Source organism: Oryzias latipes, chromosome 21 (assembly GCF_002234675.1).
Source record: "Oryzias latipes chromosome 21, ASM223467v1".
Classification (NCBI taxonomy): domain Eukaryota; kingdom Metazoa; phylum Chordata; class Actinopteri; order Beloniformes; family Adrianichthyidae; genus Oryzias; species Oryzias latipes.
In genome coordinates, this window is record NC_019879.2 from 12,596,284 (window position 1) to 12,725,910 (window position 129,627).

The following is a 129,627-nucleotide window of genomic DNA, read 5'->3' on the forward strand; positions in this document are numbered from 1 at the left end:
AGTCTTGTCTCTGCCTTCCTCCTGTGCTGGTCCATTAGCCTTTGTCATGGTGTTCATGTTCCATGTTTTCCACGCTCATGTTTCCATGTCCCTCGCCATGCCACAGTAAGTTTTTGTTTGTTCTGTAATCCTGCTCTGCAGCGCTTTTTTGTTTTGCATTAAACCCCCTTGTCCCTGAACCGTCTGCCTCCGCCTCTGCTACTGGGTCCAACCGGCTCTCAAGCCACCCCACACCGTGACACTATCCTCCTAAACAGGAAATCTAAAAATAATCTTAGGATCAACCACTACAGAAACCTCATGTCAGAGCATATTAGTTTAGAGATAATGTCCTCCACAAAAAAACCTGTCGGCTTCAGACTCTCCCTGGCTCCAGCTGGTTAGTCACATCACCTAGTAGGGGTGGGATGGTGATAGGTTGAGCCGGGTCCTGGCTGGTTGGGTGGGCCGGGGTGGGTTTGGGGGGGTGAGCTCTGCCGGGCCTGTCGTTCTCCCGGCTCGGGGCTCTGGTTGCCTGGGTGGGGTGGTGGTGGGGGCGCACACTCTGCCGGCAACTTGGCAGGGGTTTCGTGGGCGGGTGCCTTCTGGGCGCAGGGTAGGCAGTGCGGCTGACCGGGAACGGTGGCCGGGTGCCGTGCTGGGTGGCTGGTCGCCGTGGCGGGGGCTGGGGGGGGGGGGCTTGGGGCCCTGGGGTCGTCTGCCCATGGCCGGTGTTTCGCCCGTGGCCGGTAGTTGGCGCGTGGCCTGGCCCCCCGGGGGTCGACGCCGCAGTCACAGCAGGGGTTAATGGGTTCACTTGGGTGGGTTTATTTCATTATTATTATTATTATTTATTTTATTATTATTATTGTTATTGTTATTGTTATTGTTATTATTATTATTATTATTATTATTATTATTATTATTTTATTTATTTTGGGGGGGGGGGGGCTGGGGGGGGGCGGTGTGCTAGTCCTTAGGGAGGCCGGGGTATGAATGGTGGGGCTGGACCCCCTGCCCCTCCGTTCTGGCACCGGGACCCTTCCTTGCTGGCTGTCTCTCGGCGCCATGAGGCTCTGGCCTCCAACTGCGGCTGGCTTTCCGTTTCTGGCTGCCCGGCCGCTCTGGGATGGGGGGTCGCCTACCGCGGCCGGCTGGGGGGCCGGCCGCTCGGGGGAGCCTTCTCCACCGGTTGTACCCATCCGCCCGCTCCTCCCCGCTCTCACCCAAACAAATATTGCACACAGGCACATAGGGCCCCGGGATCTGGATGGGAGGGGTATGCTGGCGGGGCTCACTGGGGATGCTCCTCTCTGGGTTCTCGTTGGCACCCGCCCTCCTCCCCGCTTTTTACTTGCATATTAGACACTCTGATTCATCTAGGGCCTTGTGGAGAGGGTCTGGTGGAGGGGGGCACGGTGAAACATCCGTGCTCACCTTTTGCTGGCCCCCCCCCCACAATTTTAACTTCCTCTGTAGACACACACACTGCATGCTAGCAGCACACACACAGCAAATACACACCACTCACAGAGGGACTCCGGAGTGGGGGGCTTTGCGGCTTGGCAGCGGTGGAGCCCCCCACACTGGTGACCTCCTATTTTACCTGCAGCACACACACAGCACTCCCACACCTCCATACATGGGTGGGGTAAGGGGGGGGCGGCCGGTCTTCACCCGCCTGGTCCTCTCAGGGCGGCCGGGCTTATGGGTATCCTGTCGGCTGCGGGAAGGGTCGGGCATACGGCGCTGGGGGTCGGCCGGCTGGGGGGGGGGGGGGGTTACTGCGTGGCGGCGGGGGTAGGGAGGGTAACCAGATGATTGTGAGTATGTGTGTGTGAGTGCATGGGTAGGACGGACCTGGGGGCTGGCTCGCTGGGACCCTCTGGGGCTTTCCCTCCCCATCACAGAGAGGGGAGGGCACTGAGAGGTTTGGGGAGGGGGGCTCAGATATTATGGCAGGGGGGGGTTGTAGTGCGTAGGGTTTTAGGGTTATGGGGGGTAGCTGTGGGTGCGTGGCGATCCCTGGGTTGCTAAGGTCGCGTGCCTGGGCTGGCTTGCGGAGACGGGGCGCCGGTCGGGTGGTGGCCGGCTCATGGGTTCCGGGGGCCCTGGCTTCGTCCCTGGCCTTTGTCTCGGTGTCCGGCGGCCGGTGGCCCCCATGGCTGCCGCCTGGTACGGCTCAGCACTCCTGTCTTGTGGCCTGGGGGCCGGACACTGGGTTCACTTGTGCCTCTGGGCATTGGGGGGGCCCCTGTAGGGGGGCCCTCTCTGTGCCTGGCTGGTGGGGTGGGCGGTCCCCTCCTCCTCCCCTCCCGGGCTGCCTGGATCCGGACGCTGGGGGGGATTCTGGCCTGGGGGGCTCTCCTCCCCTCTCCTGGTCTGGCTGGTCTGGGTGGGTAGGATCTGGCTCCCTTTATGAACACACGGTTCACGTCGGCAGCATGCATGTATCTCCACCCCCACGTGCACGTGCACACTGCCACACTGCACCCTGTCTGCTTCATCCCTCCTCCTTACCTACAGTGTATTGATGGACAGATTTTTCTTTGCTCATCTTAGTGTCAGATTTTCACCTTTTATGTAACATTCGTCTTTCCAGCAGATCTGGTATAATTTTTACAGCTTAAAATAATAACTTATTCAAATCAGTGCTTGTCTCCCCCACCTTTTCACCTTTCTTCCTTTTACTCTCTTCCACCCTCCCCTCACATTCTTCCCCTCTCCCTCCCCACACACACTAAATGTAACAAATAAATAAAAAATAATACGACAAAAAGGGGTTTATACAAATCTACACTCTAGTTTCTTGAAGCTATATAACGTCTTTTTGTGATAGTAAAACCTGTCCAACACAAAAAGCCTTCAGCTCTAATCTGTTTGCTCAGCTGTTGGACAGAACAAGTTAAAAAAAGAAAAATAAATAAATAAATAAATAAATAAACTTTATTGCACATTTTCAATTTAACGGACCGGTCTTTAAGATGTTGGCGGAGGATTACTGTAGCAACGCCACGCAGAAGGAGGAACAGATACGTGACAACACAAACCCAGAGCTTTAATTTTGACACGCATGGATACAACGTCGCACAGGAGTCATCATCTTCTCCCCTTCCCACACTCATGGTGCAAAAAAGAAGTACTGTCTATTAAATGTAGCTTTCTTTTTTTGGAAGTTGAAAGTTCATCTTCTGTCTCCTGGCTGGGCCTTTTCCCACTGGCAAAGAAACTTTCCAAAGACGTTTGTTTTTTACTCATTTTGCTAGATCCTGGGTTTTATTTTACCGGTAACTTATCACGTGACTGAGAAGAGCGTTAATGGTGACAGACAGATGTAACAGAGAATAGGGCAATTTTTTAAAATAAAACATCTTTCAGATTCCGATATACATGAACCGGAAGTAAAGTATGTTATTTATTATTTCTGTGCGGCCCGGTACCAAATGACCCACGGACCGGTTCCGGTCCGCGGCCCGGGGGTTGTGGACCACTGATTTAGACCCACTAGACGGTGCGCTGAACCTTTTTTCTTCAATTATTTGTGAACCTTACTGGTGTCCATGGATAACATGAAATCTTTCAACCTTTGTCATGGTAGGGAGAACACGTCAATGTAAGGGTGGGTTCATCTAAGATGGCACAAGGGTTAAAATAAAACCAATGTGTCCCCTAAACAGCAGTTAGCCGTATTTCACACTGTATCTCATAGTGAGAGCACTAAGGAAACTATTATTTGTATGGTTCAGAACACACACAGCCGGCCAGGCTCACTCACTGACTCATTCACTGAGTCTACAGTGACTACACCAATTCTTACTGCACTGCCTGTACTGTTGTACAGAATATTGTCCTATCTTTTTTTCCCTTTGTGTTACTGTTTGCAATGGGTTTTTTCTATGTTGCTATGACATGGTCTGTCAACAAATTACAATATGAACAATAAAAGTGTAAGTGTGAATCTTGTCCAGTCTCTTGCAATCAAACAAAAAAGGTGTAAATTACATTTTACAATATTTTTTATCAACTTTAGCCATAGTTTACATCAGAACCTCGCCTTCATCTTTCTCTTTTTCCCATCAGGGGTCACCACAGTGAAACAACCTCTCTGTTGAGGATGTGTCACATGGTTAAATTGGCATTGTTTTACGCCAGATGCCCTTCCTGACGCAACCCTCTCAATATATCCGGGCTTGGGACCGGCACAGAAGCAGAGTAGGGAACAGCAGCCTGGATTTGAACCCTGGTTTCATGGATGGAAGGCAGTGCATACCAGCACGAGCTAAACTGGCTCCCAGAACCTCCCTCTAAAGTACACAGTTATATTGACAACATGACTAAGTAATTTGACTGTCTTGTTCGTAGACAATGACACAAGGACTTGACATTCTGATGGCACTGACATGTTCAATGACATGACTTAGTTTTGAGAGATGAACTAAAGACTTTGAGCAAGTTACAGGCTTTTGCAAGAAATCCAGTGTTTTGCTGTTTGTACAAATTGTTTTGAGAAATGCACACACGTATTTGTAAACTTCAATTCTGATCTGAGAGTTGTACTAAAGCGACTGAGAAAAACTGTAAGAGTAAATGATTATTGTTCAGCCAAGTTTTAGTGTAATGCTCGCCAAGCAATTCAACAAATTTTGTAGTTTTTTAGTAATCATTTACTAAAGAAAAGTAGAGCTGGATATCGTCTGCATAGAAATGATATGAGATGTTGCTGAACTGATCAATACGTTTTCCCAGAGGAATCATAAAATTAATGAAATAGGGCCAATTACAGAACACCACAAGTTGTTTATTCAATTTCAGTGCTTGAGAACCCAACAGCTACTTTAAAAGTTTTTCCCCCAAGATACAAAATAAACCAATTTAAAACTGACCCAGAGACACCAATGTCATTGTGAAGACGTTCAATTAAAATGTTATAAGCTACAGTGTCTATAGCAGATTTCAAGTCTGAAGTCACGAGGACAGTATACTGGTCAGAGTCAGCTGCCATAAGCACATCGTTAGAAAGTCCTAGGAGAGATGTCTCAGTGGAATGGTTCTTTTTAACCCTTGTGCTATCTTAGATGACCCCACCTTTGCATTGACGTGTTCTCGCTACCATGACAAAGGTGGATGAAGGTGAAAAGATTTCATGTAATCCATGGACACCAGTGAGGTTCACAAATCATTGAAGAAAAAAGGTTCAGCGCAATGTCTAGTGGGTCTAGATGACCCAATTCCCAACGTTAAAGTGCCTAGGATAGCACAAGGGTTGAAGCCAAACTAAGAAGAATCTAATATATTGTGTTCTTCCTGGTACAAATTTAGTTGGACAGCGACCACTTTCTCCAAGATAGAAATAAAAGGGAGCTTCGAGATTGGTCTTAAGTTTTTTTGGATCTGACAGTCTAAATGAGGCTTTTTATGAACAGGATTTATAAAAGCACGCTTTAAGAACTTAGGGACTAATCTTGATGTCAAGGAAAGATTGATGAGGTCAACAACAGTAGAACCTACTGAAACAGCCTCTGACAATTCTAGTTTGTATGGATTTATTCATGAATTTTAACAGCAAGTGCACATAAAACAAAACGTAACTTGTAAAAAGATGTGGTTGAATTCCAAAGTGTCTGTTGGCTGTATGACTGGCAAGCAGGGAGGAACATGAACAAAGCTGGAAAGTGGGTCCAACATTTCTGTATGGAAAGAAATTGCCCCAAGTGTAGCAAAAACTCTAAAAACAAAAATAACAAATACAACTCTCAAAGTTGAAAGTCCTCAATGTCTGTATTGGATGTAAAGGCTTGGAAGAACACATCCAAAACGCATGACACTAGAGACAGCTCCTTAAATTCTGAAAATCGAGAAGAAGTGTGAAGACAGCTTTGACTGCTCCACAGAGAACCACAGAAAGGGGTTAGAACATCCAGGAGAAACCACAGCCTGCCGGTACAAAAACAATCCAAAGAACCAAGTGAAAAAAAAATGAAAAATCACAAACCAAGTGCAAATCATAACAGTATCAAGTTCATGGGGCTCATGAGTCAGGGAATGTACTTATTCCGTTTGATACTCATTAAAAAAAGTAGCAAGGAAATATAAAAACTCTCTCTGGTAAGGAGTAGAACTCAAATAACTTGATTTATGTGCCATTTTACAACCAAGGTGAAAGTAAACCGAATTTTTTAATTTTATAATGTGATTATAGTTCAAGTTAATGTTGAAAATAAACCTGTCTATTTTTAACAGCTTTAAACGATTGTTTGATATTGAAAGAGTTTCCTTTGGTGCCTGTCCATTGCTCTTTCAAAATAAGAATATGCCGCCCTCTAGTGGTTTTAATAGAAATCTTTCATTCAGCTCTGAGTCAATCATTCAAACTGCTTTCTGTTATTATTTACAGCAGGGAAAGTATTGTGTTTGTATCTTTGTATATTCACTCAGCTTCACCATAAAAAAGGACCTGGTGAATGTTCCTGGCTGATGTTCTCGTGTTGGAGAGCTTTGAGGAAACTCAGGAACGCAGACAGGTTTCAAATTACACCATAACAGCAGCTCACCTCCAGCGGAGCGGGTTGGTACTGTCAGAGGTAGTCTTTTTAGAAGCCGATCTTCTCTGGACAGGTTTGTTTTGGACCTGGTGAATTAGGGGGAGTTGGTGGCAGACACCTGACATCTGCAGGAACAGCAAAGGATGACTGGAGAGGAGTGTTTCTCCTCCATAGATTGAGCGGGGTCACCTTTGTTTCTGGTTTCTGGTGTGAAACTTGATAATCTGCCCTCAGTGGAGCAGGTACCTGTGCCGTGAAGAGGCAGACATCCGAAGAGACAGGTACCTTCAGATGACATGTGTGATTTTCTTGTTTACTTTGTGACAGGGGTCTAAAACCTTTCATAAAACTGTGTTAAAAAGTGCAGCTGCAGAGCATGAATAATACTTTTTCCTTTTAGAATCCTCGTTTAGATCTGCAGTTATTTTTGGGTCATTTTACTGAATCTATGTTCAGTTTTTAAGCTAAATAACCCAAAAACCATCATACCTGCAAACATGACTGTGACAATCCTTCAGAGGGTATGAATAGGTGCCTGAGTAAAACATAGGATACATTTTGTCTTTCAGTGTATACTGCAAACTTGTTGATTTACTTTCAGTTGTTTTCAAAAATATTTTTTGGACCATGCAAAAACATTTTGCATAAAAAAATATGACCACAATTGAAAACAAGTAAAATAAAAATAAATAAAAAATTCTGCCAATAGGGTAAGAATTTTTGACTTCTGTTTTTGCAGGGTGCATTTGTGAGTGAACTGTATTCTGGTTTTAAAATGACAAAACTCTGCAATCTATTCAAACAGCTGGAGACTTTTTAAATGCGTTCTGGAGCAGCCTGATGGGTGGGAGCCAAAGCAGTCTAACCATGAAAAAAAACATGCAGGAACTAATTCTCATCCTGACTCTAAGACTGATTTCCTTTGCCTTTGCCTCATGATGAATCCTCCAAGTTCTTAGGCTCTGTTGGAGAGAACCTATTGTGTGTAGTTGTTGGGTTCCAACCGGTTTTTCGAACAGTTCCTGTTTTGGTTCCCAAAAGCATCATAGGTTAACCCACAAATAAAAAGTATGCAAAGTTTTTTATACTTTATCTCTTTTAAATCCCTAAGTGAATGGTATTAAACAACTGCGGTTGATCAGAATGTCACAGGCTCCCACTTTGCCTGCCTGCACTGGAAAACCTGAATATTTAGAGAGCAAAAAGAGCTTGCCTCAAGAAAATTTGTCTTCTTTTTCTGTCTTGAAGAAAAATAATCTTATTAAGGAAGTTTTTCAAATAATCTAAATTGAGAAAACAAGGCTTTTTGTCTTAAAATAAGAATTCTTGGTAAGACCATTTTTCCTCACTCCATGGGGAGATTCCTTTGGTGGTTTAAAGAAAGAAAACTTTAAGAATTTTTGACTTAATTTAGTTAAATTTAATTTATTGAACACGAAAAGATTAAAAAGTATTCTGGCCTGAGTCAGTTCAAAGCTGTTTTTCAGAAGTTTCCTCCTCTGCAAATATAAAACTCTCACAACGTCACAGATGGTATTACACACGACAAGACAGAAAATCCTACAATCAAGACACCACAAAAGAAGCAGTATAAGCGGAGTTTGAAGTATGGAGTTCAGTGACAGCACTTGCATCTGTCTATTATGAAATTGTCAATCTAATGACTTGTAGGAACCAATTCCAAGCTTTAGTGAGCACATAAAAGAAAGATCTTTGTCCACAGGAGTTCCTGGAGGCCGGTAAGGGTAACAGTCCTATTGTGGCGGATCTGCTAAGGGCCTGTTTTTGTGTTGATGTGTTCCTGAAACCACATTGCTCCTTCCGGTCCAGTTAGAGCCTTGCATGGCACCTCTGTCACCATCAGTGAAGGGGATTTGTTGCAGTGAAGCGCTTTGAACCTTTGGAAAGAAAAGCATCACATAAGTATTTCTTCAGAGTTTCATTTGTTTCCAACCCTAGTGGGATTGAGGTTCTTATCTGGAATTACATAATTTAGTTGATGAGTCAGAGCAAACAGGGCCTTTTGGGTTCAGTGGAACCATAAGAAGGTGCACAAACAGAAGATTGACCTGTTGGCTCTAATAATAATGTTGGTTTAAGAAATACTTCATTTTGTTTCTTTTTAACTGAAAAATGAAAACAACAACAACAACAACAACACAGAAATCAGTCTTTTTGTGTGTATTAATGGTTTGGAAGTTTTCATTTTTATATCTAGTACTAATTATTAGTAATAAAATAAAGTTTGAATTGAAGCAACTATTTTATGAATAAATAACAGTTTAACGCTTGTGCTATCTTAGATGACCCCACCCTTACATTGACGTGTTCTCCCTACCATGACAAAGGTGGATAAAGGTGGAAAGATTTCATGTTATCCATGGACCCCAGTGAGGTTCACAAATCATTGAAGGAAAAAAAGTTGCAGGGCACTGATTAGTGTGTCTAGATGACCCAACTCCCAATGTTAAAGTGCCTAGGATAGCACAAGAGGGCCAAATAAGATTTGTGCGGCTGTGGAAGACTCATTTTGCAATGGTATAAAAGGAAAAAATATCTGTCTTTCTTTTAGGCTGAGTGCGGTTTGACCATGCAGTCTCTTGCCGCTGAGATCCAGAGTTTTTCCAGGACGAGGCTGCGGAAGCAGTGCACCCGTGTGACATCCCTGAGCGGCCGCCGCATCATCGAGACCTGGAAGGGCTCAACGATTACAGTGGTGGAAGACCAGGCCCCCTCAGAGAAGACGTTGGGATACGTCCCTGATACATCCTGGGACCTGCAGGTCGGCATCGTCAAGCCCTTCCTGCTGCTGGGTGAGCCTGATAAGGAGTCACAACAAAACATCCAAACCAACATGAAGGCTTCCAACTTCTCATTTAAAATAGTATTGTTTTTAGAGCAGGATTTTGAAAATAATCTTCCAAATTGTCTTTTCCCATTATCCTTGTAACTTTGTCAGCTCATCCTGCTGTTCGCTACTCTCCAACAATTTAAAGAAAAATGAAAAAAAAAACAGGCTCAAAAGTTCCCATCGGTTCTGATCCAACTGCTTTCTGAGCTGTTCTTTTTAAATATGTGGAGACAAGAAAGTTAACTTGAATGGTGGAGTCTTAAGTTGCTCATAAAATAAAATAAAAGTCAAGTAGTAAAAACCCTGTGAACAAAAGGAATTAACTTTTCTGTTTTTTTCTTTTTTGTTGGTATTTTGCAATTCAGTTTCTCCCTAAAAATGAAATTAAAGACTGTCTTATTCCTAGGAAATATTATATTATTATGAAATAATTTTGCCCTTCACCTTTAAAGTTGTTTTAAAGGTCAGTTTTTTCTAAATTTTATTTCATTTAAAAACCTCAGGGGAAAACTTTTTAAATGTTCTTTTTTAATGAAACTATTATGCTTTCTTTAACAAAAAAAAAAGAAAAAAGAAAAATTGGGAGTTTGGTAAAATCCTTAACTTGTATAGACTTTGTAAAGAATATCTGTCTGATCTTTTTGGGTTTAATTTAATCAAGTTCACAAAGAACGCAGATGAGAAAACACATGCAAATCAGCATTAAAGCAAACAACAAAGCCCTGGGGTGTTACAGTGGAAAAGAGGGTTCTCTAAGTGTTTTACATTGACTGAAAAAAGCCAGTGATTTGTCGAAAAACTGTTTAAAAGCATCACCGGTCAAAAGTTGTCAAAAGCCATTCCTTCCAGTTAGAAGTCCATAATATAGTCAGAAATGGTACAACAGTTGTGGACTGACAGAAGTTTAAAAAGGTGAAGTTAGTTAGTGCATATTCTGAATAGGGGAACCCAAAACAGATGAACTATTTAAAACTATTAATGTGCAATAAAAAATGTCCAATCCTCGCAAGTTACTCTTGCAGGTGCTTCAACTTTTACTGGTTACACACAACCTCCTATGTCTGCATAGATGCATAGATGGAACACACCAGGGTTACTTTGTGAGGTTTTTTTGAACAATATTGCTCAGCTGAAAGGAAAGTGGCAAGAAATATACATCTAATAATGGAAGAGAGACAGACCATGATGGCCCTGGAAAAGGTTGGCCTTTCTTGCACAGTCATTTCAAAGAAAGTACAGTTGCCATCCATGTATTGGTCCATAGGACCATCCATCCATCTTCTCCCACTTATTCGGATTATGGGATCACAGTCACAGCGGCAGCAGCCTAGGCAAGGTTGCCCAAACTGCCCCTCTCCACAACTAAACTTCCTCCAGTTTTGCCAATGGAACCTCAAGATGCTCTCAGAGAGACATAGTTCCCCCAGAGCGTCCTGGGTCTTCTTCCCAGTGGGACAAGCCCATTATACTTCTCCAGGGAGACATCCAGGAGCCATCCGGAAGAGATGATTGGGGCACCTCAACAGGCCTCTGTCAGTGTAGAGGAGCTCTACTCCTAGCTCCTCTCAGGTGACAGAATCCCTGTCCTATCTCTAAGGGACCATCTGACAACCTTGCGGAGGAAACTCATTTCTGAATTTGCTCATAGATCCTAAACTCAATTGTCACGTGTTAAAGTTCACCTTGGTGAATGACAGGGTTCCTCCCTGTGCTGTCCATTTGGGGACAGGTCTCTTACTGTGGTCTTGGCTTATGTGCCAAACATCAATCCAGAGTATCCGCCCTTTGGGAGTCTCCAGGGTAAAAGAAAGTGCTCTGACCAGAGACTCCTGCTCTACTGGTAGATTTCAATGCCCATGTGGGAAAAGGATACCTGAAATGATGTGACTGGGAGGAATGGCATCCCTGATCTGAATCCATGCGGCATTTTAAGGTCTTTGTAAGCAGCTCTCAGTTTTAGTTAGCTGACAGGAAAAGTTAGAGTAATGAAGACACTGTGAAGGTGGAACAAAAAACACTCAACTACTGGAGACTGCAAGAGGGTGGTATGCATTAATTTATCAAAATATGAAATCACAAAGAATTTCTGAATATTTTACAATTCCTTCAGGGAATATCAAGGGGCCATCCTACAACAAGATAAAGACCCAAAGCCTGAATCCAAGCTCTGCTTTTGTTCAACAATTTGATTCCAGTACTTTATTTTTTTGTAACACCGGTTGCTTATTTGTACTAAACACTAATTTTGGAGGGAAACAAGTCAGTACATTTAATAATTTTCCAAAACAAATGGAAACACTGGAGTATTCTAAAACTTTTTGCCAGAAGTGTGGCTTTTCAACCTCTACTTGGCATTCATATGATTATTTTCTCACAGGGAATAGTTTTTTCACAGCTTAGTGTACTGCAGCACTTTACTTGCGGTCTAGATATACCCCCCCCGTTCTGGATGTTACCTTCTGGCTTAGAGCAGACGGTAACATGAGCATGAACGTGGGGGAGACGTGACCCCTCAGGGCTCACAGGTGAAACTTGAATGAACCTTTGACCTGAAATAGATACAACATTTGCAAAGATGGATACTAGGTTGATCCAAATAAGCACAAATATTGGTTTCTGTGTGTGTTTTCTGCACGGACAGGTTCTCAGGATGCTGCACATGATTTTGGCACTCTGAGAAAACATAAGGTGAGCATCTCTTTTTTGTTTTAGTTCGCCCTATCTTTTAGTTCAGGTACAGACAAATAAGACATTCAGACATCACTGCTTGATCTTTCAGCCTTAACAGTTTAAAGTTTCACCCAATTCTCCTTGTTTTTCACCAAAAGACACTATATTTATTATTTTATAAAGTGCCTCTTCAACTGCCTTTCAACATAAGCTTAACAAAAAACAGAGTCAAGCAAAGCTCAATGCAACACCTTTTTGGTAAATGGCGTATATTTATATAGTGCTTTTGACCCTCTTTCAAATCCCCAAAGCGCTTTACAGTCACAGGCCCATTCACCCATGCACACACAGATGGTGGCTCTGCTGCCAAATGCTGGTGCCAACCTCCCACCAGAGGCAAGGTGGGGTTCAGTGTCTTGTCCAAGGACACTTTGACACATGGGCGTGCAAGGCGGGAATTGAACCTGCAATATTACGATCATGGGTCAACCGCCCTGTCGCTGCACCACGGCCGCCCCTTTTGATTAAGTGTAAGAGTTTGACGGACAATCTAGAGATTGAGCAATATTACAAAAACAAATCCACACTTAATGCAGTGGCATGAGATTGATTAGGTTCTGAAAAAAGAGCAATTATCCAAAACTATACTTTTGATTTATTTCACTTTTAAACTACTGAATTCTGAAAAGTTTCTTTCACCTCAAAAGTGTTGTACTGACAAAAAGCAGACAGGTTTTATCTTAAATGCACACAAACTCATAATAAAGTTAATAGTATTAATGTAAAAAAATGTGAAAAGTTTCAGAACATTTTAGTTTGCCATTGCCTATGTGTCATAAGCATTAAAATTCGTCTCCTCGTCTTCACTCTCAGGTGTCTCACATCCTGAATGTAGCCTTCGGAGTGGAGAACGTGTTCCCTGACCTCTTCATCTACAAAACTGTCAGCATTTTGGATCATCCTGATACAGATCTGCTGCCATACATCAAGGACTGCTGTGACTTTATCCAACAGGCTCACAAAGAGGTAAAACTGTTAACAACAACATTAACCAGAAATTAGGCTGATCCAAAGTGTCTTTAGGTCTGTACAATCTCTCTTTAGACAACAAGTAACTCAATAGTTATGGTGGATGCTTTATGGTCATCTTGTTATCTAAAAAAGTAAATGTTCTGAACGTTGTCTCAGAGCAAACCCATCGGTTCAGAGACAGGCTTTAGTTAAATTGGTTTTCACAGAGAACCTGTTGTTGTACAGGCCTCATTTAGTTTCCGTTTGAAAAGGAGATAATATCATCATGGTCTCGGATGGCAGCCGGTCACACTCAGCGCATCAGCAGCTGCTACGCAAGACGAGTGCCACAAACTACTTAGAAAACATGAAGCTCCTTCTAAATGCCACCGCATGAATGCATGCCAAGGAAAACATCTGACATCTGTTCTCTGGGTGGGTCTTGAAAGTTTATGTGTCATTTACAAAACCATTGCAAACTATCTGTTTGTAATATTTCTGTGGAAATTACTAAACTTACACCTGAGACTTCCTATGGTAGCTCCTAACTGAACTGGCATGTGTCTCTTTCATGGCAAATGATGTTATCGCTTCCTTCCAGGAAAGTCTCTCTGGCTCAAGTGTTTGGGTCACACTAAACCGGCTCATTAGAGTCCTACAAAGATGACTGATTATTTAGATGTGAGCTCATCATTTTATCCTCTTTCATTTGCATTTGTGTAAAGATCTCTTTACTGTTCCAGTGAAGTGAAAACAACCTATGTTGTTTTGAATTTCCTGCTGTGGTGCCACTGGTGGTCGTGGTGCAGTGGTAGGGCTATTGACCACTGATCGGATCGGCTCAATACCCGCCTTGTGTCGAAGTGTCCTTGGTAAAGACACTGAACCCCACTTTTCCTCTGGTGGAAGGTTGGCGCTACTGAGTCGCCATCAGTGTGTAAATACATGGATACATGGGACTGTGCCTTCGAGGAAGTTAGAAAAGTGCTATTTAAGTATACGCCATTTACCACTTTATTTTTAATTTTGTGAAGTTATATATTTATAAAAGTCTTCTTGGGTACATTTGAAGTTTTGGGCCACTGTCCCACTGCACAAATATGACAGCAAGGAACGGATAGATTTCTTTGTATTCTGTTGAACAGGAGTTCATGTTGTTGTTCACATTTCAGCATATCCCTTCAGGAGTATCCACTGCAAATCAGCTTTCACTGATCCACATTTGTGGTTTAGCAGAGATTTGACGTCAAATGCTCTTTCTAACATAACCCTGTATTTTATCTGGGCTAGGGACCGGCACAAGGAGACCCAGACTTTCGCCCCCCCGGAGTTTATTGTTGACTCAAAGACTGATTGATGCCTCACCCCCAAGTCTGCAGAACACAGAGCCAAATAATTATTCCTCCACCGCTGTGTTTGACAGCTGGTTCACAAAGTTTTTAGTAAGATGCTTAAGTACAAATATAGGTTGACGTTGTTTAGAAAAATATTCTTCAATACGTATTTGAGTTTTTTACAATTTTAAAAGGAAAAAATCCCAACTCTCATAGCAGTTGTTGCAAATGGGCTATAGAAGACATGTGATGGTGTTTTTTTCCCCCCACCATGGACAGTATATGAGAACTGGGCTAAGTGACCCCCCCAATGTTTCAAACAGGAAGTACCTGTGGGCTCAAAAGAAGCAAAAATTCCATAGATTTGTATAGAGAAATAAACAGCTATTACTCATTCTATTTAATCAGAATAACCATTTTCGCTCTGATACCCTTTTTAACATGTTCTTGATAATCCTAATTTTTTTCATGTTTTTTTCTGTAGTGAAAGTTATTTTTGTTATTGGCTAACCAATCAGATGCCTCAAAGTATGTGGTCTCACATGGACCATTTGAAACATCAGAAGTCAGAACTCTGTCTCACCCTCTGGTCACGAGCTGGAGCCGTCCCCAGAGTTCTAACCACACCACAACTCCCAGCAATCCCAGCACACACACTTCCTGGATGCCGCACACCTGACTCATTCATTAATCGACCATAGCCTACCAAAGCACCGCTGAATTTAGCTCAGTGTGAAGTATTGTTTGTGCCACTCTGCCTTCCTTACCGAGCATTATATTTGGACCTGATCTTCTGTCTTCTGACCCTGTGTCTCACTCTGTTGTCCTTGCCGCCTGCCCCTATTCTCTCCTGGATTCTGACTACCCAGTCTCTCATCTGATGATCTTATGCCTGTTATCGACCCCTGCCTGCCTGACCCTGATTTAGCTTTATGTATTTTTAGCTGAGCTAATGAACCTGCTGCATTTAGATCCAGCTGTCTGCCTCTTCTTGTGACGGTTTGATTGGCAGATTCTTTCAAGCCCGCTTTCTAGTGGCAGGAGTGCGGACTTCCAATAAGGTCCCTTTTGATTGGCGAGAGCATAGCTGGCATTTAAACATTGTCTCTGACAGCTTTATTTCATCTCTGGATACTTTTCAATGAAAATATTGGGCAGAGTACTAAGTTCTTAGCAGATGCAGCAATGCAGATGAGTATTTGAAAAACATTAAAGTTCTGTTAAAGAACGTTATGGTCCATACCGACCATAAAACTACCGTAATTTCCGGACTACAAGCCGCTACTTTTTTCCTGCGCTTACAGTCCTGCGGAAAGCCGCGGCTAATTATTGGATTTTATTGGCGGCCACCGTGTACGTATTTTTGGACACAGTGAATGGTTTGAATTCTCTAACATCAAACACAAATCATTTGTTTTTCAACACACCTCTAAGCAGCCAAACAGCATGGACCTGACTTCAGGTCTTAGACACTTCAGTCATGGTTCAACAAAACGAAACACGCATGTCCAGCCGCATCCCAGAATCCTTTGGTGCCATTAGACCCAACGTGCACGTGATCGCCGCTACAATATGATGAAGCTTTCAAGTTAAAAGCAATCGTTAAAAGCAGCGTGAAAAAATCACCAACGGGTTTGGAAAAGCCGGTCAGCTGCGTGACGGAGAGAACAGCGCATGCTCAGGAGTGCATTTACCTCTGAGTCATAGTGACTCGGCTGGCTGCACGTAAATATGTGGCAATAATATCAGCCTTTATTTTGTCGGGACACGACTGGAAACACAAATTGACGTGGTCGTGTTAACGGTTTCTAAGGACTGAGCAGAGATTTGCATTGAAACGCTCACAGCCTCCGTGTGAGCTGGAGACTGCGTGTCGTGTGAGCTGCGGGGCCGATGGCAGTCTGAAGGCTCCCACACGTAACAACGCATCCGCCCCTCATACACAAAACGTACAGTATTAAGTCCGATTGCTCTGCACAGACACGATTTGCTCCGTCCACCGGCGCAATGGGGACGAAGCGCTCCTCCCTGTAGCCGCGCTGGCCAGAGCTGTCGGAGTAGATAGGAAGGGGAGACAAGGAGCGCGCGGGAGCGCGGAGCGCAGAGGCGTCGAGCCATTCTGCAGGCTGCAGCCAGGGCTTACTCGAGGCGTCCGCGGAGCAAGTGTTTGTTGTGGAAGGAAACGTCTGACCCACGCGCCGCGAGGAGGCGCGCGTATCGCGCTGAGGCGCGCGCTTTTCAGTCGTCGCTGCTTTATTTTACTAGCGTGTTTTTTAAACAGCCCTGTTACTCCCATAACGCTGCCGCGACACAAGCGGAAGGAGAGCTTTACCCGTTCACCCCTCCATGCACTGCTGCTCATTCTTAAACACGTACAACAGTATGGCGAGCCGGGCATTGGTCCGCCTTTAGCCCCTAAGACTCATGGGAAATGGGGGATCGGGGATGTAAATTTCCTCATCATAACTGAGGGATGTAATGTTGATTATATGGTTACTGTTTGTAATTTTATGTGTAATACCTAGATTGTCAATAAGTTAAAAAAAAATAATAAAAATAAAAACCATAACTGAGGAACTTGTGAACAGAATAGAGGTGCATACTGTTTGGCAGATGCAGATAAACTCAAAGACATGAGCCTGAGGCAAAAATGACTCCACCCACTGTGTGCTAATAAATCACACTTACACTCTGAGTCAGGAAGTGATCCGTCAGGATGACAATGTTGCCTAATTCATGCGGCTTGTACCCCGACGCGGCTTGTGTATTTTGTGTATGTATAAAATTAGTTAAACACGTGAAAATGGGTGGGTGCGGCTATTAATCGGGTGCGCTTTGTAGTCCGGAATTTACGGTAATTTTAATATGTGTAGATAATAAATATGTGGCAATGTTTGAACCTTAGCAACCAAATGTTTGAGTCTATAAGCCAAATTATTTTAATTTGGCAATACTAAATGACATTTGGTAGTACTCAGCTCAAGAAAAATGACTTTACTGTACTGTCCACAAACCTGAGCAAGAATTGTTTCCATCATTTGGCCCATCCCTGAGGGAGCAGTCAGCTGCAGTCTAGGCTGTTCAAGAGCCAGTTGGTGGTCTAACTCCCCAATCCAACCCTTGATGCTCAATGTCAAGCAGTAGGCATAAAGTTCATTCATTTTAGAGTTTTTGGTAAGACCTAACTGTGGATTCATGCAACTCATTTAGTTAGAGTCCTTTTGACAAAGTTAAATATTTCTTTATTTCCATTTGTTTGACGTGTCAGTATGTCTTTCACACCGCCAGATTCACTTGTTAAAGGCAAATGCTTTGTTTACTCTGTTATTATAAAAGAATATTTTGTGTTCATTAAAGAGACCATATACAGGCTTCAGGATGAGGTGAAACTTGCCACATGTGTTGCTATCTCTTCTTGGTTCCTCCCTTCACATCCTCACTCCATTTCCTCTTCTCCTCCTCTGTTTTGAATAATAGATGTTAAGTTTTGCTCATGTATTATGGATCCCCACACAGATCAGATCTCAGAGTTATACAAGCTTTTAGCAGCGCTGCCTGAGGCTCACCTTAACACAACACCACAATCGTTCAGTGATTAGGCAGTCATTAGTGGTATATGATTACAGGAAATGTGTGTGTGTGTATGTATATGCGCTTGGTAATTCCAGCCCTGATATTCAAACTGATGCCTTTATTTTGAAAAACTCTCTCATGTTACCCAAGTAGTAAACAGCTTTCTAATGATTTTTAGATATTAATGTTGTCACAACAAAAACCTGTTGATTTTAATATTCAGATATACTATTAAAAAGTGTATGAAAAACTATTAAAAAAACTTTCTTCTCTAAAACTCTACAATGGTTTACACCAATGTTTTGTTTCTTTGTCATGTTTTTAGATTTCTTTTTTACTTTTTTAAAATACGTTTTCCTTATTTGTGTCTGAAATTATCAAATGTCTTTTGGCATATTTTTTATTTTTCTAATTTTCAGTTTAAATATCATTTTGAAAAATCAAGTGTAAAAATCGTTTTTTAAAATACATTTTCTACCAGGTTAACCCTTTCTAATAAAAAAATTGCATGTTTGAGATGTTATGCCTAAAAACCTTTTCATTATTTTACCAAGCTTTCTGTTGGCATGATGTAGGTCAATGATTTGAAATGTTCATGTATCCCGTGTTGGTTCTGGTTCTAGTTATGTGTTTAGTGCCGATTCTAGTGGCTGTGTGTTAGTTCTGGCTGTAGGCCTATTCACAGGGTTAGTGATGTTTAGTTTGCATCGCTGGCACTTCTTCTGCTTGTAGGCTTCCCAATGTGGTTAATGCCAGTTTACATGTCTGGTACCAGTTCTGCCTTTGGTCCCATCAATGTGTCTAGTGCCAGTTCTGGTTCCATCTATGGCCTCCCGTCCCTGTTGTGGGTGCCAGTTCTAATTCCTGTTTTTGACCCATTTGCAGCTAGTTCCTCAGCAGTCCAGCAGTGTCAACAAGCATACCATCACATGTTAAATCTATTTAACATTTTGAGATTGTTTTAAAATGGACAAAATGCTTTAAAAACTTGGCTCATTGTGAGGTACAGTACCTAAGTGAAGAACAGTCCTTTCCAGGAAGAGTCTGTGTTGCCGCGAGTTAGCTGTGATCGAGTCAATTTCCACATTTATCTTTGCAAAAGTTATGATGTAGTTTGTTTTCGTGTGCGGAAAACAGACAAGCTTCCGAAGCCAACTCTAGGTTGTCATGAAATGGGTGACATCTACAAGGAGCGAAAGGCTGTGCCCCAGAGATCGAGTATAGTCTTACTTCCGGATAGGAAAAAGGACTTTGAAAATAATTCATATTTCATTTAAAAAATGTCTTTAGTGCCGGTGTCCGTCGAATATTTGGGCCGACGGTTCTTTATGTGAATTTCATTTTGAGATGTTCAAAATCTTTGAACACCTCAAAAATTGCATACAAAAAATTCCAGTCACGGATGACGTCACCAGCAGGTTTCACTCTCCCCAGTGATCAGGGATATTCAGCTGTGATGGTCTTGCAACCAATGTGACGCAAGCAACTACAAAGCGCTGTGAAACATAAACATGGGGGGGGGGACTGGATGTGGGCTGGGATCAAGCTGCGGCTCCTGCTAGAGATCCCTCGTCTCGGTGGGAGTCCGTCAGTCCATCCACCTCTACCCCCTGGTGGACTGCCTTGACTGGCGCCTGCCAGCTGACTAAGAACTGGTGTGGATCAAGGGAATCCCATTGTTTAATTAAAACAAAGCCTTATGAAGGCCCGAAGCAGACATTGACCATGGTGCTGATGAAATGTGATTTATGCTCATTGTTCTAAATAAGCGGTCCCCATTACCGGTCCGTGGGTCACTTGGTACCGGGCCACAGAGAAAGAATAAATAACTTACATTACGTCCGTCTTATTTATTTCGGAATCTGAAAGATGTTTTATTTTGAAAAATTGCCAGATTCTCTGTTACATTTGTCTATGTCACTCTAGACCAGGGGTGGCGAACACGCGGCTCTCGAGCCCCATGCGGCTCTCGGCCAATGAGCATGCGGCTCTTTGCCTCTCATCATATTGTGGCGACCCGGGGGTTAGCCACGCCTTCGGCCCCTAAGACCCCTGAGAAGTGGGGAATTGTGGGTGTAAAGTTCCTCACCATGAGTCAGGGGGCTGTTAGCAGAATTGACAGCCATGCTCTTTGACTGTTTCGGGGCGTATTGTTGGAAAGGGGCAATTTAAACTACCCATGAGTTTGCTTATTCCTCTTTGATATCGTGTAAAATCGGGTGATGGATTTGTCACGAAAGTGTTGTGACAATTTCAACATACTATGCCTCATTTCATAGGTAATTCACTTTTAGTGTTTTATATATTTATTAAGTTTTCAGTTTTAAAACATAGAACAAACAAACTCAAAACCCAGAGGTGAGCACGATGCACAACCTTAAACTGCAATAGACAGTGTTTTGCACAAATCGAGGATGAGTTGATGTTCCTCACTATATTTTCCCAGTCTGTTTCATTAATGGTTGCATCAAGATCCTGCTCCCAATATGTTTTAATGGTTAGCATCGAGGAAGACTCTATGGCTGAGATCATGCCAAGCAATTTAGATATGCATTTCTTCCGGGTGGGATTGAAGATCAAAATGTTATCCAGAGTATTTTGAGGAGGTTTAATAGGGAACCCTGTGATGGAGGTCATGATGAGAAGACGCACCTGCAAGTATCTAAAAAAATCTGAGTTAGGAACATTATATTTGTCGACCAGTTGCTGAAAAGTGGCAAATTGATTATCAAAAAATAAATCGTTAAAGGTCGTCAAACCGTGTCGCCGCCACCTCTGAAATGCAGCATCCAACAACGAAGGTTGGAAAAATGTATTGGATGCTATTGGAACTTGCAGGCTCATCCCTAAGTAACCAAAATGTTTCCTGAATTGATGGCAGATTTTAATCGAGTTATGTACTACAGGATTATCAATAGTCAGAGGTTTAGTCAGTGGGAGTGCTGCACCAACGACCGAGGGTAACAGACCAGGTCCAGCAGAAAGTTTTTCCATCTCCACCCACGGCGGTCCAACATCATTAGAGTAATGTGCCCAGTATGTCACACAACACAGAATAGCAGCCCAATAATAATAACGTAAATTTGGAAGTGAAAAACCACCATGTTGTTTTGCTTTCTGCAGATGTTCCTTGCGCAGCCGTGGTTTTTTGCCGTTTCATATGAACGCTGAGATAATAGAGTCAAGTTTTTTAAAGTAACTATTAGGGATATATACGGGGATGCTCTGAAATAGATATAAAAATCTGGGTAATACAGACATCTTAACCACGTTCACTCTCCCAACTAGCGAGAGGTAAAGGGGAGACCATTTAGCCAGGTCCTGTTGTATTGTCACCTGCAGTTTCCCAAAATTTTCTTTAAACAGATCACAGGGTTTTTGTGTTACAGTTATTCCTAAATAGACAAAGCTAGTTCTTGTTATCTTAAATGGGAGAGTAATTTCCATCATGGCTGAATCAGATATGTTAAGTGGCAATAGCTCACTTTTCTGCAGATTTATTTTGTAACCGGAGATAGTTAAACTTACCAAGCAGTTCTAAAACGTGAGAGATAGTGTCTTTAGCCTTAGATATAAACAGCAGGAGGTCATCCGCATAAAGGGCTAACTTATATTCTGTACCCCATCTTGAAATGCCACAAATGTAATTATTTTTCCTTATTGTTATTGCTAAGGGCTCGATGGCTAACGCAAAGAGTAGTGGGCTGAGGGGGCAGCCCTGTCGGGTACCACGGTGCAGACTAAACGGTTTGGAGTAGGTATTATTAGTGAGTACTGTAGCAGATGGACAAGTATACAAAAGCTTGACCCATGATAGAAAGGATGACCCGACCCCAAATTTGTTTAGAGTCTCAAAAAGATATTTCCATTCAATCCTATCAAAGGCTTTCTCAGCGTCCATGGAAAGAAGGCATTCAGATTCGGTCACACTAGGGGTGTATAAAATATTGAAAAGCCGTCTAATACTAACAAAATGACCGACGGTCCTTAACAAAACCAGATTGGTCACCGAGACAAGACTAGGCAGGACAGTTTCGAGTCGGCAGGCAAGGACTTTAGCCAGGATTTTATAGTCAGTGTTCAAAAGTGAAATTGGCCTGTAAGAACCGCACTCTAGTAGGTTTTTATCCTTTTTAGGGAAGTCATACTGGCTTGGTTCAAACTATTAGGAAGAGTACCTTTGCAGAAAGAGTCTGCAAACATTGTGGTCATCAAAGGGGCCAGTTTTTCAGCAAAAGTAGAATAAAACTCACTTGGCAGACCGTCGGGGCCTGGTGATTTGTGTGGATGTAAAGCCCTAATTGCTTTCAAGACCTCCTGCTGTTGTATAGGTGCATTCAACCTCGACAATTCCTCTGATCTCAGGGTGGGTATTGGTAGGTCTCTAAAAAATTCAGAAAGAAGGTTAGAGTTGCACATATTATCAGAGCTATATAATTTGTAGTAATAAGATTGGAAAGCATCATTTATTTCCTGTTGGTCAGTCAAAACTGTGCCATCTGGTGCAGCAACCCCATGAATAACTTGCTTGGCCCTCGCACTTTTCAGTCGCCTCGCCAGTATTTCACCTGCCTTATCCCCATGTTCATACATGTTGCTCCGATTTTTCATTAACAAGTATTCAATAGAGTGTGAGGTGAGCCTGTCATGTTCGGCACTGAGTGCCAAGCGCTTTTTATATAAATCTTGTGTGGGGTTTTGAGAGTGCCTTTGATCCACATCAGCTATTTGTTTTTCCAGATCTTTCTGCCTTGATACAGAATCACGTTTCTTTTTGGCCTTAAAAGATATCACTTGACCTCTAAGATAGGCCTTAAGAGCCTCCCACACAGTTGCAATAGGGACATCAGATGTTAGATTTAATTCCAGGAACAAGGAGATCTGGTCTGAGATGAAATCTACAAATGTTTCGTCACTCAGTAAAAGAGAGTTAAATCTCCAGTGTCTCCTGGGAGAAAAGGAAGCGGGTATATTCAGTTTTAGCACAAGAGGGGCGTGGTCAGATATTACAATTGGTTGATAATGACATAGCTGAATATTTGGAGTCAATTTGTTATCTGTAAAGAGATAATCAATTCTGCTGTAAGACTGATGCGCATTTGAGAAGAAGGAATATTGCCTGTCTTGTGGGTGTAAAAAACGCCAGATATCCAAAACGCCATAGGTGGAGAGGAATGATTGAACATGGGCAACAGATTTAGGTACAGAGTATCCAGGTTTCACAGACGACCTATCCAGCCCAGGGTTCAGGCATAGGTTAAAGTCTCCTCCCATAATAAGGAAATGTGAGTTAAGGCACGGTATCTGACCAAAAACCCGTGAGAAAAAGGAAGGATCATCGCAATTGGGAGCATAAATATTGACCAAAATAACACCAAGATCATAAAGTGAGCCAGTAACTATGATGTATCTGCCAGCCGGATCAGCCAGGACAGAGGAGCATGTAAAAGAGATATTTTTTCTTATAAGTATTGCAGTCCCTCTAGCTTTCCCTTGAAAGGACGAATGAAAAAGCTGCCCCACCCAGCCACATTTCAACTGGTTATGATCCGAGATGTTGAGGTGAGTTTCTTGTAGGAAGATTATATCCGCGCTCAAATTTTTTACGTGTGTCAGAGCCTTCTTTCTTTTAATGGGGTGATTTAAGCCCTTTACATTCCAGGTGATAATATTAATGGAACCAGCCATTACAACTTGTGTTGCTAGGGAGGGACGAAATGATCACCAGACCATTTATACAATGTTCGAGCTAGAAACATTGACAGCAAACCCCAAACAGCCCCCTCCCCCCCAAAAGGACAACAACAACAAACAAAAAAAACAAAACAAAAACAGGTGAAACTAGCTGCAAAGGTCTGCAGCACACCTACCTTATCTAAATGCAAACCTTCCATACTCAACCTACCTATCCTACAAATACTTAAATAGTAAGTTAAACTATTAAAAAAAATAAAAATAATAAAGTTTAAGAAAACAAGGTAAACTTTAAAACAAACACACAGAAACAGCAAGTAAGGAATGGACGTAATATCTTAAAGAGTATTTATGAAATACCCATTGTAAACAATTATTGGCAGATTGTAGCGTGAAGCATGCAGCATCAAGCTTAGCTACACGCTAATGGTTTGGCATTAGAGCAGCTCCATACTTCACCTGAAGTAGACAGTTTAATCTCGTCCAAAGTCTTCCACAAACTTTTTAGCCTCATCCACAGAGTTGAACATGACACGGGTGCCATCCGTTTTGATGATGCGTAACCATGCTGGGTAGAGCAGAGAGGGCCGCAAGCCTTTCTGATACATGTCCAACATCACAGTTTTATAAACTTTCCTCTGTTCCACCACCTCAGGGCTGTAGTCTTCATATGCTCGGAAAGCCATTTCCTGGTATTTCACTTCTCTTCGTTTTCTGGCTTCCCGAATCAGCAGCTCCTTGTTTTGGTACCGGTGGAAACATATGATGACAGGCCGCGGTCTCTCCCCGGAGCCCGGTTTGGGAAGTAGGCTGCGATGGGCTCGGTCTAATTCCGGCGGAGTGGGGAAAACTTCTCGGCCAAAGGCGTCCTGAAGTAGCTGCGAGAAGAACTTGGATGGCTGGGGCCCTTCGATCCCCTCCGGCAGGCCTACCAAGCGTGCATTGAGACGTCTGTGTCTTCCTTCCACATCCACCAGCTTAGCTTTTTGCTTGTCGTTAGCAGACTTTAGCATGGTGCACGTAGCTTCAAGGCTAGCCACGCGTTGGTCAATTGCATCGGCATGCTCTTCAAGTGAGGTTAGGCGCTCACCGTGGCTGTCCGACTCTTTTTGGAGTCCATCCAGTTTGCTGTTAACTTCGTCAAAAAAAGTTATTTTCAGCTCGGCAACCAGCGTTGCCCGGTGCTCAGTTAGCAGTGCTATTATGTCGCCTCTGCTAACAGCTGCCGGCGTTTCCAGCTCCGGGGTTTTGTCGGTCGATTTGGCATGTTTTGGTGGCATGATTAGGTCCGATTAGAGTGACAGAGGTTTAGGATTAAACACTCAATACGAGATTCACATAAAAAAGCCGTTTCTGTGCGTTAAAAAGGTAAAGTAATGCGGGATAGGAAAACAATGTCACTACACCATGCTCACCCAACCGGAAGTCGGTAATTCACTTTTATGCAACTCTCAAATCCATTAAAGAGTATTAAAAATAAATAATAAAAAGACTGCCGGGCAGTGTGTGTGGTTTGATTCTGCTCCCGACACATAAGTGACTGCCAATCATTCGCGCGGGTCACGCCCAATGCCGGAAAAAATTACTAAGCATTTGATGTGCCTGCAGACTGTTACCCCCTTTGGTTAAAATGGTGAAATTCAGAGTATAAAGATACACACATGATGTTTCTGGAAGAATGGGAAGATTAATACTTTTTTACTGAACAGAATGGCAAGTCAATATGTTTATTATTATGTGCTTTAGGAAGCAGTAAAATTGTTCATGGCAGAAAAGAACAAAACGTATCCCAGAGAAAATTAAAACTCTTCCTGATCTGACAAAAATTGTCCCCTTTTTTAACAAGTTAAAGCTTTTCAAAGTGCACAGACACCTGACTGAGCATGCCTGTGTGAATTGTGTTAGACCGGGGGGTTAGCCCCCGCCTTCAGCCCCAAGACTCATGGGAAATGGGGAATCTTGGGTGTAAACGCATTAGTGAGGGGGCTATGAGCCGAAGTGAGGTTCATGATGTTTGGGTACTGGCGTTTGAGTTCAAGTAAATGCACTGCTAAGCTGGTAGGAAGCAGGTAAATACCTGTTTGCTTCCAACTGTGGTGATCAAGCTGTGTTGTTTTAACTTTCATAAAAATGTCATCAATTAATTGGTTTTCATGACAAAGATCCACCATAAAACTATAGATAAAAAATTATCGAAGAATTCTTTTTTTTAGTTTAAAATTAATTTATGCTACACGCAACTGAAATAAAACTTGAAATAAACACAAGTACAATACTTGCTGTTGCGTTGTAGGGAGAGGAGTGTTTTATGGAAAACAATACAGCTTTAATTGCGTGTTTGTGTGTGTACGTATTGTCAGGTCAGTGTGTGGTGTGGCTCTTTGACTCTCACAGCGAAAAAATTTGGCTCTTGGTGTCAAACTTGTTCGCCACCCCTGCTCTAGACGCAGGCCAAGGCGCTCTTCTCAAACCCAGCAGCTAGCAAAATGAGTAAAAAACAAATGTCTTTGTAACGTTTCTTTGCCAAGGGGAAACGCCCAGCCAGGAGACAGAAGAGGAGCCTTCGTCTTTCGGGAAAAAAAAGAAAGCAAAAAATAAAAAAAAATAAAACATTTAATAGACAGCACTTCTTTTTTCCGCCATGAGTGACGAAAGGGGAGAGGATGATCACACCTGTGCGATGTACAATGTCATGCGTGTCAAAATAAAAGCTCATGGTTTGTCTTGTCACATCTCTGTTCCCTCTTCATCATAGTGTTGCTCTATTACTCATCAGCCTATTTTTGAAACACCAGTCCGTGAAAACTTTGTGTGACGTCATACCGGTCCGTGGCATTAAAAAGGTTGGGGACCACTGCTCTAAATGTCAAAGTGAATAAATTCAACGAAGCACGGGTTTACATGTACTTTGCATATTTTATTTGGACATCTTCCATGGTTTTAACGTGGTCCCTTTGTGATACATCTGTACACTACTCTTTAAGACATGCATTTCTGTCACAAGAACAGGCAGACAGGTGGATCCGAATGCAGCAGGTTTATTACCTCAGCTAAAAGTCCACAAAGTTAAATCAGGGTCAGGCAGGCAGGGGTTAAAAACCAGCATGAGATCATCATAGGAGAGAGAGGTTGGTTAAAATCCAAGTAAGGGTCAGGGCAGTGGGCAGGGAAACAGGGTCAGGAGACAGAAGATCAGGTCCAGATATAACGCTCAGTAAGAACAGCAGAGTGGCACAAACAATGCTTCCCACTGACCCCAGTGCAGAGCTTAAGTATGCTGTGGTTGATTGAGTGAATGAAAATCAAGTGTGCAGCATCCAAAAAGTGTGGCTCAAACTCTGGTGAGCAGAGGGGGAGACAGAGTTTTGTCTTCTGATAATTTCACTGTAATAAAGAAATCTGATCTGTTTCAAGTGTAAAAACTTTTACTGGAAAACTCAGTAATTTCTTGAATAGTTGATAATTAACTTGTCAATACAGCGCAAACACAGAAAAATGTAATTGGACTTTTTGTTCTTAAGTGATTGAACTTTTGTATCCCCTGTTTTTCTTTCAGAAAGGGGTTGTGTTGATCCACTGCAATGCTGGTGTTTCCCGAGCTCCCGCTGTGGTCATCGGCTACCTGATGTCATGTGAAGGCCAGTCCTTTGACGAAGCCCTCTCATTGGTCAAATCTGTTCGACCGGCATCCGCCCCAAACCCCGGCTTTCTTGATCAACTCCGAAACTACAAATCACCATCACTAAATGGATCTAAACACTGAAGAACAGAAATAATTCCATCTGGGTAGTTTGTAAAGATGTTTCTGACTGTTATGGAAACATTTTGATTACATTTTATCTCAAAACTAGAGTTCAGTTTTCTTCTTTTCATTTTTGTGATTACTGTTTTCTCTTTTCTAGATTCTGTTGTTGCAGATTTTAGGACACATTTATCTCCTTTTGTCTTTCATTAGAAGTTTTTCGTGCAGAATTTATTTCTTTTCTGTTTTTTGGCTTTTCTTTTTAAGGAAAACACTGCTTTTTCCCTCACATATTACTGTTTTAGGAGCTACCAGCGTTATTTGAATATTTAAGGATTAAACAAGTTCACAAGAAGAAACGTTTGGGGTTACGTTTATTTTTTAAAGTGTTTTATTGTTGAAAATCTAATGTAAGTAGGAATATTTGAAAGTAGTTGGACAAGACATTCTTAAATCACACACAGGCACATACAAATGAAAAGTCATTTAATTCAGTTTAAAAGAAAAGAAAATGCTTTATGAAATAAAAGCTTTCCATGCTGTCTGGAGGGGAGCATTTGTTGCCCAGAATCTTTTACATACATTTTAGTAGTCATCATTTATAAAGTCTGCAGCATTGGCTGTATACGATGTCACCCATAGAAAATGGCTTTCTTCTGATTCCAATGAAGTGTATTCAATTCAGTCTATTTATATATTTTTGCAATATGGGCATAGCCATACAAAAGGTATTAGAGTCAGAATAATTATTCAGACCAATAGAATGACTGAATAATAGCTGTTTATTTCTCTATAGAGGTCCACAGGATTTTGGCTTCTTGAAACCACCAATTGCTTTCTGTTTTGAATAAACGTGAGGGGGAGGGGTCACTCAGTCCAGTTCTCATATGCAATCAATGGTCACAGTTATATCAGTGAAATCCATTCAGATCATTTAACCTGTTAGACCTGCTTTGGACAAAGAGCACACTATTGTCCAAAGCAATAAAAAAAAAAAAAAAAAAAAAAAAAAACAATTGTCAACTTATTTTGCTTTAGCTGATCACATTACTGGGGAAATCTGACAAACCCCATCTTTAGCTTTAATTGTGTTTAGGGTGTGAGTTCCAGTCAGTGCATGCTGCATTCATCAGCTTGTTTTAGAAAAAAACAATCAGTAGGTAATAGTTTTTTTCAAACCATAACGTTCTTGTAAAACCTCACTTATGAACGTCTCAGCTGCTTGTCTTTCCTCAGCTGAGATGCTAACAATCTATCTCAGATTTATTTCCTTCAGAACAGCTTTTTTTCCCCCTTCAGATGATGCTCATTTTGTGAAGGAAGGTCATTATCCTACGCCCCCAAACACGCACACACGTGTGCACATGAGCTCACACAAGGGTACAGGGTAAGAGACCTCAACTCTCTGGAGGAGAGAGATCCACAGACAACAGAACTGCTGTGAGCAGCGTGCGGATGAAAGCCAGAGGAGTCCTTCTCGCCCTTCTCCCGCTGACCATGGGCTCCTTCTGCTCAGGTCTGGACAAGAAGATGGTGGTTGTGACTGTGACGCCATGTGAAGACTCTTCAGGTCAGACAACATGCATCTCGTCTTTATCCCGAACTCCCTCTAGAGTTTGCCATTTAAAACCCTTTAAATAAACCTTAATCACATGAATCGGTTCATCGCATTTCCCATTCATAGTCAAACACTTTCTGATGCAGATGGTTGTGGCGCAGGTGTGTTTTCCTGTGGAGCTTCTTTAATATTAATCTTGTGATCCACAGTTTGGCTTTCGTTTTTTTTAAATGACATCATAACTATTAAAATGTTTTCCGCATTATGTTTTGCAATGAAACTCCAATTTATAATAATAACATCTAGAAAAAATGTTTAATTCCACATATTTATATGTATTTACTTTTTTTTAGATCTAAGTTAGCATTTTATAATGGAAAACAGTTGTGGTTTTAGTTGTGGTTTCCATTACAAAATACATATAATTTAAAATGTGTTTTTACTTGTTTTTAACAGTACAGTGAAATGTTGAATTATAAATAATAATACAATTCCCAAGCTTAAACGTGACTAGTTTTGCCACAGAAAAAACCCTTCCCCTAGTTTTACATTTTGCATTTAATTAACTCTAGCTCATAAATGTCTCCCAAAATCCATGTTTCAGCCTTCTGTGAGCCTGATGAGGGTCGGAACCGAGTCCTCGTGTTTTCCTGCTCCGCTCATGCTGCCTTTAGACAAACAAAGACCTGCATACATTAGAGGAACACACACGTACACGCTCTACTCCAGTCGCCCACATGATCATCTTTGATTATCTCTTCAGTTTTGTGGCGTTCAGGAAGAAGCAAATGACCTCCATTCTACCAGCCGGCCAATCAGACAGCAGCTTTTGTCATGAGGGTTTGTTTGCAACCTTGAGTGCATTTTAAATAGTCAACATGAACATGCACAGTCTGCAAAAACATCAAAAACAAGAGAAGAGAACCGAACTGAGTGGAAAGGAGTTTTCATGAAAGGTGGTGGATTTTAAACCTTACATTTCATTCTCCTTCAGTCGACTCTTTGCAACCACTGATGGCCGTGAGCCGACTGCAGGGTCCTGTTGGAAAAGTTTGTGGAGTTGGGAGACTTGTCCTTTTCCCCACCAGCTGCTGTACTGAGAATAACGTCATGCCCTGGTAAGAACTTAAAATGAAATGAAAACAAAAACCAACAGATTTTTTTATCATGGTCCTGGTAAAAACTGGATTCTGATTGGCTGCAGGGTGTTTATTAAAAAGTGATAATGAAGAAATTCTGGTCACATAGCCTGAATGTTCTATATTATTGCTCTGGCTTAATCCACAGTTGGCAACCAGAGCAACAGAAATGACACGTGTAGAAAAGACTCGAGTGGTTTTATAGTTTCTTTTAACCTGCTGAGAATACTGTATAAAAAGGAGGAGATGAGGAGGTGACACCAGAGGAATTAAACTACTTAGACTTTTAACTTTTTTTCGTTGAAACAAACCTTTGCTTGATCATCTGGACAAAAACAGGCGGGAAGAGGTGAACTTTCCCTCTGAAATGTGTCAGGTAGGGGGGTTGACGAAGGACCCAAAATGCAGAGACAAGGAATCAGGTGGTTCCAAACACAAAGGGGTTTTAATACTCAAGCAAAAAGCACTGCTGTGCAGGGTAAACAAACAAAACCAACTCTTGTGATAAACAGGCAAACAGGGCAGAAGACGCTCAGGGAAAAGACGTATGGACCAGCAGAAGAGGATTGCAGAGACAAGACTTAACCCTTGTGCTCTCCTAGGCACTTTAACATTGGGAGTTGGGTCATCTAGACCCACTAGACAGTGCTCTGAACCTTTTTCCTTCAATGATTTGTGAACCTCACTGGTGTCCATGGATTACATGAAATCTTTTCATCCCTATCCACCTTTGGCATGGTAGGGAGAACACATCAATGTAAGGGTGGGGTCATCTAAGATAGCACAAGGGTTAAATACAAACAGAACTGACAAGACACAAGTGACAATGATCAGGAGAGACTGGGAGCAGGGAAGTAAAACTCAAAACAACTACATGCAGGAAACTAAAATAAAATCAAAATAAATCAGGAAACAGAACTCTAATCATGACAGAACAAAATAGAAGCAAAAACCAAGGAATAAAACCCAAACCCTGACAGTATTACACCCCCCCCCTCCTTTGGGGGGCAAAGGAACTGCTCCAAGGCTCCAGAACAGTCAGTCCCATGAAGGGACGATGAGGCCCGGAAGACTACCATTGATGGGAAACAAAATCCACAAAGACCAGGCACACCGACAAAACTGTCCAAGATGTCAATGAGGTGGCTCCAGAGGGTGGCCGGAAGGCTGCACTTACGGGCAAATCAGACTAGACAGGTCCAGAGGACGGCCAGGAGGCCATACTGTCTGGCGAGGTAGACGAAGACCTGGCAGGTCAGGCATAAAGTCTGGGGCTGGCGTGGAAAAGTCAGGATCCTCCAGCGGGTCGGACTGGTCATCGGAATCGGCCAAGGCGGAAAGAATAAAGCAAAGGCTTCTGCTGAGTCTTCGGCCGAGAGGGTAGGTAGGTCAGACCAGCATTTGGCTGGCGGGTCAGACATATAGTCTGTTGACCCAGTCGTCAGGTGCTGACGACCAAGGCGGAGGCGGAAACAGGAACATGACCAGCAGTCAGTTGGCGGGTCAGGCATGGAGTCAGGGGTCGGCGTGGTAAATTCGTGGTGCGCCCGCTGGTCACGCCAGTCGTCGGGCACTGGTGGGTCAGGCCAGTCGGCCGAGTCGTCAAAGTTGGCTGAGTCATCAGTCAGGGCGGAGGCAGGAACAGAAACATAGGCCTCCGCCGAGTAGTTGGCCGAGAGGGGAGGTAGGTCAGACCAGCATTTGGCTGGCGGGTCAGACATGTAGCCTTGGTGCTGACGACCAAGGCGGAGGCGGAAACAGGAACATGACGAAAAACCCAAACCCTGACAAAATGAGGCTTTGTTTAACTTCTCATGATGTTCTGCTGCCGTCTGCTGCCATGACAAAGTGTCGCGCCACGTATTAAATACTCCCCATTTTTGAAAAACAATTTACACCTAAAAGATTAAAGAACTAATAAAGGATTTAATATTTATTTATTTTGTAAGAGATCATGTTTTACGTGGAATAATGCCTGACGAGGTGTTCATTATCAGAAATGAATCGACTTTGTGAAAGCAACCGTCCTCCACTTTGCATTGGATGGTTCAGGCTTACGTGTTGTACATTAGTTTCTGATAACAAACAGCTTAAAGGGCAGTATCCCTTATTTATTCACCTCCCTTTACTGCAAATTCCTTAAATCTTACAAAGAATTTTTAAATTTGCGTCCAGATTAACTTATTATTTTTATCTGAGACAATAGCTGTGTTTCCATCCCACAGATATGTGTTACGGGGAGAAGATGAGGGAGTACCCAGGCGCAGAGAGGAGAGGAGGCAGGAGGTTGCAGGGGAACAAGGGCTTTAATAAACAAAACTACAAAAACAAAACCACTGCATACGGCAGGCTAGAGACTCGAAATACACAAAACACTAAACCAGGGAACAACACAATAAAACAGGAAGTTATACTCAAAACATCACAGAACAAAAAACAACTGGAACACAAAAGCAGAAAAAGCTAAAACCGTGACATAACCCCCACCTCAAGGAACCGCACCGAGGTTCCACAACTAAGCCCATGAGGAGGGGGTCCAGAGAACGAGTTCGGAGGACGGGCGGGAGGGCGTTCGGTCCGGCGAGGCGGGTCTGGGGGACGGCTGGAAGGGCATTCGGTCCGGCGAGGCGGGTCCGGGGGACGGCCGGGAGGGCGTTCGGTCCGGCGAGGCGGGTCCGGGGGACGGCCGGGAGGCCGTTCAGTCCGGCGAGGTGGGTCCGACCAGCAAATGGCTGGTGGCTCGGGTTCACAGTCTGGAGCTGGCGGCTCGGGGTCCGCGGCAGGGGGCTCGGGCTCGGGGCCGCGGCAGGGGGCTCTGGGTCCGCGGCAGGGGGCTCGGGCTCAGGGTCCACGGCAGGAGCTGGGGGCTCGGGCTCAGGGTCCGCAGCAAGGGGCTCGGTCTCAGGGTCCGCGGCAGGAGCTGGGGGCTCAGGGTCCGCAGCAGGTGCAGGGGGCTCGGGCCAGACGTCCAGTGCAGGGGGCTCGGGCCAGACGTCCGGTGCAGGGGGCTCGGGCCAGACGACCGGTGCAGGGGGCTCGGGCCAGACGTCCGGTGCAGGGGGCTCGGGCCAGACGTCCGGTGCAGGGGGCTCGGGCCAGACGTCCGGTGCAGGGGGCTCGGGCCAGACGACCGATGCAGGGGGCTCGGGCCAGACGTCCGGTGCAGGGGGCTCGGGCCAGACGTCCGGTGCAGGGGGCTCGGGCCAGACGTCTGGTGCAGGAAGGGGTTGAGGTGTCTCAACGGGACGGGACGTCGAGAAGGGCGGCGGCGATGACGTCGGCGGCGTCCCCCCCTTATTGCCAGATGACTCCTGTCAAAGATGGAGGCAGGGAGCTGGGGGCAGTTCAAGGCCCACTGGGTCTCGACCCCCTCATCCTCCCGGTAAAAGTCCTTCCAGAGCCAAAAATCATCGTCCAGAGGGTCCAGGAAGGACTGATGCCGGAGAACGTCTGGCTCCATCCAGGAAATAGGAGAGGACTTGCGATGAGGACGGCGGCGGCTGCGATGACGGCCACCTCTCACGGCCATACCACTCCCGTCGAAAAAAGAGGAGGGGATCTGGGACCATTCAGGGGTCCACCAGAAACAGGTCCTCTCTGCTGGGTACAGATTAGGCTGGTCCATAATGTTACGGGGAGAAGATGAGGGAGTACCCAGGCGCAGAGAGGAGACGAGGCAGGAGGTTGCAGGGGAACGAGGGCTTTAATAAACAAAACTACAAAAACAAAACCACTGCATACGGCAGGCTAGAGACTCGAAATACACAAAACACTAAACCAGGGAACAACACAATAAAACAGGAAGTTATACTCAAAACATCACAGAAAAAAAAACAACTGGAACACAAAAGCAGAAAAACCTAAAACCGTGACAATATGAGATCTTTATCAAAATTCTAGAAATGTCGAAAAAAACACAATTTTGCAATGACACTGTTTCCATTAAATCATAATTACGCAAATAAACACAAACCAACTCACGCGATAAGTCATTCAAAAACACAGCAATGAATAGGAACAATGATTTACGGCAGATACATTCCCATTTCTGCTACGGCACTAGCGCTCATCATCTGTTAAAGGAAACATCTGCGTTTTATGCAGGCCATCAAGCAGCGAGCTCCTTAAACGTGGGAGCAGCTTTGGATGAAGCCCAAATGGAGTGTGGGGATTTTACAGAGGATCTGTGGATCCAACAATTCATTATGACACGCTCAACTTTTGAAGAGCTGTGTGATGCTGTGGGACCTGTTGTGGCGCCCGCTATGCAATGCTCAAAAGGAAACCCCAGTCTACCAAGTAGCGCATTGCCATCCGGTTGTTGGACTCATTTAATTAGAAAAAAGTGTTTCCATTGCTGTTTTGGAGAATAATTTAATTATTTCGATACGCCTGAAAAACAACCACCTCCAAGCGCAAAAACTTTTTTTTGATACAAGCGATTTAAAAAAAATTGTGTTTCCATTAGGCAAATTTATGATTGCAAATCCAATTTGCGTTATATTCATTCATAGTCATTGGAAATGCAGCTTATGACAGCTGAGTTTGTCAGACGTTTTGATTTGAGTGACCCCGACTTGACCCCTGTCAGCTATAAAGCTTAATCTCCACCCTTTTTACATTATCACTCACTGCAATCATCATTTTTGATTACATGACTCTGTGCTGCATAATGGATTAAAATCACTGACCTGTGCCGGCTTCCCAAGCACACATAAAGCCCACCACGACTCAGCTCTGTAATACAGCTCCGGTGTTCAGAACTCTTTGATGGTTGCTCTCTTTAGTTGCATAGACATTGGACTGAAGGAGAATGATGGGTGAGAGTAACCCCGTTTTCAGGCTGTGCTTAAGAACAATGAAGCTGTGCGTGATGACTGCAGGTTTAGTTTGGGCAGCTCTGGCTTTTTTCGGCAAACTGCAAAGGGAAAAACGCACACAGAACTATTTACTTCTCTCTTCTCTGCTGCTGAAGCACTCCAGCAGGTACGTTGCATCTATTTCTGTGAAGAAAAGGGATTTATCTCCATTTTGAAATGTATGGAATAATAACTGAGATTGTTAACTGACAATAAGGTTTTCATAACTTTGTGGAGGGCAAAACTGTATTTTAGATTTAAAATGCCAAGTGATGCCTCCCCTGCCCCATCCTTTTCTGAGAAAACTTTTATTGACCACATTTCATAAAACAAATATAATAATAATAATAATTTCCCTGTCAAACCTACTAAGATAGTGTGAAATTGATTCATTTTTTAAAGAGTTTAAGCTTACACATAATAATAAAATCTTCCCAGGTCCCGAGGTTGTGACAGACCATCGTACCACTTCCATGCTAGACAGTTGCCGTGATGCTTCAAATAAAATGCTTGTTAAGTGTCAAAATGCATGCTAAGTGTCAAACAGGGAGGTGCCGGGTCCCATTTTTAGAGTCCTTGATATGGATGAATTTGAACCCACAATCTCCAAGTCTCAGTGTGGACTCTCCTCCACAAGACCGCTGATCTGAATCTTGATCTTGCAAAAAAACTTTTAACTAAATATTATGACATTGATGAGGGTTGCATGGTGGTGTAGTGGTTAGCGCTCCTGCCTCACAGCAGGAGAAGTTTCAATTCCCAGCTTTCTTTGAGGAGTTTGCATGTTCTCCTCATGGATGTGTGGGTTTTCTCCGGAAACTTCCTCCCACGGTCCAAAAAACTGCTTCATAGTTTCATTGATGGTTCTAAATTGCTCCTAGGTGAGTTATTTTGGACACACATAAACACACACAGCAAACTTTAAATCAGGTAAAATATTTAGTCAACTTTAAAAATACAGTCCATGACCAGTGTTTTTCAACCAGTGTGCCGTGGGAAATTGCCCTCATTAACTGATAACATTTTCCATCTCCAAGATATCAGCTCTTTGTTCATCAAAACAGGCCCTGATAAAACACAGAGAAATAAGGAATATGAAAGATCGTAAAATACTTTTTTCTTTGTCTTTATTTGATTCTATTAAAGACATTTTTATAAGAATGAGGGTACCACGATTTAGCAGCAACTAAAGCCGTTTTCTGAAAAGTCCTGCCCCTTTAACTGTCTCCACCAATCATTCTTAGTGGCTTAATCATATGTCATCAGTCTGACCAATCAGAAGTGATTAAAGTCTTCACTTCCTTGTCCTGATTTAGCTCATAAAGTCTCTCAGTTCCACCAAAAATACCAGCTAAAGCTCATCTTTAGCGGTGTAGTTTTCCACCGAATCCGGTGTCAGACCGTGGAACAAGTGAACAAAACAATGAAGCGCAGAGATGCTTGTCTTTCTGCGTTTGGCGGACATGTGCACTACATCTCCCATGATGCATTGGGTTAAAGATACAACTTCTCGGCGCACAACGAGTCTCTCCTCTAAACGTCTTGAAACAACAACGAACACACATCAAACAGTTTCTAAATCTTCTAACTTAACTGTTATTACATTTTTTAGAAAAAAAACCAGCTGCAAGTTCCAGCTTTTCTGCCACAATTGTCACAAAAATGCATGTGAGATTGTGGAGGGACTGTAGATCGACAATGCAGACTATGAGTTTCTCCTTTTTCTTTTTTTTTGGATGCTGGTGTGCCGCGGGATTTTTGTCAAGGTTAAGTGTGCCGTGGCTCAAAGGTTGGAAAACACTGATCTAAACCCACTTGACAGTGCTCTGAACCTTGTTTCTTCCATTATTTGTGATCTTCACTGGTGTCCATGGATTACATGAAATCTTTCCACCTTTATCCACCTTTGTCATGGTAGGGAGAACACGTCAATGTAAGGGTGGGGTCATCTAAGATAGCACAAGGGTTAACAAGTCAAGAAAAGAAACTTGCAAACTGATTTTTACTTGTCGCCCAACAAAATTAATTGAAAAAAAACAAAAAAACAAACATCCCTTAGTTTGATATATTCATACTATTACTGAAATTCCTGTTTTCATTTATTTATATTTTTTCCTTTATTTAACCTTTATTTAACCAGGAAAGTCCCATTGAGATTAAAACCCTCTTTTCCAAGGGAGTCCTGGCCAAAAGGCATCACATTTCAATACAAAAAATACTTGTAAAAACAAGAATTATTGAAACCATGTGTTATAAAAAGTAGCTGCACGTTATTGTTTCAAGCTGTAATACTTTGAGCTTGTTCTTAAAAGCATTTAAAAATATATTATCTTTATTATCTTTTATTTATTATGAAGAGGGCATTCATTACGGTATATGTGTAACACATACATACTTTTAAACAAAGTTTTAAAAGATTAAAAATAAAAACTTTCAATAATCACTTTTTTCTGTCAGCTACCTAAAGTTGTTTAAAATGTACTTTAATCTAATTACTGAGTGATATTTGTTTGGCTTTTTGGATCCAAAACACTTTTATTTCATTGTCTCGTAAGCGTTTTTAAGTTTTGTTATATCACCAAGCCTAGTTCAGTTAGTCTTGTGATTTTTAATGTTTTCAAAAATATGGTTGGTAGTCCTGTAATTTCTTCTCATCTCAACGTAAAATGATCTGGAGTGCCTTTGTCACTTTGAATTTTATGGTCTACTTCTGCAGCTTTTACAATGTTACTAAAATTTAAGCAAACGTCCTGTAACACATCATTCAGAGGCAGTATTATTGTAGAGTAATGCTTTAGACACATGCACCGATACAGGTATTGACCCATACAGGTGCTGCAGGTTTTGGGTTTTCTGGCCCGAAGAGGGTCACAGGAGTGCTGGTGTGTTTTCTAGTTCCCTTGAGGCCACCATGCTGTGAGGTTCTTGGCTGGTGAGCCACTGATGTCATCAGTCAGATTTAGAAACAAATGTATCCTACAGCATAGCTTATTCACCATTTGATTGGCAACAGTTCAAGTATGTTGTTCAAATTTTCATTTCAACCTTTTTTTTCTGTATACAAACTGTAGTATTGAAAAAACTCACCAAAATGGTATTGTTGACTCACTTCCTTCTGATGAAACACACAGATAACTTGCTTGTAAAATTGTTTCTTTTCTGTGTTCAGTTTTCACAGTCTCTCTGTCTCAAAAGAAAACACTGCCAGTGACATTTCTCCACAAATTCCTGAGTTTAGACACGTGATCCTCCATTTAAAAAAAGGTTAAACAATAATAAAGAGTAGCTGGACAGGTGCACTTGATTTTATTCTCTAGGATCACGAGCGCCCTCTGCCCTGAGGCATGTGTACTGCAGGCTTTACATAGTTTGTTTCAAATGCACATTTTTAGCACATAAAAAAGACTAAATGGGTCCCAAACTGGCACCAATGTGATCAGATAGTTGCCGCGAAATATAAAAAATAAGTAATTAAAAATAAAGCGCCTTTCAAGACAACAGAAAGACAGAAAGAGTGAAACGCATGCATCAGCTGCAGCTCCAGTCAGGGTGTGTGGCGCAGTCTGGGTGGAGGGGCGGCACGGCCTGCTGATGCCTCACCTGCTGCTTTTCGTCTATTTTAAGCAGAAATTCCAGGAGTTCACTACTTTTTTTAAACCGAAGAATCATTGAAAATCCACACAGAGGAGTTTAATCATAGAATAGACATGTCTAAATATTAATATTTTATTTTTAATAATACAAAATAATATTCATTTGATTTGATTTATGTTTTATTTAAGCTATATTTTGCAAGTGAGGCAGAACCTTACCTGCCTCCCCTGACTCCACGTCACTGGCTTAGTGTATTATGAAGTAACTGTAAGGCGGGTGGAACTTACATGTCACGGTGCCTCCGGCTGTTGCCTCCCCCTCCCTGCTCTCTCATTGGAACCAGCTGGCCTTCATCACCTCATCATCTGGCAGACCAGTCTTAAGGAAATCCACTCCAGCATTCTACACCAGTCCGTTGTACTCTCTCCGGTGCTTACGCCTGGTCTCAAGCTAAGTAATCTCGCTCTAGCAAAATTAAGCTTCGTACTTCTTGTCTCACGCCTTCAGGTCATCACCTCTCTGGTCACGCTGGTTCCTTGCTCCGTTCCTGTTACGCCGCCCTCGGCGTTCCACTCGCCTCAAGCTGGTTACACCGTCCTCGGTGCCCAACCTTGCTCCAAGCTGGTCCCGCCGTCCTCGGCGCTCCACCTCGTCACAGGCTGTCTACATCGTCCTCGGTGCTCCACCTCGCCTCCAGCAGTTTACCGCATCCACGACGTCCACTCCATCTCAAATTAAACATCCTGATTCTACCTCGCCTCCTGAGTTTCTTCCAGGTTCCAGCATCTGGGTCTCCCTAGTAGTCCGATCATGACAGAACGGACTGGCCATTACCCAGACCCAGCTGACCCGGAAGGACACCGCTTGGCCGTCACTCATCAAGGCGTCGCTCTGGGACGGCAAGCTGAATCCCTCAACCAGATGGCCACCGCCCAGCAGGACCTTTCCCGTCGCTTGGACGGTATTTCTCAGACTCTGATGGATTTAACCTGCCAAAGACCCACTAACGCCACAGCCAGCAACACGGTGTCCGCCACCGGAAGCCCGGGCCCCGCTACAGACAATACAGCTAACGAAAACATCCGGCAGCTTCCCGAGCCTTTCCTGGGTGACGTATGAACCTGCGTGGGTTTCCTTCTCCAATGTCAATTGATCTTCCAGCAGGCACCTCGACACTATCATTCAGACCACAGCAAAATCACCCTTATAGTGAACTATCTCCGGGGTAAAGCGCTTCAATGGGCACAGGCTTACCTAACTGCTAATCCCATCTATCAAATCACTTTTGAACGTTTTTTTAGGGGAGTTCCGGTTGGTTTTCGATCAACCCCGTAAGGAAGAGGAAGCCACCCGCCGACTGGTAGCCCTCAAACAACGCCACAAATCTGTGAGTGACCACCTAATAGATTTTCGGATTCTAGCCGTTGAGGCGGGTTGGTCCTTAAAGGGGTGTTCTACCAATCCCTTAATGACTCGATCAAGGATAATTTATGTTCCCAGCCCGAAGCCAGATCCTTTGAGGAGTTAGTTACAGCGGCCCTACGTTCTGACGTTCGCCTCCGTGAACGTCAGGCCGAGCGACTCCGCCAAGACAGAAGACCCGTTGCCAGTGTTTTTCCTCCATCCCCTGCTGCTAACTATGTTCATGTTATGTCTCACGATTCTGTTGGACGCCCCACAGAAGAACCGATGCAGATTGGACATTCTAAGCTCACTCCTGAGGAGCGGCAGAGACGAAGAGATGAGGGGCGTGTTTCTATTGCGGCCAAATCGGTCACCTCGGTCATCAGTGTAAGCTTCGTTTAAACACCCGAACCCCCCGTTAGACGACAGGCCGCGGGCGGGTCAATCTTCTCTCGCCACTGAGAGGTCTTTTTTATATATTCCTGTCAGGCTAAGTTTTATGTCAAATACCTTCGAGGGTGAAGCTCTCATTGACTCTGGTTCGGAACAAAGTTTTATTTTTGACCTCCTGGTTTCTGATCTCAACCTTCCCACAGAACTTTTGGATCTTCCTATCAAGGCGGCCGTTTTAAGAGGCCAGATCCTCACTCAGATCACCCATCGCACTGAGCCCGTTCATCTCATCACGTCTGGTAACCATCACGAACTCATACAGTTTTACATCACCAAATCCCCCCAGTCTCCCATCATTCTAGGTTTCCCTTGGCTCCGCGCTCACAACCCCCAGTTCGATTGGGTTAATCTCCACGTCACTAACTGGTGGACGACCTGCATGGCCAACTGTCTTCGCTCCGCCATTCCCTCTGTCCCTCCTCGTCATGATCCGGATCCTGAGATTATCGTAGGTATTGTAGCAAGGTACCGTCCTGCTATCACGACCTGTGAACTGTTTTTAGCAAAACTAAGGCGGGTTCTCTACCTCCCCACAGGCCCTACGATTGTTCTATCGAACTTTTGAAAGGCGCCACCTTGCCAAAAGGGAGGTTGTTTAATCTATCAGGTCCGGAGAAACTCTCTATGGAGAAATATATTCAGGAAGACCTTTCGTCGGGTCACATTCGTTCCTCATCTTCCCCGGTGGGGGCTGGTTTCTTTTTCGTTCAGAAAAAGGACAAAACATTACGACCTTGCATCGACTACCGTGAACTTAATCAAATTACCGTTAAAAATATATATTCTCTTCCGCTCATTGATGCTGCTTTGGACTCTGTCCAAGAAGCTCAGGTTTTTTCAAAATTGGATCTTCGTAACGCTTATCACCTGGTTCGTATGAGGGAGGGGGACGAGTGGAAAACCGCTTTTAACACTCTACTCGGTCACTTTGAATATTTGGTGATGCCTTTCGGGCTCACCAACGCCCCTGCCATTTTCCAAAATCTCGTTAACGACATACTCCGTGATTTTCTGAACCGTTTTGTCTTTGTCTACCTTGATGACATCCTTATTTACTCCCTGAATCAGGAACAACATATCCACCATGTCCGCCAGGTCCTCTCTCGGTTGCTAGAGAATTAATTATACCTTAAAGCAGAGAAATGCGAGTTTCACGTACCCACGATTTCATTTCTCGGTTTCATAATTGATTCAGGTAACATCCGTCCGGATCCTGCCAAGATCACAGCCGTCACAAGTTGGGAACCTCCCAATTCCCGTAAACAACTCCATCGTTTTCTCGGTTTCGCGAATTTCTACCGTCGCTTCTTAAGGAATTATAGCAGCATTGCTGCCCCCTTGACTGAACTCACCTCTATTAATATACCGTTTATCTGGACTCCGGAGGTTCATTCTGCATTCAACAAACTTAAGAACCTATTTACTACCGCTCCCATCCTCGTTAAGCCTGACCCCCCCCCAATTCATCGTCAAGGTCGACGCCTCCGACTCGGGCGTGGGAGCGGTCCTCTCCCAACGTGAGGTCAATACAGGAAAACTAAAACCATGCGCATTCTTTTCTAAAAAACTCTCCACGGCGGAAAGAAATTACAACGTCGGTAACCGAGAACTACTCGCCACAAAGCTCGCCCTAGAGGAGTGGCGTCACTGGCTCGAGGGTGCTGATCATAAGAATCTGGCCTACCTCCGTTCCGCTAAGCGTCTGAATTCTCGTCAGGCCCGCTGGTGCCTATTCTTTGATAGATTTAACTTTTCCATCACATATAGACCCGGCAGCAGGAATATTAAACCAGATGCCCTATCTCGCCTCTACAGTTCAGGGGACGACCAGGAAAGTTCCCCCATTATTCCACCTACCTGTATTGTAGGGAATTTGACATGGGACATCGAGAGCCGTGTCATCCAGGCCCAAGGGGAGGAACCGGATCATCCTCCGGCTCCTCCTAACACTCTATATGTACCATCCTCCCTCCGTTCAGATGTACTCGTCTGGGGGCACACATCTCGTATAGCCTGTCATGGAGGTGCCCATAGGACTATTAAACTCCTGCAACGCCGTTTTTTCTGGCCCTCCATGGAACGGGACGTTAGAGAATTCATCGCTGCCTGCGACATCTGTGCCCGCTCTAAATCATCTAACTCCCCTCCTGCTGGTCTGCTCCATCCGCTGCCTATTCCACAACGCCCCTGGTCCCATCTAGCCATGGACTTTATCACTGGCTTGCCTCCTTCAGTAGGTAACACCGCCATCCTCACAGTCATCAACCGTTTTTCTAAGTCTGCCCATTTCATCCCCCTTTCCAAGCTGCCCACCGCCACCAAGATGGCCGACATCTTGGTTCAAAACGTTTTTCGTCATCACGGCATACCTAGTGATATCGTGTCTGATCGTGGTCCCCAGTTTGTGTCTCAGGTGTGGCGGGCCTTCTGTTCTGCTCTGGGTGCCACGGTCAGTCTCTCGTCTGGACACCACCCCCAATCCAATGGGCAGGCTGAGCGCGCCAACCAGGAGCTTGAGGCCGCTCTCCGCTGTCTGGCCGCTCAAAACCCCTCTAGCTGGTCCTCGTTCCTTGTGTGGATCGAATACGCCCACAACAGCCATCCATCCTCTGCTACCGGTATGTCCCCGTTCGAAGCATCCCTCGGGTACTCTCCACCCCTGTTCCCCTCTCAGGAGTTGGATTTGGCGGTCCCCTCGGTCCAGCATCATCTGCGGCGTGTCCAGCGCATCTGGACTCAAGCCAGGGCCGCTCTCCTGCGCACGTGGGAGAAGAACTGCCGTATAGCCAATCGCCACCGGGTGGAGAGTCCCGCCTACCAGCCAGGACAGAGAGTGTGGCTCTCTTCCCGGGACATACCGCTTCAGGCCACTTCCCGCAAACTAGCCCCTCGCTACATCGGGCCTTATCCCGTCGAGAAGCTCATAAACCCCTCCTGTGTGCGGCTGCGGCTCCCGTCGGCCCTGAATGTACACCCTACCTTTCATGTTTCGCAGCTGAAGCCCGTCCAGGAGAGTCCGTTGTGCCCGCCGTCCGCTTCCCCACCGCCCGCCCGGGTCATCGACGGCGCTCTTGCCTACACTGCCAGCAGTTCCTCGTGGACTGGGAGGGTTACGGTCCGGAGGAGCGCTCGTGGGTCTCCCGTTCCCTTATTCTGGACCGTACCCTCGTCGATGACTTCTATCGGGCCCACCCGGATCGTCGCCCGGGACCGCCTGGAGCCGGTCGTTGAGGGGGAGGGTTCTGTCACGGTGCCTCCGGCTGTTGCCTCCCCCTCCCTGCTCTCTCATTGGAACCAGCTGGCCTTCATCACCTCATCTGGCAGACCAGTCTTAAGGAAATCCACTCCAGCATTCTACGCCAGTCCGTTGTACTCTCTCCGGTGCTTACACCTGGTCTCAAGCTAAGTAATCTCGCTCTAGCAAAATTAAGCTTCGTACTTACCGTTCTTGTCTCACGCCTTCAGGTCATCACCTCTCTGGTCATGCTGGTTCCTCGCTCCGTTCCTGTTACGCCGGCTTCTGCGTTCCACTCACCTCGGTGCCCAACCTCGTCACAGGCTGTCTACACCATCCTCGGTGCTCCACCTCGCCTCCAGCAGTTTCCCGCATCCACGACGTCCACTCCATCTCAAATTAAACATCCTGATTCTACCTCACCTCCTGAGTTTCTTCCGGGTTCCAGCATCTGGGTCTCCCTAGTAGTCCGATCATGACATTACATGCACTCATGATGTATAAGGGATGCTGTAATCCCTTTATGCAACACTTACATAGTAAGGTACAAGTACTGGTCCCCTACTGACCGTGCCAAAATGCTGAACGCATGGGATGTGCAGGTGGTACGCAAGTGCCCATAAGACACCATTGGGATGCCCACACAAACTATTATATTTTCTGCTCTATAAGGCTGCATAAAATAGAATAAGATAAAATCATTCAGAAGATTGACATTTGTTACATTTTTCTGATTTCAAATTGGCATTGGCTCCCATAGAGCCACGAGCTGGGCGAGCGTGCATGCGTGCTGAGGTTGCAGCCTAGCTGGACTCTGTGTTCAGTGGCCCCAAGGTAAATAGAGTGTATTCAGATGGGAAATGGGGCGGCTGTGGTGGAGGGCGGTCGACCCCTAATCGGAATACTACAGGTTCAATCCCTGCCTTGCCCACTCATACGTTGAAGTGTCCTTGGATAAGACACCGACTCCCACCCTGCCCCTGGTGGATGGCTGGTGCCAGCTCCCAGCAGCAGAGCCGCTATCTATGTGTGAATGGGTGAATGGGACTGTGACTGTAAAGCGGCTTGGGCCTTTAACCCTTGTGCTATCTTAGATGACCCCACCCTTACATTGACGTGCTCTCCCTACCACGACAAAGGTGGATAAAAGTGGAAGGATTTCACGTAATCCATGGACACCAGCGAAGATCACAAATCATTGAAGAAAAAAGGTTCAGAGCACTGTCTAGTGGGTCTAGATGACCCAACTCCCAATGTTAAAGTGCCTAGGATGGCACAAGGGGTTACGGAAGGTAGAAAATCGCTATACAATTAAACACCATTTACCATGAGGCGCACCTAAAAGCTTCAGTTTTTTCAAAAGTAGACAGTGCATCTTATGATCCAGAGCGCCTTAAATATGGATTATTTCTGCTTTTGTTTACTGATGTTGAAATTACTATAAGAGATTAACATCACTGTGTCAAAATGTTTGTTAGGGTGTTTTTGTAAATATGCTAACGTAGCTAACACGTTTGACTGTGTTTTCTTTTACACGTTACTAACAAGGTTGGGAGTTAACATAGTTACTTAACGTTTATTTTAGCGGTGACAGTCTGTTTTTTAAATGTTGCAAGCAAGATTGGGAGCTACAGGTATTGGGCAACGCTTTTAATGTGGCTAACATGTAGCATGTTTCAAACGAGTTCAAACGACAATTGCTGTGAACACAGTTAGAGAAGTCTGACTGATTGACAGACTTATCTCTGAGTCTATTGTCTCACTTAATGAGCCTTGTAGTTCAGTGCACCTTATGTATGACATAAAATTAAAAATATTAACCATTCATTGACATTTCACCTTATATCCGGTGTGAAAAAAACAGTACATTCTGATTGCATAATCACAGTCAGTTCACACATAAGGAGCACACACCTATACCGTGAATAGCACTGGCTCCCTGCATTGAGTTGCATGCTATTAGAAAAAGAACGTGCATGAAAATTTTCTCTCTACGGGCTAACTGAGCACTCCACAGCCAAAAAGATTTTTGCAGGCCATGTACCACCTGCAATGTACAGGCTTACCCATTTTTAACCTGCAGACAGCCTTTATTTACCCATAACTGCAGTTGTGACTAAAGGTGTATTCACATTGGACACATTTGGTTTGCTTGAAGTGAACCAGAGTTTGTTTCACCCGATATTCCGGAACAAATTTTCAGTCCAGTCCGAGACCACGAAACAACGCTTGGACCCATCTTTCGATTTTTAATTGGTTTGTTTCCAATCAGACTGAGCTCAATGCTTGGAGAAGAACAACTGGGTTTTACAGCAACTCACTATCATTTGGACTGATGAATGCAAACTCATTGAAACAACTTTTAAGCTTTTCCAACAATCTATATGTCATAAATACACTCAGCAGATGTTCTTTGCTGTCGTCTCACCAGTAATGGCCTTGCAGCATGCCTCAGCCAGACCAAAGTAGCAAAAGTAAAAAGTGTAGTTCCTGGCGTTGACACAGGCGTTCAAAATTGGAAATAAAGTTGGAATCAGTGAACTATCCCGATAAGGACAGCAAAACGTAGTACTTCCATTAATTCGACCTCATTGCTTTGCCTGCCCTTGTAATTACTTGCCAATGACTAAAGTGATCTTTAGTCACATGGTTTTGTTCCCAAGCTTTGGGTCGAAACAAGAAAGTCTACTTGAAGGCAGTCTGAATGGAAACCAAAAGCAAGGTTCAGGACTAATCCGGACCAAATTAAGCTTACTCTGTGAGCTTCAATGGATTTTTCCCATCTAAATAAACTATAAAGCAGGGATCTCAAACACAATTTACCTTGGGGCCAGTGACAACAGAGCCTGGCGGAGGCCAGGCTGCAACCTCAGCACGCATGCATGCGCGCCCAGCTCGTGGGTCTCTGGGAGCCAGTGCCAAATGCAATCAGAAATATAGAAAAACATCCAATCTTCTCAATTATTTTATTTTATAATACAAACTCAGATGAACAAGGGCCCTGGTGTTAACAAACGATGTTTGGAAATTCCTTTTTTAGTAAATTTGTTTGGAACATATACTGCACCATTTACTATCCTGTATTATTGAAAGTAGGGATGGCCCGTTTGACACGACGCTAGGCGCGCATTTCACTTTCATGAAGCAGAGTGGTTCAGCACAATGTTTCGGGGCGTATGTCAACTAGCGCAGATCACGTGGTTGATGACGTATGACGCTCCAAATGCATCGTTTGGTCGACCCACGGTTCAGATGTCACTTGTGTTTTGAACAGTTGGGCGCGCTATTCTACCGTTTCGATATTCATATCGTAGAAATACGATATGAATCCCGAACGTTTCCCGACCAGTTTTATTGTTTCCCAAGAAGTTCATTGCACTTTACCATAGTTCCTGGTAAAAAAAACGTTCTGTGGCTCAGGATCATTTCAACTCGATTTCTCCTAATAAAACAATACACTATGAACATTGTTGATAAAAAAATACTTCAATGAATCTATAATGGCAAGCCATATAGGTATGAGTAAAGATAGATCAGTGGAACAGTCAGTGGAGATTGTATCCAGAGGTCCTGATTTCAACACTAGGTGTTTTACTATTTTTTTTTTTTGCTGCTTTGCGTTTATTTTCTTCATGTGATTTGTATTTTGCTGTGTCAAGCACCTCTGACAGAAAATGTCACATGTGGTGTTTTTTTACGTTGTTTTTTCTAATCATCATTAACAACATTGTTTTGTTTTATGTTTTTTCATCATCATTTCCACATTGAAGTGTTACAAGGAGCTTAGTTGAAACATATGTCGATATACGTCCAGTGTAGTTTCAAAGCCCTGACTGGGTGGTTAATTTTTTCCGGCACGATTACATGAACCCGTAGGAAAGCTTCATGGGGCTTTTATTCCCATCCCTAATTGAAAGTATTTTGTACACATTTACTAATAAAACTCTCAACTCTCAGCCACGTCGGACAAATTAATTTCACCTTCAACAAAAATGGAATACAGGAGCTTTCAAACACGCGGGAGGCAGATTATCTGTTCACGTGTCACGGCTGAAAGGAAGGAAACCCAAGAGCAGAGAGGAATCAGGCTGAGACTCAGGAATGCGCTTAGGAGCAATTTAATACTAACAGAAAGTGCCACAAGGTGGGATCACGAAAACACAAAAACTCCTCAAGAGAGGGAAAACTGCAAAAAGTAGGGATGGACAGTTTGACACGGCGCTTCGGCGCGCGGTTCACCTTCATGAAACAGAGTGTTTCGGCACAATGTTTCGGGGCGTGTGTCAACTAGCGCAGATCACGTGGTGGATGACGTCTGACGTGCCAAATGCTTCGTTTGGTCGAACCACGCTTCAGATGTCACTTGTGTTTTGAACAGTTGGGCGCGCTATTCTCTAGAAATGCGATATGAATCTTAAACGTTTCCCGACCAGTTCCATTGTTTCCCCGAAATTTGAATCAGCATCAGTTCATTGCACTTTACCATGGCTCCTATTAAAAACGTTCTGTGGCTCAGGATCATTTCAACTTGGTTTTTCCTAATAAAACACTACATCACGAACGTTGTGTATCAAAAAAAAACACTGCAATGAATCTATGATGGCACGCCATTGACTTGTGAATAGAGATAGCTCAGTGGAATAGTCAACGGCATGTTCAGTGAGAGGTTTTAGGTTCGAGTTTGGCACTATACATTTTCTTTATGCGTGTATTTTTTTCTTCATGTGATATGTATTTTGCTGTGTCAAGCACTTCTTACAGAAAGCGTCACGTGTTGTTTTTTTTAAATCATCATTAAGAAATTTTTCTGTTTTACGTTTTTTCCTTATTATTTCCACATTGAAGTGTTACAAGGAACTTTGTTGAAACATATGTCGATATACATCCAGTCCGCCACCAGATGCCGCTGCTCTGTGTGGTTTCGAAGCCCTGAATGGGTGGTTCATTTTTCCGGCACAATTACACGAACCCCAATGAGGCTTCATGGGGCTTCTATTCCCATCCCTAGCAAAAGGTAAAAATGGAACAACTAAGCAACGAAAAGTTCAGAGGACAAACAGACCTCATTCGCTGAGCATGAAAACCACAGAACTAACTGGGACACACTGACACTGAGGACTGAGTAACATCAACTTAAATAGGCATGATTGACAAGTGCAGGCAGCTGTGCACTCCTCCACCGAGAGGACCAGACAGGAAAGGGACTTGCCATCCAGGAGGAGCAACAGTTGACCTGCAAAACACAGAGGCAGTCAGGAAACAGAACAAAAAGAACACCACACTGCGTCATCATGAATATAAAGGAAAGACCTGTTTGTCTTGTGTGCTGTGCTAACGTGGCAGTAACAAAAGAATATAACACAAGAAGACATTTTCTGAAAAGGTTAAATATTACATATCAGTTGCAGTACATTTTTTCAATTAATATTGAGTTTGGCCTGTGACTTTACTTCACTGTTCCATTTTTGCCCACTGTATTTGAATTTGACACCCCTGGTTTAGATAGTCATAACAGTAATTTTACCAATTGTTTCAGAGCTCAACATAAAATTAAATGAGGGGGCAACTATTTTAATGGATGTTTTATAAACAGTGCCACAATAACGCATCACAGTTTGGAAGTAAATTGCACAAACCTGAACACGTTCATTTAACTCAGTTAAATGAGTGCGTTAAATGTTTATGTTCTAGAATCTTGTGAAACTGATCTTTACATCTTAAATTTTCTCTCCCAGTCACAAGGAAGCGCCTTGTTTTAGGCTGATTTCTGTCACCCTGATTCTGTAATGAACATGATTACCACAAGAGGGCGCAAGCACCATTCCTCGCTGTGCTTTCTTGCCACTTGACTGGAGAAGATTTGTAGCTCTCGTTTTCAGGAACATTACATCATCATTGTGTAAACCCACCCACATGCACATGGACACACACACAGCAGAAGCACACACATACCTCTACACTGCACACATTCACACATCTGCACACTCCAGCTCAGTCAGTCAGGGAGAGCAGATCTGAAATGGCCATCTATTGTTTGCATCTAGATGGAGCACAAAGTTATGGGCATTTGATGTTGGGAGGTGGTGAGGTGAACAGGAGGAGAAAGAGGAGGTCTGCTGGCTGCAGGATTCCATCACTCTTGGCAACCGTTTTGGAGTTACCACGGAAACACTGTGCCATGTTGTCTGCCTCTCTTTTGTCTTCCTCCATCCCTCTGCATTTTTTCTCTCACTCTCTTTCTCGCTCCATCTCGTCTTAATCGCTGGGCGACCTCCTCCAGGCGTTGCCACGGCGATGCTCTGGGTCCGCTGCAGACCCGTTTGAGCACAGAACAGAGCTGTGTGCTGGTGAAGGAAGTCATCAGCTGAGCTTGTTCTTTTGTCTTATCCCCCTTTGATGACCTTTCACCCCTCCACTTTTCTTGCTGTTTGAAGAGCGTCGATTTGGATTGGCCCAGCAAGTCAGCTGACATCACATAAAGTTGGATGAAGTTGGGGGGAGTGAGGCACTCTCTGCTGCAATCAGAGTTGATGTTTTCATGACTCGGTCGCTCTGAGTGGCGTCCCAGCGCTTCACAGAGACCAAATAAAGCTCTGTGAACAAACCTTTAGCAAGATGAATGAGGAGGCGGAGGAGGCGCCTGAGAGGATGCTGGAAGCTGAGGAAGAGACGCTGTTTGAACGCTTTGCAACAAATGAAGAAAATTTAGAGCTGAAGACAGGAGAGACGGAGGAAGAGATGGAAACTGAGAAGACTCAACAAGAAGAAAAGGTGCAGCAAAGTGAAAAGTTGGAAGAGGTGCAAAGGAATGAAGGACTGCAGGAGGAGGAGGAGGTGCAGAATGAAGATGCAACACTGACAGGGGAGCAGGAAGCTAAACGGGAGCTGAATCAGGTGGACCAACACAGTGCAAACTTGGAGAACAGAGAGGGGGTACAGGAACCCCAAGAGGCTGAGGAGGAGGAGCAGGAGGAGGTGCGGGGTGACGAGATGTTACGGTCTGAGAAACAGCTGTGTGAAAGGCAGCAACTGCAGGAAGAGGAAGTGCAGCAGACTGAGGGGCAGCAGGACTTTGCAGACACTCTGGAGCCGAATCACAACAGCCAGGTCCTGATCCGACTGAGAGGAATGTGAGTAAACACAGTGGGGTGCTGGTGTGATGTGAAAATGATGATGATGATGCAGGTGCACAGTTAAAAACTGGTGGTGATGTTGTGAGGACTAATGACTCAGTCAGCGTGGCCACCTGGTCTCCATGGTGAAGCTGGTATGGAGCGAGCATGGAGGCAAAACAAATGGCAGAAAATTAGCTGTGAGCGGGTGGGTGTGCGAGGTTACTGAGCAAAGAAAGAGAGCGAGTGTGTTTGTTTGTGCTGAGATTTGCATGACTGAAATTTTCACAGCGGCAGATTCTTAGCGGGGGAGCGGGGGCAGACATCTGCCTGCATCCGCAGCTCCCGCAGCAGATGTTGAAGGGGAAAAACATGCCTTTTCTGTTCCTCACTGTTGTCATGGCAACGGCAGAGCGTTGCGATGCAGCAAACTCTTTTAAGGTGGACGGATCAGCTGTGAGACGAAGACGACGCAGGGATGAAGGCAGAGTGTACGCGCACAGAATGATTAGCAGCGTGGAAGCCCCAGAAATTCTCACATAAAATGATGCTCAGTGGTTTGTGGTTCTACACCTGATTTGTTCCTGTTATGCACAGGAATTTGTTTTGCTCATATCTTCACATTCTCTTTTTTTGATTTATCACTATAATACAATCAGTGCGCCTTATCTCTACTATTCACCACTCTTTCAGACATCTCTGTTGTTTACACACACACAAAGATTGGCAGCTGAGCGTCTAGGCTGCCCCATGGATGTTCTACATCAGTGGTCCCCAACCCTTGGTTCGCGGACCGGTACCGGTCTGTAAGACCAGGAGTCTTTACTCCAAATATGGATTTAGTGTGACAGTTGTTCCCAAACACCATAATAATAACAATCAGCAACCGGTTGTCTAGTAAAGGATGCTGCTAGTAAAGCTGCTTTAATGGTGGATTTACGTTTACTTTTATACTTTTTTCTTAATCCGTCCCAAATCTCATTATTATTTAAACGATTCTTATAGTAAATGGTAAATTACATATTTTCATTTAGCGCTTTACTTCCTTCTTAAAAAGCCTACTGTATGCAGAAATAAGTTTAAAACAGCTACAGAGGATGAAGATAGACTTTATTCTTAAAAGTTATGAGAAATTGGAAGCTAAAATGAAACTGTTGCTCACTTCAGCCTTGTACGGGTCAGTCTGAGAAAATATTTTTTGACAATAAACTGTGTTCTGACAAAAGTTGTGGACCATGGTTCTGTATGATTTGATTCTGAGGCTTCTGCATTGCAGGTTCTGGATGGGTTTTATAATAAACGTTTAAACTTCACCATGTTAAAGGTTGATTAGATTTTTATACCATTTAATGTTCTGGAGTGCTCACGCCATTTATGCACTTTCTGCTGAGGCAACTCATTCTCACCCCAACTCGCCATAATTGGACACATTGGTAGGGAACCTCTCCATGTCACGTATGAATGCTTTGGGTGCTGCCTGCTCCCGTTTAATGACTTTGGTAGAGACACAAAGAAACAAAACAGAAGAGATTTTTCTCATTTTTTCCCTTATACAGTCTAAAAGCAGTGCTTGATGCGTTACTTTCACTTAAAATAGCCCGCATTTTTGTTTATATATAAAACAGAAATTAAAGCAGAATTATTTTGTATGGTTGACTCAATCAACAGCGTTTCGGGATCCTTTTTTCAGCTCGTTGAAAAATGACAAGTTGGGCTCAACCAAAGCGTCGATATGTGACGTGTGTGTGTTTGTGTGTGTGTGTGTGTGTGTGGGGGGGGGGGGGGTCCTACCCATGTGTCAATATATGGAGAGTTTGGGTGAGACCATTGTTGGCTGATGTTGAGGCTGCTGATATAATCTGTGGATGTTCATGTCTGGATTTTCTTTAGAAAATGTAGTATAACCCTGCATGCTAGGACTTCACCCCATTTATCCTTCCCTTTCTTCCCCTTTTGAATACCGGTATATACCTCCACCAGAAAAATACTTTTCTAAAATGTCCATTATAAACACAGTGGCTCATAAAAGCATGTGTGCAAGCCACAATATGAGCATAGCACAATAACAGCTATTTCATTATCAGATGTTTCAGCCGCAGGGATGCTGGAAATCCATTCTAGTTGTGATGCAGAGCAAAGCTCGAGTCATTTATTCATACAGATGCATCGTAGCATTTTATTTACAGAGTTAATATTTAGTGTTACAGTTGCTGAGAACAGCAGCAGTGAAATAAATTACACACTTTTGTAAGATTTGATGTCATTGTAGAAAACATTGAGAGAAACAATATGGATTCGATTTCATGAAGGTAAAATTGAATTAGTATAAACGTTTTGCAACAATTATTTATGAGTCCACTGTCTTCTGAAGATAAAAATGTTGATAATTTATTAGATACATTTAAATACATTCTTTTTGGCAAAATTTGTTCCAACGCAATGCATTGTGGTCTATATTTGTCGATCTAGTGAGCATCGATGCACACTGGTTTTTCACAGAAGCTTCTGGGAAATTTCTAGGGCACTCTTTGGAAATTGTAGATTCGGACAGCACTACAAGATGGCGAATGCACTTTATAGTGCACTATTTAGGGCTTTGTGTGGAAATTCAGACATAACTTCAGTCTGACACCGCTACACGTCAGCTACCTTAGAAACGTTTGCCACATTAGCGTATTGACAATACCTGCAATTTCCAATCTTGTTTACAACACGTAAAAAAAAAGACTGACACCACTAAAACAAAAATTAATGTGACTACGCCAGAGTTTTTCTACCAGTGTGATTTAGCCGCAGCTTTAGCTCTGTTTTCAGAAAAGTCCCGCCCCTTTAACTGTCTCCACCAATCATACTTGGAGGCTTAATCATACATCATCAGTCTGACCAATCAGAAGTGGTTAAAGTCCTCACTTCCATGTTCCAATGTAGCTCGTAAAGTCTGTCAGTTCCAACAAAAATAACAACTAAAGCTCGTCTTTAGTGGTGTAGCTTTCCAAAGAATCCGCTGTCAGACTGTGGAAAAAGTGAACAAAACAATGAAGCTCAGAGAATCGAGTCTGTCTGCCATCTGCGGCAGTTTTCGCACTACATCTCCCATGATGCATAGGGTTAGAGTGACAGCGTCTCAGTGTACAATGAGTCTTCCCTGTTAAACGTCATGAAACCACAACGAACACACATCAAACAGAATTTAAATCTTCTTGATGAAATCAGAGGTCAACAGTTTAGTTCTCCTTCAAGGTTTGTGTTTATTAACAGCCAAACATCCCAGAGTTTGGTCCAAGTCATCTTTCTAACTGAAACACTTTTCTGATAATGTCTGGATGGTTTTATTTGTTAAACTTAAGAAGAACTAATAACAACATTTAAGAAACAGGATTAAGGTGAAGTGAGCAACAGACACAATTAAACTAAATTCAAACAATTTAATTATCTAAAAAGAAATAAAACGTTTTTGTTAAAGTTTTCAAAGACTTCATCTTTAAGACGAGAGAAAAACTAATAAAACTTCAACATGTTCTCTTTTTGTGTAGCTACAGAAAACATAAATATAATGTTATTCTTTTTATCAAACATATTGCGATCATACAATTGTTCAAAAAACTAGAGTTGCTTTTGCACTAACATTGAAATAAAAAAATAAAAAAATAAATCACAATTTCTGGGAGGGGTGACAGGAAGTCGATGTGGAAGGGACGGTGAGGGGGAGGCTGGAGCAGGACGGGAGGGTTGGTCTTCCATCTGGACGTGGCCTGGTTCTTCAATTCCTGGCTGTGTGGAATCAGTAGGTCGAAGCAGATTGGTGATGAGGTCGTCAAGGGGGAGCAGGCGTGAGAGGCCTTCATCTTCCAATGACTGCAACTTGTCACTTCTCAGATAGTCAACAATCGAGTCGTACAGGTCTATGTCATTGGTTTCATCAATCAAACCTGTGGTGGTGTTGTCATCGATGCAGTGGTAGATTATTTGAAGCTGATTTGTGTTCAGTCTTGCAAGCTGTTTCTGGATCTTGACAATCAGCGACCGCCGAGGTGCATTCGTGGCCATGACTTTTCAAAGGTGGCAGAGACTCTCTGGATGACACGTGGCTGTAGCCTTCCCTGAAGTTCTGGGCACCCTGAATACTGTGCTCGCACTCTTCACCTGGCAGTTGCTTCCACGAGAATAATCCCGGACGAGCCCCCAATTGTTACCGGCGCCAGCCCTAGGGGTAGCTGGGCGGTAGTAAGTGGCACACAGATAGGGTGTCTGTGTTGCCAAAGGTAGTATGGCTGTGACTGTGGACAAATCCAAAACACGTCTGATCAGGCTTCAGCTCATTTAATACCGGAACTTCATTTAATGACAATTTCACAATACCCAGTACTCCATATTTCTAATAAGTAAACACAGTAGAATTTATTAATATTTAACAATGGTCATAAAGACGAATATAAAATATTCCAAAATGATAAACAAAGAAACCCAAATTCACAATAAACAAAATAATTTGAATCACAGTGAGCAGAAACGTTACTACACAAATAAATTTAGCTGTTCATTTAAACTTTTCCCTGCTACTGCACTGAGTCCACATACACTCATGTTATTCGGGCACATCAAAGAGACCGTAGCACTAAATGGCGGTGAAACAGCGGCGGTAGAACACTTTTAGAAAAATACGCCTTTTATAAATGTAGGAACATTCATTGTTCTTCTCCAAGAATCATGCATTACTTTAAAATTAATCACAACACTCCTAATATCACATTTAACAAAAATAAAACAACATACCTGTGGACAAATCCAAAACACGTCTGATCAGGCTTCAGCTCATTTAATAACGGAGCTGTGCCTGCACTTTCTTCGTTGGTTGTCCACAGCGGCATAGCAGTACCGACGGCACCTCCTACTGGTGGCCATATGTAACACACCCTACTCAAACAAGTGTTTTTAAAATATCAGAAAAAGAAGAGGGGGTTATTTTCTCTCACTGTTTTTTATTTTATTTTATTTTTTTAACCTACTACACATGCCCAGTCTTAACGGGGCCTAATGTTCAAAGAAGCACCCTGAACAAATGGAAACAAGCTAAGTCAAAAAAGAGCAGAAAGACATTCCAACTCTCTACAAGCCTACAGGTCTAATGACTGGAATAAATGCATTCTACATAATGAATACAAAATGCATTTCTCAGGTGAAAATCAATTTTCCAACTTTTCCTTTGTTGTTGGACTTTTTTCTTTCTACAAAGACCCAGGCCACTGCACTGTGATTTAATAATGTCAAATATGAAGGAATACAAGGAAGTCTGTCCAAAGACGAGATCTTTTCCTGTTCCTCTTTAGCTCATTTATAATGATTGAATCCAGTAATGTGATTACTGCTGTTTCAGTCTGATCTGGTATTGTTGCATATAAAGAAGCTGAACACCTCAGGAAAGGAGGAAAACAGTGAAATCCAATAACTGAGAATAAAGCCTCTGTATTCAAAATGCAAGGCCATTATTCTACTTAAAACAGTTTGGACTCTGCAGCTCTTTAACTTTGGTTCTGCTGGAATACACGTTACTTTTCTCTAGATAATAAAGTGTCACGGAATGTCAGGAGTTCATCCATAGCAAGGAAACTTTTTCAACTAAAATTCTGCTTTATTTTCGCAAGATTTCTTTTTTACATTCTGCCACCTTTTCTCGGAAATTTTGTTTATTTTATTAGCTTTAAATTCAGGAATTTCAGTTGTAAACTAAAGCATCTAACAGTCCATTTTTCCAGTTAATGTTTTTATTAATGTAATTACTGAGTGATTTCATTAATCGATCTCATTAAGTAATTGCTAAACAAAACTCAACAGACTAGACTGAACTAGGCATCCCTGCCCTTAGACCCTCTTTCTCAGTTAGGAAAAACTCCTAAAAAATGTATTCTGGAAAAATGTTATATTTCTTCAATAACATCAAGACTGCACATGGAAATCAGCCTGTGGCTAAAATCTGGCATTAAATTTTAATTGTTCATTAATGCAATATGCCTTTCTTAAATAACTATTTTTTTATTTCTTATTTATATATGTGAATGGAGCTGTGAAAGAAAAAGCCTGGAGCAAGATCAGGCCTCTTCCAGCTGTGAGTACATGCAGAGTCTGTCGTGTAGCGACAGTCCAGTGTTAACACCATGTGTTAAAGAACACATTGTCATGATACGGACGTGAGTTCAGAATGACCCAGATGCTGGAACCCGGAAGGAGGCTAGGACTCAATGGTAAGTTTCAAGTGGTTTAATCTGAAATAGGTCTTGACAGGTTTATCTCTAGTCAAAGAGCTAAGGCTAGCTGGAGAAATCTTGAGGAGAAATTTCCTTGAGGGAGTTCTGCGGCGTGGGCGAGGCTTGAACCATGGCGAGGAGAGGCGGCTGGCTGGAGGTTTCTTGAGGCGGATAAACAGCAGCGTAGGAGGACAGCGACCAGGTGAGGATCCAATAGGTTTAAGTCCTGAAGCAGAGCGAAAAAAACACTATGAGCGTGAGGCAATGAGACGTGAGACATAAACATGAGCTGACCAGACTATGCACCATAGGAGGAACAACGAACTGGCACCGGCTGATGATCCAGGAGGAGCTTATGAAGGAAGGTGTAGATGAGGTGAGTGGATCCAGCTGGTCGCGTGCACACAGGAAGGAGGGGGGAGGAGGGAGTAGCTGCCAGGCCATGACAGTACCCCCCCCTCAACGACCGCCACCAGGCGGTCCAGGGCGACGATCAGGATGGGCAGCATAGAAGTCGTCGATGAGGGTATGGTCCAGGATGAGCGAACGCGAGATCCACGAGCGTTCCTCCGGACCATACCCTTCCCAATCCACCAAGAACTGGACCCCGCGACCCCGACGCCGAACGTCCAAGATCTTGGAGACAGTGAAGGCGGGGGCCCCATCGATGGTACGGGCGGGCGGCGGGGAAGTGGACGGCGGGCACAAAGGGCTCTCGGAAACAGGCTTGATCTGTGACACATGGAATGTGGGGTGTATTTGCAGAGCCGCCGGCAGACGAAGTCGAACACAGGTCGGATTGATGACCCGGTCGATAGTATATGGCCCAATGAACTTGGGCGACAGCTTGCGAGAGGACGCCTGGAGAGGGACATTACGGGAGGACAGCCACACCCTTTGACCTGGTTGGTATTCGGGACTCACCCCCCTGTGACGGTTGGCAATCTGGCGGTTATTCTCAGCGGTGCGGACGAGAGCGGCCTTGGTCTGCAGCCAGATCTCCTGACAGCGCTGCAGATGGAGCTGGATAGAGGGAACCGCCAGATCCAATTCCTGGGAAGGAAACAAGGGGGGTGAGTAGCCCAGCGAGGCTTCAAAAGGTGACCGTCCCGTGGCTGTAGAGGTGTGGGAATTATGGGCATATTCTGCCCAAATCAGATACTTGGACCAGTCAGCATGGTTCTGAGCTGCCAAGCATCTGAGGGCAGCCTCTAGCTCTTGGTTTGCCCGCTCCGCTTGACCGTTAGCCTGAGGATGGTACCCTGAAGTCAAACTGACCGTGGCCCCCAGGGCGGAGCAGAATGCTTTCCAAACTTGGGATGTAAACTGGGGGCCACGATCTGACACGATGTCACAAGGGATCCCATGATGTCGGAAGACGTGGTTGACGAGGGCGTCGGCGGTCTCAGTGGCAGTGGGAAGTTGAGGGAGTGGAACAAACTGGGCGGCTTTGGAGAATCGGTCTATGACGGTTAGTATGACCGTATGGCCCTGTGAAGGTGGGAGTCCTGTGACAAAGTCCACAGCAATGTGGGACCAGGGACGGCTAGGGATGGGCAGCGGCAGCAGGAGACCAGAAGGAGGTTGGTTAGACGTCTTGGAGCGAGCGCAAGTACTACAAGCAGCTATGTACTCCTTGACGTCACGTTCCAAGGTGGGCCAGAAAAAGCGACGCTTAAGGAGTCGAATAGTCCGAAAAACCCCTCCGTGGCAGGCGAGACGTGAGGTGTGACCCCAGGTGAGGACCTCGGACCTGAGGGAGTCTGGAACATAGAGGGTGCCAGGAGGGTTTGTGATACCGGCGGGGATCTCGCTCTGGGCCTGCTGGACCCTGTTCTCAATCTCCCACGTGAGATTGCCTATAAAACAGGACGTTGGTAGAATGGTGGAGACAGAGTTGTCGTCAGACCTGGAGTATTTGCGTGAGAGGGCGTCTGGCTTGACATTACGGCTGCCTGGACGATATGTGATGGCGAAGTTGAATCGATCAAAAAATAAGCACCACCTGGCTTGACGGGAGTTGAGCCGTTTTGCACTGCGTAAATATGCCAAGTTCTTGTGGTCTGTCCAAACTATAAATTGTTGTTCCGCCCCCTCCAGCCAGTGACGCCATTCTTCCAACGCGAGCTTGATGGCTAGCAACTCACGATTGCCCACATCGTAGTTCCGCTCAGCCGGACTTAGTTTGCGGGAAAAGAACGCACAGGGCTTAAGTTTCCCCGTGCCGTCCTCGCGCTGGGACAAAACAGCGCCCACCCCCGAGTCAGAGGCGTCGACTTCCACAATGAATTGCTTAGCCACGTCGGGTTGGATGAGGATAGGTGCGGAAACAAACAGGGACTTTAAACGTTTGAAAGCGGCATCAGCGGCAGAGTTCCAGACAAAAGGGCGATTGATGGAGGTGAGTTGCGTGAGAGGGGCTGCAATACTGCTGTAATCACGAATGAAACGGCGATAGAAGTTGGAAAACCCCAGGAATTGTTGGAGCTTCTTGCGGGTTTGTGGAGTCTCCCACTGAGCGACAGCCTCGATCTTAGCGGGGTCAGGACGGATATTGCCAGCTTCGATAATATAACCCAAGAACGGGACGGAGGACACATGAAACGCACACTTCTCAGCCTTGACATACAACTGATTGGCGAGAAGCCGTTCTAGGACAAGACGGACATGATGTTCGTGTTGTGTTTCATTGGAGGAAAAAACAAGAATATCGTCAAGATACACGAAGACAAAACGATCAAGAAAGTCCCTGAGGACATCATTTACCAAACGCTGGAACACTGCGGGGGCGTTGGTAAGCCCAAACGGCATCACAAGGTACTCGAAATGGCCCAACGGGGTGTTGAAAGCCGTCTTCCACTCGTCACCTTCGCGCATGCGTACAAGGTGGTAAGCGTTCCTGAGATCAAGTTTCGAGAAGATTTTAGCATGTTGGACAGAGTCGAAAACAGATTCTAATAATGGTAGGGTGTATTTATCCTTGACCGTGATCTGATTCAACTCTCGAAAATCAATGCATGGTCGCAACGTCTTATCCCTCTTCTCCACAAAAAAAAACCCGGCAGCGACTGGGGAAGAGGAAGGACGTATGTGACCCAGGGAAAGAGCCTCCTGAATATAGGCCTCCATGGAGCTCTTTTCAGGACCGGAAAGATTGTACAATTTACTCTTCGGAAGAGGAGCTCCATTTAGCAATTCGATAGCGCAGTCGTATGGTCGATGTGGCGGTAAAGCACTAGCCCTAGATTTACTGAATACGGAACGTAGGTCATGATAACAGGAGGGTATGTTAGACAGATCTATTTCTTTATCGGGTCCTGAGTCAGGTAACTTGGTGAGGGGAACAGCAGACTGCAGGCAGTTTGCCATACAGAAAGTGCTCCAGTTGGAAATGCGAGACGAACTCCAGTCAATACTGGGATTGTGCTTCTGAAGCCAAGAAAACCCGAGAATTAACGGCGTCTGCGGACATTGAGTGATAAAGAAATTATGGTATTCCCTGTGGTTACCGGAGGTAATAACGAGAACCGGACCGGTGCGTTTGGTAATGCGTGAAAGTTGTTTTCCCCCCAGACCTGCAGCATTAACAGCGTTATCGAGGACTTCAACCGGGAGAGAGAGTTCATGAACGAGACTTTGATCCATTAAACTATGTTCGGCCCCAGAGTCAACAAGAGCTTTAAATTCAAAAACTTGGTTCTTATTGCAAATCTTGACAGGAACGAGTAAAAACTTGGAAACGTGAGAAGGTTCAGGGTCACCCCCCCGTGGCCCGTCCCTAAACGAGGGGCTTCTGGAGTCCAAACGAGCGGTGCATTGAGAGACCTGATGGCCCGCCTGACCACAGTATAAACATAACCCCCCATCACGACGCTTCTTTCTCTCCTCTAGAGAGAGCTTGGAGTGGCCTATTTGCATGGGTTCATCAGTTTTGACGGGGGGCGAAGCTAGGCTCGCTGGAGCCGCCAGGGGTAAGTCGCGAACGGGATAGTCAAGGGACGGAGGTGGCTTACATTTCTGCTCAGCGAGGCGTTCCCGGAGGCGGATGTCCGACCTCAGGGCGGCCGTGACAAGTTCTTCGAAAGTGCCTGCTTCGGGCTGGGTGCAAAGATGATCCTTAATGCGCTCATTCAGTGACTGGTAAAAAATCCCCTTGAGTGCGGGATCTGGCCATCCAGCCTCGACAGCAAAAATCCGGAAGTCAATGAGATGTTCACTCACCGGACGGTTACCCTGCCTGAGACCTAGCAACCGTCGGGTGGCTTCCTCCTGCTTTCGAGGCCGGTCGAAGACGAGGCGAAACTCTCCCAGGAAGCGTTCGAAAGGGAGATGCGAGATAGGATGGGAGGCCAGGAAAGCTTGAGCCCATTGCAGCGCCTTACTACGGAGAGAGTTCACGATTAGTGAGATACGAGTGTGATCGGCTTGATAATACCTGGGGGCTTGTTGGAAAATCAGTTCACATTGCAGAAGGAACCCTCCGCAGGCAGAAACATCCCCGAAAAAAGGTTCCGGCTGTAGTCGAACATTTTCCGGGATGAGGGTGGAAGCGGATGTAGCGTTGTTGCCGGAAATAGGAGGCGGAGCAGAGACTGTAGGCCTTGAAGTTTGACCAGAAAATTCATTAAGAGTCCGAGTGATACCGTTGATGCGAGAAACCAGATCCTCTTGGACAGACGTAATACGAGTGAGTAAGTTAAACTGAAGTCCCAGAAAAATACCTTGTTGGGTAACTGCATGGCGGAGCCCTTCCGGGTCAGCTGGGTCAGAGGTTTGGCCAGTTCGTTCTGTCATGATACGGACGTGAGTTCAGAATGACCCAGATGCTGGAACCCGGAAGGAGGCTAGGACTCAATGGTAAGTTTCAAGTGGTTTAATCTGAAATAGGTCTTGACAGGTTTATCTCTAGTCAAAGAGCTAAGGCTAGCTGGAGAAATCTTGAGGAGAAATTTCCTTGAGGGAGTTCTGCGGCGTGGGCGAGGCTTGAACCATGGCGAGGAGAGGCGGCTGGCTGGAGGTTTCTTGAGGCGGATAAACAGCAGCGTAGGAGGACAGCGACCAGGTGAGGATCCAATAGGTTTAAGTCCTGAAGCAGAGCGAAAAAAACACTATGAGCGTGAGGCAATGAGACGTGAGACATAAACATGAGCTGACCAGACTATGCACCATAGGAGAAACAACGAACTGGCACCGGCTGATGATCCAGGAGGAGCTTATGAAGGAAGGTGTAGATGAGGTGAGTGGATCCAGCTGGTCGCGTGCACACAGGAAGGAGGGGGGAGGAGGGAGTAGCTGCCAGGCCATGACACACATGCTGTTAACACTGTTCTTGACCGCGTGTCACATATCCGGTGTGTGTGAAGCATAAGGGTGAAGTAAGTGAGACACAGGCATGTTGTACGTATTTTTCCTTTTATCAGTCCCCCCAGAACCCAGACCTTTATGTAAGGGGCCCATTGGTGCTGTTCACGTTGAAACAAGCACACGCCTTTGGGTGTCCTACGGGCACTTGCATATTACCTGCACACCCCGTGCATGCAGCACTTGCTCGAGTTCAGTAAAGAGCAAATGCGTGGAGCTAACCAGAGGCTAGGCCTGCACAATAAATTGAATCGGTTAGTTCAAAAGGGGCCTAAGTCCACAATTTTTCAAAATAGAGATATTATATGTTCTATGGTCTTGAAGGGAAAAACTATCTGATTATGTGCAAAAAGGTCCCAAGTCTGTTGTAATGTATTGACTATGCTTGACATTTAAAATGCATTAAGTGCAAAAATTCCTGGACTTGGGCCTCTCTTGCATGGGTTTTGCTTTATCCCATAAATGGCAGCACTAGTTATCCAATATGGCAGCGCCCCTGTTTAATTTAGGAAGGGCCCAAGTCCAGAGACTTTAGTTTGCTAGCCCTCTGAAATGATAAAAGTGAGGTGTTTCATATTATAGCATTTGTAAGCTATGAACTGGTGCTAAATCATTTTTTGCTGTATTTTTCTTACTGCCACCATGTATCATGTCTCATGCTCCCCTGACAGCAAAGGTTTTACTCAACATTTTGTGATTTTCTTTGGGTTTTTTTTATGTGGAAATATTCTTTTCAATCATGTAACCAAGTCTTTTCTCATTTATTTGATGTTCTGCATTTTCAAAGTCTGCTTTTACAACTGACATTTATTTTTTAGTTACCGGTAATTCATTCAGAAAAGTTTTGGGAATTTTTCCTGGAAGGCTTTAAAAACAATTCCCACTCTCCAAACATAAAAACCTCCATAAACACTCAGCAAATCAGTCACAAAATCCAGTTTTGTGTTTGTGTTAAGATGATGTCAGCCAGTCCTTATTTCCTTCAGATCGCACAGACAATGGGTGGAGGTTCACAAGCAGAAAGTGAAGAAAGAAAAAATTGTAAAGTTTTTTTTGTCATCCTCTTTAGTTGCCATGGTAACAGCAGGGCAGTTCAATGTCTTTGCTGAAAGAGACAAAACAGAACAAGCTTTTAATCTCAATGTTAAAGTAAAATGTTCCTGATATTCAGTCTTTAATATAATATTTCAAATTTACCTGATGAATTGGTTTCTTGTAATTGAATGTTGGATTTGCTTAAAACAGATCACAGGTAAAAATATTTCAGGCTGATCATTACGGGCAGTTCTTTCACTATAACAGAACAAGACTCATGCAGTTTGTGAAGATCAGTCACCTGAAAATGCAGAAAAATGAGCAAGCCTGCATGACTGAGCTGCTGAGTAGAAAGCCCAGTCCTCTTCAGATCAGACGAGACGGCGGCTGCAAAACTGATCATACATCTGTACAAAAAGACTGTGATGCACAAAAGGACAGGGAGATTTGAGTTACATCATCATTGGCAATTTTATTTTGCTATTATAATCTTCCTAAGTTTCTAAAATAAATATTGGCTTTTGTCTTGGTGTCAGAACGACAGGTATTGATGTAGTGTGCATAGGTGGAAAAATCATTTGAAAAAAAATGGCAACTCACCCTGCAGTGGTGCACCGAAATGAGAGCTATGTCAAGAAAAATGAAACAGATTTGACATGCTCACTCTTATCGCAGTAAAGAAAACGAGGATGGGAAATTAAAAAAGGACAAGGCATATTGAAAGGGAGAAGGAAAGTATTTTCCTGGAGGCGTCAGCCTGGAAAAGCCATCACAGAGTGATGAGTCATTTTCCAGAAACTTTCTGTCTTTACCTGCCATGGTATGTTGCAGTCTTTTTATTTTCTGACCACGCGAACAATGCAGTAATGTGGTTCTGCTCAGCGGGCCGTACCCCTGCATTTTAATTTAGTCCTGATCTGCCCACGCAGGCCAGTGCACAATCACCAGCCAACCCTGAAATAACAGGCTCCTGCTGTCACATGTCAAAGCTGAGACGTGTCGGAACTGTGATTAGCTGCTGCGTTCAGTGTCCACAGCCAATGGTGGTTAATTTGAGACCAAGTGTGCTGTTCAAATAGCCTTTATGCACATTTGGCCTCCTGTCTGCACGAACTTACATCCCCAAAGCACTTTATTCTGGCTGAACAGTGCATGTGTTCATGCTTTTATTTTGTTGTTTGTGTTGCTCCTCCATTGTGGCAGATATATTAATATACGGATAACTTGAAGAATCTGCCTCAGTTAAGTCATGGAAGCTATGAAAACATTTGACAAAAAAACACATTTTAAATTTTGTTCCAATTCAAAGAAAAATATTTTAGAAATGTTTAAAAATGTAAGAGTCTTCATAAAAATTCATTAGCCAACAATTAAAACAAATCTTGTTATAATGTCACAGACTTGTAAAAAATTCAAGAATAAGAAAGTTGCATCAAAATAACGGAAAATAAAATGGCAAATTTAAAAGAAAATGTGTTATGGTTGGATTTCCAGCCATCGTCCATACATGCCTTGTCTTGTGCAGGGTTACGACTGGAGCCAGTTACAGTTGCCACAGGGCGAAAGCGGGTGCACCCTGGACAGTTCAGTCCCTCACAGGGCAGGAATTAATTCAACATTTTTATAGACTCACTTGTGTTCTTGAGCTTTGGGTTTTTCCAGAAGGTAACACAGTTCCATTTTTCTTTATCTGCAGGTCCATTGCAGACAGAGACATGGAAGTAAAGCTAAATTTACACAGCACTTGCCAACGCAACGCATTCAATTAACCCATCCAATAAAATGTCTATGTAAATGCATGTAAGTGCAGAATTCGGGCTTCTGCAATCAAAACCCTCACATTCACACATTGCTAGGCACATTTCAAAGACCTTTTTTGAGCTCTACAAACAAAATGTGCGGTCATTAAAAGTTAAATCAGTTGAACTTTGACCAATCAAGGACTCAGATTTGGTAATATTGTATTGATGGTGTCCTTTTAAAGTACGGACCATATAAAGATTTATCATGGAGGAGAAATTATTAATTGTGGTTTGTGTCCGTCCGGAATCAGACGACACCAAGTCTTTCATGTTTCAGAATGGAGCTCTGGAGAAAAAAGCCTGGAGAGCAAGATTCACCAGATTTACACCACATTTTGCACATTTTGCACCTACACTCTTCAACTGTAGTGGGCTGACATGAGCTAGTATCGTTGAGTCAATCCAGTGTGAACACTGTATGCTAAACGCATGTTCCAGAACGAATGACACATGCCTGGTGTGAATGTAGCATCACAAACCTGTCTGCCAGTGGGCTGGGGACAAGAAAAGATGCAAGAACATGTAAAGACCAGCAATAGAACAATTTTCATTGGAGTTGGTCAATCCTAATGAAATAGGACAATTATAAAGAAAATTAAGATTAAACTGTGTATTTCTTTGTTCAAATTGTTGTGAATCAGGAATGGATGAAAAAAGTCCTTTTGAAGAAGCTTGAAGTTGTCACATACAAACTACAATCAATGGGCCACAGGGTCCCTGATCCGAATGCAGGTTCAGTCAATGCCAGTGGTCCCGCCCACAACTCAGAGGAGAATTTCTAATAAACTCCTGCCAGTCTGCAGGAACTATCTCCAAGAAAACGACACAGCATCATTTTAATTAGAAGACCACTGAGAAGGCTTTTACAGAAGATCAAAGGATGATTGGAGTGGCACTTACTTTAAACACAAATGATTGCAAACACTCTGAAAGTAAAGGAACAAGGAGAAAACAGATAAAACAGAAGGGCTCTTGTTGTTTTCAGGAAAAGTGTGCGGTGATGTAAATTACTTAAAAATGCTAAGCTCATTGAGTCAGAGGTATGAAGAAAAAAACAAAAGCATGGCGCATGGCGCCATGCATGGCGCAGATGTGAAATCATATAACCATCCAAACCTACTGTTTATTTGTCTTATAGCTGCATTTTGAGGGGAATTCCACAGAGTATTCCCCTCTTGACTGCATTCACAGAGGATTCACAACATTTGTCCTGCAGATCTGACATCAAAGCTGAAGCAGCTCCAGCCTCGAGGACTCACTGCCGCTGAGGGCAACAAACAATTTGTCTCAAAAAAATCAATTTTAGAAAAGCTCGTTAATTTCTCCTCCATCTTTTTTGGCAGCAGCTGTCTCTCACTGGCGATGCTGAGGCATGCTCGGTTTCACATATAAGTTATAAAACCAAAATATGATTATGTGGAGCAGCTTTAAACTGCAGTATGGTGGCAGAGAGTTCTTTACTTAGTGGAATAGGAAAAAAAGAGACTTCCCCTTGGCTCCCACATGCTCATATTTGCTTTCAAACATTTAATTGATGCCATTTTTTCTGTGCAAAGATCCCCTACAGCGCAAGCCAGCTGAGATAAACCGCGGTGAATTTAAATGCGGAGCTTCACTGAGTTCAGTGTCAAGCCTGGAACAATAAAGGAATGAGAATTGAAGAGCTTCGACAAATGATTTGAAAAAAAGGGGATTGCAAAGCCAGGCAGGGTGAAACCAGCCTGCTCTGAATACGTCTGACTGTGCAGCATTTCAACATTTTTGTTTGTTGAAAGGTTTTCAGCTTTGTCTTTACTGTTTTCAGTGAGGCTTTTCAGAACAACTATCAGATGCTGGACAACTTTGCTTTGGGTGTAGCCTTTTAACCCTATACCCCTTTAGCACCAGAGCTGTCGCTGGTGACACCTAAATGATACATGCTCTTTGACATTTTGTAACTACGGAGCCCGTCTCCTGACATGGAAAAAATAAAATATGTCTCGTTCCCACAAATTAATATCTTGTACCCACAAATTAATATTCTGCTCCCACCAAATAATATTCCGTTCCAACGAAATACTATTTCGTTCCCTCGAAATAATTAATTTGTGCAAAATAAATAATTATTCACGTCATAAGTCATTCATAAAGATGAATATGCTCTCCATCCTGCCGCAAAAGCCGCTTTCGGCAGTAACTTCCGTGTCTCTGACCTACATTCGTTCAAGAAAGGAAAAAGAAAAATAAGAATGATCAATTTATTATTGTCTCAATGAATTTAAGAAAAATATCATAATATTTAGGATGCCCAAGCTTTGTGCTTCGCCATAACGCAGCGATTCTCCGGACATGGCTCCGAGCTCCGCCGCAGAGCTCTTTTGCTTGTCATACCGTCATTCAGGCAGTTGGCTGCCAGCTTCGGTATGGGATATTGTAGTTTAGGGTGGAATAGGAATAATATTATTCAGGACTTGTCTTTTATTAACATACTCTTTAGCATATCCGTCTTTATGAATGACTTATGACGTGAATAATTATTTCTTATCACTATGAATTATCACAATTTAATTATTTCGAGGGAACGAAATAGTATTTCGTGGGAACGGAATATAATTTGTAGGAACGGAATATTAATTTGTGGGAACAAGATATTAATTTGTGGGAACAAGATAATTTATTTTTTCCATGTCAGGAGACGGGCTCCATACGACGGAGTATTAGGGCCACCAAAAAAAAAAAAATTAGAGCCACCAAAAAAAAAAAAAAATCGTAAATTTAGGAGATAAAAACTCGTAAATTTACGACTTTTTATCTCATAAATTTACGACTTTTTATCTCATAAATTTACGAGAAAAAAGTCGTAGATTAAGGAAAAAACACCGAAGTTGTCCGTTTATCGGAGCCTAGCTTGAAGATGAAGTATGTGGAGCCTTTTGTGAAGCTTCATTTCCGGATTATTATAGGTTTAAAACAAAGAGATTCTGAACCTTTTGGCGACTCAAAATCAGATTATTTTCCGTGTAGCAGTCTTTCCGGGGTTCAGTGTCAGTAAAGCGGAGTTTAATATGTAAAATAAGGAGCTCAGAGACACGTTTGGGTGTAGACAATCGCTGCAGCCTTTATTCTCCTTTTCATTCACATATCCTGAAGTTCATTTGTCTCATTACGTCATGAACCTGTCATCCCAACACCAATGCGGAAGTAAACAGTGTTACAAACGCCCCCTCCTGCAGATGAAATGTCCCGTTTCAGCATAAAACAATAAAGAGGAATGAAAATAGTGTTTTATATTAGCTTTGGAACGTTGAAAATGCCAAAAAAAAAGTGCTCCTCCTTTTGTGTGACGGAAGCGTCACACAGACGTAGAGTCTTGTCTTTGGTGGAGGAAGAAAGGATTCAAGCGAACAGCTGCAGGGACACCGACGACGGCTTCATCGGGCTGCAGAGATCCTGCAAACCAACCATAAATAAATAAAACTTTAATGAATCGTAAATCAAACAAATGACCTTCCAGACATTTGGAACGTTATCAATAAACATTCAGCTCACCTGTTCAACAAAGTTTAGTCGGTCTGCTCTGCTGCTGCACGGCGTTCACCTGCTGCTCTGCATGCTAACTTCCACTGTAATCTCCTAAAATTACGACTTTTTTTCTCCTAAATTTACGAGTTTTTATCTCCTAAATTTACGAGTTTTTATCTCCTAAATTTACGAGATAAAATCTCGTAATTTTACTTTTTTTTTTTTTGGTGGCTCTAATTTTATTTATTTTTTTGGTGGCCCTAATACTCCGTCGTAGCTCCGTATATAACTCCTTGATCGTTTGTGCAATCGACATGAAACAGCTGATCCTGACTCAGAGAAAATAACTTTATATATCGATTTTTGCATATTAGCATAAAGCCGCTTTTTTCTGCGACAAAATCAGGTGATTTACGTTGATTGTGTTAACACCACTTCTTTATAGTGTTGCTTTTCTAAACTTTAGAGTCTGCTGGAATTACTTTAATTCCGTGAACAGGTGAAGAGTTACATTCGAAAGAATGTCAACAATGAAGCTAAAACCCATATGTTAAAGGGTTAATCCTGTGCAGCAAGTCTTCTTCATTTGTAGTACATGCTGCTGTAAATAGGACTCGTGCACGTCAACGGACACAACACATATGCTGCGGTTCTAAAGATAGACACTGAAATACTGAGCTGTGTGCCCATGGCAGAATCCTGGCAACAGAAATGTATTTGAGCGGACATGGAGCCTTTGAAAGAAGAAAAAAAAAACACCTTAAACATGGAGGGAATCCATTCCCCTGCTAAATTTTCAAATAAATACAATTTCTGTGGGGTCAGAGGCGTGATCTCACATTTTGCAGAATGGACAGCACTCCATTGTGGTTTGTAACCATGTTGGTGTGAGATGGAAATGAAGATACACTTTTCTGTGTAAAAGAACTGCGGCTGCAGGAATTTTTCATGTGCCTTTGTGCTGGCAACATGAGTGAAACAATTCATAAAGGTTTAAAGTCCCACTCCAGTCTAACAGAAAAGTGTTCTTTTAAATTTTATTATATTATAAACACAAACATCCTGTGTCGTTTTCTAGGACATCATTTCTGCAGAGCGACAGGAGTTCATTATAAATTCACCTGAGTTGTGGACAGGACTGTTGGCACTAAGCAACCCCACCCCCCTTTCCTCTACCCAGAGCTCAGAGCAGGAAGCGTGTGGCCCCACCCAGAGTATTTTCTGTCACACACTGTAAACGCTCTTTTTCTAGTTTACTTTTTTTCCTCTGTTCGTGATTCACGATTTGAATAAGAAATACTCAGACATGCAATTTTGAGCTTAATTTTCTCTACATATGTACTCCATCATGAGACAAATGCCACAAGAACATGTTAGAAACACCAAAAACTTTTGGTTTTTCTAACAACAACAAAAAATTTTCAACTACATCACAACGATCACAAATGAACAATGCAAGAAAACAAAAAGAGTGTTTTAAAAGTGTTTTACAACTTTAACCATTTAATTTGTGTTTTATAAACTACAAAGAAATAAAGCCTGTTGGATGTACTGCAGTGCTGCCCTTTGATGACACCATTAGTTTTCTTTTTTTAAAGGGGCAGAGTGAACAGACAGTCCCTTCTGCTTCAATCACTCTAGCTGCTGTTACATGTGCAAAAAAACTTTATCGGATCAAAGATCGGATTAGAATTCAATGTGCTTTTATTATTGTTATGGTTATTATGAAGCGCCTGTTCGCTCATCATTTTATTTTTAATCTGTGTGGTCAGTGCTTTTTTTTTGGTGGTGGAACGGAGCCGGAAGAAGGGTTAGGACAAGGCTAACACGTGCTAACAACATTTAGCCTTGGATGAACATAAAATCCATGCAGGAAATGCTGCAATCTGCATCTTGGCTGCACGTAAATATGTGGGAATAACATAAGCCTTTATTTTGTCGGGACACGACTGGAAACACAAATCCACGTGATTGTTTGAACGGTTTCTAAGGACTGAGCGGCATTTCTGCTTTGAAAAGCTCAAACACACCCCCAAAGCCGCTGTGTGAGTGGCGGTCCGAGCTCGCCTCGGAGACACAGTTCTACCGGGAGACAAGGTTCTCCTGTTGTTCACCCAGAGACAAGGCACTCCCCCCCCTTGCCCATACAAACAAAGCTATAAGTCAGCTGCTCTGCTCATAGACACGGTTCACTCGTGCGGAGCAGCCGGTCGGTCCTGTTTGCACTCCAAAGCTTTCTCTGGAGCACCGCACCGCCTATACATGACGTTCAACCAGAGCAGTAGTGACACACAATTGGAATAAACTGTTTACATGTACCACAATTGGATCAACAATCGGCATAACCCACCTATCTCGATCAAGAAGAAATTTTGACCCGAATGATTCTGATCAGGGCAGACTAATCCGAACGGCATGACGCATTTTTCTTCAGATCATGCGTTCATTCCGATTACTTTTGTCCATGTAAACGCAGCTACTGAGGGACTTGGTTGGCCTTGACTGACAATGGCTTGTATTTTCTCAGCGGTGGTATTGCTCAGATCACTCCTATTTCTGTATTTTCTCAAGTTGATCTAAGGATGTTTATCATTACTATTTAAATTGATGTATGCATTAGTCACGGATATTGTAAAAGGATCATGCTGAATGTGGCAGAGTTCTGACTCAGAGGATGCATTTAGATGCAAATTACAGCAGCGAGCCACTAAAAGGTTTCAAGCATCTCAATTTTCCTCCACGCTCCACTATTGCCACCACCTCTGACTGTTTTGAGATCCAACCAAACTCAGAGAAAATAACACGCTGTAGGTTTGAATCAAGTCCACCGGCTACTCCCTCCCCACCTCATTTTCAGCTCCCCCATGGTTTACTCTGAAAGCTCACCTTCCACCTTGAGAGCATCTGCCACAAAGCTGTTTCGCTTCCAGTCAACCCCCCCCCCACACACACACACGGTTCACAGAAAAGAATAAAAGTGAAATTGCTGTCCTGACTCTGAAACTCCTTTCAATGACAACAGCGCAGCTTCCCACAATACCCATCACTGAGAGAGACGAGTAAAGAAAATGAACAGCTGCAGTTTAGGGGCTCTGGGCTGTGGTTTGACTCCTGGTGGTGTGCTGCTCCTACAGCATACAGAATTGTTCATATAAAGACACAAGGAGCACTTAGTGTAGGTAGGTAAGCTTAAGAAATAATTATGAAAGTAAGCCACCTTCTTTCTTCGGTCCAACAAAAAACATTCCATCTGTTTAAAATGGGCACTGTACTGAGCTTCTGTGGATGAACAAGCCCACCTAAAGCTAGGGGAGCAAGATTACATCTCTTAGCAAAACGGTTAAGATCTGACGAAGCAAATACTACAAACATTTGTAATGAGAGTTTGCAAAGTGATAGTGATAGAATGTGAGCCCTGAAATTGTAGATTTAAATCCACAATCAAGTCATATGAGACTTTCACTTTTTTGAACCAGTGTCTTCCTACCAAGCCCCCCCCCACCCCCCCGCACTCACACACAAACGGGATATTGCAGTTCTTGAAAAAAACAAAACAATGTCTGTCTTTTGCTGAACAGACCAGCTTGCCATTGACTTCACTTAGACCTAATAAATAAAATAAGTAAATGTATGTACTTTCTAGTTTCTGAAGTTTGTTTTTTAAATGTTTATTTATATAAAATTCATGACAACTCAGAAGAATATAAAATCAGCACTTCAGGGTTCATTAGTTCGTATTAGTAGTTGAAAGTGTGTTTGATTGGCAGGCGGGTTGATCCAAAGGTGAACTCAAACTTTAACTTGTCCCACATTCAAATAACAACTCTAATTTTTGTTATTGGAATGTGTTTATTTGCCCTCCCCACTTCAATGTTTCATCTCACCCTACAGAACCCATTGGGTGACATCAGAGATGTTGTGTCCAGTCCTCCCAACCAATGTTAATTTTTCACGAGTCTGAGCAAGCACACAAACTCCGTCAGCTGTCCCATGGACCACTGTGAGCAACATCAGACCTTCACACTAAGGTCATACTGACGTTGCATCCGTCCAAGTTAAAGTTTGTTAAAGGAATCAAAATGATCGCATTTACATTTCTGTAATAAGACTTTTATTTAAGTGCACAGATTGTCCCTGTCTCTTTTCAAAATGGGTATGAAGGTCCTCCTTCTGGAGTCAGGGTGGGGCTCTGGCTGTAGAAGAATAGAGACGCACACCTTTTAGAGATAAAATTTTGTGCACATTTAAACTTTCACATCTTGCGCAATGACATGTTCCATTAACTTTAATACATAATTACTAGTAGTGATAATCCAAAGTGACTCCCACAAATAATAATAATGCAGTTTTTATTAGCATATCATACTCATGGTTAAAGCATTTCATTATTAAAATTCATATTAAATTACACTAGATAAGCTAAAAAGAACAGAGAAAAAAAAAGTCACCTTAATTTTCCCGTCTGTCCTTCTCACATTTCCAATGATTGTACACCTTGTCCAGGTCGATGGCTTCGTCTGCTTGCAGCTTTGACTTTATGCGCATCAGCTGGTCCAAATGATCCACTTCAAGACGATTTCTGGATGCTGTTTTGATGGATACTTGAAATGTAGCACAAATATCCACACGCTGTGAGATGTGTTTTAGCTCCTCACATTTTAGTGTTGTAGCCACCATATCTAAAAAATGTACTGATTGACCCTTGTTTCAGTTTTTGCCTCATTATGGACTTGAATTCAGCATATTCACTGTTAATGACCTCCACAGAATGTGGCTGGTGGAGAATGGCCTCGCACTTCTTTGCCAGTGTGTCAATGTCTGCTGCTCCGCACTCAAAACTGATGTCTGAACTCAATGCCTCAATGTCCAATGCAGACCACTCCTTTCACTCATCCTCTGGAAAACGAACATCCAAGTGATCACAAAGCTTACGAATAAAATGAAGGAACTCACCAGTATTTCTGCCATCAGCTGGTGAGGCACTCATTGCCTCTTTGACACGGTCACTCCACCTAACATACTTTCCCTCTGTCAGGTATTGGAAGCGCAGCTTCTCAATTTTTGCTCTTGCAAAGCAGTGTCCTCCCAGCACAGTCAGGTTGTGTTTTTGAAAAGAAAGACATAGATGTGCCAGCTCGCCCAAAACATCTCCCAGAGCAGTGAAAGTAAGTTTGAATTTTGGATCTGTCAGCTTTTTGTAATAGTAATTTGCCACAGGATCTCCGTTTTCACTGGATTCTCTCTTGAAATATTTTTCCAGTACTGTGTAGCTCCTCAGAACAGCTTTTACAGCTTGGTGCCGTGACAACCACCGCACTTCGTTCAGAGGCCTGAATGACAGAGGATCCTCATCTAGAATCTTTGCTACCTCTTCAAATTTTCCCCTCTTTACAGTGGATCAAGAGAAAGTGGAATAAACCGTTCTAAGAAAAGTTTCCACGTCACGCATCAAAGGCAGGTCTTTCCACACATCGTCAATGCTCAAATCCTCTCTATGGGCCACACAGTGTTCCTCAGTTAGGTGTGGTATTTGCTGCTTTAATAAAGCTGCAACTCTGTTGCGCTTTCCTAACATTACTGAGGCACCATCGGAGGTCAGCATCACCATTCTCTGCATATCCAGCCCATGCTTGGTGTAAAACTAACGTATTGCTTGCACAATATCCTGAGCGGTGCATGATGTCAGCTGGATGATGCCAGCAAACACAGTTGCATGGTTGATGCTGTTTTCCTCTCTGTATTTAATATACAGGACTAGCATTTTGTGTATTGTTATGTCTGTGCTCTAATCTACAATCAGGGTGTGCCAAGGAGCATTTTTAATTTTACAAATCGTCTCATTCTGCACTATTTGATTGATGGAATTCACAAACTTGAACTTCTGGTAGACTCACATACTTTGCCATGTGATCATGAATTTGTTGAACTGACAGCATAGAGGCGTTCATGTTGATGCAGTATATTGTCAATGAGAATTTTAACCTGCTCTGGGTTGGATTTATTTATGAGTGACAGCCCGATCCTCTGCTCTCGGTCTTTGGTGCTCTCCCCAAACTATGTGCTGATCCCCATTCCCATCTTACATCTTCTTACAATTTCCACTGTTTTCAAATGACTTTTGTGCTGAATGTGACGCTTGAGGTAGTCTAGCTTCCATGTCGTCCACACTTTTCCCTCCGAAAACTCCCTTGCTATTTTGGCTTCGCAGCACTTCTTGCAGAGCAAGCCTTTCTCGCTCGAAAAAGAAAAAATGTTACCCAGTTTCAAAGCTTTTCCTTCTGTTTGCACATACTCCGACAGCCATTCTATCTTAAAAGAATCGCATGTCTTTTTTACTTTGGCTTGAGAGGGCGTGCCGCTTCCCGTTCGTTTTGCCATCGTTATAAAGGGTCAACATAAACGGGACTCACGAGTCTTCCCTCCAAAACACTGGTCGCGGCATAAGGAGCCTGTCAGTGACATTGATTAGCTGCGTCATTACGTACAGTATGTGAACCGCAAAACAGGCTGGAGCAGTTAGTCACCAGTCACACTCACTGTCTCACATTAAAAAAATAGCACCAAATAAATTTTTATGTGTTCATTTTGTTTTGAATTCAAGTTCGGTATTATTTTCTTTTGGTTTTTTGTTTGTTTTTTTTCCTGTGCGCAGCACAGATTTTCTGCGCACGGAGACCGTGTCAGCATTGCGCACGCGCGCAGTTTAGAGGGAACAGCGCTCCCAACCTGATACTCATTATTAACCCCTGGTTAAGCTTTAGTTATGTCACAAGAACAGGCAGACGGCTGGATCCAAATGCAGCAGGTTTATTAGCTCAGCTAAAAGTCCTCAAGGCTAAATCAGGGTCAGGCAGGCAAGGGTCAGGCACAAGATCATCAGAGAGTCTGGGCAGGTGGCAGGCAGAGTCAGATACAGAGTTAGGAAACAGAGGATCTGGTCCAAATATAACACTCTGTAATGAAGGCAGAGTGGCAAAAACAATACTTCGCAAAGAGCTTAGCCCAGTGCAGTGCTTACGTATCCTGTGGTTGATTGAGTGAATGAGAGTAAGGTGTGTGGCATACAGGAAGCCTGGGCTGAGGTTGCTAGGAGATGGTGGCAGAGTTTTTTTTTTTTTTTTTTTACCCTGAATGCCCTTTCTGACACGACTCTGCTGGGGATCTGCACAGGGAGACCCAGATTTGGGCACCCTTGTGGCTACATAGTTAGGCAGTCGCATCAAGGGTCAAGCCTAAGGACTCACACTGGATGAAGCTCATTGTGCCCCCTGGGGGTCGTGAGGAATGTACACTCTGTAAATAGACATATCTCATTGTGCTGTGTATGATTGTTGATAAGATCAATCCTTGTCAGTGTTGTTTATGGAGCAATAACTGTCAGCTGCTGTAGCCACTGCGGTGACTCACAGGATCAGACGGTTCAGACAGCAGAGTAACCTCTGTCTATTTTTTTTTCTTTGCAGGCAGAAATACAAAAGTACATCACAGAGGTAAGGCTCGCAGACACACACCTACGTATGCACACACACACACACGTGCAAAAACACACTATTCAAAAGCAACACCTTCTTTCACTTTACAGACACAATTCTGAGTTCTCTGAAATGTGTAAACAAAAACTATTACAACAAAAGGACATTGCATTGATGAAAACTGCTAAAAAAATAATTCAGGCATTGGCTTGACTGAGAGTGCTAACTTTTTTAAAGGTTTAGCTTATATCAAATAAAATTTTGATGACATGTTTATTACTAATAAACATGTCATCTCTTTAAGTATTTTGAAATCTATAGGACAGTAACTGTTTTAAAAACAGGTGTGGACACAGCTTCTCCTAATTTGACCTAAAAAAGAAAATTCTGAAAAGGCGACATAGGTGGGGTAACTGATAGCACTCCCCTGATAGGAAGGGAAACTCAAACCCAAAGGACAGGACAGGTCAAAAAAAGAAATGAATTGCAATGAAAATCATGTTTTTATAGTTTTTAACGTGTTCTTATAGCATTTTTCTCACGATGGAGGACATACAGTAAATCGAGCTTGTGAGAATTTATTCAGATTGTTAATAAGGGGCAGATGAAAAAATATTGCTTGAAAAAGCTCTCAATTGCTCTGCTAATATTAGCAAGCAGAAGAGACTGTAAACAAACAGATCATGGAAAAATAAGTGGAGGCTTCAACAGTCCCACCCACATTCAGAGGCAAGTTTCTAATGAACTCCTGCTGCTCTGCAGATACTATGTCCTTGCAAGTGACACAGCTTTTTTTTAAGGGCTGAAAACGGCATAAGCATAATTAAAAGACCACTGGGAACAATTTTACAATAGATCAAAAGATGGTTGGAGTGAGATTTTAGTAGATTTGAGACCTTATTGGGCAAAAGAACAAGTAAAATACAGAAAAAGACAGGAAGACACGTTAAAACACTAAAAAGAATTTCACGCATTTAACAAAAAGAGCGTAAAGGTGACAAAGAAAGAGCAACAAAACTACTATGAATAATAAGTTCATGTTTCTGTACATCATACAGTATGTGCTATTTCTGCACAAATAAAAACTTTAATGTTTGAGTAATATATTATAAAATATAGAAGGGAGGGGGTCAATGCATATATTCTTATATGCAGATCATGTTCCATCTTTTATGAGTACCTGAGCACAACACAGCACAGACATGACTCAAAGTTCACAAAAAAAGAAAATATTCTGAGAGACGCAGAGACGAGTGGGTGTAAACAATTAAAAGTAAAGAAAAGAGCCTGTAACTTTGCAGTCACCCACACACTAATTTAAATACTGACAACATTAAATAGCCATTATCTCTGCTGCAGCTCCTATCACCCCGCCAGCCATACATCCTACAGGCCGTCTGCCGTGGAAGGGACCGCTGAAGCCAAAGTACAGCGGTAAAACAACAAAGGGTTGTTACACACATTGACAGGGTCACAGAAATTATTTCAATAATTAATTTGTTAATTATTAACATTTTTAGCCTGTCTTTAATTAGAGTAAAGAAGGTTTCCATTATATCCAAGAAATACGTTTTTGTGGTTGCTGCACTCAGTTTTTCAGTTTTAACTGAAGTATCAAATGAATCTACCTTTTAACTTTCTGATGATCTGCGGATATTGTCTAAGCATACATTTTTGTCCCAACAAAAATCTACACATCTTTATGATGGTGTAAATATATGGATGCACACCTTTTGATTTATTGCTGGCCTTGTATGTTCAATAATGCCTATTCCCGTACTGCTACCTGAAGGAAGTCGTCTTTGTGAAGGTGTGATATCATAGAACCCAGTTGAAATCTTCCATCATACCATAGGAAACCTCACTCGTATGTGGTAATTCTTCCAATAACATAATTTTTTTTTCCCACCATTGACTGTACATGAGAACTGGACTGAGTGAGTGTGATGTCACCCATGAAAAATGGTTTACTTCTAGTCCCAACAAAATGAAGCCAATTCAGTCACAATTTTTGCAATCTGCACGGCACCATGTTGGACCCAGACGAGATCAGTGAATAGTGATTAGTCCGAGTCCGTCTGAGTCAACATTTTTATGGTAACCTCTATCACCAATCTGGAATGAGTTTGTTAGAACACCACACATCTGCCACTTGAAAACAGGCTTGGGAGAATCTGTCAATCAATCATTTCGTTGGACACGAGACCACATGCTTTTATTGAGGCATCTCATTGGCCAGTTTATAACTTGAATAACTTGAACTACAGAGAAAAAATTGGATTAGCAAGAAGGTATCTGAGCAAAAATGGTTATTCAGGCAAATAGAATGACCTAGTAAAAGTTGTTATTTATAGAAGTCTATAGTATTTTGGCTTCTTGGAACCAGCAGGTACTGCCTGTTTGGAACATGAGGGGGGAGGGGTCACTCAGTCCAATTCTCTTATGCAGTCAATGAGTGCCTCCAAAAAAAATACAGCAAGAGGTTAGATTTAGCAATTTTTCCAAATCCGAAAAGTACATGAGTACTGGATGCACAAACTTTCACTCAAACTGTGCATAAGGTGTTGAATTAAACCAATGAAACCATGATGAAAACCAAACTTTTCCTTCTGAATGAGAGAGTTCCGTGTCAGAGGAGTTCTCCTCCCCAGTAATAGTATTACTGTAGTAACATTTTCCAGAGTGGCTGAGTTGGATCATTTCCCTGGAGAGGAAGCACACCTTCCAGTCCCCCTTCTTGAAAAAATGAACCGCCAACTACCTGCTTCTGATCATTGGCAACTTTATAGGGAAGGCGGGTTAAACCCCTCTCAAGGAGTTGGACTTTAGAGCCCAAACAATACTCGAAGGGGCGCCTGACATTCTCTGGCTCTACTCACCCTTCAGCACAAGCTCGGATTCTTTCTAAATCAGTGAGGTCACATTCCCTGTTCTAATAGTTAGAGTCCATTTTCATTAATTGAGCCATAAAGAGTACCCGTTTTTGACCGCTGCCCATATGACACTGCTTCTGCCCTTGTCATACTTTCTATAAGGGGTTGGGCTTTTGAGACAGTTCATTTCAATTCAATTTTATTTGTATAACCCAAATTCACAACAATAGTTGTCTCAATGGGCTTCGTACTGTTAATTGTAAAGTGAACATGAAATCAAAAGGATCAGAAATGCATAGAATTCAATAGGAGAATGCTAAACTTTAACTAAACAGACTAAACTAAACTGGGCATCCCTGGCCTTAGACCCTCCTTCGCTGTAAGGAAAAACTCCTAAAAAATGGATTCCGTAAAAAACAAAGAAACCTCAGGAGTGCCTACATGAAGGAGGGATACTCCCTCAGGACGGACAGGCGATGTACCAGAACTGTTAGAGAAGAATTAACTTATCTAACTCTACAACTAAATATTTAAAGTTCAGCAGATGAGCTTCATCCAAATGAAGTTGGGGGACGGCTGGGGGCGCGAGACGAACCGGAGGCAGGATCCACGGCCAAGTGTTATGATGCAACATAAAATAAAATTTTCAGGTTGAACCCAGCTAGGTCCAATAGGAGGTGGCCTGGCTAGAGGGAAGCACCAACGAGCCCCAACCCTAGCCTGGCTCCAGTCACAGCAACCTCTCATTTGGCACATTTCCAAAAGAAAGTTCAATGATCAGATTCTCCATGTTGGTGTTGGACTCCACCCACCAACCATCAATGCATCATGGGCCAAATCTGAGTTTTCTAAATGGTCGGCGCAATGAATTCTTCACCAAAGTACAGATATTTGAACTCTGGAAACATTGCGCGTCTGCTTTGCTGCACAACCTGACATGCGCTGTCACAATGCTGCTGCGCTGGAAGACCTCTGATCGCGTCTGTACATTGACTGAAAAGCTCCTGACACACAAATCATGTTTGGTGTGAACTCAGCTTTAGGAGGACACAGGCTTGTAGTTACTAGACAATGAAAACCTGAACCAGCAGGATAGCAAAGTGAAAATTGTTTCTATCTGACTAAATAAAAAATACACACATCAGTTGATAACAAAAACAAAAAATTAAATTTTTTAGGTAAAATCTCGACACATCCTTCTTGTAAAAAGAATGTATACATGTTGCTTTACTTTTAAACTTCCTGCCTTGCGCTTCAACTCAGTCACCACGGTAACCAAAGCTAATAACACTCAGACCATAAGAAGGTGTTTGGTTGTCATGCCAACATAAAGATGTTTTGAAAAATGCTTAGATGTGTTTCTCTGCTATCAGTCTTTCAGTTGTAGACAGATGAGCATTTCTTTACACTGGAGAAAAATGACTCATCATTTCTATTTAGCATCACTGCAAATGTATGTTTACAGGTTGGCCCAGTTTCCCAGATTCAGACAGAGGGCAGGAAGCCAAATACATCTGAGGGGAAGGGCACCTGAACCAGGCAAAAAGCAGGCAGGCAAAAGTGTGTCTGTGGCACAAGGAAAATCCCATTAGGCGGTTTACAACAACAAAACAGAGCCACATGTTCTCTGCTTTTGTTGATAAAGAAAATGTAAGCAGAACCATGAAAAGCTGCAGAAGTGCAGCTGGCTCAAAATGGAGGCACAGGTGTGGGATATCTGGGTTTGTTAGAAACTGAACACAGCTATTAAACTCACAAAGTGGAAGCAGAAAAGGCATTTTCTGATGCTCAACAGAAACATGACAGCCTGTTTGATGGGTAAACAGTCTAGACAAATGGGAGAAAGGCCTGTTACCAATAAGATCTACCATCCAGCTTGGTTTTTGAGTGGTGGAATTTTACTGAAGCGAAATTTAAACTGCAGCTGCAAACATTGAAATATTCAATGTTCAACCAAGATTTAAAGGAGAGCATCAGTGATTTTAACAGTGCTGACGTTATGAACACCATCAGCCCCTTTGTCACAAAACAGCTCAAGCTCATCCAGGATGCAGCTGCAAGACATCTAACAGGACCTGTGATTTATTTTCAGTTGAGTATTTTTTTTCCCATTTTACTTTGATTACCCTGATTTGTGTAGTATTTTGTCTTGATTCCTTATTCCTGCATTCATCCAGCATACATAACACAGATAAAATAAACTCATCATTGTAGTATTTTTGTCAATTCCAAATAATACAAGTTTTTACTATGTCTATGTCAAGTCTTTTTTTATATTACTGTAAATCCCATCTGTTGTATGTGTCTGAAGGGTTTAGCATTGTTTAAAAGATGTCAAGCGGTAAAATGTAGAGCTGGGTGGAAATATTCAAATTATTGATCTGAATCAATCCAAGACTAATAGAGAAATAATCGAATCATAAAAGTAGAGATTGATGTTTTGTACCTTTCCTTTTCCAATGACCTAATGTTTTACAGCAGTAAAAGCTAAATCTGCTTGCATGATGCTAACGTATAATAGAATAGGAAGGCTAATGCTAATGCTAAACATACATTGCTGACTAAATGAACAGCTTTATATCCTTACAGGCAGGAATTTTCCTCTCTTTTAAGGAAACATTTTTGAAAGTAACCATTTGTGGTCTAAAGAAAAGTTTTTTGCTCAAATCTTCTCGAATAAAATGTAATGCTGTAGCGCATGCTTCACCTAATGGCTAAACTGAAACGCCCTACAGAAGAACATTTATTTTATAATATGAGCAAGTTTAGAGCCTTTATGATGTTAATGATCTGCACATTTTTGTTGGAGCTTCTCTGTTTGAGAAATCAAGTAACATTGTGTGGTGTTAACAATTGCATTGGTCATTATTTTACAAATATTATGGCGTTTCATCGCTGCCATAAATTGAACAAGCATAAAGACAACTGAGCGGGTGTATTCAGTGACTGAGTGAGCGAACCTTGCAACCGTGCAGGCGCAATTCTAACCAAGTGTAGATCATTCGGTAGAATGTCTGTATTTTTATCCCCTTACAGGACACCGTAGAAAGGAAGTTTAGTTTCTGGACGTCGGAGAGGGCTAAAAGGTCTGATGCACGATGGCTGCATCGTACATCTTTTACTGGCCCACCGTGTCCAAAGACATATTGGAGAAGTTACTGTCATATGCAGTGTGCAACAGCACAAAGAAACACCAGCAAGAGGAGCCACTTCTCCTACACCCAGTTACAGAACTCTCCTGGTCCACAGTAGCAGCTGAAATTTTTGAATGGCATGGTAAACACTACCAGGTGTTTGTCGAATCGTACTCTGGCTGGTTTGAAGTTGACCTTTTGAGTGACTTGAAATCATCCAGGGCCATCAGCAAGTTAAAGAGACATTTTGCTTTTCATGGCATTCCTCATGTTCTTCTTACAGACAATGGGATTCAATACACAATCCAGATGTTCAAGAATTTTACAAAGCATTGAGATTTCACTCATGTCACCAGCAGTCCTGAATATCCACAATCCAATGGTCTTGCTGAGAAAGCAGTGTGCAGTGCAAAACAGCTAAAGGAAAAGTGTCATAGAGACAGGACTGATGTGTTCCTCAATCTTCTAAACATGAGAAACACTCCCCGTGACTCCACACTTGGCTCTCCGGTTCAATGATTAATGTCCAGACATACCCGTATAGCCTTGCCTGTAAACACTTCACTACTAACACCTCGACCACTACAGGCTCAGCAGGTTCATGCCCAGCTTCTTCACAAGAGACTTGTTCTTAAGCGTCACTACAACAAGTCAGGTCGCCCACAAGCAGTTCGGATGCAGACCACTCATGGTCATGACAAGCTAGGGGTCGTAGGGAGCATCTGTTCAGAACCAAGATCCTACATCATACAGTCACAAAGAGAATACAGGAGAAACCAACGCCACATCCTTCCTGTGCCTCCGAGGGATTCATCAGATGGTCACTAGATAACACGTTCTCGGCATGTCTGCAAGCCTAACCCCAGATACATGGATTGAGTGTAAAAAAAAAAAAAAAGAGCTGTTTAAAGGCTGTTAGGTTTGTATTGTTCTGTCACAAGCAATTATTCATTTAAGTGTTTTGAACATAAACAAATGTTTGTTGAGAGCTAAAACATGTTAATGTTTGCTTTCTGCTAAATATATTCGAGTCAGTAAGATGTATTTCTTTTAAGTCGAAGCCATTAGACAATTTGTGACGTTTTGTTTTATACACCTGGAAGGTTAAAACTAACGAGAGAAAGAGCCGAATATTTTAACTGTGATAGTCAAAGAGCCACACTACGCACTGACCTGCCAAGGCATTCACACACAAACACACGATTAAAGCCATATTTTCCATAACACACTCCTTTACTTACAATACAACAGCACTGGATTAAACGGTGCAGGTTCAGTTATCGGTGTTGTTTTCTGTATTTAACGTTAAACATACAGGTAAAACATGCATGCTAGTGTGTGTTTTAAAAAGGTAGTGAGCACAAAACTAAGTTGGTTGTGATTGATTTTTTGATTTTTTCAATCAGCATCCAAAAATCCATCAAAGTCCTCATCTTCTGTATCTGAAATAAACACCTGGTCTAAATTTCTATCAAACTCGCCAGCTTCCCTTCCGTCATCGCCAGAGTCCGTCTCATTTCCGTGCGGCTAAAAAGCTAGAAGAACAGTGCAAACTACAGTCCAAAAGTGTGGTGTGACTCGCCCGGCGCCGCCTCCCAGTAAAAGGAGAGGAGGATGGACAGCTTTTCATTGTAATCTGCTGGAAGTTGCTTTGTTCGAGTCGATCTTCCAACACAACCTCACCTTGTTTCCGCAGAAACTCAGCTGCTTGTACGTCTTCTTGTCTTGTCAGACTTTGTTTTCCAGCTTCCTCCTTTGCAGTAAATGGATTCATTATTTTGAATTCTCTGGCAGGTGCAGTTCAGTTAAGTTGGAAAGATCTTCACAGATTCGGACTTCCGGCCTCAATAACTCTTCTGATAAACGTTCAAATGTGTCAGCAACTATATCAATTATTTTGTATTACCACAGAGAGTTAACTACAACTGCTTTTCCAAAGAAAAAATATATATTTTTTTGGCTTTTAATCAGAATTGTTCTATTCAAGCTGTGAATGCAGACATGCAGCGAGCCGGCTGCCAAGAGACCGTCAATAAAGTGCAATATCTGTGAAACACGATTCTGTAAAACTCAACAATCTCACAAAAGAGTCTGAATGTCTACATATATATGAACTGGTAATGACGGCAGCTGTCCACTTGAATCCTTTCTTCCTCCACCAAAAACAAGATGTGATGCTTCCGTCTGAGGAGGAGGAGCACTTTTTGGCATTGTCAACGTTTTAATGCTAACATAACAGACTATTTTCATTCCTCTTTGTTGTTTTATGTTGAAACGGGACGTTTCATTTGTTTACTTCTAAATTGGTATTAGGAAGACAGGTTCATGACGTAAGGTGACAAATGAACTTCAGGGTGTGTGAATGAAAAGGAAAATAAAGGCTGCAGCGGTCCTCTACACCCAAACGTGTCTCTGAGCTCCTTATTTTACAGATGAAACTCCGCTTTACTGACACCGAACCCCGGAAAACCGGCTCTACTGAAAATAATCTGATTTTGACTCACCAAAAGGTTCCAAATCTCTATGTTTTTTAAACCTATCCAGAAATAAAGCTTCACAAAAGGCTCCCCATATTTCATCTTTAAGCTAGGCTTCGATAAACGGAAAACTTTTGTGTTTTTTCCTCGTTAATCTATGACTTTTTTTCTCGTAAATTTATGAGATTTTAAGTCGTAAATTTATTAGATCAAAACTTATAAATTTACGATTTTCTTTCTCGTACATTTACGACTTAAAAGTCGTGATTTAAAAAAAATGAGGGTTAGAAGAGGGTTAGATGCAGATGTCACTATGTGAAGTGCTGGGTAACTTTATATTTTTAGACAAACGTATATTTGTATTTCTTTGCAGGTCACCATGGTTAACAATGGAAGAGCAATGATTTCAAGCATCCCCCTCCTTTTAACATGTCAAGTCTGCCATTCTAACCCAATCAGCCTGACGAAATGTTCTCCAGCCTTGTGGTTGTCAACATTCTCACCTGAGTTAACAAGACGATTACTAAAATTATCTCAGCAGGTCCTTTATTGACAGCAATGAAATGTAGTGGAAAGTCTTTTTTTCAGGATTGAGTTAATTTTCATGGCAAAGAAGGACTATGCAAATTATCTGATCACTCTTCATAATATTCTGGAGTATATGCAAATTGCTATTAGAAAAGCTTACGCAGCAACTTTTTCAATTTCCAATATTAATGTAATTCTCAAAACTTTTGGCCACGACTTTATTCTTTCTTTATTTATTTTTTATTCAAATTTAGTTGCATGCTGTAAACGCCTTAGTCACATTCACCCATACAGGTTTTTGTCCTGTATGGGTGCTGCAGGTTTTGGGGTTTTCTGAGCTTGCAGAGGGTTTGAGAGGACTGTCTGCATCTTAAAGGGAGCGCAGGTGTATCTTGCAGTTCCTTTGTGGGTCGTGCAACCACCTTAAGGGAGGTCATAAAAATGGAACGTACCGTTGTTGTGTTGTGTGGTAATTGTCTTGTCAAGTGGCTAATAGATGCATTTATGACGTAGAGGTGATGCTGTCCTGTGGTGTCTTTAACCCTTGTGCTATCCTAGGCACTTTAACATTGGGAGTTGGGTCATCTGCACCCACTAGACCAGTGCTTCTCAATTATTTTTTGCCAGGCCCCCCCTAGGAAAAGAAAATGTTTCGCGCCCCCCCCCCCCCCCCCCACACACACACACAGACACACTCGCGCGGTGACAATACATCAGGTCAGTATCTATAAAATTTGTATACCTAAAATTGTATCTTTTAACACTAACAAAAGAAAAAAGCAAAATAAATCCACTTTCAACAAATATTAACTTTATTTAGCCACAGAAACCCTGTTCTAGTCTAAAACAGAAAAGAAGCTGAAAGTACCTGAAATAAAAAAAATCTGTCATTCCTTATTTAAACTAGAAACATTTTGACCAACTGAACCATTTGATGCTGAAAAAAATAATTCAATCAATAAATAATATTAAATCTAAATTGATCTGAAACATTAACACAGCAGCACCAATATATTTAACGTTTTTAGTCTGAAGAAATAGGTAAAAACGTGCTGATTTTTTTTTTCTAAATGACGGATTGTTTATTTCTGATCTCATAAAAGTGCAGCTGTTTTCCTGCATTACCTGCTGTCTTTATGTCTGTCTGACACCAACTAAACCACAGGCAGACAAAGAAAACATGGATGGAAAATAAAGACACGTCATCAAAATGTCTACAATAGTTCATAAAGAATGACATTGTTAGCATGAGCTTAGGAATCTAAGGGCAGCGGTGATCTTGGGCAACAGGCAGCGGTAGCAGTGGTCCGCGTGCCCCGATTCCCCTGGCAGACAGGGCCCACACCACCCCTCCCCTTTCGTTCTCACTCGCGCAGCCGCGGACAGACAGAACAGACAATAGGAACCGAATAGTGGACCAGATTATTTTCCAAGCACTGAGCCGCTGTCACCGCTGCCCCCACGTTAAATTTGCGCACCGGACAAACCTGTGCCTAAAACCGCCACCACCGCGCGCCCCCCCTGGCATCGCTTCGTGCCCCCCCCCGGGGGCGCGCCCCACTATTTGAGAAGCACTGCACTAGACAGTGCGCTTAATCCTTTTTCTTCAATGATTTGTGATCTTCACTGGTGTCCATGGATTACATGAAATCTTTCCACCTTTATCCACCTTTGTCATGGTAGGGAGAACACGTCAATGTAAGGGTGGGGTCATAAAAGACAGCACAAGGGTTAAATCACATTCTAGTTATAGTAAGGTAAGAGTACTGGCTCCTTACTGACTGGCAGAGCGCAATCCAGCACGTGTCCGCAAGAACGTGCTGGATTGCGCTGGAGCCCACTCTCGTGGATGGGTTTGGTTGTTTTTATTTGAATTGTGTGATCAACCGATGATTGGATTAAATAGAAAAGCAAAAGGGACAAAGATGTGGTGTGAATGAAGAAAAGTTTCTCTAAATGGTTGAGACACAGCCGGTACGTTATATCAGTGATAAAAACAGGCTTGGAAAAACGACTGCCGTCAAGCCAGCCGTTATTCGGCTCTGCAGTGTCAAATGAGTCGCTCCTGAATTTGTGGTGCTCTCGCATTTTCAGCTTTACGGGAACTGAGTGAACACAGCTGAAATCCTTTTCGGTATTCAAAATAAGTCTCAAACATTGCATCTCTATCAGAAAAAGACTATTGGACTTTGTGAAAATGTAAAATATTTGGGATTTCAAACCTGAATAATTCAACCTTTCTACAGTAAAAGTGCCTGGAAATGATTTTCTGAGTAGCCAACATAGTCCCTGAAGAGAATTAAAGGAGCAGCTGGCCTGGGGGTTATTCCAGGAAGCATGTTTAAACTAGCCTAACTTTAAGCCTGAACTCTGGCTGAAATCCGCCTGAACTTGCTTACTCGGGGTATGTCGGTTCCAAAAGACCAGACATGAGTTGGCGTAATTACGCTCGACTTGGTAACCCTGGGTTAATGCACGTGCACGCCATATACATAAAGACATTCTCAATGGATCGCCGGTTTACGGAGTCACCATGGAAACGCGTGGAGAAAAAAAGAAAGCGCTATACTTCAGTGAGACGGAGTCTGAGATTAATGATGGCGTATGAAGATTATACTTCCATCAAAGAAGTAATATGGCTGCATCAGCAAAAGAAAGAGTTTCTGCTTGTAGTAGAAGAACAGACAAACTAAACGCACAAGTTTCTGATCTTATTTCCATTTTCCTTCTGATGCATATATATATATCACTCTTCCTCTTTCGGCTTCTCCCATCAGGGGTTGCCACAGCGAACAATTCGCATGGTAAACTTGGCAATGTTTTACGCCGGATGCCCTTCCTGACGCAACCTTCTCAAACCGGGCTTGGACACAGAGGTAGAGAAGGGAACAGGGAGCAGCCCGGAGTCGAACCCTGGTTTCACGGACGGAAGGCGCCGCAAACCAGCACGAGCTAAACCAGCTCCCCTGATGCATATATATATATAACTTATCCAATTTTGCCAACTTACCGTAAATGAATTACTTCTATTGGTAACAAGTAATTGAGTTAAATTTATTAAACCTAATTTCTTACGTCTATAAAACTCAATAATTGATTATAAAACTCAAATTTACATATTTATCTAACTAAATGTCATATTACTCCAATTCAATTAATCTTTTTTCCATCTAAATTAATTATAATTCTTGAACTGTCATATGTCTAAGTTTGAGCCGGCAGATATTCTCATTTTTATAAAAATAAAAACAATAAACACTATACGCACAGTGCATAATAATTTAGGAATTTCCGTCATTGTCATAACATCGTTGGACCGTAGGGGTGCTATATAAACTCATTACCCTCTCCCCTCATTTCACTTATAGCGCAGAGACATAAGCTTAGTAGGACAAAATAACTCAACAAAACACGGTAAAACACAGTAAAACAGCTAAACTAAACACATTTGGTCAAAAACCCACACTTAAACCCAAATCCGTCCAGACAGGCAAAGGGAATGGTATCCCACAATCCCTTGCGGTGCCGATCTAACAGCAGCACCAAAGTTACACCTACTTAATTGAATTAATTTGAATGGAAGTAAAATAAATGTCTGAAAACTATGTGTTATTTTTAAACAGACTAAACATTCATTCATTCATTTCATCGTTTCATCGTTTCATCCCTTTTGGGGTCACGGGGCTGCCGGAGCCTATCCCGGCCACTTGTGGGCGAAGGCAAGGGGGACACCCTGAACAAGTCGCCAGTTTGTCGCAAGGTAGAATGTCCTCAATCACACACCCATTCACTTCCACATTCACATCTATGGTCAATTTAGAGTTGCCAATTAACCTATGAAGCATGTTTTTTGGACAGTGGGAGGAAGCCGGAGATCCCAGAGAGAACCCACGCATGCACGGGGAGAACATGCAAACTCCACACAGAAAGGTCCCCCGTTGATGTTGATTTTTCACGTCCCCTGGGACCTTCTTGCTGTGAGGCATGAGCGCTAACCACTGCACCACAGTGCAGCCCAGACTAAACAAAAAAATGACTTATCTTAACTGAAGCAAATAATTAAGTTAGATCAACATTGTACAAACGTTTATCTTTCCAATATCCATACTTGGTCTGATCACCCTCTCATGGTGGAAAAAGTATTATCTGAACTTCTTCATACACGGCATGCTGCTTCACCTCTCTGAAAACAAACTAACCTTCAACTAAACCTGCTCCAGACCAGGTTATGTTCAGAGCACAAGTTGCTATGGTAACTTGACATACCCTGAAACATACCTCCATTTCTGGAACCGAAAGCTGAGGTTATCAACTTCCTTAGCCTCAAACTTACCGTGGGAGCTAGCATAACCTGCTTTCTGGAATACCCCCCTGGATTATAGCAAAATATTTTGCTAAAGTGTGTCAAACATTGCATCTTTGTCATAAGATGGTATGTTGTGACAAATACCAAATAGTATTGGACATTTAGATCAAGTCTACACTGCTATATTTCATTATGAAGTGTTTGTACTGATTCTCAAAAATCATAAAATATGTCTATTTTTTCCTCAAATCATTCATTTGACTTTTCAGTGTTGTAAACTTATTTTGAAAACTGCAGGGATTTCAGCTGTGGTCGCTCAGTTCCCGTAAAGCTGAGAATGCGAGAGCACTAAAAATTCAGGAGCGGCTCATTTGACACCGCAGATCTGAATGATGGCTGGCTTGACGGCAGTTGGAAACATTCAGGTTAAATCTACCAGTAAGCTACCATTTAGAGTCTCACCAATCATGAAGAGAAAATAAAGGAGCTTGTTTGTGCTGCTTTTGTTTTGTGATATAAAAAAATCTGATCCTATGGGCAAAAGGGAGAAGTATGTGTGATGGGGTTTTTGTTTGTTTTCACACTGTTAAAAGTATGGATAATTATTTTTTTGTGAGTGACTATTTAGTTTACAGCCTTTTGCTTTTAAGATCACTTTGGCTCAACGACATTATGGATTTTAGCTGAACATTTGGAGATGTTTGACATCAATAAAGGAATCTATTCTATTCTATTCTATTACACCACTAAGTGATATCCAACACGAATATAATTTATAATGAAAAATGTTTCTATTTTTACATATAGTTTAGTTGCTGTATTTCCTCAGCTGTGAAGATGGAGAGAAAGATGAGAAAAGAGAAAAAGAATCAGGACAGATGGAGGAAAGAAAGGCTGGTCTTATGGTGGACGTTCAGGGCAAAGCCAGTTCATACCAAGTATGTCATATTTAAATGGTATTCTTAATTTAAAAAAATTTGCATTAGCAAGATGTTTAATTTATTTAAAACATGAAATAATTGTTGCTTGGCCATATGATTTAGTGGAGAAGAACACAGGCAAGAGGTGACGGAGACAGACATGAGGTTGGTGATCTGATAAAAAAGAGAGCAGAGATTACTTCAGGTAGGTATATTAAACTATTAAAGCCACAAACACCTAGATGCTCACTCTGGTTTAAACTTCTGCTGACCACCCGTTCACTTATTTTGGGAAAACAAGTACAGCCATAAATGACAAATCAGTCCCAACAGAGAGGAATGAGGAGAGAAGTTCAGATGATGATGATAAAGAGAAAAAGAGACGACCAGCTGATGATGAAGTGGGAGAAAAACAGAGAGGTACAGAGGGGAGGGCTTGGGCCAGGCATTACTCAGAAGATTCTTCTGAATGGCTTTCACCACACAAATTTGGGGAATCATTGAGGCAAAACATGGTAGAAAATAGCTCACAAAAATGGTTCTGCTGGGCTCCAGAAGAAGTAATGTATACATTTAAACAATAAGAGTGTTGTGTGAGTGTTTAGATAGCTTTAGGAGGGTGGATGGGACGTTTTATTATGTGCATTCATGTGTGTGTGTGTGTGTGTGGGGGGGGGGGGGGGGGGTGTTAATGTGGCCGGATACCCCTATAAAATTAGGTAGTTGCGCCCCTGCTAACTGGTGATATGTAAGTGTCTGTAGGATGCCCACACAAACCGAACTCTATTTGTCCAATTTCCAAATTTATTAACAAGCAGGCTGCACACAAGAGGCGCACACTTATCAATGGAACAGTCCTAACAGGCTCCCTGCACAATCTGCAGGATTTCCGGGGTTTGACAAAATGAAAAATCTTTACAACGTGCCTGCGTCTGACCTACTTCACCCTTATGTGTTGTTTAAGTGTTCCCTACAACCTGTCACCCACAGCACGCCCTTAGGAAAAAATGTGCATGCACATTTTGTATTATGGACCCATCAATCGGTCTACAATTATATTTCCTGCGGCCCACCTGTGTTCACCCATGAAGACAGATGTGACTAAGGCTTTAAGTATGATCAGTTTTATAGGGGAAGGGATTTTGGGGAAATAAAAAGGATCTCACATGTTCTTTAGTGACTGTCGTTGCCAGCAGGAACACACAGAATGTTAATCTGACAGCTTGTTTCTTCCCTGGAGGACAGTCCAGTCGTTCACTGTCGGTGCTGATCGACAGGAGGTCGAGTGTCATCATTTGTCCATCTGGATAAAGCAGATTTTCATGTTCTGGTTCTGTGGTGTGAACGGGACAGCAGCTGTGTGGGTGCAAGGCAGGAAGATCAGTCATTTGGCAGGTGTTTCAAGTCTTCACACAGGATTTCTGATGATGTAAGCAGCTCCTGGGAGCGTAGATTAAAACACACAAGTTGGAATAGAGAAGACACAACAGCAAAAGCTACATTCAACACAGAATGTTCTACATCTTTTCGTGAAATGTAAACCATTATTTTCATAGCAAAGTCAAACAGAAAAAGTCTGAAAATAAACATTTTCTTTAATGTTCATTTTGAAATTTCCATAAAATGGAAACAAAACCAAATATTTCTGACAGATTTTTAACTCTGATGACCTCTTCTGAAGACATGATGGATTTAGTTTAAATAATGTAGATCACAAATGTAGAACCCCTTTTAAATATTGAACTTACATTATCTTATAACTGTTAATGAAAACTGAACTGGACAAACCAGATATGAGGAGTTTCATTTTGTAGGGTAACAGTTAAAAAAGCAGCATCATTCCTGCTCCGTTATGTGTTCTTAAATGGAAGACAAAGTCCCTTCAGAACAATTCGGGGATGAACCAGACTTCTTGACAGGACATTATGTTATAATATTTTCTATCACTGATGAAACTGACTGTATATGTGAGGTAACTGTTGTAGAGTCAAACAGCCAATCAGCAGAGCGACTGGTGGTGAAACAACGCCTTCTTCCCTGCAGAAGAGAAGCCATCAGTATTTTAAAGAGAAGGGTGAACTTCATTATGTTTAAAAGTGAATCCAGCCTTCCCTTATCTGAACGCACATCACACTGAGCTCCATTTTCAGCTGTGACATCACAGTGCAAACGCACAACTATTTTCTCTTAGAGGTGAGGAAAATAGCCCACTGATTAAAAAAGAAAAGTAAAAATAAAAATCCAAAGGAACAGGAAAGATGTCATGGTTCTACTGCACACTCTGTTAAGGCATCCTCAAGTTTTGTCACTTTATATTCAAGTCATCAGCTAATTATTATTATATGCACACAAGTATTTAAGTACATACATCTTCAAAAAAGAAGAAAAATAATGACAGGAATATTGATGTGAGGATAATAAGCAGTCAGCTGAGGAAGAAATGTAAAAAGTGACACATTAGTTCACTAACTGGTTCTCTTCAACATGTTTTACAGAGAAAGTGTCTGACAGCTTAAATGAAACCACAAGGCATTTCATGTCTGCTTCATAAACAGCGTATTGTGTTGGTATTTCCAGGCTGAAGGCAGCCCTGGAACAGATGGACCGGGGGGTTGTGGACCTACAGGAGCTCCGCAGGAACCTGGAGCTCGCTGCGGCCATGTTGGACGCTGTTTACACGGATGAAACGAGGTAGGGCTGAGTCGTGTCGACCAGAGCTCGCTCAGATACACACACAATGACCAACCTGACTGTCTCTCTGGGCCCTGCAGACGCCTCTTGGACACAGAGGATGAGCTAAGTGACCTGCAGGCGGAGTCGGTTCCCAGCGAGGTTCGTGATTGGCTGGCATGCACATTCAGCAGGAGGACGGGCTTGTCCAAGCGCCGCCCTGAGGAGAAGCCAAGATTCAGGAGCATCGTTCATGCAGTGCAGGCTGGGATATTTGTTGAGAGGTAAACAGTGTCCAGTGAATAGAAGTCTATGTGGAAGTCGGGGTATTGTGCTGCGAAAGTGAACTGCAGGCAATTTATCACAACTGTGTGACTGAAAAGAAAACTAAAAGCAATAACTGGCTGACACAAACCTATTCAATGGTTGCTCACTTCACTGCACCTCTTTAAAATGAACTACCACAATGGAGGATTGTTTTAAAATGACATGAAGAGATTTCATCAGTGAATCTAATTTATTAAAAACTTAATAGTTTGGTTAAAACTAAAGTTAGACTGGACTTTAATGCAAATATGCATCAAACCACTTCTGTTCCAATTGTACCTTAATTTAGCATCAACTAAAAAAGGTAAGGGATTTTTTATCACTGGAAATAAGTTCAGGTAAGAAGGGGTTACAATATTTTCATTCATTCATTTTCTTATCTGTTTGATCCCTTTCAGGGTCACAGGCTTGCCCTGTGGTTACAATATTTTGCACAACAAATTATTACATGATCGTAGTTCAGACCAACCGAACTCTGAAGGAAACAGTTTTCATTCCAATCAAACTTGACAATGTTTAAGGGGCCTTGCAACTTACGTCTTTTGAAATTTTTCTGACATTTTAAAAAATGTCAACCAATATCAACACAGTATGTTGCATGTCATGTTTGTTACTAGGTCCTTTATAACAGATGACTGCAGTAACAATTGAAGTCCTAACATCCAGCTGGATACAAAAGAGATCATTGAACACAAGTTGTTGCGATGGCAGAAGCTATTAAATTGCATTGTTTATTTGTTTATTACTGATTGAGTGCATTTGTCTGTGTTAGCATACATCCTTCCTCTAACGCTGCTAAAGACTTTCTTAGAGGTGGAAGTTGATCAACTTTGAAGGGTCCCAGAATTTTCCCAAGCTTTTTTTTAACAAAGCCTTAAGTATTTGGGATGCCATTAATGTCACAGATTCTGCAAATTGTTCCTCCTAAATGGATTAGCTTGCTCTGTAATGCTCATCATAAGTACACTTCAACTGTAAGAGAGAGAAAGTAAAAAAAGAATCCAGGAAATGACACTTTTGTTTTTTAAAGATGTTTTTTTAGTATGATGGTGAGTAAACAAGTATTTGGTAAATAATAAAAGTTCCCCCTTAGAACTTAGTAATGTGATGGTCATCAATGACAGAGGTCAAAGGTTTCTTTTAGGTCTTCAGCAGGTTTGTTCTGTAGCTGCTGTTTTGGTCCATTCCTCCATGCAAAACTTCTCTAGAGCTGTGATGTTTTTGGGGCTGTTACTGGAAAATACTGAAATGTTTTTTACGTAGGCACTTCTCTGTTGCCTGGGCGATGTGTTTGGAAGATCCAAACATGTTTCAATCTCATGTTCACACTGATGTAAGGAGGTTTTAGTTCAAAATCCCACCATACATGGTTCCTTTCATCCTTTTCTTAATACAGATTAGGCTATCCCATTTGCAGAAAAGCAGCTCCAAACCATGATGTTTCCACCCCCATGCCTTACAGTGGGTATGGTGTTCTTGAGACTTAGCCATCTTCTTCCTCCAAACATGGCGAGTGGTGTTTTTATCAATGAGTTCTGTTTTGGTTTCACCTGACCTCATGCCATTTTCCCAATGCTCCTCTGGATCATCCAGATGGTCCCTGGAGAAATTTAGAAATTTAGGCCTGGACAATTTCTGGCTTAAGCAGGGGGACCTTTGGAGCACTGCAGGGTTTGAATCCATAACAACATCATTTGTGTTACTATAGTAATCTTATTACTATGGTCCCAGCGCTCTTCAGGTCAATTGGGGACAGCATTCTTGTGTATTGAAACTAAATACACATTTCCTGCACCATTATGGAAACCAATTATTTAAAAATCAAACAATTAGACTTCCTAGATTGATTTTTTACATTCTGTCTCTCGCAGTTGAAGTTTATCTGGGGTGAACATTACAGACTAAACTTCAACTTATTTTTCTGATATTTGAATAAATCCTCATCTGAGCAGAGCAGTGTCACAATCATGTTTAGCTGCAAACATGATGTGTTTTTCCCTCTCTTTTAGACATGACTGAATACTTAGGGTTTAAGTTTTCTGAGTCCTAAAAGTCCTTATTTATACATGGAAAAGAATGCTGTTGTGTTTGGAGCAGTGGTGGTGTACATTTTGGAGGTTGTGCATGGAACCTTTCAGCTTTAGCATGCAACCTACTGTGCAAACAGTGGCAGGGCTCCAGACTAACTTTTTTCACAAGGAGCACAGTGGCCCCCAACTGAAAATTTTAGGGGTACAACCAGAAAAGGTGCGTACCGTAAATCAACATGCCAGATACCAGATCTACTAATTTCCACTGTATTACGAATAAATACTTTAATAATAGATGCAGAAATTACAATGTGCCGTTTCAAATTCAGTGTCATATTTTATTCTGCCCTTTTGAAGATGCAACAATAAGGTAAACTGACAGCACCATCGCTGTCATGACAGTACAAACAGTAAACAAAATACCATACATTTAGAATAAAAAAAAGTTTTTAGTAACAAAGTGATTACCGTAGTAACCTTTCGGTCATTTCACAGTTACAAACAATACTTAAATGTATGTAAACATTAGGGGATGGAAATTCATGTTGGCGACACCAAATAGGTGCAGCCAAGATGCACAATAATTTGAGATCACCCAGATGGACACTGCACAGATCACCTGGTGTGAGACGTATATTTTTGTTTTTGCTCTAACATCACCTATCAATCAAAACAAAAATATTAAGAGAAAGGGGTGGGAGCAAGACCCCAACCTGAGCGAATGCAGCTGGAAATTTAGTAGTGAACTGACTGAAAGCTGCCGTACAGACTACAAAACAATGCATTATGGGACATGCGTCCTGATGGGTTTTTGTAGTTCACTGATCGATTAAAATAATTTAAAATACCAACTGATTAAAAAAGGCTACATCCATCACAAAACATTAAAACAATTATAAAAGATGTAATATGACAGATCATACTTAGGGGCAGAGGCAAATTAAAACTAAATTGAATGTTAAGGACTACAACTTCCTGTTCTCCTTCAGTCTCGTTTTAGCTTCGCCTTCATGCCCCCCCCCCCCCTCGGGCCTGGTCTCCCAAACTATCCAGGCGCGGCGCTGGTTCATCTTAAACACGTCTATCGTTGCATTTTCCCCACGTGTTTTAAATGTGTCTAAGACTAAATCGTGTTGTCGCTCACACGTGTTTAATGTTACAGCCCCGTTAGCTGTCACGCATGTAGGTGTGGGACATTCATGCTCCTCAGCTGACCATCTCCCACGGGAGCGGTGTGCTGCCGTAACAGCCGTGCATGATTTCGCGAGTTTGAGACCCCTGCTGTAGACTCTGGCACTGGTACACCAGCCGCAGGTCGGACGAACGAATCAATAGTTCGCTTGCTCATAGCTCAGACGCACATATCAGGTTGTGATGATATTTGTCTCAGTTTCCTTCCCACAGATGTTTACGCGCACTCGATTATCTCTAGGCCCCTCCCCCTCCACATATTTTAGCCACTTGCAGTGACTTTCCCTATTCTTCTCACACGCATTGGCCGCCTCAGGCATCACTCAATGACACGCGGGTGTGTGCTCGCGTGTGCTCCAGTCTCATGAGTATTCACGCAAGTGTGCGTGTCTGTCTGCGTGTGTGTGCGCTCGCGTCTCATTGATGATTTCATTGCTCATTTCATTGATCATTGACGTGCCCCATTCCACGTTTAATGTATAAAAAATACGGAGGGTGGGGAAGGCAAATTTACTGGTAGCACAGTAAATTTGTGCTACCAGTAAATTTGTGCTCAAATTTTGGTCGCAAAATGCGACCAAAATTTGAGAGCAGTCTGGAGCCCTGAGTGGCTTCGATCAGTCACTTTTCTCATATAACATCAGCCTGTGAGAGTTTTAGAAACAGTGTTTCTAAAACTTTTATTTAATTAAAAAAATAGGGCTGCACGGTGGCGCAGTGGTTAGCGCTCTTGCCTCACAGCAAGAAGACCCCTGGTTCAAGTCCCGGCTGGGGGACATGAAAAATACATCAATGGGGGACCTTTCTGTGTGGAGTTTGCATGTTCTCCCTGTGTATGCATGGGTTTTCTCCAGGATCTCCGGCTTCCTCCCACTGTCCAAAAACATGCTTCATAGGCTAATTGGCAACTCTAAATTGTCCATAGGTGTGAGTGTGAGAGTGCATGGGTGTGTGATTGTGGATGTTCTACCCTGCGACAGACTGGCAACCTGTCCAGGGCATCCCCTGCCTACGCCCAAGTAGCCGGGATAGGCTCCCGTGACCCCGAAAGGGACAAAGCGGTACAGAAATGAATGAATAATTTAAAAAATTATTCTTAAGAAAACTTTCTGCTTAAGAAAAGCATGATATAGGCCCTTTAAAATGATAAATACACAGCTTTGCTCAAAACTTCCGTTTTTAAAAGAGATTCATCTTCAAGTGTTTTTATCTTGTGCAGAAACCTGCAGACAAAACAAAAAACAGACCTATTTTCTTCAAAACCAGCTACAAAACACATCCGGCAGACCTCGCTGATGCAATTATGAGGTGGAGCATACAAAGAGTAATGAAGCCACATGTGCGCGAGCTGGACTTTATATGGAGAAACGCACGAGGCCCAATGTCATTAGAGTGCAAATGAGTCGCAGTGAAAGAACGCTATCAGTGCATCTGCTGCAGCTTAATGACGCACGAAATCAAAAAATATCTGCTGCCATGAGCCTGCGTGTGTTTAGAACAGGGTTACCGTGGTAACACACAATCCATCCTGGTCACAAAGTGTAAAGGATGGCAATGAGGTGGGGTAGGGGGTCTTGTAGGAGAGGTGTTTACATGCATGCCACTGCCTCCACCTGTATAGATGTGTGACACTTTTTTTGTGTGTGCTATGGCAGGATGTACAGACGGACGTCCAACATGGCCGGTCTGACCTACCCCCCCACAGCACTGAACGCTCTAAAGGTAGAAAAAACTCCAGAACACTTTGCAAAGACAAATGACGCTCCTTCATGGACACTTCTGTTTGTTTAGAAAGAAAGAAAATGAAGCTCTGAGGTTTTTTGTGACAAGGGAAAGAAAGAGAGAGACACAAAGAAAGACAAAGCAGAATGAATAAAAAAAACAAGGAAGGAGGATGAAGCGAAGGGATGAGTGGAGCCGACTGAACAGGAAGAAAAAAACGGGATGAGAGAGAGAGAAAAACACATTGAGCAGAAGTTTGACCTTCTTTTTCAGTCCTTTAGTTAGTAAACCAGTGAGAAATCCTCAAATTAAAACCTGCAAGCACATAAATGGATGAGGGACAAAAAGAAAAATACTTATAAATAGATAATATATAAATATATAAAACATAAGTAACTCTTAATAAAGGTTTGAGCTAATTGCATAGTTTTACATCTTATTTGCAGTTTTTTTATCCACTATGTTTTTAACTGTGTCAGATATCTACATTCTTCTTCTTCTTCCACTTTCGGCTTCTCCCATCAGGGGTCGCCACAGCGAACAAGTCGCATGGTAAATTTGGCAATGTTTTACACCGGATGCCCTTCCTGACGCAACCTTCTCAAACCGGGCTTGTAACCGGCAGAGGTAGAGAAGGGAACAGGGAGCAGCCCGGAGTCGAACCCGGGTTTCACGGACGGAAGGCGCCGCAAACCAGCACGAGCTAAACTGGCTCCCGACAGATATTGACATTCTAACAGCTGTTTAAAAAGAGTATGTCTTAACCCCTTAATGCCTATTTATAAAAAAAATTGCATCAAACCACTTCAGCTCCAAAATAACCACAATCTAGCATCTATATAAAAAACGTAAACATAACCAAATATTTTTTTGTAAAGCTTGAAATAAATTCAGATGTCAAGAGGTTTCAACATTTTTCTTATTTTGGACCTGCTGGGGTCTATTGTAAAGAGACCTAATACGTTTTTTAAAAAGTGATTAAGTCAGTAATTAATCTTTTAAGCTTATGAAGCACAAGGGAGCATGACAGTATATTCAACAAGAGAAAAATCTCAATTTTTTTTAAGTAAATAAACTGTTTTCTTCTGTAGTAAACTCTAGTAAAATGAATTCCACCATCAAGAAGATAAATAAGGATTTCTGCAAAAGAAGAGAATGAGACAAAACTCCAAATCCTGATGCCACTAAACACAGCAATTGTGTTGATTTCAACAACAGGTGTTCTCCTTTAAAGTTTCTTTTAAAATTGACATTTCAGAGGACAATCCAAAACTTGTGATAGCTTTTTTTTGTAGATTGAGATTTTTTTTTTGAGCCACAATAATGAAGTAGACACTGTTCATGTTTTGATCAGTCACAAATGATTTGTGTGACTCAAATGACATGATAGAAATATATTATGTTATTTTGCACACTTGAAACAACCTTTTATGTGAGAAATGTTTAAGCGAAGAAGCGTTGGAGTTTGACGTGTATTCATTCAATGAGCCAGAGACAAAGACGGATAGAAAGAACAAAAACAACAGCTGTAGGAGGCAAAACAGCTGCAGAAGGAAAAAAAAGAGGAGGAAAGTAGGAGGCAAAGAAGAAGAGGCTGACAGGAAAGAGCTGAATTGGACCAAAAACACACCGGAAAGCAAACTGGAGTTCAGCTGATTAACGAGGACAGGTAGAAATTTAGATGAAATGAGCTGGTACAATAATAGGATGGTGTAGATTTAGAGCTTTGAATCGTGATGTATTCTGCCTCCTCAGGGCTTCCTGTGAAAACTTTGAAGGATTCAATTATATCCATAATTACAGTGCTTTGTGCTTCTTATTACCTGAAACTCATTAATTGTAGCTGGATCCACTGCAAATATAATTGTAAGTTTGAGAACAATTATGATCATTAATTTAATTACTGGTCTTTGGAGTTCAGGCATAATGAGCACACTGCCCCCTACTGGGAGAAAGTCTAATGACCGGCTTAGAATTCTGCTCTGAACAGTTTGAGCTTTTTTTTTTGAGTGTCCCTTGAGATGAGCACTTTCCACAAATATTTTCTAGGAGGTGGATCAGTGGTCCTTTGATGTTTTTACCTTCCACGACGCCACAGGAGAACACGCCCTCAAGTTCATCGTCTACGACCTTCTGACCCGCTATGACCTCATCAACAGGTTCAGGGTACACACTGTTTTGTAAATTCCACTTGAGATGAACACAGAAACGAATGTTCAGTCAGCATGAGGCTGTAATACAGGGGTGGTCAAACTTTTCGCTGTAATTCTGGTCTCTCCTCATAGATGGTCCACTACAAATAAATGAACCTTTGCTTGGGTGAAGGAAGTTACTATGCATGCATTCTGCATGTGGTGTCGGCAAAGTTGTTGAGTTATCCTTAACCATCTGAACCTGGGAAGGCCTCACGCAGCCGCAACAGCATCAACCCAGGGGTTCCATTGGCAGTTGATTGAGAATAAAAGCCACATGTTTGGAATGAAAAACTCAGTATTTTCTGTTTTATTAAATATATTTTCAATCTAAATTAAGGCTTGTTTTCATCCAGATTCTACATTTTTTCTTTCTCGTATGATTTACATTACCAAAACACACCATCCCTCTGCTACTGGTCCGGCTCCTCTGTCAAATTTTAGAACCCTTTGTGAAACATTTGCCCACCCCTGCTGTAATATCATTGGAGGTGTTTATCTGAAGTGACTTCCTCCATCCTGTGGACAAAAGCATTCAGATGACCAGCTGAAATATTTGAACGTTACTGAAAGTTTCAGACGTTCTAGCCAAATCAGGTTAAAGATTGGGAAAGATACTTTACTTAAACACCGGAATCTTTGCTTTAATACTCACAGATGTGTTTCTGTTTTTTTGTAATTAATTAATAGTTTTTATAGACGTCTGTTCGTGCCACACTGAATTCTCACAAGTACTTTATTGTGTTTTAAATACGACATGCATTTTCTAATGCTACTAAACCAACAATAATTGGAATCTGGATATGGAATTGGTTTATTTTAAGCAAGTAAAACAAAAACAAAACTAAAGAAGTCAAACAAAACAAACAAATGTATATATATATATATATATATATATATATATATATAAATATATAGCATAGAGTGATTAATTGTGACTTGATTGACTGACATAATGTAACATAATTTTGCACATATTTTTAACTTTTTATACTTGATCAAATTTTGCTATGAAAATTCCTGAAACAGTGTTATGTCTATTTTACTGATATAGTATTATTTTTTAATCATATAAATGACTTTTATAAGTAACATAATCTGCATATATTTTGGATACTTCATTGCCATGTTGATTTCTAAAAGTTATTTTTTACAAAATAATTGAAGTAATTCATCTTTGTCATGTGCTTTATTGATATTTCAACATTCTTAATTCTGTCTGATAAAAAGCTAGGAACCGGATAATGATAAATCATGTAATAAAATGGTTACGGTAGAACAGGGGTGGGATTATATAAATTTGCTTCCTTCCACACTCTTTCAAGCAATATTTATTAATATGACTAATTATCCAAAGTTTGATTAGTTATTGTATGAATGTATAAATGATGATTGTATTGTTTTTGTGTATTATTCCTATTTGATTGCTTGAAATAAACCATTTCAAATCAAAATCAAATCAAAACATAAAAGAAATACATATCAGTATACTGTATACGTACGTTCACATGTGCATGTCAATGATGCCATTATAAGTACTCTTAATCAACAAATTCATCAATTGTAAAGTTTGTCAAAGAGAATTGTATTAATTACTAGAACAAGCAAATTTATCTAATCCCACTCATATTATTATTTTATAAACTTTTTTTATCCAGGCAAGAAAGATTAATAAAACCTTTTCAACTGTGGCCTAAAAGGCAAGACCTTTTGAGAAAGAGTTACGCTTTACTTATGCTTTACTTAACTATTTTTGTGGTTACTGTATCAGTATTGAAGAAGAAAGTAAAAACAAAAAAAGACATTTTTCTGCCGTTTTTGGGAAGTCTCAAAGCATTAGTTAGATTTCAGGTTCAAATTTTTGTTATACTGTCAGCTTTGGATTTTAGATTTTAGAATGTTTCTGCTTCTTTAAGTCCTGTTTATGTAGTAGTGAGTTTCATTCAGGGAAAATGGCATCGAAAAGTTTTGGGTTGAAATGTAAGCGCCATGCTTTCTCCAGATCCCAGTGCAGGCATTGGTGCAATTTGTTGAGGCTCTGGAGAGTGGCTACAGCAAACACAGGAACCCCTACCACAACCTGATCCATGCCGCTGACGTCACCCAGACTGCCCACTTCCTGATGTTACACACCGGACTAATGGTATTGCACAAAGAAAACTACAGATATGTCTGAATTCCCTCACTGTTACCCCAAAGAACCTTATACTGCAGGACTATCAAGTGCCTTTGATTTCAACATACTTCAGATACACGCTCACTACCTTATTTTTAAAATGGCAAATTTGACTGCACCCGTTTGCTAAAGTAAAGACCTATTAAATATGAGCATTTTACTAAGACTTTTTATTCATATGTATAAAATAAATTTATGTAGATGTTTTTTTAAAGACAAATAATTTAAAAGCAATGCATTGTGGTCTATATCTGCTAATCTAGTAAGGATCGATGCTGACTACATTTTTTTCACACAAACCTCTGGGAAATTTCCAGGCCACTGGAATTTGGAATTGTAGATCCCAACACCACAAAAAATATAGCAAACATCCAATATGCAGTGGGTCAGCCACAAATTGTGCAAGTTCTACCACTTAAAAAGAAGAGAGAGGCCTTTCATTTTCATCGTGAGTAAACCTTGACTATGTACGGAGCCCATGATCAGACATGGGTAAAAAAAAAAAAAAAACTCGTTCCCACGATCAAATTAGATATTTTTAATTGAATTTTGCTACAAATTTACAAGGGATCTTTTTGAAAATGAAATGTCAAATACAATTTTCTTTATCATTTTGATTAAGTGACAGAATTAGCTGTGTTGAAGAAGAAAAAGAAAAAGCCAGTTGGCTGATTGCTTTTTATTTTAATTTTGAGTCAACAAATGCAGCCTAATTTTGAAAATAAAAAAGAATTTCTGGTATTGACTTTTATTTATAATTATGCTACACAAATGCTTCCATTTTTGTATACCCTTTTTTGGCAAAGACAGCAGTCAAATGCTTTCTGTAGATCTTCACAAAGTATTCACAAAGAGCAGTGATGTTTCTGGGCTGTCCCTGGGCAGCACAGACTTCCATTTCCCTCCAAAGACTTTCTATGGGGTTGAGATCTGGAGACTGGCTAGGCCACTCTAGGACCTTGAAATGCTTTATAGGAAGCCACTCATTCATTACATTGGCAGTGTGTTTGGGAGGGTTGTAATCCTGAAAGAGCCAGCCACGTTTCCTCTTCAATGTCCTTGCTGATGGAAGGATGTTTTCATTCAAAATCTGACGATACAAGGCCCCATTCATTCTTTCCTTTACACGGGTCAGTCGTTCTGGTCCCTTTGTTGAAAATCAGCCCCAAACCACCCAAATGCTTTACAGCAGGTATGGTGTTCCTTCGAGTAGAGTTCTCAGAAAGTTCTAATTTGGTTTCATTTGACCATAGAACATTCTCCAAATCCTGATTCTTCATCATCCAAATGCTCTCTGGGAAACTTTAGACAGGCCTGCACATGTACTGGCTTTAGGAGGGAACACATCTGGCACTGCAGGAGTTGAGTCCCTGATGGGAAAGTGTGTTAATGATAGTAGCCTTTCTTACTTTGATCCCAGGTCTCTGCAAGCCACTCACTAGGTCCCCCCTGTGGTTCTGGGATTTTTGCTCACCGTTCTTGTGATCATTTTCCCCTCATGGGGTGAGATCTTGCAGGGAGCCTCAGATGGAGGGAGATTATCAGTAGTCTTGAATGTCTCTAATAATTGCTACCACACTTGATTTCTTCACACCAAGCTGCTTACCTATTGCAGATTTAGTCTTTCCAGCCTGGTGCAGGTCGACAATTTGGTTTCTGGTGTCCTTAGACAGCTCTTTGGTCTTGGCCATAGTGGAGTGTGACTGTTTGAGGTTATGGACAGGTGTCTTTTATAAAGATAAATAGTTCAAACAGGTGCCATTAATAAAGGTAATGACTGGAGGACAGAGGATCCTCTTACAGAAGAAGTTACAGGTCTGTGATAGCCAGAAAGCTTGCTTGTTTGTAGGTGGCCAAATAGTTATTTTACAACATAATTTTACAAATATTTTTTTTTTAAATCAGACAATATCTTTTTCTGAATTTTTTTTTCTTATTTTGTCTCATATTTGAGGTAAATCTTTGATGATAATTACAGACCTCTGTCATCTTTTTGAGTGGGAGAACTTGCACAATTGGTGCCTGACTAAATACTCTTTTGCCCCGCTGTATGTTGCACTCCTATTAAAGGTGAGTAGCGAGGGAATTCAGACACAAATTAAGTTCTCCTCACATGCAGAAACAGTGACTCTCATCTGAAAAGCCTGACTCTGTGTGTTTGCAGCACTGGCTCAGTGAGCTGGAGATCCTCGCAATGGTTTTTGCAGCAGCAATTCATGACTTTGAGCACACAGGAACCACCAACAACTTTCACATTCACACCAGGTATGGAAAGCAGTAGCACAACACGCTCAAAGAAGAGAAGCTGAGTTGCAGGAAACAATGAAAACATACAAAAAGATTCAATAAGTGGGGTTGACATGATGGTTACATTAAATCTGCACAGTAATCGTGCACTCGAAAGACACAGTCAGTTATTCTTGTTCTGACCCCAACCCCCCCCCCCCCCCACACACACACACACACACACACACACACACACAAAGGGTTTAGCTTCTTCCCACAATCGCGTGACCTTCGGTTCCCAGGGTGATGAAGTCATAACTTGGGTTTGTATTCAAGTTGCTGCATACACAGTGAGGCAAATAACTATTTTATCATTACACGAAGCGTTTGACCTGTAAAACCCCAAATGAAGGCTACTGGACCAACTATCAATATTGGTTTTCTCAGGTGCATAAATACTTATTTGCTGCAGTAACATTCAAATAAACTGTTTTTAAAAAATCCTGCAATGTGATTTCCAGATTTTTTAGATGATGTCACAGTGGACATGCACCTAAGATAAAAATGTCAGACCCCTCCATGATTTCTAAGTGGGAGAACTGGCAAAATCACAGGGTGTTCAAATGCTTATTTGCCTCACTGTATCAGACATATCAAACAGATCAAATGAGAAGATAGTTATTTGGACAGATGAATTGATATTATGATTGCCTTTTATTCATTTTAAGGGGCTAAAAGGGATATAACAGTTAGCAAACTCTGACTCGCGTCTACAAGTGGATGCATCTGACTGGAGCGGAACTTATTGAAATCTGCTTCTACATTTAGACTCGCCAAACAAATAACCATTTAATGTCTAAGGCTGCATCTAATTTTAAAACTTGGTGAGGTTTTCACACGACTGCTTTTATTATTGTATAATTTTACACTTTGTTCTGGCATATAATATGTTCCAACAGAATAAATCAATAGCTGTTGCCTCACAAAGCCTGTCTGTGATGACATCCTTGCTTTTGAGGGGTTCAAACACCGTCTTTCATGCTTCAGAACTCGCTTTAAAAGTGCAGGTGGTGAAATACCTAAAGACCCACTCCAATGAAAGTCCTGTTTTTGATGTTTTTAATATGTTCTTGTGGCATTTTTCTCAAGATGGGAGACTTACAAAAAATAATTTAAGATTAAAACTGTGTTTCTGAGTATTTGTTTTTTCAAATTATGATGGATCAGGAACAGATAAAAACCAGTGGTTTAAAAAAACTCAGGTTTGTAATGCAGCCACTGCCATGACCAGGTCAAAGTCTCCCTTCTTTGCTTCAATTCTAGATTCTCCACTTGTAGAGAAATTGATCTATGTACGTCTTAATTTTCCTCATCTGGGCTGGAATCTGGCTTAAAAGTGTAGGACTGGATAGTTTCAAATTTTTCCTTTTGCTACACTAATGTTAGCTTGAGGTTGTGAGGGCTGTAAGCTAGCGGGAGAGAGTGTTAACAAAGGGATGATGGGAAGTAGAGGTGGGAAGAATTCGATTTTGGGTGAATGCTTCACAAAGATTTACCGTAATTTCCGGATAAGCTGCTACTTTGTCACACGCTTTTAACCCTGTGACTTTTTCAATAATGCGGCTAATTTATGCATTTTTTTCTTTTTTGATGCATTTTTTCTAACGGCCGATAGGGGCGCTCGAGCAAAAAAGGAAAGAGTGAGATAAGGGGAATACGGTAAATGTGTCGAGGAAGACGCAAGTTTAATGTAAATTCCTGCTTGGTGAATAAATAGCACGTACAGACCCTCATCATGGAAAATGCAAGAAAAAATGCATATCATGCAGCTTTCAAGTTAAAAGCAAACGTTAAAAGCAGTGTGAAAAAATCCACCATCACCAACGGGTTTGGAAAAGCCGGTCTGTTGCGTGGAGGAGGAGTGAATTTGCCTCAGGATGCAACTGACACTGACAGCTACAACGAAGGAGACACTGAGAGAGAGAGTGGCGAAGAATGTCTGACGCTATTCCAATCCGACACTGAGGAGGAAGACTTCCATGGTTTCAGTGCACAGGAGGCGTGCGCCTATAAGTTACTGCTGCTCTCAGTGACTTTAACCGGTATGTTTTTTTTAGTAGCTCTGTTAGTGCACGGTAGCAATACTGCCATATTGCTGCCTTGTTACTGCCGCCTCACAGGCACTGTTTGAAATAGAGTTGTGAGGGTGTGGGATTTTTGATCACTACTGTGATGAAGCAGCAGGAGTTGCCACCCCCCCAAAAAATCCCCCGGCGGCCGCGTCGCAAATGAATACCTGTACAAGTAATTACTACAATGCACTATTCTTTATTAACAAATAACAGTAACAAATTACTAACTATATAACTAATGAACTAACTATATAGGTGTTGTAGAATGAGTATGTGTGTCAGCGCGCTACGTGTGTAAGAGGAAGGAGCGCAGCAGCACAAGAGTGAGTTAGAGCGCTCCATTGAGAGCGCTCTCCCCTCTTTCTTACACACGCGGTGCGCGGTTTTAGCACATACACATCCTAATCTACAACACACGTTTCAATGTGGGCACATGTGGCTTATAGACAGGTGCGGCTTATGTGTGTACAAAATGTTTTATCCTTTAAAAATGTCATGGTTATATGTAATGTTATAATCAGGTGCGCTCTATTGTCCGGGAATTACGGTAAATGATTTCTAAATCTGGTGAGTTTGGTCGTGAAATTTGGGCTAAATCGCATTTGATTCAAACATTTGGAGCTGCTCTAACATTTTGTACACATGACACCAGTGTCTGATCCGATCATGTTCCTCTCTGTTAGATCAGAGGTGGCCATTCTGTACAACGATAGGTCAGTGCTGGAGAACCATCACGTCAGTGCCGCCTACAAGCTGATGGCAGAGGAGGATATGAACATCCTGGTCAACCTGAACAAGGACGACTGGAGGTTTGCTCAAACACATTTTCTGCTAAAGATCAGGTTTCTTGTCTGACTGTCAACTGAAGCCAACATGAATCCAGATGGAGACACAAACAGAATCATCTGTGAAGCCTCGTCTTCAATAACACATAGCAGATGTTCACGACTGTGTTTGCTGACTGTTTTCCAGAGAACTTAGGTCTCTTGTGATTGAGATGGTGATGTCCACAGACATGTCCTGCCACTTCCAGCAGATCAAGACCATGAGAAACTCTTTGACACAGACAGACAGGTCAGTGCTGGTGCCCCAACCTTTGACCCTTTGATGCTAGTATTCCAGCGGAGACTGTGGAGATGAGTATTCACAGATTCACAGTGAAACTGTGACCCAAAAGATGTCACAGCCTGATGTCAGCCTCATGTCCACCAGAAAATCTGTTATGTATTTATTTAAATAAAATCATGATTGAAATCTGCCTAAAGCGCCAAATGTAGAGCCACGCATTTCCCAAAAAACACATTCCAGAGTTGCCAAGAGCCCAGATGACTGACTATGCCAGAACTGATCCAAAATAAACGAAAGTGTTCTGCTCAATCTCCAGGCACATTTTGATTTGATGTTTTACATTACTCTGAAAAGACTTTGCAATGAAAACGTTATTTTTTTCTAAGGAAAACTAAAAGGCTATTTTTTATGTGGAAGTGTTTTCATTTTATATGAGAGCATATTTCAGGAAAACATTGCAACCAATTCTCCATTCATTCATTTTCTATTGCGTTTTGTCCCTTTCGGGGTCACGGGGCTGCTGGAGCCTATCACTTGAAGGCAGGGGATGCCCTGGACAGGTCGCCAGTCTGTCACAGGGGAAAATGTCCACAATCACACACCCATTCACTCTCACACTCACACTAACACCTATGGACAATTTGGAGTTGCCAATTAACCTATGAAGCATGTTTTTGGATGGTAGGAGGAAGCTGGAGACCCCGGAGAGAACCCACGCATGCATGGGGAGAACATGCAAACTCCACACAGAAAGGTCCCCCATTGACGTTCTGGTTCAAGGGGGGGGGCCTTCTTGCTTTGAGGCAAGAGCGCTAACCACTGCGCCACCGTGCAGCCCACCAATTCTCCAAAGATTTATTATTTAATAGCCATAATTCCATCTCTTTCCTAGGTTTTCATTCTTTGAAATATTGAAATTTGTGAAAGTGGCCAGAATAAAAGTAGTTTTAAGGCTAAATAAAGCTTGATCATCTTTAACAGTTTGGAGGCATTTTCTGCTCTTAAAAAAGTTTGTTTTTTGCATGTTTTGAAAAATTTGAAAATGGAACCGTGTCTTTGTGTGCTTAAAGGTGAAATATGGAAAAACTGTTTTACTTTTCTTAAAGGCTTGGAATGACAGTTCTGAGGGCTTTTCTTATACATAGTGTGTCTAAACCTTAAAACGACTTTTTTAATTAATTGGCATCAGTACACATGTTTTAATAAATCTTGTGACTCATCCTCACTCTTCAATATATTTGGCAAAAATTATACATCTAATTTCCCAAAATAGCAGAAAGGACTTTAGAAAGCTGAGCTGTGAGTACTTTTTGGTGTGCATCCCAGCTGCGTCCATGAAAAAGCTATGAAGTTTTTTATTGGATTTGCTGAAAAGGAAAGTGCACCACTAACATTCTGAACATATCTCATTTTTAAACACACACCTGTCAGCATGATGTCCAAGGGGAATGTTCTCTGGGAAAAACTGTCAGAGTGGGGATGAACACAGCACACAGACAAGAGCAGCAAAACATTGCCACTTGCAAATATGCAAACATGCATCAATAAGGAGCATAAAGGAACCACTGTGTCGGAGCGGAGAAACAGAACAAAAGCAGACTAAAAAACATGGCTTGAAGAGCACAGCAGCAAATGGCTGCCAAGCGGAAGCACTCAATCCAGTTTAATTTGGATTATCTATAAACTCATAACTGAAGTCATCTCAGGGAGATGTACGGATAAAGCCAAGGAAGAAATTATCCGTTATAATATAAATGAACCTCTGTTTAAGTTGTTACAACTTTATTTCAAAAATAGCACAGATACTGGACCAACAGAGTAAAATTAGCTCTTGAAAGCTCCATCCGTCTGTTTATGAAGCAGCAGCCTGAAGCAGTATGACTTGGTGAGGGTGGAAATGTGGCTTCCTGGGTCAGATTAAACAGAAACAAACAAACAGAAACCCTGAAACAGTTGAGTCATGGAGAGAGATACACAGATAAAGTTAGCAGCATGGAATAATGCGGAGTAAGCAGAGAGGAAAGACATGGAGGGCATCGGACAAAGGTCTCAAGTTCACTCTTTAGGGGCATGACAAGCACCACGGCTTAGTGATGAATCTTTAAGCTTGATCAAAAATGAAAGTTGCTGTTTGATTTTAAAGACACAGATGGTCTTTGACTCCTTGCCATCGAGGAGTTTGGATTTCCACACCTTAAGAACGAGAAGAAAAATGCGAATGATTTGATGAAGCAGCAACTGAACAAAAGCAAAGAACAGAGAAGTGTAACTACTTCTGCTATTTTACTTTAAAACTGTCTGCATCCTTTTTTTAAGTGACAATTGAGGCAGTCTAATCTTGAAGGTTGTGATGCATCATTTTCAGAAATATTTTGTGACATGTTTTCATAGGTAAGCCAGCTTCAGAAGGAGTACAAACTGTTCTCTTCTACCAAAATGCTGTTTACTTCACAGAAAGAGCAAGAATTCTGACATTCTTTGAGATTTTTTACAGTAAAACTTGTAAAAGTTGCAAAAGTTGAGGTGAAATAATCCTACTTTGTAGTAAAAACTGTCATTTACAAAAAAAGCCAGACTCTACAGAACCTGATGACAGATTCTGAGAGACTTCTTTCATGAAAATAGACTCTGAATGTCCACAAAACAAGAACAGAAGTGAATCAGATAGTGGACAGAGACCGAAAGAGATTTTTTTGGTGGTGAAACAGCCCAACATAAGTTCCTGCAGGCTGCTGGACCAGATTGGCATCCCTGTAGGGTCTTTTACAGAAATAGTCCGAACAGAGCCCAGCGTCCCACTCTCTGTTTGTCATTCCTTGTGAAGTGTGGAGGGAAGCGGCTGTCACGCTCTTCAGCTCATGCTCGGGGGAAGACGCTGTTATCAGCCTGTCAACACACCCGTTCTGCCTGTGTGTCTGCTGCTGACTGTACTCTGCACACCAGCATACCAAATCAAACCCCCACCGCTCATCTTCCATACAGTACTGGGACAGAATGTTTCCTCTTCCAGTTCATTTTTCTTACTTTAACAAACTAATGACATGTGTTGATTTTCTAGTTTACAGAAACTCTAGATTACATCTGAATTGCAGCACTTAAGGTGTTTTTATTTTTGTCTCCAGTATAGACAAAGTGAAGGTTTTGTCGCTGATGCTTCATGCTGCAGACATCAGTCACCCCGCCAAAGCCTGGCCGCTTCACTATCACTGGACCCACAGCCTGATGGAGGAGTTCTTCAGACAGGTGCCAGATAGGAATGCAAAGAGAGTTTGGAGACGACAAATCCTCTTTGTACAGTTCTGGTGACTCTTTTCTTTCAGGGAGATAAAGAAGTGGAACTTGGTCTTCCCTTTTCACCACTTTGTGACCGCAAAGCTACCATGATCGCCCAGTCGCAGATAGGTGAAGAAACCCATCAGTCAATCACCCTGGACTTTCCAGAGTAACTCTGTGATTCTCAAACATCCATCTCTTTGGTGCAGGTTTCATTGACTTCATTGTGGAACCAACATTCAGCGTTCTGATAGATACAACTGACAAGGTGATTGGTCCTCTGATCGAAGAGGACAGGAAGGCCAGAGAGACTGGAAACAGGCGCCCCAGGTGACTCAACAATATTTCAGTGTTACCTCAAACATTCCCCCCAATGTAAACTAGCGTTCACATTGTCATTGTAAGAACACGGTGAATTCCAATCATCTGGAATTTGCCACTCACCTTTGGAATAATTCAGAATGTCTTTGAAGGTGATTTTTTTTTATCACTTCCATCCCTTAAGGCCTTAGTCACAACTGCTTTTACAGGTGGATATGGACTGCCTGGAGGCAAATTTTAAGACAACTCAGTGAGCCCACTGAACGTAAATGTTCGTGCACATTTTTCTACAGGCATGCTGCGAGTGACAGGTCGTAGTGAACACTTAAACAATATGTAAGGGTTAATAAGGCTGAGATGCAGGTGTGCCCCATTCATTTTTTACTTCATAATCCTCCCAAATCCTGTGCACCGTGGACAGCTAGGGCTGTTCGAGTGATAAGTGCACTCCCCCTGCACGTTCATTGGCCTAACCGTTGAAATTTAATAAATAAGCACACTCAGAGTAAAGATTGTGTCGGCATCCTACAAGCAGTTACAGATCACCTGCACCTTACTAATGACTACAATGTGTAGGTAGGGCATTGTACGACAGCATCACATGTACATCATAAGTGCATGTAACTTACACTAACCCTATACAATAAAAACGTCATAATACAATTACCGACGACAATGATGTCCCTTAAGGTGGCTGCACAAACCTCAAAGGAACTACAAGACATTGCTGCACTGCACTTATGATGTAGCTGCTCTTCTCTATAACCCTCCACTGGCCTGGATAACCCCAAATGTACTGAGATTAAATGTAATCTAATAAAATTTACAAATGTCATCATTATTGAGCCGTTGTAAAGACTGCCGTATGTAAATTTCCTTGAAAACCCACTCGGAGGTCTAATGTATTGGCTGCGTTGGCTCGATGCTGAATCATAATTCAAGTTTGCCCTTTTCTGCCCTTTCAGTTAACCCCAACCAGCAAACCTGTCTGACAGAAAAATTTCCAACTTCAAACTGATCATTTTCATGATTTCATGATGAGAAACTGTGTCGTTTATTTCTCAAGCCTGCAATGGTTTTGAGCAGGACCTACCTTCTTCAGGTGAACTGTTATCTTACTGTGTGGACTCACAAACTGCTATGTCTCTCAAATCTAATTGACATGAAAACATTCTTGCTCCAAGCTATGTTCTTTGGCCTGGAGCAAATTTTGGGCAGCAGTTCCATGCATTTTGTGCCACCATAGATATGTTAATGGATAAATGAGATTGTGACGGTGGAGCTCTTTGGGACTTGAAGAAAGTATACATGCACCATAGAGTTACCATTACCGTTTATCTTTCATAATTTTACTCTATCAAAATCATAATTTTGCTGGAAAAGGTTGGCCTCAGATGATGGACTGTGTTCTTTATTTCACCTCAGCATGGTTTAACCAAACCAAGTACACCTAGACATGACACGTTATCAGCTTAAAAACATTTAAATTATTTGCCATTTCCGGAGGAAACTATACTTCTGACATTTTGTAAAAGTCATGGCCTCTGGCTTCCGTTGAGCAAATTGATGGGCATCATGAAAAAATAGTCTAAGCTGATGCAGGTTTTGTCTTTTAGTCATGCTCTTCATGTGTGATCGACGGAGAAATCTGTTTTTTTAGCTCGAACTCGTGCTCACGTTCTGGCAGCATCTCTTATCGCTTTTAACTCTTCCACGTTTCAGCTTAACAGGAAGTGGTTCAGTCACTGTCGAGTCAGTGCAGAGGCACAGCAGTGGTCTCCACGGCAACAGCGATGATGGACCGACAGACTTTTCATTGACTGCCATCGACCTGCCGGCTCTGAGGCTCCACCTTTCCAGCGTCATTGTAAGCAACAAGGAAAGATGGAAAGAGCTGTCTGTGCATGGTAAGTACACCGTACACAAAAGCTCACTTTCACTTTTACAACAAGCTCAAATATCCAAAGCAACACATCACACCTCCAGAAATATAAATGTCAGATTTCCTGTTAAAACGTGCATGTTTTGATATTCAGAACAATAAAAACAATGGGGATACAAAGATTTCTGTCCTGATATCTTCAAGTTTATCACACCGAATATAACAACTGAACCACCAAAAACAGCATGATTCCTCTCATTAAGCTTTGGTAATGGGGATTACAGCAGCATGAGCAAAACACTGTGTTGTCAAAGAGGAAGAAAACTCCTCATTTTGGCTTTAGATTTAGGCTTTAGAGTTTTAATATGCATCTTCACAGATTTATCTGCATTGCCATTTGAGATTCCCATGTTCTTGTTAACTTTTCTCTTTCTGTTAAAGTTATTCAGTGAAAACAGTCATTTTTAGCATATTTTAGCATGGAGACTGCACTGCATGAAAACAGCATTTAAAATAACGACGCTTATCAATGTTTGCACGCAGCATAACCCTTCAACCGCATCTATAAATCACTATAGGGCGGTGTGTTCGGGTGTGTGTGTGTTCGGGAGGTGTTAGTCCCATTTGAGATCATGATTTTTGACGGTTTATTTGTTTCATCATATTTTGAGGTCATGGACTTTACTTAACTTAAAAACGTTTTACTCACCGTGTGAATATCGCTCTTTTTGATGTCTGCTGTCAACGCGACTTTCCAGAATCTTCTAATGTGTGGTGGTGGGCAGGTAGGTGGTAGAGGCATGGGTGGTGTGTTTAAGGATAGTTGTACATATTAAAGTTAAAGTCCCATTATCTGTCACACACTTATGTTTGTAAAATTTGTTCTCCGCATTTGAGCGGTGAGCTGCAGACACAGCCTCGCACAGGAACCATTTAGTGGTTTAACCCCCCCAATTTAACCCCTTAACGCTGAGTGTCAAGCAGGGAGGCATTGGGTCCCATTTTTAGTCTTTAGCATGACTCGGCCTGGTTTTGAACTCATGAACTTCCAGTGCCAGGGTGGACACTCTCCCACAAGGCCACTGAGTCTCACTATTAAGACGTTGTTTAACATGCATTGAAAAAACAGGTTTCAGTTTTTCAGCTTGTAGGGCCCCTGGGGTGGCGCATCTAAACAGTGGGGGGTGGGTGCCCGACATGCCCGAGTTACTAACTCCATTATTTTTCTCACTAGTAACAATAACTGTTTAATTTTTTTAAAGCAAGATTCCCAACACTGAGCATAGGAGTGTTGATCTCCAGGCCTCGAAGGCTGGCATCCTGCAGGTTTTTCACAAATTACAGCCTTACCTGCTGCCTAAACCTCAATCCAAGTGTGTTTTGCCAATACGAAGCTACAATGACCAGTTAGCTGGAAAATATGAAGGACAAAGGCCCTGAAGGTCTGGAGTTGGAGTGGTTAGTGCGTTCTCCCCTCACAGTGAAAGGGCCCTGGTTCCAATCCCAGCTGTGTTATTTTGTGCGGAGTTTGCATGTTCTCCTTTTTTTTCCAGACACTCTGGCTTCCTCCCACAGTCCAAAAACATGCTTTGTAGGTTAATTGGGATCACTAAGTTCCCCCTAGGTGTGTCTGTGAGTGTGCTGCCCTGCAACAGACAGGTGACCTGTTCAGATTGTACCAGACCCTCACCCAACAGTAAAATAGATTCAGCGGGTTCTTAAAATGAATAGATGAATGAGTGGCCTGGAGTTTTACACCTGTGTACATAACTGTCATCGCACATTGCACAGTGGTTTACAGTAAAAGGAACCCAGAAGTTTCACCAGCAAGGATGCTTTTGAAAAAGTCAAGAAAAGTAAAGTTGCAAAACATTTCTTAAAGAGACCCTCTTGAGCAGGGGTCAGCAACGTTTATGGCATGAAGTGCCAATTTGAGATTTTCTCCGTAGCAACTGCACCATCACCAACTATAATGTGAACTCCAATACCATGAAATACAAAGAAATTTCCAACATATCAGAAATGTTATTGAATTCAGAAAAATACGGTCAAATAACTTTTTTAAACATATGTTAAAAACACATTTTAAACATATATCAATATTGCACAAAGAAAATAGGTCAAAGTTGACATAGTATTGCCACTATTGTTTGAAACCAAAAGTACTGCATTTGTGGTATGTCAATAGTTTCCAAACACAAGGTCATTATTACAACGTCTTCGTTTCACTGTTTTAACCCATTGTTTTCCTACGGTGCGCATTAATTTAAATTGCCTGTTCATTAAGCCAGATTTGTATGTATAAAAGTAGGCGGGGTCACAGTTATAGCCCTGCATGATTGGACCCTTTCCTTATGACCATAGGAGAAAAAAGATCACTGTATGAAGTGATGATAACTCAAACCTGATTTTTTTTCAAATCCGCAAATACAAACAGACGACAGATCAAGTGCTTATTGTTGTCACTCCCCTGCATGCCACTGTCTTTCCTTCCACGTGCTCCAGGTTGCTGACCCCTGCTCTCGAATTAGACAAGTAAGTTAGATGTAATTGTATTATTCAAAATGAAGACCTTGGCGCCCTGCAACGGATTGGTGAACTCTCCAGAGTGCTCCCGCCTTCACCCTTCAGTAACTGAGTGGGCCCTGCAACCCCGTGACTCCAGATGGAATAACGGGTTTGGGAAAGATGGAGGAATCTATCCATTATTCAAAGGTCAAAGTATTAGCACCACAAATGTGACTGGTTTTTATAGTCATATCCTTTGAATATGAAAAGTTTTGTTTCGTAACAGTTCCCAGACAAATTTTGCACTCAGCAGCCATTTCATCACGTCATCCATTTTTCTGCTTGCTTATTTTCTAAAACGTTATTCATTTCTGCGTGTCTGACTTAAACAGAGCTGGCCAATAAGGAAAAAGAAGAAAAAGAGGCCATGGAGGGCATAAAAGTGAACCCAGACACCCAATCAAGCCAAAGTGGCCACAACAAAGACCAATCACCAGACCCCAACAGATCTCTGGCCCCTGAGAGCCAAAACGATGGGTCACCTGAGCTGGAGCCCACAGATCACCTGAGCTGGAATGGTATGAACCAAAAGTCACATTTGCACAGTTCATTAACTGGCTGAGCTCACTTGTTGCTTTGGTAACTGCTGCAGGGGAAGAGAAGGTAGAAGAGGAGGACCAAGTGCCCGAAAATGCCTGATGACGTACTGCTGAAATCTCCCCGCTGTATCTCACTGTGGCACATCACCATGGCAACAGGCAGCTTGGTGGAGCGACAAAGAGGATTCCGATTCTTCTGTGTAAACAGAGTAGCTGGCTCTGCGGCCCCTCAGTGGTCCCCAAAGGCCTACAGACTTTACGTTTACAGACTTTGTGTTTACAGTCCAATATGGAAATATAACATTCAACCAACAACTTTCATCAGATTACGGCTTCTTAGCAGTTTACAGATCTATTCAAAGTGGTGAAAATGTGTAGTGGTATTTTAATAGAGAATCATGTGACTGCTGTCTGTCACAGACCTGGAAATGTCAGAATTTAAATTAAAGAAAAAGCAGACAAAAGACAGCCGAAACCTGGAGAAACTCAGTTGAAGAGGTGTGAGTTCATCAGCAGTCATGTGCGTAGACATGCACCGCCTAACTCATGTCATTAAGAAAAGGAGTGCTTGTTGCTCTGCTCTTAAATCTTGCCTCAAACTCTCATACATGTTGCTCTTCTGACCCAACCTGTGATGTTAGACCGTCCAACCTGACCCAAGTGGTTGTGGTTCACTGCGGCGCTCAGGCAGGATGAATGTCAGCAGCAGATCAATGACTTCAATTTGTTGACCTGATCTAGTCAACTAAAAGTTGACATTTGAACCAAATGTAGTCTGTGCACAGAAAACAGCCAATCTTTGTTCACCACTAATGCAGTTTAAAAGACAGATTTGTTGACCTGAAAAGTATTCATTTTTCTGATGCTACTTTGTGAGGGAACAGTTTCAATTTGACTCTGGCACAGAAAAAAGACAAAAGCTGTGGAAAAATAAATGGCTGAAAACTAAACCAAAAGAAAAATGAGATGATCACATCACGTTTAGACAATTAAGAGTAATCAAATCCTGAATGTTATCAGTTATTCTCCTTTTAACGCGATTTATTATTATTTCCACATCTGAACAAACATCCAGCTACTTTTCTATAAAACCTCAGACTCTCAGTTGGTCATAAAACCAATTTCCTGTTGCTTTTCCTCCTGCTCTCTGTTTATATTTTGAACAAAAAGATGTGAAATTTGAAACATTTTATACACATGTGGGCAAAACTGTTGGTACCTTTCGGTTAATTCAAGAAAAATTCATGACATGAATCTGACAAAAGTAATGTTAAATTCTTGTTATCGATCAGTGGAAAGGCCACCAAATGTTGTATTCAATAAAAAAAATCTCTGAAATGTAACCAGTAAAAGTCAGACATTGCTTATAATTCACGCTTTAACACAATTTTTTACATAAATATAATCATGGAACAGGCCTGGACAAAAATGATGAGACTCCTAGAAAAGATTGACCATAATGTGAGCAAAGGCACGTTAATCCAACGCACGTCCACTAATCTGCAACAGATGATCTTCGGCCACGAGTGGCCGGGATGGGCTCCAGCAGCCCCGTGACCCCAAAAGGGACAAAATAGAAGATGTGTCAGACCCCTTCCCCATTGTCAGGGATGGTTCCTCCTTTTTGACCCAAAGACACAACTCTGTCAGGACATCCTTGTTTGCTGAGGGAAACTTTGTCAGGTCTTTGAATGAACTTCAAATATACAAGCAGTGACAAAAACAGAACTATATACATCTCTGTTGATTTAACAAACGCTGACCGTGCAACAAGAAAGGAGCGCCAATTCTTTTCAACTGAAGGTGAAGACATGTATTTTTCCAAAATATGACCAAGCAGTTCTTTCAGTTGGTCTGTGAGAGTCTATTTACCTTTGTCCTGACTAGAAATGTTCTAAGAAACATACAGAATGTCAGCAGATCAATACATAGAAAATTGTGTTTACAGCCGGTTGTTGTGAAGAAACATCTGAGTAGAAAATAAAAGGGTTTCATGAAAACAGCTTTCTTGACAAGTTTAAACAGTCAGCAACACTGGCACAGCTTTGGCCTTTTTTGACGAAACAAATACATTTACTTCTGGAAGTTCTGATGTTGGAAAAAGCCTTCATGCTGTGATTTCTGCTTATGTGCATTACTGTATAAAACCTTCTAACCTCCACTGCTCTGCTGTGATCTTTTCTTTGTTTTTGCAAAACAATATTTAAGGAATACCTTCATTGCAATATATTTTTTGACTACCACTGTCCTGTATGAAAAAATATTATTTCAAAAAATATTTTTTACATAAAGCATTTATTTTATAATCTATGGATAAAACACCGGCTTTGGTAAAAACACCAGTTTCACAGTCTCATTCCGATGAACTTCAAGCAGATCTTTTTCAGTTTTTTTAAGTTGTGAATTCAATTCCCTACATCTCCACAGTCTGAGATTGAATTTAGCCATTTTGTCTGAGATGATCTAGTCTCCTAAGACCTTCATGCATCCAACAAATAAGAAACATTAGAAGTTTTCAAACTTTAATATTTTTTTCTTGAGGCAAAAGCAGGATTTTAATTTTTAAATGTCCATTAAGAGCAATTGTTAGATATGCCTTAAACCAGTGACTGTTTATGAAAACTGGACTGAGTGAGTGTGATTAATACCATGGTCCAGGTAATTACTCGATTCTGATAGGCTGCTGGGTGTGGATTAAAAAGTGATAATCCACAGGGATGATGTACACCTAAAAAAGAAGTTCCAGTCACATAGCTTAAATGTTTATTTGACTGAGCTGGCTTCGTTAAAACAAACTTTTGCTTCATCATCTGGACAAAAACAAGCGGTATAAGGTGAACTTTTGCTCTGAACTGATGCTTTATTTAACTCATCGTGATGATCAGCATATATATAGATTTCCTTTGACGCTGCAGTCAAGGTCAGTGCCAGCTAAGCGGCGTGTTGTCATGTTTTCGTGATAATTCGCAACACCACGTAACAAAAAGACAATTTTTGTAAAAAAGCGATCTAAACCAAAAATTTAGCAAGAATAGTACTAGTGCTAAGTTTTTACAAACTGATTGAAAATGTATTTCTTTTGTAAGTGACCATGGTATAAACAGGATAATGGCCTTCAAAGTGTGCAGTGTCAGAAATTAACGCACTTCGCGTCAGACAGTTCAGGCTTCTACGGCTTGGGTTAATTTCTGATAATGCATACTTCCTCAGCCATTTTCCCTTATGTAACCCATAAAAAATGGCTTATTTTGGACTACAAAAAACAGGCCCTTTTGAAATGAGGCAAAAACTATTCCTTCAGTGGCAGATTTTCTTTAAAAAAGCAAATATAGCTGTCAAGAGAGTAAGAAAAATGGCCTTATCAAGATTAATAATTTTAAGAAAATAATTCTAGTCACTAAGGCCGCATTTACACTGTATGGTTCAAGTGACCCAATTCCTTTTTTTTTCTTCTCATGTGGCACAGATCGGATATGACCAGTGAACGTGTAAGCAGGAAAAAAGCGCATGGGTCCGATTTTCTCAGATCGGAATCATTCATATGTGGAAATAAATCGGATAAGAATCGGATACCTGCATTTGCGTGTGCCATGTAAGCAGACAAATCGGATATTCCCCAGTAAATGCGAATCGACTCTGGACACCACCAACTGAGATCATATGACTTGTTAAGGTGCTTTTGTGTGCTGATTTTGCTGTTCGATGTCAGCTGGAGCCCCATCAGCGTGTTACCTTTCAGCCTCAGGCTTCGTTATTTCCGGTCCGGTTGGGACGCAAACGGTAACTAATCGAGCGGGACACCGTTGCTCTGGAACAGGCTAGAAGCCGTTTGTTTCTTTGCTTGGATCAAACTATTAGTACAGCACAACGTCTGCAAACACTTCCTCATTCAAAACTCAGCGAGAGTACCTAAGCGGGCCGAGCAGCCCTTCTTTTTCCTCTCCCGCACATCCCCTTAGGAGCGCCAAAGGCAATGCCTCCTTCCGTCGCTGCGTTGCCTCCATGACAACCGCAGTCACAAAAGTCCGAAGGAGGTCCGCGGAAGGCGGAAATGCTGCTACGTAGTCCTCAGAACGTCTACGTTTGATAGTTTCAGCATTGTATAGTGTAAATGCAAAAATCAGATACGGGTCACTTTTAAAAGATAATGTAAGCGGGTTGTCAAAAAAATCGGATTTAGTCAGAAAATCGGATTTGGGAATCAAGACCTGCAGTGTAAATGCAGACAAAGACATGTTTTCTTAAACTAAGATGATTATCCTATTGAAAAACGTCCCTGATGAGAATACATTTCTTGCAAGACATCTTTTTTCTTCACCCAACAGTAGCTGGGTTGGCTCCAGCCACCCCGTGACCCCGAAAGGAATTCAGTGAGTTCAGAAGATACATAGATGGAACATGGCCCACCATTCTCATCTGTTCCCTACTGAACTGAGGTCTGTCTGCATGTGTTATTTGTTCTGTAGTGTTGACTTTTATTATACGTTTCATATTTTAAGTCCCCTGTCTTAAACCCCTTGTCAAGTTTGGGGGAAAGCCTGTCTGAGAGAGAAATGGGCCCCCATCCAAAAACAGTGGTGCTTCCCATCAGGTACCACCAATTCTACCCAAGGCAAGTTACTAATAAAACAGGCATTGCTACTTAAAGACGGGTGCTAATTTTTTATAGCGTTGGGAAAGAGTCAGCACTACTCACGACAAGAAGTGGTAAAGGGTTTACACCGTCTTTTTTTTTTATTTTTTTTTTTAATCCGTTATCTTCTTTATGGTTTAGGCCTGCACTGGAATTCCAGCATTCGCGCTCGTATTGCTGCATCTCTCTGGTGACGCTGTGGGACGCGTTGCCATGGTGATGTCTGCTGGAGTTACTGTTGCGGTGGAGGGTTCTGTTCTGTGGTTTGGTCCACCTCTGGTTGGTCCAGCAGCCCTCTCTGGCGCAGATGATTCTCAGCCTCCTCCGCGCTGTTGTACATCTGCGCTCCCTTATCCCAGTGAACCTGTTCAAAAGGTGTCTGAAAGCGGATTCCTCTTTTTCTCAGCGCAGCTTTAACTTCTTTGCACTCCTTGCGTTTCTGGACCACCTCTGATGTTTAGTCGTGGTCGAACGATAAGATCTTGTCTCCCAGCTGGATTTTCTTTTTCTATGCGTTCCTGAGGAAGTTTCATATTTTGCCAGAGCAGATCAAGCCGATGAACAAACTCAAAGGTCTACCGGTAAACTCAGTTAAAACTCCTTTTTTTTATTTTTTTCCGCTTACTGAATTATTCCTGTAACTTTTTTATGTTCTGGTTGATCTGCACCTCCTCTGCATGTGTCAGTCAGCTCATCTCATTGATGGATTTTCTCTGCTTCTTTTTGTTTTCTGACTGAGCTGCAGTGTGATCAGCCCCCTCAGCTGCAACCCTGACATGTCGCATAGCTCCACTCTTCTCCACAGCCGCTCACCTCCATTCTCTGCTTCTGCAAACAAATACGTCTCCAATTATCCAGCTGAAAAGATAAAAGAAAGCATACTTAGTGTTTACTGTTCCCAAAGTTTCCTCATTTTCCTTGAGAGCCCGGTTACTAAAGAATATTTCATCCCCCTGTCTCTTTGTTTTTTAAGTTCTTCGTCTTTAAACAACAATTTAAATCACTTCAGCTTTGCTTTGTGAGATCATTTCAGGCACATTTCTTTTCACATACTTTTTTTCTTTTTTGGCCACACAATTTATTCTCTGATATTTATTACTATGATCAGACAAACATAAATCCCAGTGTGCTGCGTTCTGAGGGAGTGATCAAAACAAGCAGCCCCTGTGGTGATTAATTACAGCCCAAACCAGGTGTGACAAGAGGAACTTTTTAAAACACCAGGGGCAAAGCTAGAAGCACGCTCCATTAGATCCTCTCTGCTGCTGCTGAGAGCCGCTAAACTCCTGGATGCACTCAGATTTTCTGCAGATAAACAAGACAGGATTCCTTTCATTGTCAGCGTTTCAGCAGCTCAGTGTTTGTCCTCTGCTAACTGAACTCCTGGGGGGTATTCCAGAAAGCAGGTTATGCTAGCTCCCACGATAAGTTTGAGGCTAAGGAAGTTGATAACCTCAGCTTTCGGTTCCAGAAATGGAGGTATGTTTAAGGGGAGGTCAAGTTGCCATGGCAACTCATGCTCTGAACATAACCTGGTCTGGAGCAGGTTTAGTTGAAGCTTAGTTTGTTTTCAGAGAGGTGAAGCAGCATGGCGTGTCCATTTGAAGATGATTTAGTGGATGAAGAAGCTCAGATAACACTTTTTCCACCATAAGAGAGTGATAAGACCACGTATGGATGTTGGAAAATTAAACTTTTTACATTAATCTAACTTAATTATTTGCTTTAGTTGAGATAAATAATTTTTTTGTTAAGTCACCTTAAAAATAACACGTAGTTTTCAGACAATTATTTTCCTTTCATTCAAATTAATTCAATTAAGTAGGTGTAACTTTAGTGCTGCTGTTAGATCGGCACTGCAAGGGATTATGGGATATCATTCCCTTTGCCTGTCTGGACGGATTTGGGTTCAAGTGTGGGTTTTTGACATAATGTGTTTACTTGTATGGCTGTTTTACTGTGTTTCACCGTGTTTTGCCGAGTTATTTTGTCCTACTATGCTTACGTCTCTGCACCATGAGTAAGAGTGAAAGAGAGGATGCTGAGTTTATGTTGCACCCATCCCGCTTTTAACAGTAATGACAGTGACGGTTAATTCTTTAATGACTTTTTGCACTCCGTGCATTTTTTTTCGTTCTTTTAATTGTTATTAAAATGAGCATATCTGCCGGCTCAAACTTAGACATATGAGAGTTCAAGAAATATAAGTAATTAAGATGGAAAAAAGATTAATGAAGTAATGTGACATTTAGTTAGATAAATACGTAAATTTGAGTTGTATAAACAATTATTGAGTTTTATAGACGTAAGAAATTAAACTAAATTATTTATTACTAATAGAAGAAATTTATTTAAGTTTATATATATATATATTTCTCTCTCTCTCTCTCTCTCTCTCTCTCTCTCTCTCTCTCTCTCTCTCTCTCTCTCTCTCTCTCTCTCTATATATATATATATATATATATTATATATAATTTAGTTCTATATATATATATAGAACTAAATAATATATTATTTTTCTCCAAGCAGAAACTCTTTTTTTTGATGATGCAGCCGTGTTACTTTTTTGATGGACTTATAATCTTTATACGCCGTCATTAAAATCTCAGACTCCGTCTCACTTCGGTCTCAAGTGTCGCGCTTTCTTTTTTTTTTTCTCCACGTGTTTCCATGGTGACTCCAGAAATCGGCGATCTATTGAGAATGTCTTTATGTACCTGCTGTGCACGCCCATTTACCCAGGGTTACCAAGTCGAGCGTAATTACGCCAACTCATATCCGGTCTTTTGGAACCGACATACCCCGAGTAAGCAAGTTCAGGCGGATTTCAGCCAGAGTTCAGGGTTAAAGTCAGGGTAGTTTAAACATGCTTCCTGGAATACCCCCCTGTTCTAGTGTCAGCCCTCTCCACGGGACAGTGTCTGCTTTTCTTCCTCATTTAGTGAATGATCAGCACTGTTATTTTTGAGGTGAAGTTATTCTTTGTCCACCGCCCCCACAGCTGGTCTACATTATTTATGTACAATTAAGATAATCAAAGTCACAGTGACCTCTTCAAACGTCACGTCAGTCCAGCTCCAACTGCTCCAATAGATTCTGAGTTCCTTCTCCGAAGTCTTCAGGTCCTTTGACAAAAAACAAAAAAAACCCTCACTGAATAAACCCCAGATGACCTGAGGAGAGACTGCGTGTGACAGCTAAGATCTACACATGCTGTGATAGTCCCACTCTGACCATCCATTGATCTGTTTTCAAAGTGATACCATTGGTATTTTCATTATGATTATTTTTTTTTTGCCAAAATCAACAAACCTGTGTTGTATTTTAGGGCATTGTTTCTGCAGAATAGCAGGAGTTAGAAATTCACCTCTAACTTGTGGGCAGGACTGTTGTGCTGCGGAGCAACTCCGCTCCCCTCCTCCCCTCCACACTCTCTTACTCCCCTGCTTGCTTACAGCCCATCACACCCCCAACCAAACATTAGTGGTGCCACACAAAAGGCGAGCAACATCAAGCCAGCGGTACACTTTGGATCCCGGTTCCAGCTCAGACGAGGAAAACAAAGCCGTACATGGATCTATTTGTCAACAAGTGGGTGAATCAGAATGGAGAGGAGCAGGGAGCTTATGGCCCGCCTAGCGTATTTCCTACATCACAAATACAATCTTTTGGAAACAGCATTTATTCGTCTGAACCTATTCACAACAATTTGAATAAAGAAATACCAGAATTGAGCTTTGTTTTCTTTATATTTATCCTCCATCAACAGAAAAATGCTACGACAACATGTTAAAAAAAACAAAAACACATTTTTTCATCGGAGCAGGGGCCTGTTTCAGAAAGGAGGTTAAGTGTAAACTCTGAGTGCGTTAACCCTGGAATCAGGGAAACCCTGGGTTTTCCGTATCAGAATGGGAGGTTTGTTAAACCAGAGAAAGCAGAGTAAGTCAAACCCGTTTCTGAAAGAGAGGTAACGTATACTCGGAGTCAGTGTCCATGGTTACTTATGCTGTGAACCTAACCTGGTCGGGAGCAGGTTTTATTCTCCAAACTCAAGGTTTCTGCCAGTCCCCTCCCCTTTTTAAAGACGAAGTGGTATTTTTCGCTTTAACCTTCATTGCCCAAATTTCCGTCACACAGACAGAGACGGTCTAAGTGACAAGAATGGCTTGTTCTTTTTTGGAGGACCCAATAGACGAGGAGGCTGCATTAATTCGTAGAGATTTATATTTACCTCGTACGAGGATTTTTAGAAGACTCAATATTTTGTCAAAAGTACACCTAAATATCGCCATTTTTTATTTCACTCCTTACGCTATTTAAAAAGTTATTACAGTCAATATTTTACAACAATGATTTAAATGCAAACTTAGGCATTAACTTGAGCAGCTATGTTTTCCACGCTAACTGTCTCTTTTTTGCAGATGCAGCGGTGTTGCTTTTCTTCCGGAATATGTGCTCATATTCACTGTCAAGTTCAGCTGGCGAAAAATACGCAGACCTCTTTTTTTCACGGTTGCCATGGTGACTCGTGATATCTGCGCTCCATTGATAATGGCTTCTTTTAGTCGCGGTGCTCACGCTCACCTCCGAATCAGTCCACTCAGAGTTGATTGATCTAACTCGGATCAGCTTCTCTGAAACAGAAAACTCAGAGTTGTTAATCTCCCGATTGACCAACTCAGAGTTCAAGTTTAACCTCAGAGTTGGTTGAACCTCCTTTCTGAAACAGGCCCCAGGTCTTTAACACGAAGTTCGTTTTCTGACAAAGGCTTTCTTGTGCCAGAAGGATTTAATGAGCTGCTGTCACCTTTTTTGTTTAGAGCGATCCTCTCTTCCCATGTGTTTGATGGGTCATACCAGACTTGGAGGAAATGGGCTTCCAAATTCATGAAAAGTAAACCTTCAAACGTCACATAAACTTTTCCTTTTTCTGTTTTTTTTGCTACATATTCATCTATAATAAGTAATCAAATGTTAAAAGGCTGGATTGGTTCTGCTTACAAACCAATTGTAAAATTTTCATTACGTTATATGTTTGACGATTGCAACAATGTTACCTATTTTGGCAGGTTGGAGATCTGGGGCCTGTTTCAGAAAGGAGGTTCAACCAACTCTGAGGTTGAACTTGAACTCTGAGTTGGTCAATCGGGAGATTAACAACTCTGAGTTTTCTGTTTCAGAGAAGCTGATCCGAGTTAGATCAATCAATTCTGAGTGGACTGATTCGGAGGTGAGCGTGCGCACCGCGACTATAAGAAGCCATTATCAATGGAGCGCAGATATCACGAGTCACCATGGCAACCGTGAAAAAAAGAGGTCTGCGTATTTTTCGCCAGCTGAACTTGACATGCTGCTGCAGAGTTACAGTGAATATGAGCACATATTACGGAAGAAAAGCAACACCGCTGCATCTGCAAAACAGAGACAGTTAGCGTGGAAAACATAGCTGCTCAAGTTAATGCCTAAGTTTGCATTTAAATCATTGTTATGAAATATTGACTGTAATAACTTTTTAAATAGCGTAAGGAGTGAAATAAAAATGGCGATATTTAGGTGTACTTTTGAAGTGTTATTCCTGGTGTAAATGCATGAAATGCTGCATAGTGTACAGAACCAATCTGGGGGGGGGGGGGGGGCATTTAACGTCGGTAATGTTTAGAGGACTTTATTGTTAACCTTCCCCTCTTGCAAACGTTGGTCAGTTTAATATTAATACATGCAATTGTGTTTTTAAAAGTGAACTTTTGTCTACTGTCGAACCTTTCGCTGCGCGAAGACTTCTCCTTTCTTTTCTCAAGACCGTGGTCAGAAGCGCAGGGGAGATTTCCTTCAGGGCCGAAGGGAATTCTCCTTCGGGGTTCACTTCCCGTTGGAAACCCTCAACCTCCAGAGCGGATTAAGAAACACTCCAAAACAGTTATTCTGAGAATGACACCTTCTCTTTATTTAACTAAGTGCTCCGTCCTCCGAACACACAATATATACCACGCACACACCTCCGCTCCGCTCCGTGCTCACACCCCCCCCCCCCCATGTGAACCTGCAATCGCCCCTCCCCTTGTCTCTCGTGGATCGCACCCCGCTCAGCACACACACACTGCAACACTACCCTTGTATTGATCAAGTGGTATAGGTTTATATGGGATTAAGAAAGTAAGCAGTGCTAGAAAATTGTGTTTCCAAAAAGTAATTGTTACATTAATCTAATTCAATGTCCCTGATTCCATTTTCATGTAGTTGCAATCCTGCAGGAATTAAAAGAACATGGCAGCAGCTAAAAATGAAGTATAAAAACATAATTCAATCAGGTCAAATGTGAGCATGTCATGGATGTAGGCTATGTTGACAATATTTGACATATGAAACATCTACATAGCAATACATATCTAATGTTGTTTTCATTGTATATATGTAATTGACTGCAACGAAAAACGGTAACGCTCAAACAAAAACGTATGGGGAAATGACAAAAAATTGAGTCTTCTCAAAATCCTCGTACGAGGTAAATATAATTTTCTACGAATTAATGCAGCCTCCTCGTCTATTGGGTCCTCCAAAAAAGGACAAGCCATTCTTGTCACTTAGACCGTCTCTGTGTGACGGACATTTGGGCAATGAAGGTTAAAGCGAAAAATACCGCTTCGTCTTTAAAAAGGGGAGGGGACCGGCAGAAACTTTGAGTTTAGAGAATAAAACCTGCTCCCGACCAGGTTAGGTTCACAGCATAAGTAACCATGGATACTGACTCCGAGTAAAAGTTACCTCTCTTTCAGAAATGGGTTTGACTTACTCTGCTTTCTCTGGTTTAACAAACCTCCCATTCTGAAAAGGAAAACCCAGTGTTTCCCTGATTTCAGGGTTAATGCACTCAGAGTTTACACTTAACCTCCTTTCTGAAACAGGCCCCTGTACTAATATTAGCCTTCAATCTAGGCTAACTAGGTTGTAAAAATATGGAAAATACCTTTGCTCCACGCCACTCATTCTTTTGGAAAACGTTTTGATGATGTGAAGTCCAGAAAATAATGTTATTATCTGTTAGATTCTTCTCCTCCCATCACATAAAGGTTTATAGTAACAGAGTTTGTGTGCATGTTGAGAGTCATATGTTCCATGGATAATCATATTATCTGTTTATGTGTAACTTATTTTTTAACTGTTTATTAAAACATTTACAAGACACAGCAATGAAATAAATACTATCAAAAAAGGAATTAAACTTTTATTGAACAGCTTTATTTAAGATTGCATTTGGACATTGGGTTGGTGGGACGAGGGAATAAGGACATTTCAAGGGGTAATCCAAACATATTTGGCATTTTTAAAACTATTTTCAACATTCTTTTCTCTTAGTTTTTGTAGATTTTGTCTTAAGACAAATACATTTAGTTAGAAACTGTATGTTATGGTATTTTGTTTAAGGATTATTTGAAATATGATGGATGGGATGTAACATTTCCTTTAATCCTGGAATGACACTGTTAATGCCTGATACAAAATAAACATCATATTTGGACCAAATCATAAAACTGAATGTATTCAGCAAAGAGTAAGGAAGGGTTCGGTAGTTGATTGACTTTAATTTTGAATCATGAGACAGATATGCTTCCATACACAAACCACATGGCAACAAATGCCGAAACACACTTCAACAGTAGTATACACGTATGACCACTAGAGGTCAGTGCAGGGCAAATATAAATAAAGAAACAACTCGGAGGTAAAAGATATTGCTGCAGGAGTTAATTGTATTCCTTCAAAAAGTCCAAAGAGGAGTAAAGTTTATGAACTGTAGCATAAAATGAATGCTGCAAAAAGTTATTTCCATTATTAGAATGGTCCATGTCAAAGAGTCAGCGAAGGCTGCAGGGCTGACTGCTGCAGTTCTTCTGGGATGGCACCTCCTTCTATGAACAAGGTGTGGCATTTAGAGTCATGCTCCAGAGACTGTGATCAAAATGATAGCATAACACTATCACACCAAAAGGAAAATTTCCTCCATTAAAAATATGCTAGATCTGCTGGAAAGACAATTGTTACATCCAAGATTGAAATTCTTAAACCTCACTCAAATCCATCAGAGGGTATTAAAAAAACAAAAAAACAATAATAAACTAATTTGGCAGTGTGTGTTTTGATGCTACTCCAGACACATAAGTGACCACCAATCAGTTGCGCGGGTTACGCCCAATGCCGGAAAAATATAACTAAACTTTTAATGTGTGTGCAGACTGTTACCCTCATGGTTAAAATGGCGAAATTCTGGTATAAAG

The 129,627-nt window shown here is 42.1% G+C and overlaps 3 protein-coding genes and 1 long non-coding RNA gene across 4 annotated transcripts; 2 read left to right on the plus strand and 2 right to left on the minus strand.

The window, feature by feature from the left end:
* Positions 1–6,587: 6,587 nt before the first annotated feature.
* LOC101168659 (dual specificity protein phosphatase 19-like) lies at positions 6,588–28,490 on the plus strand. Its single transcript, XM_011489501.3, has 5 exons — positions 6,588–6,802; positions 9,094–9,334; positions 12,014–12,060; positions 12,916–13,068; positions 27,211–28,490. The coding sequence occupies exons 2-5, from the start codon at positions 9,112–9,114 to the stop codon at positions 27,415–27,417; spliced, it is 630 nt and encodes a 209-aa protein (XP_011487803.1). The 5' UTR covers positions 6,588–6,802; positions 9,094–9,111; the 3' UTR covers positions 27,418–28,490.
* Positions 28,491–49,624: 21,134 nt separating this feature from the next.
* Positions 49,625–118,879, plus strand: LOC101168903 (calcium/calmodulin-dependent 3',5'-cyclic nucleotide phosphodiesterase 1A). The gene is made up of 16 exons (XM_011489502.3): positions 49,625–50,768; positions 76,155–76,181; positions 92,979–93,092; positions 93,173–93,355; positions 98,275–98,341; positions 100,391–100,507; positions 102,536–102,676; positions 104,874–104,974; positions 107,751–107,876; positions 108,040–108,141; positions 111,258–111,378; positions 111,456–111,537; positions 111,618–111,738; positions 113,452–113,636; positions 116,512–116,697; positions 116,772–118,879. The coding sequence occupies exons 1-16, from the start codon at positions 50,254–50,256 to the stop codon at positions 116,816–116,818; spliced, it is 2,235 nt and encodes a 744-aa protein (XP_011487804.1). The 5' UTR covers positions 49,625–50,253; the 3' UTR covers positions 116,819–118,879.
* On the minus strand, positions 57,401–62,154 carry LOC111946731. The gene is made up of 2 exons (XM_023950748.1): positions 61,214–62,154; positions 57,401–58,045 (listed from the first exon to the last, which is right to left on the minus strand). The coding sequence occupies exons 1-2, from the start codon at positions 61,784–61,786 to the stop codon at positions 57,452–57,454; spliced, it is 1,167 nt and encodes a 388-aa protein (XP_023806516.1). The 5' UTR covers positions 61,787–62,154; the 3' UTR covers positions 57,401–57,451.
* Positions 63,091–63,803, minus strand: LOC110017364. The gene is made up of 3 exons (XR_002872472.1): positions 63,690–63,803; positions 63,551–63,588; positions 63,091–63,458 (listed from the first exon to the last, which is right to left on the minus strand). It is a non-coding gene; the product is annotated as an uncharacterized LOC110017364 (long non-coding RNA).
* Positions 118,880–129,627: the final 10,748 nt, after the last annotated feature.

Excerpts from the sequence above, each read along its gene's own strand:
- LOC101168659 (XM_011489501.3), top strand. The coding sequence starts at position 9,112 with ATGCAGTCTCTTGCCGCTGAGATCCAGAGTTTTTCCAGGACGAGGCTG. Across the intron at positions 9,335-12,013 it reads CAAGCCCTTCCTGCTGCTGG|GTTCTCAGGATGCTGCACAT; the intron begins GTGAGCCTGATA and ends CTGCACGGACAG. Across the intron at positions 13,069-27,210 it reads TCCAACAGGCTCACAAAGAG|AAAGGGGTTGTGTTGATCCA; the intron begins GTAAAACTGTTA and ends TTTTTCTTTCAG.
- LOC101168903 (XM_011489502.3), top strand. The coding sequence starts at position 50,254 with ATGAATGAGGAGGCGGAGGAGGCGCCTGAGAGGATGCTGGAAGCTGAG. Across the intron at positions 50,769-76,154 it reads CTGATCCGACTGAGAGGAAT|GCAGAAATACAAAAGTACAT; the intron begins GTGAGTAAACAC and ends TTTTCTTTGCAG. Across the intron at positions 111,379-111,455 it reads TGGAGGAGTTCTTCAGACAG|GGAGATAAAGAAGTGGAACT; the intron begins GTGCCAGATAGG and ends CTTTTCTTTCAG.
- LOC111946731 (XM_023950748.1), bottom strand. The coding sequence starts at position 61,786 with ATGACAGAACGAACTGGCCAAACCTCTGACCCAGCTGACCCGGAAGGG. Across the intron at positions 58,046-61,213 it reads TCAGGCAGGGTAACCGTCCG|GAATTGGATCTGGCGGTTCC; the intron begins GTGAGTGAACAT and ends TTTCCTTCCCAG.